Raw genomic sequence first — 144,179 nt, 5'->3', positions numbered from 1 at the left:
TTTGTGCCAGCAAGATCCCACAATAATTTTGAAAATTATTTAAACATACTCGTAACTGTGCTCAAGCAAATTGTCAAGCACAGCTGTGCTCAAGTATGCTCGAAGGTTATTTCAAGCATACTCGATCAAAATCAAGTTAAAAATTAACTAAGTATACAAGTTAAGCTAGTATGCTCTAGCCACAAGGTTACTCGAAAACTAAATTACTTAACCACTTTAACCAAGTGTATTATCATCCAGCACACTACCTTACTCGAGAGCAATGATGTGGTCGAGTCATAAACTCAGAAAAATTTCTTACTAATTCAAACAGATATAATTTTCAAGTACGCTCATACAAGAGACTATACTCGAAAATAACAAATAGTTCAAATATTTCAGGCAACTTGTTAGAAATATAATCAGCATGCTCAATCATCAAAGTGTACTTGTAAGTCCCGAATCTGGATCACTACAATTATGATATCAACAGTCTAGGTGTTGGTGCGGAATTCCAACACTAGATGATTCAAGAACACAAGTGAACACAAACACATAGAACACAAGAATTGCTTCAAAACACACGTTAATATTAACGTCGGGTGCTTAAGCACTAACAATACAATACTCGTCTGCGATAACCCTCAGACGGCCAAGAACAACAGTGAATGAACAACTTCTAACCCTATACAATACATTCTATATATATAGGAAACTAACCACTCAAGCCCAATATTAACCAAAAGCCCACCGAGATCCAAATGGATCTCGGTTTACATACACAGCCCAAACAAACTAAGTACAAACCAAATAACTAGGCCCAACAATCTCCCCCTTGGTTTGTAGCTTGGTTCTCAATCATGCTCCATATAATCGATGTCAACGTCTTTCAAACCACCAGCCCAAAATTTGCATCTGATAATAGAAGCCACCATGCTTGTATATTCTTTTGCAGCCGGTTCAAAAATCGGGTCGGCAATTATCTGAAATGCACTGAGTGTCTTGATGTCTTTCTCTCCAAGCTTCAGCAGATCTCGTGGGTCAACAAATCTATACTGCCCTTTGTCCTTCTGCAGACGTACAACCACGGTAGCAGTTTCACTGTCATACATCCAGAATCTCATATTATCCAGAGTACCATCTGGAATAGCTTTAGGCACAGGAATACGAGTGACTTTCTTTGTAGCAGGCCACATGACATTGACCATTGTCTTTCCTGTATTTGGATCCACAACCCCCTTTGCTTTCTTCAAGAACGATTCTGCAGTTGGCATCTTTGGAAAGCCTTGATCAACTTGATTTCTCAGAAAGTTCCAGAAATCCCTACCACGTTTATCATTTGTTGGATTGTGGAATGATGAGTTTATCAAATCACTGAGATCCACCTTAGTCCAGGAACCAAAGTCTTTCATCTTATTATAGTATTCAGTGGTCCCAGACTTCCGTTTAACCCACCACATGTTCTTTTCAGCATCAAAACCCCATGACACAACTCCAGAACGATCTCCATATTTATCCGGAAAACCCTTTTGAAGAGTAACAACGAATCTGTCTGGGTGATCGGATGATTCAACATTCTGATTGGAGTTTTTCATCACCAACAGCTTCTTCTGAATTCTATCCGGCTTTTCTTTGGTGAGTAGAGGTTCAGATAGATACTGTTTCAGCGTCTCTGATTCATCTATAATTTCAGCCTGACGAACAGTAGAGCTACCACTTTGATCAACGTTGGGCATCTTTGAGGTTTTATCATCACTGCTCTTGAATTCATCTACAAACTTTTGAACAAGCTTTTGTTGGAGGTCTAGATAAACGGCAGTTAACTCTCCAATGTTGGATTGAAGCTCTTTGATCTTGGAATCTTTATCAGAATTGTTGGCTTCCAGCTCTTGAATACGCACATCTTTCACGACAGAATCTTGTTCAAGTTCAAAGACTCTACGTTGAAGAGCTTGCACATCAACGGGAGCATCTTCAAGCACCACTCCCTTGCCTTTATCTTGCAAATATCTTTCTTGCACAGCCAGAATCTGAGCAACCTTTTCGAAAACATTTGAGCTTGACTGACCAAGATTGGACGGGCCAGAAGATCTAGAAGCAACATCAGTGTATTGCATAGTAGCCTCATCAGTGGATGGAATATCTGACTCAAAATCAAAATCACGAGCAATGTCATCAAGCATTTGATCTTGAGTCAGTGGCTCTGCATAGGATGAACATGGTTCAACTTAAGTCTCTGGAGCTTGTGACTCAGGTTGTGATTGTTGCTGGTGTTGTGGTTGTTGTTTCAGTTTCACGAACTAGCACGCCCGATCTCGGATCTTTCTTTATGCGCTTTCGTGGAATGAGATCAGCGGCTGGTTCTTCAGGGATATCAACTTCTTCATTTACAACAACTGCCTGAGGAGGCTTCAGAGCGGTTTACTGTAATAATTCTTTGAAGGCTTCAAAATCTCTTAATTGCTCATCAGTCAGAGCAGTATCCTTTTCACGGTGTTCTGTCTCTTCTTCTTCATCTGAACTGATCTCGAATGCAGCAGACTGCCTTTGAACAGGTGTCACATGTTCATCGACAATTTGAGTTGTAACTAGTACAACTTCAGTCTCAGCAAATTTACCAAACTTTTCCAGAGCATTGAGGCCCTGATAGACAATCTTGGAGCCTTTCCTGGACTGCTTCATTAACCAAAAGGTGTTGGGTCCCATTGACTTCATATCTAACGTATCAATAGATTTGACAAGGTCGGTGTAGTGAGAGTCAAAAATCATTTGCAGAAATCTGGGATACATTAGGAACATCTCTTTCTTCTTCCCTTTCAGATTACTCATCATTTCATTAAAAACAAACTTGGAATAGTTGTAATTCCAATCCATGATCAGAGCAACAATAGCAGACATCTGAGTATGACTGATCTCGTCAGATCCCCCCTTTCTTCCTGACACGCATGTGAAGAACGTGTGTATCAAAAACCTCCAGTATAGGTGAAATAGTTTCTTGATTGCTAGAGGATAAGCACCCTCATAACCCATACTGGTAATAATCTCAAAGACTACAGTAAAAAAGTAAATTGTCGGGTGATCAGGTTGATCACCAAACAAAAGCACATCCCTTATAATAGTCTCTGTGATGATGACCAGCTTATTCTTCACTTTGGAGTCTATCGACACAACTCCATCTGCTCCTCGTGGATTGATTGAGGCATTATTCCAAAATCAGTGATCATCTTTCTGCAAATGACCGGGTTTTCTCGTAATACGTGAGAAATCCTGCAAGTGTTGAGGCCGATAATCATAGACTTGAATTCCTTGTGAGCCAGTGGTGGATCAAACAAATGTCCAACTATGTTATGTGTGTCCACAAACTTTAACGGAGCCTGATCAGCCATTTCTGCACCAAACGAATCAAGTTAGTAAATACAAACTTGACTATAGTTATATTTTAAAGCAAATTAGTTATTTTAAGACATGAGGGGCCAATGATGACAAGATCACATTTGGTGGACCAAAAGGAAAATAAAATAATAGTTTCACAATTGATCTCGGTCCACAAACAGTTTTCTGTCAACAAGACAAATGTTTTCTGTCCAGATTGAGTTCTCGGTTAATTCCAGCGTTTTCGGTCAACGAAATTCAACCCAAGAACATGAATTCTCGGTCAAGTCCTGGATATCTCGGTCAACGAAAGTCAACCGAGAACATGAGGTCTCGGTCAAGGCTTGGAGATCTCGGTCAATGAAAGTCAACCGAGAACTCCTTGACAGCTGGGGATAGAGAACCCTTTGGGTTTCTTCTTGGAATGTGTGTCATCTTCTCCAAGTCACCGAAATCTCCATTAATCCTGCAACGAAACCCCTTTAACTTCCAACAATTAACCCTAAGACAATCCAATACCTGTAACACGATCAAAAGAACACCAAATACAATGGAGTGTGATTAGCTTATGTTTGTGAGATTTTCGGCTGAATGGTTTGAGATATGAAAGTGTTTTTTTGAATGAATGAGAACAAAATCTGGGATAAATATCATTTATACCAAAAGAGATGGGCCGAGAACACCACAAACAAGCCCAACCCTTTGTTTCAACCCAAATACTTTTAATCTCATACCTGACAATCCAGTCTAAAACCCAAAGAAATATAGACACATTGAAAATGACCCAGTTAAATCACATGTTTCGAGGAGAGTGATTTCGAAATAAAACAAAAAATAAAGAAAACAAGAATAGTAAAAAGATAAAAATACAAGAATAATCTTTTTTAGATTTTTGCAGATTTGGGATCAAATTTCAGTTCTGTAAAGTCGCCGTCTTTACGAAAAGATCCGAACATGAAATCATATTTTTTAAGATGCTGTCACAAGGATTCATGTTTAGCGTTATTATGACATAAAGAGACAGGTTGATAGCAGGTAAGACAAACTTAGCATGACTTTCATTGCATCAATGATGTGAATTAGGTTCAGTTCGGCATACAACTTAGATGGACATCACTCATAGATTTGTGACGCCTCCTATCTTTTCTCAAAACGTATTTGGCTTTCCCCAGATCACCCCAATTTGACTTCAACCCCCTAGTACTTGATCAAAAAGGTTTTTATTTGAAAATAAAACAAAATTTTGAGCTTTAAGGTTGAATGTTGGACTTACAAGCCATCCGGACTTACAGGCCTTTCATTCGAGACATGACATGATTTACTTTTATGCCCCCATCTCTGTAGTTCTAGTTTGGCCCTTTAAGCTTTTGGAAAATGAAGAAAAAAAAATTTTTAGGTACCAAAATAATCAACTTTTTTTTAAGTTAGAAACAAAAAATTTTAGATGATCAAGACACTAACGGGCTCGTGTATGTCTGGGTAATTGCTTTTCTGTCTATCATTCGGAGAGATGTATATGGAGACATGCACATTTCTTCAAAATGACTCTCCACAGTAAGTTTAGCAAATTTAGTTTATAACACTTCAACTTTTACGCATCATGGAAAGCTACCATACAGATCAATGACTTTTCTAGAGCCTTTTAAGCTTAATAACTTCACCCTTTAGGCACACAGAAACAATATATCTATCATTTTCCAAAGGTTGGATCAATTTTCGTTTGAAAATATTTGAAGCTTCCCAAAAGCTATTAACTGAATAGTAATATCATTTCCCAAAAGACAGTTTGAGACTCGATCACCCCGGTCACTCTTAGGTTTCAGGTAAATGGCTACCCCATATGTCCACAAGTCGTTAACAAGACCAAACACATATGAAAATACATGTTCTTCCAACTTAGAGTTACCGACATAATTTTAAGTGAAAGAATTCAACACAAAACATATCACAATCGCCCCAGATGCTTTCAGTTTTTAGACAAATGGCTATCCTCTGTGACTCTACAAGTAGATCACCGGACCAAACATATACAAGTATATGTTCTTCAAACTTAAGCAACCGACATAATTTTAAGCGAAAATGAAACTTACACACACAAATTTTTTTATTTTTTTTTGGCTTTTTGATTTTTCTCCCCCCTAAAATTGTACAAATTAAGAAGATATGTACGAGTTTACACTCAAAAAGACTCAATCCTCGAAACGAAGCATTTTAAGAAAACTCACAAGCACATTAAATTTGGCTGTTCCGACTAGTTTTGTAAATAAGTCCGCCACATTATTATCAGTGTGAACTTGTTCAAGGTGAATCAATTTTCGGTCATAACAGTCACGAAAAAAATGAATTTTAATATTGATGTGCTTGGTTTTAGAATGTTGAACTGGATTCTTAACAATTGCAATAGCAGCATCATTATCACAAAAAATGGGAGTATCAAGAAATTCCAAACCGTAATCCAGCAGTTGATTGTGCATCCAGATAACCTGAGAGCAGCAGGCTGATGCAGCAACATACTCCGCTTTGGCGGTCGAGGTGGACGCCGTCTGTTGTTTCTTACACTGCCTTGAAATGAGACGATCTCCTAAGAACCGGAATCCGGCAGATGTAGATTTCCTGTCAATATCATCTCCACCATAATTGCTATCAGCAAAAGCATAAAGATCAAATTCTGATTGTTTGGGATACCAAAGACCTAACTTCGATTGTCCCTTCAGATATCTAAAAATACGTTTGACAGCAATTAAATGAGAGAGTTTAGGATTAGCCTGGAAACGAGCACATTGACAGACTGCAAACATGATATCGGGTCGGCTGGCGGTGAGGTACATTAGAGACCCGATCATTGATCGATAGTATGTTTGATCTACGGGACTCCCTTCCGGATCAGATGACAGTAAAGGCCTTTACGCCATGGGAGTGTTAGCACTCTTGGAGTCTTGAAACTCAAACTTTGCGAGCATATCCTCAACATACTTCCCTTGATGCAGTAAAATTCCTGCAGAGCATTGGCGAACCTGTAATCCCAGAAATGTTGTCATTTCTCCCAGCGAACTCATCTCAAATCGTTTCTGCATTACTTCTTCAAACTCCGAGCACAATTCAGCACTGGTGGATCCAAAGATAATGTCGTCTACATAGATCTGGACTAAGATCAAATCTTTTCCGACAGTTTTGCGGAACAGGGTTTGATCAATCCTCGCTTGTAGTCATGATCTAGAAGATGTGCTGTCAATGTAGCATACCATGCTCGAGGAGCCTGATGAAGCCCATATAATGCCTTGTCTAACTTGTAAACATGATTTGGCTTCTTGGAATCAGTAAAACCCGGTGGCTGTTCCACATATATCTCTTCCTTGACCTCGCCATATAGAAATGCAGTCTTAACATCCATTTGATACACTGTGAACCCCATAAATGAAGCGTATGCCAAAAAAATTCTGATGGCTTCAAGTCTAGTCACTGGAGCATAAACCTCAGTGTAATATAACCCTTCAACTTGACGAAACCCACGAACTACCAATCGAGCCTTGTTGCGAACAATAACCTCGGTGTCATCTAGCTTGTTTCGGAACACCCCTCATATCAAGTGCTTTCTTTCCATCTGGTAACTCAACCAATCTCCAAACTTTCAACTTATCAAACTGATTTAACTCTTCATGCATAGCGTCTACCCAACTGAGTTCCTGGAGGGCCATGTCTACAGTCTTTGGCTCTATCTGAGATATGAAACAGGAAAACAAACAATTGTTTATGTTTCCAGTCTGACTTTTGGTGGACACGCTCGTTTCAAGAGGACTTATGACATTCTCAATTGGATGATCTTTCTGAATTCTTGAAGGAAGTAATTGATCGGAAACATCACTGGTGGAATTTAAGTTTGACAAATTCACGTTAATGTCAGCAAGGGGGTTCTTCCATCCGAAGGTCGCTGTACTATGTGAGTACGAAGTGCTTGCGACATATTCATTTGGAATGACATCGGGAAATAGTGTGCTCCCGAAAATCTGACGAATAGGACTCTCCCCCTCAACTGTTATCTTCGGACGGACTTTGTGAATATTCATTTTCTGGAACTGATTTCGGCTGAGAGACGGATGCGGGTTTGTCGTCATTAACTGGTTCTGGGACATCATCATCCAAAAGTGGAGAGATGTGAGATACTGCATGTGAGTCATCTTTCTCATCATCTACTGTAGTGCTGCCTGAAGGCTCTGTGTTAATGACCGGAAGCACATTGAACGATTTAAAGAGTTCATTATAATCGAATAACCAGTCTGGACCAATATGAGCATCAGTCTCGTTTTCTTCCAACCAAAAAACATCATAAGATTCTAGAATCTATTTGGTAGACTTGTTGTAGACCCTGTAAGTAGTATGGCCCGCATAACCAACAAAGTAGCAATCATCAGCTTTGGCCCCAAATTTCGGAGTAGACTCGAGGTTCAGTAGAGTGCATGGGCAACCAAAAGCCTTGAAGTGCGCGACAGTAGGCTTATGTCCATAAACAATCTCATAAGGAGTCTTCATTTGTGATTTGTTGATTATTACCCGATTTTGAACATAACAAGCCACATCAATAGCTTCTGCCCAGAAAAATAATGGCAGCTTAGAATCACACAACATCGTCCTTGCGGCTTCAATAAGAGTTCGATTTCTTCTTTCAGCCACACCATTTTGTTGTGGTGTCCGTGCTGAACTATATTGACGAAGCACTCCCCTCTCTGAGCAGAAATAATTTAATGATGCATTCTTGAATTCTGTACCATTATCACAGCGTATTCCCTTCAGCTTCAAGTTCAGTTGGTTCTCCATGAGCACTATAAACCTTTTGATCAAATATGTAGTTTCACTCTTATTCGACAAGAAAAACACCCAAGTAAAGCGTGAGGTAGTCATTAGTAATAACAAGACAATAAGAGCTGCGTGAAAGACTCAAAACATGCACTGGACCAAAGAAATCCATATGTAGCAGTTGAAAAACTGATGAGATGGTGTTGATCAATTTTGGTTTATGAGTTTTTCGATGATGTTTACCCAAGGCACAAGCCATGCATTTTTCAATAGTACCAAATCTTTAATGGGTAAGGCACGGACCAAATCATTTTTAGAATGACGATTAAATATTTTTTGTATTAGCATGACCAAGACAACGATGCCAAAGCATAACATTGTGTTCCGACACTTTTGAAAACAAGCATGTTATTTCATCAGGAACATTTTTGTTCATGTCGATCACATAAGCATTATCCTTTCGTTGTGATCGAACAAGAATCCAGTCTTCTGGTATAATGATACCAGGTTTCAAAATCAAACATTCTTTCTTAGTAAAGTGAGTTGAAAACCCTTTGTCGCAGATTTGTGACACGCTCAGCAAACTATGCTTCAATTCAGGAACGAAATTAACATTTTCAAATCTTAGAACACCGTTGCTTATAGTACCCTTCTATGTGATCTTTCCTTTTTCTCCTCCCGCAAAGGACACATATCCACCGTTAAAAGTTTGAATGTCGTGAAGTTGGGAAATGTCTCCTGTCATGTGCCTGGAACAGCCACTATCAACATACCAAGGTCTGATGATATTCCTCCATAGCTGTCCCTGCACAAAGCGCGGGATTAGTTAGATTTTGGTACCCAGTCCATAGTTACACTGGGTGACCCTGATGCATTTAAAGCTGTCACGGGTTGCCATGACATGTCCCTTTTATCATCAAACGTGGATTTTTCAGATTCCTTTGCCAGAGATTTAGGCAACCATTTGTGTCTACCATTGTATGATTTGGCATTATATGTACGAATGGTTGTCGTAACCTCCGGGGTTTTGGGGTTGGAAAAAGACGAGGTTGCCTTTTCCACCCGTTTTGGCTTAGAATTTGTGTTCGCTTTTGAAACCGAAGCACCTTTTCTAACCCTTTTTCGAAACATGTTAGGCTTGGTCTGATGAGAACTAAACCTGCCAGATTCGTTTTGGTTCCAATCATCGTCAGAGGAATTAACCTGACTATGTCTGAATCTTTGCCTGTACGAATTATGATGCATATAGGGCATATTCCTCTGATAATATCCATAATAAGAAACATATGGACAATGTGGACAATTTCTAGCAATATGACCAGAAGTGCCACAATTAAAACAAGTTTGACATTTTATGTAGAAATCATTTTGGGCAACTCCTCGTCTGGACTAGTTGTGAGGACCAGATTGCTGAAAATTGCGATGGCCCCTTTTTACATTATTCACATTATTCAGCTGATCACCATGTTTGTTATTAGAGCATCCCTCTTTAACCAATTTAGGTGGTAAATATTTGTTTGATTATGAATTTTTAATTTTATTTGAAACCACATTGTCAGAATTCAAAATATTAGCCGAATCAATCACACAAAAATCCTTGCTCTTTGAAACAGAGCCCACACAAACAGTCGGAATAACAGAATTTAAAACAGGCAGTTTTAAAGGAACATCAGAAATAATGTCATTATTAAATTCAAAACAAGGGTCGTCGTCCTCATCAGTCCATTCCCTCACAGTTACTTTTTCTGCACATAAAGCAAACACGTTAGAATCGTTCACTCTTGAAGTGGACGCAATTGCATTCACGGAATTAGCTTCATCATTTGTATCTAGTTTGCCGTACTGCAAGCCTTTTACCTTTTCTTCCTGTTCTTTGGTAACAGGAGTACTAACATAACTGTGATGATAAGGTGGTGGAACATTACTATAACCTATGCCTTCACCTTTATTTTCTTTCCACCATAATTGATTTTCAATCATTGAGTCAACTATTCTACTGGAACCCTCGAATTTTTTAAAATCTAGTTCAGCTCTTTCAAATTTACTAGTTAGATCCAAAATTTCCAATTTAGAGGCTTCCAGCTTAGCAGTTAATTCAACAATTTCCTGTTTGGTATCTAGGTAATGCCAGCATTTTAGACAAAATATAAACTTTAGCTTAGAAAAATCCTTTTTATTTGCTTCTATTTTATCTAGAAAACCTTTTTCGTTTTTCTTGAGTTTAAAGTTTTCAGATTTAACTCCTTCCATGTCTCTAATTAAGTTATCAATGTGAAGCCAATATAATTCTATCTTATCAACACAATCTTGAGAAAATGGTTGAAAACTTACCTCAGATAAGTCGGGAGAAGTGAACGCCATATATGCCAACTGAAGTTCCTTGATTTGCTCCTCAGCAACGTTTTCCTCTACAATGTCTTCAACATTTGCAAAATTTGCGGTCTGATTTCCAATATTGAGAGCAGCCATCTGATCCTCCCAAGAAAACTGTTGAGCAACCAATCCCCTTTCACCATTTCCCGAACTATCACCAACATTTCCCCTAGCATTACCCCCTGGAACCAGCGCCCTTTCTGTGTTTCCTTCCTTCGCTGGGTTAGTACATTCACGAGCAAAATGACCCAGCTCGTGACAGTTATAGCATCTCAGAGTGTTCTTGTTAAACCCCACCTTCTGATTATTAGGAATGTTCCAATTATTTCTACCAGTCCTCTTAGTGAATTTCTTGGCACGAAATATTTCCATGGTGATTTGCCAAGAGATGTCCATTTCTTCAACATCATCAGGGTGAATCTGATCGAGTTCAGCATTCACAAGAGGTTGAACCAAATCTCCAACTAGGAAAGCATTATAGCAGTTCATGAATCCTGCCATTAGAGCTATGTTCTCCTGAGTCTCTTTCGGAATGGAAGGAATCTGACTTGAGTTCTGACCTTGAGCAGCACCAGCAGATGAAGGTTGAGCTGATGAAGATTGAGCAGACTTAGTGAAGAAAACTAGAGCTGGTTGAGGCGGAAGAGAGGATGAATGGCCGTGAGTGGACTTAAACATCTGAAAGTTTCCTTGGGTTGGAGGTTGCTGAGTGGCCTTGAACATAGAGAAACTATCTTGAGAAATAAGAGCATTGTTGAAGGCAACGTTGTAACCAGCTGCACTGTAAGAATTCGCATGGTTTATTTCACGTTGCTTGTCGTCCATATCACATGCCTTGATAGTAGCCATCATCTCAGAGATAGACATTCTGTTGAGATCTTTAGTCTTCTTGATAACAGCAACATTCATATCCCAACTCTTTGGCAATGAGTTTACCAGTTTGTTGTTTATCTCTGAAGTTGCTAGATAAATACTAGCAGATCTCATTTCAGTCACTAAAGATATGAACCTTTGGAGTTGAGTTTCCAACGACTCCCCCAGAACATGGTTAAACATGTTGAACTTTTGTCGCAACAAGTCTTGGCGACTCCTTTTCATGTCTTCGTTTCCCTCATACACCTCGATTAACGCCTCCCATAGTTCCTTAGCATATTGGAGTTCTCTAAAACCAAGGGCAATCTCAGGTGAAAGTGCCATGGTTAGAGTTGAAAGTGCCTTTTTATCTTCCTCAATTTTATCAAAATCATCATCATCATACAAGGCAACAGGCTTCACAAGAATTTCAGTCGAGTTTTCACGTTGATAGGTAATTCTTTGAGGCCCCCTAAGAATACTTCTCCAAACTTTGGGATCCTTCATCTTAACGTATTTTTCAAAACGAAATTTCCATTCACTAAACACCTCATGAGACAAGAGACGGGGTATTCGAGTGGTGGTCCCCATTATGGAGTCAAGTTCTTGATGGAGTGAAGTGTTGGTTGAAACATTGTTGTTTGTTAACTGATCCATTAGTTTGAGATTAATTCAAGTCCAGAAAGTTTTAAAGTTATACCAATTGTAAGTCCAAGAACCAGGCCCAAATCAAATTAATCAGGCCTAAAAGAGAACACCAATGTTGACCGAGAACAATATTGACCGAGAACTACAAAAGTTGACCGAAAACCCAAAGTCAACCGAGAACAACCTGTGGCCGAGGACAAGGATTCTTGAACAAATTGTGGCCGAGAACAAGTTTTCTCACCAAAGGTCAATCTGTAGCGTAACAAACTTCCGAGAAAGTTGGGATTTTGAGTTGTTTCCAAACTAAAACCAATCTTTTCCCAAAATTGAATCTCCTTCTTCTCCAATCACCTGTTCACCGAAAATACAAGCAAACCACCAATAAATCAAGATCTTGAATCCTTGATATCACAATAACGATCCTGAATAGGTCTAAGGCTCTGATACCAATTGTAAGTCCCTAATCTGGATCACTACAATTATGGTAACAACAGTCTAGGTGTTGGTGCGGAATTCCAACACTAGATAATTCAAGAACACAAGTGAACACAAACACATAGAACACAAGAATGGCTTCAAAACACACGTTAATATTAATGTTAGGTGCTTAAGCACTAACAATACAATACTCGTCTGTGATAACCCTCAGACGGCCAAGAACATCAGTGAATGAACAACTTTTAACCCTATACAATACATTCTATATATATAGGGAACTAACCACTCAAGCCCAATATTAACCAAAAGCCCACCGAGATCCAAATGGATCTCGGTTTACATACACAGCCCAAACAAAACAAACAAACTAAGTACAAACCAAATAACTAGGCCCAACAGTACTCACTACTCAAAGCATTAGTCAAAATAGATATTCAAAAAAGCATTATTTCATGCCCAAAAATACTTAACAGTGTCACAAATTATCAAAAATGCAATTGATGCTCTAGTATGTCTCATTTGTGCTCGAAGAGCAAAGTGTACTCCAATCCGTTGAAGTATGCTCAAAACACTTAGAAAAATAGTCAATAACACAAGCGTGCTCTAGCATACTTAGAAGAATATTCATGAACATAAACATGCTCGAATATACATATGTTATCAAAAACATGCTCGAAGAGCAAAATATGCACAAGCTTAACTGTTTTAATCATAAGTTCACAAAAACTTGACTTATGTTAACAATAATTGATCATTTTGACTCTGTGTTTACTAAAGAACAAGTTTATGGTGAAAAAGAGATAACATTTCAATTCTTGTCTTTTCAAAACAATTTCCTTTTGGAAAGATCTCAACTTGGGATCATATTGATTAAATCCCTTCACAACACTTCATTTTCAGCATTATTTTGACTTAAGACGGGTTGATAGCAGGTATAAGTACTTAGCATGAATTTCATTGCCTTAGTGATACGTTTAAAGGTTCAATTTTTCTTAAGAGTTAATTGCTTATTCGATATGTAAATACTAAGGTGTACTTGATTTTGTCACGAATGTCAAAATTAATCTCAAAGATTAATGATCCCATTAGAGTTGGAAGTTATGTTAAGAGCATAGTTAAGTAATAACTAGTCTACATCTTGGATAAAACCACTCTTGATGATCTGGCCTTAAAAGAGTCATTAGGTTTGTTAAAAAACGGCTAATTTCCACACTTCGGGACGAAGAATGGAGCAAGAGAAAGAAAAAGAAGAAAATTTCAAGAAAGAAGCTCGATTAGTCATACCCCTTCGAACACCTTTGCCAAAATACCCAACAAAACATATCACCTACATACCAAAACCCTTGTAAATATACTATCTTTTAGCATATGCAACATCTCACAAAGTGGGTGGAGAATTGATCTCACGACAAGCATATTTTTTGTAAGTTGTATTCCGGCTAAGAGTTTTTATACATACAACATTACATGAATGTCAAGATATAAAGCCGAATGTGTGTGAACATTGCGAACACGTAACGTTTTGCATAAACAAGAGGCTCATAAAAGCAAACTAGTTTCAAATATCACTACATATACTAACACATTTTGCTCTTATGAAATACCAAGACTTTCTAAATTTCTCGAGATGTTTAGCTTTGGTTAATGTGATGTTCGAATAATTTATTTAAAATTTGCTCGGGGATAAGCAAGGTTCAAGTGTGGGAGATTTGATGTATAATAACGTATACATCTTTTCGGCACTAAAATATCTCCAAATAAAACGTAATATCGGTAATTATATTAGAATATATAACCACTAATGTTCATAATTTCTATCTATAGATAAATATAGCCTTAAAGAATAAAACGAGCTGATATACGAAGAGAAACGGAGAAAACGGTGAAAACAAACTAAACACACCCCATGGTTAATCAAGGCATGGCCATGCCTAGAACATACGAAGAAAAGATAAAAATTCAGGAAGTCATAACACGGGCATTTTAACCAAAACACACCCCATGTTAAAAGTACAAGAGGGAAAGACAAAATAAAATATTCTAAAGCTAAACATGGCCATGTTTTACCAAAACATACTCCATGTTGAAAGTACAAGAAAAAATGACAAATTTGGATTATTCTGGAAGTCACCACGGTCGTGCCCAACAAAGCTCAGCTGTGTTCATCTTTGGTGTACGATCTGACAATGAGCATTAATTACAACATGACAAAAAAATTCATCATGGCCGTGTTTTGCTAAATACAACCGTGTTTTGGTGACCTAGTCAGCCTATAAATTGAATGCTCATCTTCCACATTCAACATAATTTACAACACCATTAAATTCACTTCTCCCACCTCCTTCACCATTAATAAGGTAATTATCCAATTCATGCAACCCTTGAATATTAAGGAGATTAAGCTTGTGAAAGAAGTCATTAGCATCAAAGATTTTAGTCATCAAAATTGGTTAGATTGTTTTAATTTGATTATGTTTGTATCTATTACTTTGATGGATAAAATCATATTTATTAAAGGCAAAACTTTCATAATCATCTTGTTTATTAATGAATTGTAATTGAAGTTTAATAATATTGGTTAAACATGTGATCGGTTTTTAATAAGAAAAGGTTATGTTGCAATTATCACTTGATGAGGAATGTTAAAATACTCTTAAAAGATACCCCAAGTACCGAGCTTGACGATAAGCCAAGAAATTGCTAGTCTTGTAAGGCCTTGTTTATGAACATTAAAAGAGACACCAAGTACCGAGCTTGATGATAAGCGGGGGAACTGTCATTCTTGTAAGGGCATGGTTGAGAAAAAAACATGCATCATAATATTGACATGGATTAAGTAAAGTATTAACGCTAATTGATCATCTTAAAATGGGGAATGATTAGCAATGTTGTGAAAACAGATTGTCGACGTTCTTCAAGTAAAATCGGTTCATTACTTGTCAAGTGAGTGTGCAACATAACCTATTTTAACAACTCTTTGGTGGTTATTACTTGAGTTCTATAATTGTTCAAGAGTTGTGTGGGTTAATAATTGATAATTCAAGTTTAATCCTTCACAACTTAAGTAATCTTAATTGGTATTTTAAGTATAATACAAAGGTTCTTTTTATTAAAATGTCTAGGACAATTCACTTAGTAATTTAAGATATTGTCTTATCTTTAAAGTAAGTTATCTTATAGATACTTATTATAAACCACTTGCATACATAAAATGATGTTTTAGTGGAGGTCATGAAGTTATACATACTTCTTTCTTTAATTGTCATGGAATAACATGACTTAGAAATAAGGTGTTATTCCCATATTTAATCACCATAGCAAGCTTATATGACATGTTTATCAAATAGTTATTAACCAAGTTAAGAGTACTTTTAACCAAGATGATACACTTTTATCCTTGATCATCTCTTTAAAAGTATAAAAACCCAAAAATATTTTCTTTAATTTATGGTTTTTAAATTTCTCTTTAAAACTTATTTATCAACACAAAACCACTATGATGGTTACTTCCGGTTAAAATAAATACAGTGATTTAGTAGTGAAAATCAAATAAGTGTGTCCGTGAATCGATACTTGGTTCTTACCTATACTTTACTACATATATGATAGGTACACTTGCCTATTTGTGTGTGGTTTAGTTGAGATAATAATCATTTTTAAAAATTTAAAACTAGACAGTGTGAACAAACTTTTAGAAGAACTTAACAACTTTTCCTACCCTATCCACACCACATCAGTTACCTTGGTTATAACTGCTTCGCCATATCCTCGTTTTTCATCCATTCCAAGACCCATTTAGAATCTATCCAGTCTCCAGTGTCTTTTCCACAACAAGCTTCATCTACTCCTAGCCACACTATGTCTGGTGGAACAGTGTCGAGGCCTAGACCGTTGGTACCTTTCATGTCGTTTAATCGACCACAGAGTCATATGCTGTCTGTACATCATGGTTTCTATCATTAACGTTAGAGCAGCAAATGTATCATTTGATGAACTTGATTCATTTTCAAAAGAGCCAAATGTCTGCTGACAATTTCAAGAGACTATATGTGCAGATTAAAGGCAGATGATGAAGGGTTTGCAATTTTGAATAAAGAGAACTATGAGCTGAGAGCCCTGGTGGGTGCTCAGGGGGGAGAAGATTTCCAAGCTACATGAGATGATCCTAAAGCTTCAGTGCAAAGATGATATGTTGAAGAAGCTAAAGGATCAGGATCACGACAATGATCCTGAAGCGGGAGGTTTTGATCAGTAACTAGATGCTTCTTCATCTGGCCATATTCATGCTGAGGCGAAGTCGAGTAGCAAAGAGTTGGGATATACCATGACCCAATTGAAGTTCAACCCGCCAACACTTTGAAAATAAAGATGATTTTATTTTTTGATATGTCTAGGGTTGTGATGAGCATAGTGAATGCTGATGAGATTGAAGATGGCGAGTTTATTGATTATAGCAAGACAAAAGAACAAATTTATTATTTGAAAAAATTAGATGTGGATGAATTGGAGACTCGGGTGGATGTGGAAGTAGAGGATGCAGAGGTTATGCATATTTCTCCAAGTGTTCCATCTAGGAATACTTGTTATGAGTATGTGGAGATGGAGGATATGACGACCAAGGAATACCCTGATATGTATACGCGTTTTAATACTGATGAAGGGATTCCATTTTTCACTGCTGAGCATTATAAAAAGGCCAATCAGTGTTTGAGAAAAGAAAAAGAAAAGGATAAGGGTAAAGAACCAAAGAATGCAAACACCAAACAACCTTCGAATGGTATGTTCCAGTATAATGCAAAGAAGATGAACAAGTGGATTAAGACATTATGGTATGCTCACAAAGAAGACTATTTGTAATTCAAGGCCAGAATGTCTGCATACCAGAGAAAGAAGTTTGTTACGGTAAAGATGGTAAAGGGAGATATAGTATCGTGGGTGTACGGGCCCGAGCTGAAGGTTTGTAATATGAAATGGGAGAAAGGTATTTACTATTTTAGGCATTTCACTGATATTCTCTCAATGTTGTGCTGCGATGTTCGTATGTTGGAGTATAGACCTTTCATGAATCATGGGAATAATCAACTAACCGATTGGTTCTATCGTCATCTCGTTCACGAAGTTAATCACGGTTTTAAGTTTTTCAACCCCAAGGTGCTGACAAGAAAGTATGTTGATGAGATCGATCCACGCACTTGGTGGAGAAAGTTGGTTTTGAAAGTGAAGCTGCCTCGCACATTAAAAGAAGTTCCATTAAAGGCTTTGCCGCAAAGTCTTTATAAGAATTTCAATATGTGGTATTATGATGCTTGTACTGATGAACCCATGATTGTTTTGGGTTCTGGAGCAAAGATTGAATTTATTCGGATGTTGGATCTGATGAAGCTGGTCAACCTGTTTGAGTCTGATAACAATGTATTATTCAACAATCAGATCAGATGGGCACACAATAAAGACAATGAGTTAGCTATGCAAATCCAACGAGTTGTTTGTGTTTGTCATGCATTTGGAATTCATAGTTGTGTTGTTTGGAAGACAAAGCAATTCAATAATTGAAGATGACAAAGCTCGAGACGAGGGGAGTTTATTGATACATCAGAAGTTGTCTCGTTCTTTGTTAATCTTATCGTGTAATAGTTTAATGTATAGGGGTTGGTTTTGTCATTAGTGTATAGTCCATTTGATATGGCTTGTATAGCGAATGAAGAAGTTTTGTAGGCTCATTCGTTAGGGAATGCTAACGAATGAGAATTTAACGTATAAGGGCCATTCGCTAATGGATGTTTAGCGAATGGCGTAGCGAATGTGGCTCTTTGCTATGCCTGTATAGCAAACGAGTCACCATCTCTATAAATACCCCTATAAACTATTTCATAATTAACAGTTCTTATTATTATTGATTTCCTCTAGTTACGTTGTCGAAATTTACTCTCAACACACATATAAACACATAGTAACACCTAATCATTAACACATGATCATATCACAAGACTAGATCAAGCTTTAACGAATCATGATGTTCATCATCTCCGTGATTTCTCAGCTCTAGCAGTAGCTAAGAATGGTATTCCCTAGGATAAGGGGTACAAAATTGTCTTCATCCATGTCTAGAATTGCGAAGTCGACTGAAAGACAAATTTGTCGATTTTGACTAGCACGTTCTCAACTATGCCTCAAGGGTATTTCACTAAATTGTCGGCTAGCTGATTGCTTAGGAGGGTTGGAGAAGGTTCTCCAATTCCTAGCTTGGAGAAACCCGCATAGGGCATTAAGTTGATGTTAGCCCCCAGATCGGCTAAGGCATTGCTGCAAACAAGTTTCCTATCAATCAAGGGATATTAAAACTTCCATGGTCAGTCATATTTTTTGGAAGCTTGTTTTGGAGAATAGCGGAGCATTCTTCACTGAGTATTACGCATGATAGTTTTTTAAGCTTCCTTTTGTTAAATAGAACTTCTTTTAAGAACTTTGCATGTTTTGGAATTTGGGAAATGGATTCTATGAATGGAAGGTTAATATGCAATTGCTTAAAGAGTTTCTAGGAATTTGCCATATTATGCCTCCATCTTTTCCTTCTTTAGTCGCGCTGGATAAGGAATTTGTGGAACATCCAGTTTCACAGGTTCGTTGACAGATTTAGGAGTAGTTGGGTTCGGTTGATCGCTGGGTATGTCAAGAACCTCAGTGTCACCTTTTTTGAAGAGGTGTGACTTGTGAGTTGTTTGTAGAAGTGCTACCACTTCCTAGGATTATGGCATTGGCTTGAGCGTTTCGGTTAGTAGCCGTGTTACTAAGGAGTCCTCCATGCTATCTCTCGGAAAGTAGCTGGGCTAATTGAACTACTTGGTTTTTGATGTTTTGCAAAGAAGCTTTCTAATTCCTTATCTCCACTTCATTCTTCAAGAATCGATCTTCAGTCAATTTGTTCGAAGCTTCAGTACTTGCTATAAGTTGCGTCAGAAGAGTCTCCAATGTAGATACAACGTTTGTTGTTGGTTGGCACTTGCACCTTGGTTCTTGTATGGAGTTTTAGATTGAGAGGGTTGGTTTTGATTAAAAGGTCGTTTATCAAAACCAGGTGGGGCTTGATTGTTGGTTCCAATGCTCTAGCTAAAGTTAGGATGGTTTCTCCAACCATGGTTCTAAGTGTTGCCACACATGTTATTCTTCCGGCATACGAAATCACATTCTTTGATGGTCATACTTTGGCAGTATTTGTCCTTATGATCTCCCCCACACCTGTCACACCTCACCTTTGCGTTGACCAGCTCGGACAGGAGCTGTTTAAATTTCTTTGAAAGCGCCTTGAAATATGCAGAGATAAAGGTACTATTGTTGACATAGTGCATGCCTTTGTGTGATAGGGTTGATCAAGGTGGGTTATACTCAAATCTTTTCTTGGCAACTCTCTCCAAGATCTCGAATGCCTCATTCGAAGATTTGATTCCTAGATCTCCAGCAGCGATGATCGATTGCTTGTTTATTCTGGCTAGTTTGAGCATCGAAGATAGTTTGGACTTGAAGTCATTTATTCAATCCATGGTGCGGACATCATCAAATAAGGCTCTTGTATCTCTCCCATGCTATGTGTAGTGACTCGTCCTCATCGGTCCAGAATCTATTGATGCTAGCGCAATACTTAGCAGTTTTGTCTGTTGGAAAGTATTTTAGAAGGAATTGCTCAACTATTTGGTCCCAAGTGGTGATGGTGCCGAATGGTAGGGATTCAAGTCATTCCAAGGCAGCGTGGCCTCGGGGCGAAAATGGGAATAGTTTAAGTCTATCTTGATCTTTGGAGCAATTTTGGATTTTGAAAGTTCCACATATTCGAAAGAATTGGGAAATATGAGACAAAGGATCTTCATTGAGAAGTCCATGAAATTGGACAGATTTTTCAATCATATGAATGGTGCCAGATTTCATTTTGAAGTTGTGGTTCAACGCTATTGCCATAGCGGTCGAGTATTAGCTTGCCATATTGGCTCAGGTTTAACTTGTTTTCTAGTTCCGCCATCATAGTTGCCCTTGGTTTTCCTTGGTTGTTGTATTTCCTTTAGGTTCGTACTTAACTCCTTTGGTTGCTTTACATGCCCAAGTGCATGTTCTTCGGTGAAAGTGGCGTTCGGGTTTGGAAAGTTGCGAAACGAGTTCGGGTGTATATGTAGTGGACATACATTACCTAGAAAAGTAAAAAAAAATAAAAAGTCTAATGGCACAACTACAATTAAGCTAAAGTAAGCAACTTGTAAAACTAGAAAGATAAAAATAAAAATAAAAATCTTTTTGTTCTTATTGATATGTTTTTGAAATATATACAATATAAACAACGGTTTTGTAAATACTTTGATTGTTTGTAAAAATTCACCGTTTGTTCATGGCAACAGCGCCAAAAACTTGATGTGGTAGTATAGTGGTAGAAAAAGTGTTAGTTTTTCAAAAGGGTTTTGTTTTACGCAAAGTCGAGTTTTGAATTTATAAAATGATTTTTTTCTTAACTAGACTATACACAAATAGACAAGTGTACCTACCGTATATGTAGTATAGTATGTGTAAAAACCAAGTATCAATCTACAGACACGCTTGTTTGATTTTTACTACTAAATCATTGTATTTATTTTAACCTAAAGTAAACATCATAGTGGTTTTGGTTTAACAAGTAAATTTCAAAGGAATTTAATAACATAAATTAAAGAAAATATTTTTGGATTTTTATATTTTTATAAAGATTATCAAGGACAAATGTGTCCATCTTGTTTAAAACTCCTCTTAACTTGGTTTAATAATTAATTATTAAGCACATGATATAAACTTGCTTTGATAATTAAATGTGGGAATAACACCTTATTCCTAAGTCATGTTATTCCATGATAGTTAAAGAAAGAGATATGCATAACTTCAAGACCTTCACAAAAACATCATTTTATGTAAGCAAGTTGGTTTATATTAAGTATTCATGAGGTAACTTACTTTAAAGATGAGACAACCTCTTAAATTACTAAGTGAAATTTTCCTTGATATTTTAGTAAAAATAACCTTTGTATCATACTTAAAATACCAATTAAGATTAGTCAAGTTGAAAAGAATTAACCGTGCATTACCAAGTATTAACTTGCATAACTCTTGGACAATTATAGAACTTTGTAATAACCACCCTAGAGTTGTTTAAAATAGATTATATTACACTCACTTGACAAGTAACCAACCTATTTTAGTGTATTAACCTTAACAACCCGTTTTCACATCATTGCCAATGTTGCCATTTTAAATATGATTAATTACTACCAATACTTTGTTTGATCCATGTTCATATTAGGATTTATGTTTAATCAACCAAGGCCTCACAAGATTGGCAGTTCCCCAGCTTATCATCAAGATCACACTTGGTGTCTCTTTTAAAGGTGATATAACATTCCTCATCAAGTGATAATGACAACATAATATTTACTTTTTAGGGGCATTTACATATATCCTCTTGTTAAGTTACCTTATTACATATTTACCCATCCCTTAAAAATCAATTACATATTTCCCCCTCCCTAAACACACATATTACATATCTCCCCATTCATTAAAATTAACTAATTAAATGACTATTTTACCCTTAATAGCATAATTAAATAAGTATTTACATATATCCCCTTCCATAAAACATCAATTACATATCTCCTCAAGTTCAATCCAAACCGATTCGATGTAAAGACGAACATATCGAGCACTAATAAACCAATTCCCATCAAACTTTTTAAAATGTAAAAAAGTTTTGGATTTAAACTTTTTTTACCAACAAAAACAACTCAAGTATAATCAAAAAGTGTACATGAGACGGCGGGATTCAGAGGGAAAAGGTGGTGGTAGTCATTTATGGCGGTGATGAGATGGCTAGAAGCTTGCCGGAAAAATCTAGATTGCCGGAAGTAGGTTGGAAAAGATGATTTGATTGTGTGGGTTTAACTTGTTTTTTAATATCACTTTGTTTTTTAATTAATTTGTTAATGGTAAGAGATATGTTTAACTTGGTAATTTGATATGAAAAGGGAAAATATGTAATCTTTTGTTTAGGTGTGAGCAAATATGTAGTTAAGGGTGTTAAGTAATGGGAAGTATGAAAAAATCCCTACTTTTTATAACCCAATCACATGTTTAAACAACATTATTAAACATTAGTTAAGAATCATTATAAACCAAGATGGTACCAATAAAGTTTAGCCAATAATATGCATAGTGTTATACATCAAAGTAATATATACAAACATGATCAAATTGAAACAATCTAACCAATTTGGATGACTAGTATTTGATGCTAATGACTTATTTCAAGAGTTTAATCCCCTTGATATTAAAAAGATTGATGGATGGAATAATTCCCATATTAATGGTGGTAGAGGGAGGTGGGAGGAATGAATTAATAGAGTATTTATGGTGATCAAGCATCCTCCTTCAATGAAGAAAAACAAGGTATTTGTGGTGAGCAAGCCTCCTCCTTCAATGAGGGTTTCGTTATAGTGTTAATTGCCTGCTTTCCAAAAAGTATGTAAGGTGAGAGATCACAGCCCGTGTTGGGTCTGGGCACAGGCCGTGGTAAGCTTCGGAAGCTTCCATTTTGTCTTTTCTCTTATACTATCACCATGGGGCATGTTGGGATCAACATGGACTGTGTTTTCATTAGTTGTTGTTTTTTCCTCTTGTACTTTCACTATGGGGTGTGGTGGTGTCAATATGGGCTATGCTGGGACTTATGAATTTTGTCTTTTCCTCGTATGCTTACAACAGGAGTCATGCCATGCTTCAACATGGGATGTGTTGAGTTGGTTTTCACAATTTTCTCCGGTTTTTCTTCGTATAGCAGCTCCTTTTATTCTTTAAGGCTATAAATACCTAGAAATAGAAATTATAAGCATTAGTAGTTAATTATTCTAATATTATTGCTGATATTATGCCTGTTTGGGGATATTTTGGTGCTTAAAAGATGTATAAATTTATGCATCACTAATCCATGTCCAAACTCGATATAAGTCTATATATGAGATAATAGTACCCAAATAACCAAGAATGTACGAATCTTAAACCAAATATACACCTAAATCGGCCTAGAAATGAGAAATTTGAACTAGATCTGAGTCAAACCAAACATACCAAGAACACAATGTTTTAGCTTCTAAATCAATACAAAACAACTCGCAATAAGCACAAAGGATCTAATACCACTTGAAGGTCCTCTTTATGTGTATGGATCTAACAAGTTTCGGATCTAACATGTTCGAGCGAGCAGAAATCACTCGAAGCGAAAGTATGATTCAAAACCATATAGTAATAAGAAAGGAGTAGAAGAAAAGATGTTAAACACAAGCAAATCACAAAAATAACTTCTGGGATTTCTTTTCGGTTTGTGTCGGTTTCATAAACTAGCCCTCCAAACCGGATAATACAAATAACAAGTGTTAGGGAATTCCATGGTTCCTCCATGGAATTCCCTTTATATACTATGGGGACATTGTAAGGCCCCCGACCCCGGGTGCCCTACTTTTGCTCGGGTTAGATTTACTCATTCACATAATTCGGAAATCAGAGTTAATTAAAACATTTCGCAGAATATAAAGTCAACCATTCTTACATAACATAAGCACTTGTTTAAAATAAAATAACAAATTTCTTAATCATTAGACATAAATAACACGTGTATTCTCATCTCATCGACGCCAGTTTTCATCTTATTGCCACGTGTCTCATCAAGCCACTTGTCTCATCCTATTTACCTACGTGCATACTAAAAGTCGGCAACGCTGAGTGAGTTCTAGATAATCTATTAACATACATATATTCATATTCATACTTATACGTGTCCGAAGATACGTATTTCATACTTTACTTACTATATTACTCATCATACATACTTTACGTACTTACATACTTCCTTTCATACTCTTCCTATGGTATACAGTAAACTATCCTGCTTCTTCTATCTCGGATATTATTAGGGTCCAATCCCTCCTACCTCAATATCAGATATTATTAGGGTCTGATCCCTTCTATCGTAGATATTTTTAGGGTCTAGTCCCTTTGTCTTGCTTAATCATACATGTAACGCCCGTTAATTTCCGACAAAAGGTTTAATCTTGTAGTGTTATGTACACCTTTCGGGCTTGACCCGGCATTCTCCCGGGAGCTCCTTGCAAACCTCGTAAACGTTCTCACTTAACTTTCCATCCAAGCTGCTACATACTTCAATTTGGAGGGACTTGGATGTAACTATTTTATATCATAAAACAAAAGAAAACTCAAACCCTAAACCTATTTGCAGCCGTCGGACCTGGACCCCCCCTGCTCGTTTTTCTTCTGCCTAGCCAAGTTTCAGCCGTGAAAACTTCAATTCAAGGTCGGTTTTATGATTCCCAATGTCTTTTACACCTTAATTGATCATATTAACGCGCTTATTGGTCGTTAAGATTGAGTTTTGATGATAACAGCTTGCTGACAGATTCGTATACGTTTATTGTTGGGTCTGTAACGTGATGTTAATCCACTGTTTTTGATCGATTCTTGATTCCATGATGTTCTATTTTGAGTCTAGTTCCCAGAAAGGTATAATACGTAATTTTTGGACGAGATTTGAATACTTTTTATGATTTTATAAAATCGAGTGTCAAACCTGATGCGGGACGACGGATTCTGGTCCGTCTTCCCGACATCATAACCTTTTTTCGACAAGTCTAAATTGGTTGGTTCCACTTCTGAAAGTTAATATTTTGAGTTAGGAACCAAACCCAATTGGAATCGTTTAATTTGGCTTGGTAATGAATTTTATAAAAATAAAACCATTTTGTTGCGCAGATGAAATAGCTGCACATACCTTTTTGTTTTGGAAGAATTTTTATGATTTTTGTGTCCACTAGAAAAATATAATAAAAATATTTTTATAAACTTAAGATATTTATGCAACACTGGTAAAAATTTAATAATTTAATTCCATGGTTTTCCTATGTAATAAAATAGATCTTTGCATGCTTAAATCTGCATGTTATATTCGTATTGATCGATAAGTTCGTTTTAGGCTTAACCGGTGGCTGCCCTTTCTCGCATCTTTCGGGGCTGTTATAATTGAAGTTCGTACTCCGTCATATTCTTAGGTATTTCACTTACAATATACTAAAATTTCATGGCCAATGGAGGTGTTTAGGTCGGTCAATCGATTTTAGTTAGAAAACTAGGGTTTATCGGGTGTAGGATTGGCAATTGTTGAGTTTGATGCATTAAACGATCGGATGACCGACCAAATCAGTTTGTACAGCCCTAGGGGGGTTTAAGGGCTGTGGGAAAATTATATTTTTGTTGCACGGGGCTGTTGGGGTTAGTGCTTCGTCAATCGAGTCGGCGGTGCGTGAATTTTCGTTTAAACGTTAAAGTAAGAGTTGTAAAAAGGAACCGTTAACCCTATCAACTCGGGTGACATAATCTTGATGAATGAAAAGATTTAAAATGGAATTTGGTCCATTCAGGGCTGATTTGTTTAACAAATGGTTTTAAGGTTTATTTCGCGCGCATTCGACCCGATTTGATTATCGTTGGGCCTTGGGCCAAAGTGTTGGGCCTTGGGCCGAAGTGTTGGGCCTTGGGCCGAAGTGTTGGGCCTTGGGCCAAAGTGGTTGGGCCTTGGGCCAAAGTCTTGGGCCTTGGGCCAAAGTCTTGGGCCTTGGGCCAAAGTGTTGGGCCTTGGGCCAAGTTGTTGGGCTTGAACGGCCCATTAGGCTAGAGTGTTCTTACAGTCTAGTTTAGTAACGCGTTGTGTATAATTTACAGGCCCTTGCTTGTGATTGTGCACTTAGGGATTTCCTAGCTCATTGCAGGTGTTCGGTTGATTCATGTGAGTTCATGATGCCCTTTTTACTCTTTTACGTTTTGGGCTAGCATACACACCGAAATACAATTTTAAACGATTTTACTCGTTACAGTGAATTGAATAGTTTTACATGGTCTCACTCGTGATGGTGCATTTTGAAAGCTATATTTGAATTATTTTATATGTCTTAGGATATTTTAGACTCGTTCATGGTCTTGTGTCCTTAAGGTTACATACATTATTGATGGTCTAGACTCGAGGATGTTAGTGGACTTGGCAGTAATTGAATATGAGTAGACCTATTTATGTTTGCATGCACTGATGTTACGTGTTGGGTTGTACGTGTGCTCGACCCTGATGTTATTACTTGGATGAGATGTTACATGTTGGGTTGTACGTGTGCTCGACCCTGATGTTATTACTTGGATGAGATGTTACGTGTTTGGGTTGTACGTATGCTCGACCCTGATGTTATTATTGGGATGGTATTTATAGGGATATAAACATATGGATGTATATAGATGTCTAAGTACGAATACTTAGTGTTGATGATGGCCTAACTGTTCATGTCCCGTGTTATATTTTAAACTCTTGGAATGTTTTAGAATCCAGTTTTTATATTTAAACTCTTGGAATGTTTTATAATCTCGTTTTTATATTTAAACTCTTGGAATGTTTTATAATCCCGTTTTGATATTTAAACTCTTGAAATGTTTTTAAACGAATTTATATAGGCTTGCTAGATATGGTAGGCCTTGGGATGTTAAATATATATATATATATATATATATATGTATATACATTATTGCTTGGCCTATATTTGGCGATGTTGTAGTCGTTTCGACTACTGATGTTGTGTATGCCTACTTTGTGTTTACATGCACTGATGTTACGTGTTTGGGTTGTACGTTTGCTCGACCCTGATGTTGAGCCGTGATCGGGTCAAATATATTACTTGGGGAAGACCCGGGGTGAGGAGGCCCGTATCACGTGCTTGGATGTATGAACCGTGGTCGGGTCAAATATATTACTTGGGGAAGACCCGAGATGAGGAGGCCCGTATCACATGTTTGGATGTTAAACCGCGACCGAGTCAAATATATTACTTGGGGATGACCCGGGGTGAGGAGGCTCGTGTTGCGTGATTTTGTTTTAATAAACTGTGACCGAGTCAAATATATTACTTGGGGATGACCCGGGGTGAGGAGGCTCGTGTTGCATGATTTTAACGGTTTTGTTAAACCACGGCCGGGTCAAATATATTACTCGGGGAAGACCCGGGGTGAGGAGGCCCGTGCTGTGTGAAAAGATGTTTAATGTTTTATTCACTTATGATTTGGTTTAAGAAAGGCTATTTATGATTTTATGGTCTCATGATTTTCCACTACATTTCATACTTATGGAATTTAAATTTTTAATGAATGTCGTTTATGAAAACTTGAACTCACTCAGCTCAAGCTGACTTCGTGTGTATGTTAGATTGACTTTCAGGTTAAGAAGTGGATGCTACCGCTTGGACGTGCTGGATGCTACTCGGGAGGTTGAAGGCATTTCTGGTCGAGGAATTCAAATAAAACAAATATTTTATTTACATTTGATTTTGGACACCTGTACCCGTGTTTGGGATATTTAAATACTTACCCTTTTTCCGCTGTTATTTACTCTGAACTTGTTTTAAATAAAACGAATCGATTGGTTTTAAATTTTTGTGAATTTGTGGACGTGATTACCAACTGTAGGATTCCCGGGATTTGGGGACTTACAATATAACCATACATGTACTTTCAATCATCCATACGTTTACTTCATACGTTTGCTATCATACGTGCATACTTTACACATCTTTCAATTTCGTATATAATAATTAAATCTATATACGCACATTCATACGAAATTCTGTAATAATAACATTCAATATACAAACATACACGTATCATACACTTATCACTTAGGATATGTGCATTAACTATCACATAGAAGTATGCACACAGCCCCGAAAAACGTCACAGAGAAAGGGGCTAGAACTCACCTGCAATTGTTTCCTCTCCGAATTAATAGTAATGCCTTTCTTCAACTGAGCCCGACTAACTGTTAATGACATAAACATATTAATCCTCTATATTTGCTCGTTTATTTTCTTAAGTTAACGGGGTTAACTTTTAAGTTAACTGAACCGAACATATAATCTCCTCAAAGCGATCGTATTAGTTTACTTAACGTTAATTTATTAACGAGCCGACCTCATTTGTTTACATTCTTAACGATATTTACTATTATTTTTATATATATTATACTTAATTTATTGTTATTAATTCACATTCTTAACTTGTCTAAAGTTCTCACCTTCACACTTTGTTATTATATTGTGTGTGTGTGTGTATTACAAGTTATCTTTCGTTCGTACATTCCTTTCAATTCCTCCACTTATATAACGAGCTCTTATATTTAAGTGTTTCTGACGAGTCCCATAAGTCATTGGTTTAGTATAAGGCGGGTTGCGGGTCTTTAAACAAGTCAGGTCTTGGGTTCGGGTTTCGTTCAAGTCTTGCATCCATGGACTCTTTTATATGTTTTATGTATTATTATTATTATTATTATTATTATTATTATTATTATTATTATTATTAACATTATCTTTTATTTACTAATATTATTATACTTATTAGGAAGTTACCATAATGCCCCTCCCCCTTTTTGTTATTAAACCCATGACCTAGACCCCCCCCCCACCCTTTTATTCCTCTTCTTCTTCCTTTCTTACCCACAGCCACACACCGCCGCCACCCTACACTTTCCAGCAACCACCACGACGAGCAGTAAGGAGCTGGAAGATCTGAGCATAGATTAACTTAGTCACACACAATCTACTCGCACGAGAACGAGTCGCATTTAATCAAATCGCACGGATGATGTCATGCGACTCAAACTGTGTAAAAAATTCACATGAGGTCGTGCGATTCAAAGCTTGCAAACCAATCGCATGATGAACGAATCGCACAGGTTCTAATCGCATCGCATCAATCCTTATCGCATGGTTTTTGAGTTGTGCGATTTATTTTTCTCCTATGGGTCACATACGGGGGTTCTTAGCTCGGGTCGCATAAGGTTTAATGGGATCGCATCTAGTTCAGTTGAATGGTTCCGCCAGCACTCGAGCCGCTCATGACCAGTCATGAAGGGCAGGGAGTAGTTTGGGTTCGGATACGAGGCCGCTAAACCAGTCCGGGTTCAACTTTCCTTTAGGTTCGAGTTTCGTAGCTGAGCCAAGCTGTTTGGGATCCAGGTTCAGCAGTTTGAACTAAACCCTCGCTACAGCCAAGCCCTCTCCTTTATAATATTGTTATCCATTGTTACAGATCTGAGTTAAATTCATAAACCCAAGGATCTATTTTTCTTATTTGGTTCGGTTCATTTTTCGTTTTTAACTTTCAAACTCGTTTGTTCATTTGTTACTAGATCTAAAATAGAAACCAGTAGAGGATGAAAATAGACGATTATAATATACTCATACCTTACAGATTTGCTTAGATCTGACTTGTTTGAAATCTTAAACGAATCTTTAAAATCTTGGATTGAATGTTGTGTACAGAGGTTTGTGTATGTATGGGTGTGATTGATAATGTTGTCCACGACAATCTCACAGCCGTCTTTGATTTCTTCAGTCTAGAAATCTTCTAGAAGACTTTGGAAAACTAATGATCAAAACCCAAATAATCATCCTCTAGCTTCATTAGTTGGGTTGACTTTTATTTCTTCACTAACAATGGTATATGTATGTGTGGTAATGTTATGGTCTAATGCACTTTATTACTTTATGCATTACCTGTGAGTGGCCCGTCGAACCTAACGGGCCCAAAAAAATGTAAATAATTAGTTGTATCGTTAAGACACCCAAACATTTTGTCAGGACCGTGAATCGGGTGAAACCTTCTAAAGGTTGACAAGAACACACCGACTCGAATACCCAAAGGCCTGTTGAATATCCCGACGGAATCAGGATAACCAAAGAGTGGGAACGAAGGAGTGTAGATAGTAAACACAAAACAATAATAGATAATCAATAAATGCTTATTCAAAGACAAAGATTCACTGTATTAAATGATTCACTAATGAAACAGTGAAAGGAATGTCTAGAGTTTCGTGTGACGGCGGCAGCAACTGTACGAGGAAAAACAAAGAGAATATTCTTTGGAATGTTTTTCGTATTCAGTGTGTGCCAGCCAGTATTCCGTCTGGAAATCCGTGAGCTAAAAGGTATCCTAGTACCCCTATTTATAGACCCTGACATTCCTTCTAGAAGTTCCTAACCATTACATAATGAAATACAAAATAATACAAGTGTTGAGTCCTCGAGCAAGATAACAATCTTGCTCGAGCAAGCTCACTATGCTAGGTATGCTCGATGTGTGTCCTCGAGCATACTTTACTTAGAATATCTTCAGTGAAGATATTCCCTTCCAGCAGACTTCATTCTTCTTAACTGGTCCATGCTTTGCTCGAACTAGTCCATCGAACAAGCTCATTCTTCTTGATGTCTTCAGCTTTTCTTATTCAGCAATCTTTAGCATGCTCAGATGTAAATCTTGCTCGGGAGCTGAACTGTGCTCGAAGTCCTTGCTTTGATCACGTGACATCTTCTTATTGCATCCATGCTTGTCCCCATGTGCTCGATCATCCTGTGCTCGTAACAATTGGTTAAAACATGTATGATCAAGTTGTTTGCTCGATTGGCAATCCATGCTCGATAGAAGAATACTCTTGCTCGTTGAAGTGTAGCTTGCTCGAAGCCTTATCACTTAGAAGAATTAACCATTTAAGGTTCTGAAGACCTTGCTCGAAGTAGTAAAACCATGCTCGATCGTCTAGGCTTGCTCGAAGTCCATACTTAGCCATTTTCCTGAGGAGGTTGAGAAGATTCCAATCTTCCTTATCATTAATCCGACCCAACAATCTCCCCCTAGATTGAAACAAGCTCAGATGCACCAAAACATACCTGCATAGAGTTACACATGTATCAGACATAAAAATTATATCATTTGGGAACACGTCATTTCATTACATAAGTAGGAATTCTGCCACTAGGGCATTACAAATTAAAGTTCATTTACATCAAATACAAATTAAACAAAAATACAAAGATAAACAGAAACAAATTGATTCTCTTTTAGCTCTATTCTGCTATCTTCTTCTCCTCCTCCCTGCATCGGCGTTTTCTTTCAATTTCTTCACGTAGGATGCCATCTGTTTAATCATGTCTAGCTCTACGGAATCAGAGGAGTCAAGAGGAAATTTGGCAGTGATCAAGTCCTGAAGGTCCTGTGGATGCATAAACTTGAGATCTTCATCTTGTCTTATCACTGGAATGGGAATCCCAGACTCGTTTCTCGAAGTGATTGAATCATTATGCTGATTATATGTTATGTACGTGATTCTCCCAAATTGTTGTACCATCGAGTTTGGTTCCTACATCACTTCCCTCATCACCAAGCACTCTTTCAAGGTCTTCCTTTTATGGTGTGAGCTGCTTGCTTCAGATTTTCGTTTCTTGGAATCAAAGAGGGAGAGTTCTGAGATGTGTACTTCACTGATCCTCTTGTTCCTCTTCTCCCTCTCTGCTTTGCTTCTTATTTCTCTTCTCCTTTGTTGCAAGAATGGGAACTCCCTTTCTGCTTGCTCTTTGATAAATTTTGAGAGATCATTTCTTTGCTGACCAGATGGCTGACTTCTAATTTGATTGTCATTTAGTGTTAGTTCAGCCATCTTCTTCAGTTGTTCTTTTGAAAACTTCCTCAGGTCATCTCTGAATATTATGAGTGTTTCCTCTTTATCCTCAGTTATAACCCTCAAGGGCTTTGATCTTTTGTCGAAGTAGAGATGTGTGGGAAAGTTTAAGTTCCTTGGGGGCTCAGGACTCACACTCTCAGATCTTGATGTTGTACGGCTGGTGCTTCCTTGTTGTGTTGTCTTTACCTTTTCCAGCCCTTCTTCCTTATACCATCTTCTCAATGTCTCATCAGATTGATTTATCAGTCTACCCATACCGACACCCTTCCTGTGTAAGGCAGCCATCATTTCTGCTCTCACCAAATCATCAATTTTCCTTCTTTCTTCCTGCATTTTTCTTTCTGTCTCCATATACATTCTTTGCTCCCTTTTGTATATCTCTAGTAGTTGAGCATGGGGCATTCTATTAAATTCCTCTTCAGTCATACCCTTGTCCATTACTAGGTCTTTTAAAGTTTGCACTCTCTGAGGGTCTTCAAACCATTCTTTTACCTCAGTTTCTTTCTTTTCAGATTCAATTCTCTCTTTTTCTTTCTGCTCATTTTGCTTTTTGTCTCTTTCAAAATTTGCAGCTGCCTGCTTTCTTGCATGAGAGTCTTTCACATTTTGCACTTTCTTCTTCAATTCCTCCAGAGTGAGTTTGATTAATGACTCATACTCAAAACCATGAATTTGAAGGAATTGAATGTCTTTATGTTTCTTTTTCATGGATTCATAGTCCTTGTCCTCATTTTTCTTTCTTCTTTTGTTCACTTTCTCAACCATGCTTGCCATATCATCTACCAGAGCCTTTTTGTACAATTTATCAACGGATTCAAAGGATTGTACATTTAAAAATGCAGGCTTATACCCAGCCTTTATTAGAAATTCTCTTCGTATATCTCTCTGTCTCCAACCTTCTGCTTCTTTGGCTATTTGTTCTTTTGTCAGTCTTTGAAGATACTTTTCATCATATTCAAGATTTATCAGGTAGGCTCTATCTTCATTTTCCTTTTCAGTGTCCTTTAAACCCTCCTCATCTTTATTCTCATCATCTAAATCAACATTTTCTTCAAGATCATGGAGAGCCTCAATCATAGGTTCTTCACTTCTTTCCGATTGAGCTCTCCTTATTTCTTCCAGTTTTTCCAGTCGTAATTTGTACACCATTTTCTTCACTGATTTTTGTCTCTTGGACTTTGGTGTTTCTATTTCAGCTGTGTCTTTTCTTTTCAAATTTGATTGAGATGGAGTAGGAGTGTTAGGCTGATGTGTTTGAACTTCTGGTCCTTCCAGTATAATCTCCTCATCAACTGACTCTGAGGTCATAGACTCTTCTGATCCATAGTTATCCTTATTACCAACTTCTTCTATGATAGATTCAGATGTGTCTGTCACCAAGAATTGGCTTTTCTCCCACTGTTCTTTTCTTTGCTCTTTTTGAGCCCTCCTGGCTGCAGCTATGGTTTCAGGACTGAACTCTTCAGGATTTAGTAAGATATCATAATGTGTTCTAAGCATCACCAATTGTGCAAGAAATTTGACATATACGTTCCATGGCATCTTTGGTGCTTCATCCTTCTCAGGCTCATCCCTCAATCCCAAACCGGTCTCCTGTTCATTATATATTTCCACTTCAATGTTGATGGGTTTCAGTTTCAAGGATTTCAGGTTCAAATATTGCAGGCTCTTCCTGTTCAGCAGTTACAGGTTCTTCAGTTTCATCCTTTTCAGATTCATCAACATTCATTCTTTCTCTCAAAGCATCAAGTGTGGCCTTTATTGCATCATCTGCCTCTTTTAGTCTCCTCTCATCTACCTCTTCTTTCTCTTTCATGTTTATAAGTGCTTCAAGCCCTTCCAGAGGGATTTCCTCCTCCTCTTCTCTCTCCAAAGCCTCTAATTCTTCATTCATTATGTTTATGGATGTCTTTACAGATTCAGCTTTTGCAACATCTGGATCAATTACATTTTCTTTGTACAGAATATCATCAGATTGAACTGTATGTTGGAGCAGGGGATGTAGATCATCATCAGTAAGTGCAACCCCCTTTCCCTTTGCTTTTCTTTTCAAAATTTCTTCTTCGGTTTCTTCTTCTTCTTTATCCTCCCCCTCAACATCCAAATCTCCCTCATCATATGCTTGATTGATCATGTTTAAAGCATTTAATGGTCCAACCTCCATAGCCTTCTCTTCTGAACTTTCATATAATTCACCAATTAATCTCAAACCCTCTGCACCTTCAGTATTCTCCCCCTGTTTTGGTGCATCTGAGGTCTTCTCAACCTCAGGATGCCCCTCTAGGGTTCGAACCTTTAACAGAGCTTCATTCAGGGCAGCTTCCAATGCCGAGTTCCTTGTAGTCAGTATGGCATTTTGTTCTTTCAACATTATGTTTCAAACTCAAGTCTGGCATTTTCACAAACGACATCATATAGGTTAGGGCTTGATGGTGGGGCTTCTTAATTTGGCTTTGAAGCGGGTTCAGATTTAGCAGTTTCAGGAGATGGGACCTTATATGGTTTAAAGGATGGGGTTGGTTGAGGTAGTGGGGAAGTTTCAATGGCAGGTTGATCTTGAATGGGTTGGGTTGATTGAGGTGGTGAAGGAATGTTATCTGTTAGTTCATTGTCAGATAAAGCAGGTTCAGTGGTGGCTGGTGAAGAAGGAATATCATCATTAACATCATCTAGCTCCACAGAATCTGTATCATCATGGTAAACCTCAGGTGGTGGTTATTCTGGTGGAGTTATCTTCTGGATTGTTGCAGCAACATCTGATACAACACTTGCTACAAATGTGTCATCATCCACTTGGTCTGTAACTTGAGTGATTAGACTCACAACTGGTTCATTATCTCCTCCTGGACCTCCACTTCTATAGTTTCTGCCTCATATGCAACATGTTCAATCAAAGGCACATTTACCTCAATTGCCTCCTGTGCAGCATCATCATTATCAATCATTATGTCATTTCCACCTTCCGGACCATCGTCACCATCATCACTATTACCATCATCATTTGCACCATCACTATCTTCATCATCACTATTCCCTGGAGTCCTTGGTACATCAATAGCTCCTAGTGCTGGTACGAGAAACCATGGGAGCAAATCCCATTCATCATTATCAACAAATTTGCTTTTAGAATCTTTCAATCCTTTGCAAATGTTTGGATTCTGCAATCTCAACACTTCACCAGTTCGTTGAAGATCAGGCAAAAACACTGTCTATCAAAATCTGAAAAAACCTCGGATACATGAGAAATCGTTGACCCTCTACTCTCTCTGCATTGGACACCAACCCTTGAAAGATAAGTCTCGAAATGTTAAAGGGTTGCTGATAGAGTATCGCCACTGTGAGAGTTCCAAGCTCTCTGCTTAATAGAGTCCAAGTCCCTCTCCGAGGAGATAAGGACTGGATTACGTGATGAATCAAGAACCTGTAGATTAAGGGAAAACTACCCTTTTGAAATTGTCCCTCCTTAACTCCTCCCTGATAGCCCATAGTCTCTTGAAAGACTCTTAGTAACCTTTGGGCTGAGTAGGACGGCTGAGCCTCAAAATTGTCATTAAGGTCTAGTGCAGCTCTGATTGAGGCTTCTGTTATCTCAATGTCATGATGTAGAACTGACGCCTCAATTCTTTCTCCATTGACGTCATTGACATATGTTGCAGACCCCCAAAAATCCGAAATATGATTTCTGTATATTGTTGGGTTGTTGGTTAAAGCCAACCTCATATTGGATTTACTCAAAAAATTTATCATTGGCTCCAACTCTCGGTTGTCATCGTCTATCTCCAACTGAGCACACATATTATGCCGTTTTTCGAATTTGAAAGCCATCAGTTCTGCAAAAACAAGTAGAGTTGTCAGTACACAAGGTTGCAGAACTAATATATCAGAATAGATAGATGATTAATGGCGTCTTCAATAACATGTTCCGTAGTAATATGCGTACCTGCAAAAACAAGTAAACAATTAGTCCGAAAATCAATTGAAAAACCATAATTTCGAAATCGGTGCGAAGATAATCGTATAACGATGTCTTACCGAAGTCAAAACAGAGCTAATGGCTGTAATTGAAGTAAGAATTGTGTACACGAGAAAGTAAGAAATAGCACGAGCAAAGGGGTTTTTCGTCTAGGTTTAAGAGGAAGAAGAAGAAATATGCGAAAAAGTTTCTAAGTCCCCCTTTTATACCTAACGTTTGGGTGGTACAGTACCTCAGTTTGTCGTCTAGCACACGACAGTTGTCATTTAATTTCAAATTTAATGTACCTCCTTTGCTCGAGTATACAGCCAAATTAACAGCTATCCAGCTATACTTGAGTACATAGTACAACCTTTGCTCGATGTACTTGGTAATATTGTCCTTGATTACTAGTACATAAGTGAACGTGTGCTCGAATAAACTTGTGATCAATGCCTTAGTCAGATTTCTAATGATTATCATAGTGCCTGCTCGAGTGATAAGTCATACTTGAGTTGCAGTGTGTTCGACTATACTTATAAACATTCATTAAATACAAATTAATGAGACATACCAGTAATCGAACCTTACTCGACTATGCATCATGCTCGAGAAACTTAGAAATATGTCATGACAATTGCCTATGCTCGAGATGCATGTGTTAGAGCCTTTGCTCGACTAACTTAGATTGAAAAAGCTCAATTGTGCTCGAGGTACCCTTATGCTCAAAAGCCTTAGCATATTAAATCATTCCTATGCCTGTACTCGAACTCACAACCTAAGTGTCTAGTCTACAAATTTGCTCGAACAACTTAACAAAGTGATCCAGTTGCTGAAGCTCGAACTCTCATGCCAACATACCTAGCACACGTCTATGCTCGAATCCCTTACAAAGTACATGACAAATAAGAATGCAATCATGCTCGACACACATACATTTCTATTCACTTCATTTCAGGTGCTCATAAGCAGGATACATGCTCGAAACACTTAACAAATTTTTCAGTATGCTTGAAAGTAAGAGTCATGCTTGAAACACTTAATGATTCATACAAGTCACAGAAGATGATTCACACGATGTTATTATGCTTAGTAATCTTAGTTCTTCTGCTCAAATTAAAAATGATCAATTCAATTTGATAAGCTGACATAAGCAGTTAGTTTAAGGTGAAATAAGAGATCAAAATCCAGTTCAAAATAAAATTCATTTTAGATTATTTGGAAAGATCTCAACATAGGATCAGACTATTTAAGACAACAATCACACCACTTCATGGTCAGTGTTATTATGACTCAAGTCAGGTTGACAGCAGGTATACTTAGCATAATGGTCGTTGCTTTCTGTGATACATTTAGGATTCAATTAGAGCATAAGTTAGGAATGGTTATCACTATAGCTTCAGATTGTCTCTAATCTCTTCTCAAAGCGTATTTAGCTTTCTTTAAATCACCCCGAATTGACTCCGACCCCTTGATGCCCTGGTCAAAATAGAGTATAACAGAGCAGTTATTTATTTATATTTTGGCTTTGATAACAGACTGTAAGGTTGAACGTTGGACTTACATGTCATCCAGACTTACATGCCTTACATACAGAGTGTTTAGGACTTATTTGAATGCCCCACCCCTGTAGTTCCCTTAGTGACCCTTAAGTCATGAAATCAGATAACTTATATATATATTATACTTTTGATCTTTTTATACTTTTCAATCTCTTTTCTTTTCTTTTCTTTTCTTTTGAGAAGTTTGCCATATAGCATAATTTATTTCTGCTCAAATACTTAATAAATATTTTGATAGACCAGAAACACCAACAGGCTCATGTATGATTGGATAATAACCTTTCTGCCTATCATTTGGAGAGATATGCTAGAGAACATACCTTATTTTCCAATGTTTCACCACATCATACTTAGCAATTTTAAGTGTATATCACATATTACAACTACAGACTATGAAAAGCTACCATACTTTGCCAATGACTGTACTCAAAGCCCTTTGAACTTATAATTCATGGGTTAGTTATCTTAAACAGTTTTCTGTCATTTCCCATTTTAGGTTGGATTCAATCTCCACAGAAAGTAGTTTCTAGCTTCTTTGAGGCTGGGAACTTGGATAATATTATCATCTCTCTTATAAAATATCACCGAAAACAGTGTTGCTTAGTAAAAAAAAACTTTTACCATTTTAAAATCATTTCCTTTTGAAAGTTCAACTGAGAAATGTAGATTTTAAAAGCAATGTTATCATTTAAGCATGTATTAACAAGCACACATTGTCACAGTATCAAAACACAATTCAAACAGTGGAAATCATTCAGATAATCGCAAGTCTGTCGAGCATGCTCAGAAGTTCATCGAGCATACTCGAAAGTCACTCGAGCAAACTTAAGATTTATCATTTCAGAGATTGTGCTCGAGAGACTTGGCTGAAATGCTCGATCAGTATACTTTGTGCTTGAATTTCTTAGAAAGTTTTCCAAGACACATGTCCATACTCACAAGTAGCATATCATTTGTGCTCGAGTTACTTGAGAAACCTCAGGTATGGTTTGTTTGTGCTCGAAGAGCATTAAACACACCATGCAACACAGAGTTGTGCTCGAAATACTTAGAAAGTTTTTCAAGACCAAAACTCTGTGCTCGAGCAGCTGAGCTATGACATCTGTGCTCGAATGACTTAGAATGGTCTTATAAGAGCCTATGCCTATGTTCGAAGAGCAACAAACACACTATCAAGCACAGATTCATGCTCGAAGTACTTAGAATCACTGAAATACATCATTCATGCACAGATCAAAGTACCAAATGCTATAAACAACAATAGCAAGATATTTCACCAAGATTTTCACACAATTTAGTCACATACATGATTCATGCAATTAGAATAATCATTCAAGCATAGCAAATTATCATGCAAACATTCAAAGTGAGCAACTCATATAATCAGTTAGCACCTCACTTAAGCACACATCCTAAATCAGACTTCATCAGCATTTATCATTCCTAGGCACTTTAACAGAAAATGAAACCTGGTTTTATCTAAAGGTTTGGTGAACAAATCAGCCAAGTTATCAGATGTATCTACCCTTTTCATCTCTATTAGTCCTTTTTCCTAACAGTCCCTAATGAAATGATGTCTAATTTCAACGTGCTTAGTATTAGAATGTTGGACTGGATTCTTAACAATAAACATAGCAGCAGTAGTATCAATTAAAATAGGTGTAAGTAAGAAATTCAGACCATAGTCTAGCAATTGATTTTGAATCCACAGAACCTGTGCACAGCAAGCAGATGTAGAAATATACTCAGCTTCAGCAGTAGAAATTGACACTGTAGTTTGCTTCTTGCATTGCCAAGACACCAGCCTGTTCCCAAGAAACTGGCATCCTCCAGAAGTTGATTTATACTCATGTTGCAACCATCATAGTCACTATATGTGTAGGCCATCAAGTCAAATGAAGGGTTCTTTGGATACTAAATTCTCAAATCTGGTTTTCCCTTCAAATATCTGAATATCCTCTTCACTGCTAGCATATGTGACACCTTAGGGTTAGCTTGAAATCTTGCACAGACACACACAGCAAACATAATATCTGGCTTAGATGCTGTGAGATACATCAATGATCCTATCTTGGCCCTATATTCATGCTGATCCACTGGCTCCCCCTTTTCATCAGGTACCATTTTCTCATGTGTGTCCATTGGTGTGAACACTGTCTTGAAGTCTTGGCACTTGAATTTGTTAAGAAACTCTTGTACATATTTTGATTGATTTATGAAGATTCCATCAGCTTTCTATTGCACCTGAAGTCCAAGGAAGAAATTCATTTCCCCCATTGAGCTCATTTTGTACTTGGACTTCATCACTTGCTTAAACTCTTTGCACATTTGTTCATTTGTAGAGCCAAAGATAATGTCATCCACGTACACTTGCAGCAGCAGCAGATCTTTGTTTCTTCTTTTATAGAATAGAGTCTTGTCAATGGCTCCTCTGCAGAAACCATTTTCCAATAAGTGGTTTGACAGCTCATCATACCAGGTGCTTGTAAACCTTATTTGGATGAACTGGGTCTTCAAATCCAAGAGGTTGAATGACATAAACTTCTTCATCAATCTTTCCATTCAGAAATGCAGATTTTACATCAAGTTGATAGACTTTAATGTTCATTGATGCTACATATGCTAGAAAGATCCTGATAGCCTCTGGTCTTGCAACTGGTGCAAAAACTTCTTCAAGGTCCACTCCTTCTTCTTATAAGCATCCTAGAGCTACCAATCTTGCTTTGATTTTTTATCACTATTCCCCTTTCATCTTTCTTGTTCCTGAATACCCATTTTGTTCCAATAGCATACTTGCCTCTAGGCTTGTCCACCAAGTCCCATACATGCAAGTCTCTGAATTGGGCTAATTCTTCTTGCATAGCTTCTACTCAGCTATTGTCTTTTAATGCTTGGTTGATGTTCATTCAACTTGGGATAAGAAGCAGGCATACAGGCAGATATTTGCCTTTTCAGATGAGCTTCTGGTAACTCTTTCATTTATATCTCCTATGATGTTCTCTACATGGTGATTTCTTTCAACAGAGGTGGTCTGCACAATTTGTTGTGCAGACACTTCTGTTTCTAAATTTGTCATATTTAACTCAGCAGATTCATCTCCAATTCTCTCTTGACTTTCATAAGATTCTTGAGTTTGATTGATTTCAGATGTTGATGCTTCATTTACTCCAAATTTCATTGAGTCAAACAGAGATTGAAACCTATCTTCAAATTGATGTATCCATTCAGGCTGAGCAGATTGTTGACTCTGAATAGGTTCACTTTCAACATCACTTGGGCCTTCATTTGAGACTTCAACAGCATCCTTCTGTCCATTCCTTTCAACTTCAGCTACTCCTTGGGTGCTTCTCCCAAAATTAAAGCCATTTGCTTCAGGAGCAACTGATGTCCACAGTTTGTCCAGATCAACTTGTTTATCTTTTCCTTTTTCTTCAAAGATGGTTCTGTACATACTGTCATCCATATCTTCATTGTAGATTTTAAATGACTTGATCATTTTCTCTAGATCAAACAGCCATTTGGGACCATCAACATTGTTAAAATGATTTTCATTGAAAATTATGTCTGATGACTCAATGACCACCATGTGCTCCTTCACATAGACTCTATAAGCCTTTGAATGAGATGAGTAGCCCACAAAGAAGCAGTGATTTGGACTAGAATTTGTTCAAATAGTCCTTTATATTTAGGAGTGAGCATCTGCATCCAAAAGGCTTTAAGAACTTCACATAAGGCTTTCTTTTGAAGATAACCTCATATGGGGTCTTGTTTTGAGCCTTGTTCAGTAGAACCCTGTTCTGCACATAGCATGCAGTATTAATTGCTTCTGCCCAAAAGGTGACTGACAGATTGGCATCAGCAATCATGGTCCTTGCAGCTTCAATTAATGTTCTGTTTCTTCTTTCTGCAACACCATTTTGTTCAGGAGTTCTATGTGCACTGTATTGTTGAAATATCCCCTTAGAAGTGCAAAATTCATCCATAATTCCATTCTTGAATTCTGTCCCATTGTCACTTCTAATGACCTTTACCTTCCTTTCAAACTGATTTTCCATCTTTAGCACATAGGATCTGATCAGATCTGGGGTTTCATCCTTGCTACCCATGAAGTATACCCAAGTAAATCTTGAATAATCATCAATGATCACCAAGCAGTATCTCTTCTTTCCAATACTTGGAACACTTACAGGACCAAATAGATCCATGTGTAACAGTTCCAATACCTCATCAATTGTGTTTATCATTTTGCTTTTATGTGAGGATTTATGTTGTTTTCCTTTTAGGCAAGAAGTGCATTATTCTTCCAATTTGGACTCTCTTGTGGGAAGACCAACAACATGTTCTCCCTTTACAAGTTTATTCATGCTCTTTAAGTTCACATGACACATCTTCCTATGCCATAGCTTTGTTTCATTTTCAGTTGCTTTGGACACAAAGCATGAACCACCTCTTGAAGTTGCAGTATTCATTCTTAGTTCATAGAGGTTGCCATTTCTTGGAGCCATAATCATTATCATTTCAGTTGGAATCACAAACTCAGGCTTCAAAATCAAGCAATGTTCATCATTGAAGACTACCTTGTATCCTTTGTCACAAACTTGAGAAATACTCAACAGATTGTATTGAAGTCCTTCAACATGTAGAACATTCTCAAAGGATACCTTGCCATTGGTGAGTGTTCTTCTTTCAACTATTTTTCCTCCATTCTCATCACTCCCAAAGGCAACTGGTCCTTCATATTTTCTTTCATAGTTGATCAGTGCACTCTTGTCACAAGTCATGTGCCTGGAACATCCACTGTCCATATACCATAAATCATTGCTGTTAAAGGACTGTTCCTGCACATACACATAAAACAGAATTAGTTGGATTCTGATTTACAAACTTCATCAATTTGTAATTCAGTGTCAGTGGAAGATTCATCAGGAGTTAGAACTGGAACTGGAAGTGGATCTTCATACACAACTTCACATTCTTCATCTGTGTCTGAATCTGACCCACTCTTCACAACTTGTGATCTAATTAATTCTTCAGTCTGCTCAATCACATAGGTCTTTTCCTTAGCCACCTCCTTTTTAGTCTTCCATTGGAACCCACTTGGTTCAAATCCCTGCTTCATCAGAAATTTCTCATCTCCATTGAGAACACTAGGTCTAATCTTCTCTTTTATTTGTCACTGGACCTTCTGTTCTTTGCAGGTTTGCTTGATACACTTGGTTCATCCTTGATCTTTAAAATTTGTTTCAGTCTCTTTTCAAGAACTGAACTCTTCTTTTCATCATCTGAATTGCCTCTTTCTTCATTCAAATATCTTAGATACATTTTCTTGTATCTTTTCATATCAAACCCACAAACTATATCAGGAACTTCAAATTCTTCCTCTTCAAACCAACAAGAGTCAGTGTGGTGACCATATGCATACACTTCTTGCACCAGATCTTTGCATAACTCCCCATGTCCTCAAGCAATTGCTTGTCTTTAATTTTGTCACTGGGTTTGGGGAAATCAAAGCCTAGGGAGGTTTTAGGACATAGTGAATTTCTGAAGTCCATCTTGATTGGTTTGTTCAGATCAGGCTCCAGATGATATTTTTCTTTGACAAATACAACAGGTTTGAGCTTGAAGTGGGTTCTTGAACTGCTTCCTTTTTCTTCTTTAACTGATCTTTTCCTTGGAACATAATCAACATCCCCAATATCAAATAACTCATGGTTAGAGAAAACTGGATAAATTGGTGGATGTGACTGATCATAGGAAGATTTCATAGTTTCTTCTGTTCTTTTCTTGATAACAGGCTGTGGTCTTGCACATATGTCAAACACTACATGTTCTCTTCTCATCTTCTCATAGTGTTTTTTCAACTTTAGAGTTATTTTTGGTAGAAGAGGAATCTTATCACTTTTCTTTTTGCTTGATCTTTTCTTCTTCTTGCTCTTAGATGACTTAGAGCTCCCACAGCTGCAGTTACTGTCTTCATTAGAGTATCACTCCACTTCTTCTTCTCACTTTCAATCTTTTCATTTTTCTCAATCTCTTGCTTCTCACTCTTCTTTATAGCAAACTCTCCATCTTTGTCCACAAATACATCAGCATACTGCTTAACAAACTCAGCCTTATCATCAAAGACATTCTTGAATTGTTTAAGATACTCACTTCTGTTCTCCTTGTCTACCTTCAATGGGTAGCTATCAGAAAAAGGTGGTGGCACCTTTTTATACTTCTCTTCTTCAGTAATTTTACCAACATAACCCACAATATTGCCTGTAGAGACAAGGTTCTTCAAGAATTCCATTTGTATCAGCAATTCAGCATTCTTCATTTTTTCTTCTGCATACATCTTCTTCAACCCTTCAATTTCAATTGTCATTCTTGATTGGGTTTGGTATGCCATCATGCAATCCTCTTCAAGCCCCTTGATTTGACTTTCATAAGTTGCTTCACTTGCTTCATAGACATTTAAGAAGACTTCCTTTCTTCCACACTTAGTTTTCCACTTTCCAATCTCCTAATTTAATTCATCAATGGTAATAAGAAGATCAGAAATTGAGATATCAGATTGTACCTGAGCATTTGAGAATTCAGCCTTGTCATGCACTTTGGCCATGAATGCAACATTTGCCTTTTCCATTTCAGCTTCATGATTGCTCCAATCAAATTCTCCATCCTGTGGGACCCTGGTAACAGCTACATTTCCTTGATCTCTTTGCTGGTTCACATTGTTTTGAGTAGTTCTGTTTTGATTTGAGTGAACCTGCATTTGATTGTTTCTTTGTGGTTGAGCTGGGTTCTGTTCTGATTTTGATAGGGAATCTGGTTGGAAATCTGATTTCTCTGCTGGAAGTTCTAATTCTGGTTCTGATAGAATTGATTCTGGTTAATTTGATTGCCAACTTGCTTGGGCATGTTACACTCTCTAGCAAAATGACCTTGTTGTTGACAGTTATAACAGATGATCTTTGATTTGTCAAACCCAATTCTTTCATTTGGTCCATTGAAACTTGTTCTGTCAGTTCTGTTATACAGCCTTTTGCTTCTTACTGCCAACATAGATGCCTGCCATTTTATGTCCATATCCTCTAAATCATCAGCTATTATTTGTTCTAGATCTTCTTGCACAATGCTTGTGTTTATCAGATTTTTAGCTACAAAAGCGTGATATGACTCAGTAAACATGGAAAATAATGCTTGATAATCTGTTCCTTGAGCATTATTGTTCTGCAAGAATGTTGACTGCCATTTGCTGCAGAAGCGGTGTCGTCTTCAATCAGCTAAACATTGAATCTTGATTGGCTACTGTAAGTTGAACTTGTGTCTGATGGTTCCTCAATGATAGGCTGTTGGGTCTTGATTGAGAGGTTGCCCATTGGTGCTACAAGAGCATTGTTCACTTGAAAGCTTGGCTTATCCTCCCTAATCATATGGTTCTCTATCATCTCATGTTCTGCAGCCTTGAGAAAGGCAATCACATCATCTAACTTGAAGTTCGAAAAACTGGCCTTTTCTTTGATAAACTTGCTAGCAGTGTACCATTCTCTGGACAATGATGATAACAGCTTTTTGTTCAGCTCAAAGTCAGAGATTTGTAAATCAGTTGTTCTTATGTCGTTCAAAATTGTCATAAACCTCTGCAACACTGATTTTAGTCTTTCCCCTTCCTTAAACTTGAACCTATCTAGTTGCCGCTTTAGTCTGTCTTTCTTGATGTATCTAAGTTCAGTATTCCCTTCAAACATTTCGATAACTGCATCATACATACCCTTTGCGGTCTTATGATGATTGACAGTTGTCAAAATTTCCCAAGAAAGCCCTAACTTCAGCATAGACAAAGCCTTATCGTCTCGTTTCTTCAATTTTAGCTCAACGGTGGTGTTGTTGTTCGGAGCTGTTGAGGGAACATAGTTTCCTTCAGTGATGGAAGTCCAAAGCTCTGGGTCGTTGTAGTTTACGGCTGCTTCGAAGAGCACCTTCCATTTGATGAAGTTTTCCTGTCCAAGCAACCTTGGAATATTGTTGGTGGAAACTTCCTGGTCTAACATTTTTATTAGATCTGAGATTTGTAGCAGTAAAAATAGAGTAAAGCTTCAAGCTTTATCACACACCTTCAGTCCCGTGGCCTTTAGCGAGCTTACACAAGCTCTGATACCACTTGTCAGGACCGTGAATCGGGTGAAACCTTCTAGAGATTGACAAGAACACACCGACTCGAATACCCAAAGGCCTGTTGAATATCCCGGTGGAATCAGGATATCCAACGAGTGGGAACGAAGGAGTGTAGATAGTAAACAAAAAACAATAATAGATAATCAATAAATGCTCATTCAAAGACAAAGATTCACTGTATTAAATGATTCATTAATGAAACAGTGAAAGGAATGTTTAGGGTTTCGTGTGACGGCGGTGGCGGCTGTACGAGAAAAAACAAAAAGAATATTCTTTGGAATGTTTTTCGTATTCAGTGTGTGCCAGCCAGTATTCCGTCTGGAAATCCGTGTGCTAAAAGGTATCCTAGGACCTCTATTTATAGACTCTGACATTCCTTCTAGAAGTTCCTAAACATTACATAATGAAATACAAAATAATACAAGTGTTGAGTCCTCGAGCAAGATAACAATCTTGCTCGAACAAGCTCATTATGCTAGGTATGCTCGATGTGTGTCCTCGAGCATACTTTACTTAGAATATCTTCAGTGAAGATATTCCCTTCCAGCAGACTTCATTCTTCTTGACTGGTCCATGCTTTGCTCGAACTAGTCCATCGAGCAAGCTCATTCTTCTTGATGTCTTCAGCTTTTCTTATTCAGCAATCTTTAGCATGCTCAGATGTAAATCTTGCTCGGGAGCTGAACTGTGCTCGAAGTCCTTGCTTTGATCACGTGACATCTTCTTATTGCATCCATGCTTGTCCCCATGTGCTCGATCATCCTGTGCTCGTAACACTTGGTTAAAACTTGTATGATCAAGCTGTTTGCTCGATTGGCAATCCATGCTCGATAGAAGAATACTCTTGCTCGTTGAATTGTAGTTTGCTCGAAGCCTTATCACTTAGAAGAATTAACCATTTAAGGTTCTGAAGACCTTGCTCGAAGTAGTAAAACCATGCTCGATCGTCTAGGCTTGCTCGAAGTCCATACTTAGCCGTTTTCCTGATGAGGTTGAGAAGATTCCAATCTTCCTTATCATAAATCCGAACCAGACACATTTGTATTTCATGATCCATGTCACATGTATACAAACATGCATGCTTTGACTTCATAGAAATGAATTTACATGTTTCTTGGGAAAAAACATATGTTGAGGATGAAAGACAACCCAAATTTGAAAAGTGGTTTAACATCCATGCTTCAAAACCGATAAAAACTTCTCACATAGCAAAATATATTAAATATATGTCTTCTTAATAATATTTTTATTCAAAAAGTAAAGGATAACCAAGGCAAGAATGAGTGACCAACAATGAAAGCAAGTTCAAGAATCTCTAACTAGATTAGAGAAAAGACATGTAGAATATGTGGATTCCAAAATCAAGTGAGTTTAAAAAGGTTACTCTTTTGACTTTTGTGGTCAAAGTTACTTCATTTGACTTTTGTGGTCAAAGCTACTGTAAAAAACTCAGTATATACGTTTGATTGAATGAAAAATTTAGCAAATTTTAAATCGTTATCTTTTGTCGATTTCATTTGTTAGGGTGTTAATTGTATGTTGAAAGAGATGCCCTTGAAACCAACCAAACTGTGTACAAAAGATTTTCAACCATTGCTTAGCACTTGAAGAAGTAGATATTGCACACACTGATTCTCTCACATTCGTTGAAATGTAAGACATAATATTCCAAATGTATTTAAAAAATGAAAAACTCCCATTTTGCAACATCTCCTACAATACTTACAACAAAATTCCATTTATTATTATTATTATTATTATTATTATTATTATTATTATTATTATTATTATTTTGCAAATTTATTGAGATTTAACCATGAAGAAAATGAGGGGATCAATTCCCTAACTAAAATTTCTCGTGATGCTATGAAAGATAGGAGACTCCTTACTCTGACTAAATAACCCAGATTTGGTACACCTAATCTCTTTTTTATCATGAACAAGGTTAGAGCTTATGTTTCATACGGATGAAAAATATAATAAAATAAAAAATTATTGTATATAATACATAAATTCAGTTGTTTCATATAATAATTTTTATTTATGACTTTTTTATTAAGTTTTTTGATATATTATGCACTACAATTTTAAGTTGGAAACCAAATCTTAATGTTTGATTTATTTCAACTAAAACATTCATACCGATATTGTTATATTAATACTAGCTTTAGAAACCCGTGTATTACATGGTATATGTTAATGTATAAATTACAATGAATAATTTAATACGAATAAAATAAAAGATAATTAAGTCTCTTTATATTATGTAAAAATGTATTACAAATATAGTCGCTTTATATCATCAAATGTATTTGAATTTTAAATCGAGAATGGGTTGTTCTACCATCGATATACAATAATGAAGCAATGCCACTGGAAGCAACATTTAAAACAATGAGGATTTTAGATCTGAATGGTGTAGTTAAAGTCTTTCACAAAAATGTTTTTCACTCCATACCTTAAACTCTAAACACTAAACCATAAACCAAAAAAGACACCAGATTTTTCTTTTTGAAGAGCTTTCATGATGTTCTTATAAACACACTGTTGTTCAACTGTCACAATAGTCTTATACTAAATATAAAAAATGGATAATTTGTTATGATTTTTTAGACTTATTAAACATTGAACATTTGTAAAAAGTAAAAAAAAATTATTATAGTTTTCTTCAATATGAAGATGTCTCAAAAATTAGATGTTAGTGCACTCTTTAAAAATATAAACTCTTTTATATACATTTTAATTTTAAAGAAAATATCTTTATGACACGTAATTATTATATATATTAATATTTTTTTTATATTAAGTATGTTTACAATATAATTTATAGCATTTATAATTCAATCAATGAAGATTGACCAATTAATACGGTATATTGAATTTATAATCAATACTATATTTAGAACCAAGATATTTTTTTTCCATCAATAGAAGAGAAGTGATTTTGGTGGGAAATTGATAATAAGAGTTAACCTTAGAATGCCATGTGTCAAGAATTATTTTCTTTTATTAGTATAGGTAGATTGTGTGTATAAAAATAATATTTAAAACAAAATATTGTCACATATTTAAAAACTAAATTTACAAAGACTAAGGTTTTTATGTAAAAGAAAATAAATAAAATATATTATAATTTTAAAATAAAGAGAGAAACAATGAACAATTTTAAATGGTTGTGTTAAAAAAATATGAGAAGACAATGTCATATTGTGAATTATGAAAATGTTAACAATCTTACTAATATATTAAAGCAAGATGATTCTCTTCACATGTCCTTATTCTAGCCTATCCATATAGGATTTCATGTAATCACATTTTCATATCAATAATTTCCACATATTCACAATTATTTTTAATCCACTAAATTAAAATCAACATTCCAATTTAATTCAATTAATTCTACAATTAAATCTATTTATTCAAATTAATGCAATTAACTCCATGATTAAGTCTATTTATTCCAATTAATAACCACCTTGTCAATGATTTAATTTACTCTTGTGGAAAGAAGAAGAGCTGGTGAATGGTGATCAAACCGAATGTTCTTTAAGTTTTATTTATTTATTTATTAAGAAATGACATGAAAAATGCTATAAAAATATAGATATCTCTGAAAATTATTTATAAAAAACACTCTAAAAGAAAAAAGAAAATAACGTTCTTTAGAAAAATTAGTAACATTTAAAAATAAATAAATAAAGCTGTTTACAAAGAGATTTTCAAAAACTTAAAGTAATACAGTTTAAAGCTGGTATATATTTGTAAACTTAGTTTTCAATTAATATTACAAAATCTTTTACTAATATGTGTTTTTATTTTTTTTCAGGTCTAATGGTGCATTATTGTTATATTATTTCTTATTCATTGTATTGTTTATTTATAAAGTATTTTCTTTTTATGTTATAGACATAGTTTAACATCTTTTGTAACATCTTAGGGTAAAAAACTTATGTCAAATATTTGTGTTGACCGAATGCGTAATTTATATTTTATATTGTTGTTGATATGTTTTACACCCGTGTGTAACACGGGTTATTATCCTAGTTAAATATAATTTTGGTTTTATGCTTGAAGAGAAATCACATTTATATATGTTAAGTCAAGAAATCAAACACAATTACCATTTTAGTGTAGTTGGTAAGCACATTTGGTTGAAACATGAGATCTTAGGTTCAAAACCCGTATCACATAATAATATATATTTTAAAATTTTATAAAGCATTACAGGTCATTGGTTATAATAGGAAAATGGGTCATGGGTCATAATATAATAGGAAATATTTAATTTTCTTTTTGTGTTTTTATGTATTTTAGAAAATGCTTTATGTAGGTATATATATCATCTCTTAGGCCATGAGGTTGAGTTGCAGAGAGTTTGTAATGCACTGACACGTCGCTTTGGCGCACCTTTTCTTCCAAAGCTTAATTTCATCTCTGGCAGGGTGTTTTCTTTTCTAATTAAAGATCTCTTATCGCTGGGGGCATTTGTAGGGATAAAAAAGTTTCAAATCTGATATATCGGTTTTAGTTAACGGGCAGTTTCTGACATGTAAATAAATATAAACTAACTAATCAATTTTAAACATAAATGAAATTACCGAAATACCGAAGTTACCGTCTAGAACTACAAATACATTCAAACTACTATGTAAATAGGTTAATTAACTTAAAAACAAACATGTCAAATTGTGTCAATTTTCTAAAATTGTCAACACCTCAAAAATAAAAGATAACAATAAAATAAATTAGTAACGACTATCAATAAGATGAAACATACAAACAAAAACACCAAAAAGATTAAACCACCTCGACTATAGAAAACAAAATAGTAAACATGATACAATCAACAAAAATAACAGATATTAGCCTATTACATATACTTGAAATTAAACTCTACCCAACAATATATTCCTATCTCGATTGATAAAAAAAAACTACAACTAAAATGATATTAAAAGCGACAACATAGTCCATATAGATTTATTAAACTAATATAACAAACTATATATTCAAATTAATATAAAAAAAATCCTAAATAAATCCGCATAACACGCTGGCTAAAAGCTAGTATGATATATATGGATATAGGATAGGGAATGGATTGAAAACGCTCTAAGGATGATTTCTTGATACAAACTTTATACAATTACACTATATATTAAGGAAAAAGCATTGCTACTGTACACACTTTAAGTTGTCATATTTAGTCTCTCTACTTTTAGTGCTACAATACACACTTTAAGTTGTCATATTTAGTCCCTCAACTTTAGTATATTACACGTTTTTGTTCTTCTTCATCAATGTTTAATCGTTTGTCATGTTATTATTAAGCATGTAATATAATATACTCATAGTGCCTTTTGTATAGTCTAATTTTTGTTTTTGCCTTTTAGCATGTGATATACTCTGTCATATCGTATTGATGCTATAATTAATCGAACCAGTACCTTTTGACTTCCGCCGCAACAGGAGGGGGTAATTTAGTAGTTTTATATTTAACCAAAAATTATATATATATATATCCCATCAACAACTCCTTCCATTTCGTCGTTAACCACCACCCCATGAGATCGATGGCGGATGAATTAGGGTTTCAAACCCAGGCATCTGTTGTTAATCAGCCAATTAGAGATGTTGATATTCGATTAATTTGGGAAGAAATTGAGCTTGCTGAAAGGTATATTATTATTATTATTCATTCATTCGATTGCTCTTTTGGGTTTCTGAAGAGGTAGGTCCCAGCAGAGCCCAGTTGGACCCGCAAGACTCACCTTGAAGAGGGACGTCTGCGCAAGGACCAACTGGTTCCGCAGGACCAACCATGCTCAGAGATGAAGACCTTACGCGCAGTACGCCAGCTGTTCCCGCAGGAAAAGCCTCCTAATGGTGAAGTACCCCGCCTGTTCCCGCAGCTGCGGGTACAAGCCATCAGGGAAGGCTATCCGCACTAACAGCAAGGCTACACGCATAAGGCACTAAATAATTCAGTGACACCTGAAGGAATGAGCAAGGCGGGAACACTCCCGCCCAAATGAGCCAGTCCGTACGCTTCTGGAAGGTCTTTTGTACTATACCTGCCAAGGTATGGACAAAATAGACAAGATCTGACCAGAGCGGCCCATGAACCAATCACAGGGTGACAGCTCACCGACAACAGTACGAGGAGCACGCTCTAGTACAAAATGTCACTATCAGCCGCTGCCTACTCACCAACTACCAGCATGGCACGTGCGTAGCCCACAGTTGGTGGAAAAGGAATATTATACAGCTGGCTGTACCTGCTTGGAAACCTACCTTCGGCTATAAATACTCCAACACCTTGGAACGGTATCATTATCTTGTATCTTATCTTCTCTAGCAATCTCTCTTTATATACACTTATATTCAGAGCAATCTAGTCTGATTCTCACGCCGGAGGGTGGTCACAAGGAGGAACCCCCCCCCCCCCCTTCTCAGTGACGAGCTCACGGTGTCTGTTTTGCAGGTCATCAGAATAACCATCTCTGCCGGACCTAACCCTCGTGGGAAACATTACTTAACCCCCAGATTATCCATAATCTACTTGGGGTCGCCTAGTGTTTCTTCATTGACGCCATCCGTGCATAAAAGCTAGAACTAATTCTCAGTTTTTTCAAAAAACCTCTGAAAAGATGGTTAACGTTACTCCGGTCCCAAGGCCAGTGAGTGACCAAGAAACCCCGGTAACCACAACCCCAGCTACTGGGGGGAACACCGGCGGTTACACAAATTTTACAAACACTACCCCGGTTACCCAAGCCGGGGCAAGTGCAGTAAAGAATCTTTCACTGGGACTCACCGATGCCCAGTTGGAGAAACAGACGAGGCTCCCCCGCCAAACACTCGATCAAGTTAAGGCGTGGGCCGAAGCACGTCAGAAGGAATTCCAAGCTGAGTTGGATGAACGCTTGCGTTCACTCCAACAGGCTGACGAATTCGGAAGCACGCGACAACAGCTCAACATGAGCAGTGAGTGCGAGTACTCGGACGATGATCGGGAGGAATCCGACACCGACGCAAACCCTCGCCGTAGGGCGAAAGGGAAGCGTAAGGAAACGGACTTCCAACCAAGAAGGAATTTCGGAGAAACCTTCAAACCAAGGACCGCGGGGGGAAACCCACGTGACTTCTCAAAAACCTTTAGACCAACTGTTGCAAATGCGGGAACGTCCAAGTTTGCAAGGGACATTGCGGAAGCAATCGCCCCGAAAAGTGCCAAACAAATGTCCAACATAGGCACTTATGATGGTATGTCCGACCCAGACGATCACTTGAACAGATTCATAGTGTTTCTTCAGTTTCCCTTAACATCAAATTGTTGTCCTCATGTTTATTCAAATACACATACTTTAGGTTAGATTACATGTTCTGATTAAAGGTAATAATACATTTGGATGCAAGTTTATGTGAATTGTTCAAATATTTAAGTTCATATAAGCATACAAATTGTAAGTTTATATGTTCGGTTACTAGGTTATAGACCCGTGCATTACCCAGATTGGATAAAAAAATGATATGGTTCATAAGGTAGACGGGTTAAATAATAAAAGAAAAATGAGTGAGGTTGCATCAGAGAGTGTGACACCATGGCAAAAGAAGTTAAGTCTATTATTATTATGCAGTGTGTGTGTATAATAAAGGTAATACAGTTTCAATTTTCATTACAAATTTATGTGAATTGTTCTAAATATTTAGGAATGACTGACTGTTATCATAGGGGACATTGTATTGAATGATAATTAAATAATAAGTTCAAATAAACATAAAAATTGTAAGTTTATATATTAGGTTACATTAGGTGCCTTGATTAAAGGTTCTGCAGATTTTTGCTTCAAATTCATGTAGATCGTTGAAAGTATTTAGGGGATGACCAACTGTTATCATATGAAGCATTATATTGAATGATAACTAAAGAATAAGTTCAATTAAACATACAAATTGTAAATTTATATAATGCCAAATTTTGATGTAAATAGTTCATCACATGATTTGCAGCTACCTAGTTTGCTCTATGTTTGAAAAAGCGTTGTCATCAGCCTCACGAGTGCTCAATCGTTTACATGGCAAAGATTGCAGTAATGAGGTTGTAGAAGACGAGCTGAATGATATGCTTGAATCAGCTGGTATGGTGTTCTTACAGTCCTTTAAGGAACTCGGGAGGTATTTTTTATTTATTTATCTGCTTTGAGTATAATGTTATCTTGATGTTTCTAGTGTATGAACCGAAGTTATAATGTTATAACTTTAGTCTCTGCTGTTAAATGCTAACATGTGTTGAACATTGCTTTCTGTGCTGTACAGGACGTTAGAAATAATAAATGAGTTAACGCTTCTGTTCGGTTCACTTGTTGCAATGCCGGTTCAAGTTTTCCTTGCTGGGTATGTTATTAATATTATATTTTACATTATAGCACAAATTGGGCTGAATGTGTTGTTAAAGATCGTTAAAACAAAACCATTTAAATAATAATCTTAATAATCTTTTAATAACCGACTATGGTGACTTTAACATGATATATATACTTTTTAGGGCTTGTTTTCAAATGCAAGAAGACCCCCGCGGTGCTCAAAACTCGCTTGAGGGATATTTGAGCAAGTGGGAATATGTGAATGGACAATATTATGTTCGGAAACGTGTAGACACAAATGAATCTTGCTTGAAAGATATTAGCAATCGATTTGTGTTAGGTGTTGATGCATATATTCAAGTTGTTGAGGCGTATATAACGCTTCAAACGGGTATTTTAAGAGGCACAGATCATGTGATTTCTTGGGTTGAGAAAGCTTCATTACCTGAGCATACACGACAGGTGTGATAAGTTTAAATATATCTTGTCAGAAACCGATTAGGAACCAGTTTGAACCCGGTTTTGAACGTTCGAAAAATTATCTGTTTAAACGGTTTCTTTTTTACCATTTTGGCCCTGTTTGTTAGTATATAAAGGTGTTGGATGTGTTGGTTTGATCACAACACTCAAAAACGCCCTCTAGTCTTTCAAAACTAAAAACGCTGCTAATCTCTCAAAGCTAATAAACGCTTGCTAATCTTTCAAAAACACTCAAATGGCGTCCGAATGCGGTTATAAAATCTATGTTTACTTTAACTTAGGAATATTAAAATCTTTTTAACTTTTTTATATTATAAAATCTGTTATGTTCAAACGTCTATGAGTTACTAAAAAATATAAATCATTTGATTTAACTATGTATATTATTTAATTAAAGCCATATTTTCAAAGCGTCCCTAACCGGTTCCAATAGGTTAAAGTTTTCCGCTTCACAAACCGGTTCAAACCCGAACCGATTTCACATGAACCGGTTAACACTTCTTTTTACCAACTAAATTTAATTATATAGTTGGTCATCTTGCAGCATTTTATGTACTATTACAATATTTTTATTAATTACAGTTTCTTGTTATTTGGTTTTGGTTTCCATTCTAGGAACTTTTAAGGCGTTTACAATCAATGAACTCTTCCAAGGACACGGGATCTCAAGCGTCCACGTCAGCATTGCTAACAGATGGAAGTGAAACTTCTGTTTCTCTCAAAAAGGAAGGCAGAGGGGATGCTGCTGCAAAACAAGCAATTTTAAGATATTCGGGTCAAAGCGTTTCTACTTTTTGGTGGTTTAGAAAACTTAATTTAAAGATTGGAGGTGTTCAGTTTGCAGTGTCGAATTGGAAGCATCGTGCTGACTGCTTTATTGCTTTTCGTATATTATTATATGCCGATGAAGAAATATACAATAACAAGGTAAAAGCTTTCTCAAACTCTCACATTTACCTATTTAACTTTAGAGGTAAAACTAGCCGAGTCGAGCCAGAACTCGTCTAGCCTTGAGCTCAGCTCATTCGAGCTGTATTTTCGAAAACTCGAGCTGGGCTCGTTAATACTTTATCAAGTTGAGCTCAGCTTGTTTAATTTTATCAATAATTTATATGCATTTGTAAATAATTATATATATATATTGTTTTAACGCAATGTAAATTATTTAGTTATTTTTATTATAATTTTATACATAATGACAATGCTTAAAAGAATACATTTTGATATATTAAATAAAAATTGAATATGTAATATATTTAAAATATAATTTAAGTTTTAGGCTCGCTTAAGCTCGCAAACCAATCTTAAGCTGGATAAGTGAAACTTGGGCTTGGGCTCGTTTATTAAACAAGCTTATTTTTTTGGCTCAAGCCCGTTTAAGCTCGGCTCGATTTGAGTGTTTTGGGCTCGTTTACAACCCTAGTTTTTTGGTGCGTGTTATAATGGATCAATCGGGCCTGGTTTAGCTGACCCGAAAACTTTTTATTCCAAAAACGTGCTTTTTAAATAATTTATGTTCAATATTAGATTTTTTTAACAGTAAATATATACACACGACATGCAGATAACAATCTGTTGGGTGGAGTTATAATACAAATTTGCGTTTCAAATAGGATAACAAGATTTGAATTATACCAATAATTATTATAAAAAAATTTGAACAAAAGGATCTAGGAGGTTTTGCATGTGTGATCAAAATATATGTATATATTTTCAGTATTCTCAAGGGGCAAGCTCAATTTATGAAGAAAACCGTCATCGATTTGTGGCAACTTGCATTCTCGTATCAAGTAAATCCATTAGCTGCTGTTGAGACACTCCAAACTCCAACTCGTGTAAGCCGGTGATTGTTTAACTTGGCTTAGCCCTGCTTCTGTTGGTCAAGGTTAGTGGACTTGACTTAAATATGATATCATGATGCTGATTAGATGAACATCATAATCATGCTGAGGTCAATCATAAGATCATACTTGCATAAAGATATGTGCCTTGGTGCAGTGTAATATGATTTCTTACTGTTAAAAAGTCATTTTGATTGTAGTAAAAAAATTTTGTATGTTCTCATTGTGGGCAATTTTTTGGTCCATGTTGGTAAATGGTTTACGTGATTTAAAGTGTGTACGAGTTAGAATTGATGTCTTTTTGACACCAAACAAAGTATATAGATATATAGGTCGTGTTCTTGTTCAGTTTGCAGCATACCTAAAGTTTTATGATGTGGCATGAGTGCTGTCCTAATATAATGACAGTTGATGTTAATATTAGAATAAGTATTAAGTGAACATAGTTTTAAATTAATGATAGCAAATAATTAAAATTTTAGCAATAGCTATAATAAAAATGTTATTATCGGTCAATGGTTATTAGTTTTAACTAGGTAACATATCCGGTGCATTGCGTTGGGCTGATGGTATTGGCAGTTGTATATCTTATCAACCCCTATGGCGTGGTTGCGAGTCAAATTGGATTCGCTCGGTATTGGTTACAGCACTGGAACTACCAAACAATAAGTTCGTTAACGCACAAATACAACAAATTAGCTTCGTTAGTTTTATTTTTGTTTGCTGCGTTTTCTTATAATAAAAACCACGTGTTGCGGTGGCAAACCGACGTGAGTTTGGTCATTATCACGATGCGACACTAAAACTAAAGCTAAAAATAAATTCGTCCAAGCCTACATAAAAACGCAATTAACATATATTACAAAAAAAGGAAAAAAGAAAACGCAGCAAACAAAAATAAAACTAACGAAGAATCTTAAATAAACAAAAAAAGAATCTTACAAGATGCCATATCAGTAGAAACCTTGTGACATAAATTTCACTTTTATCTATGAATAGAATAAGAATAGTATAATATGATAACGTATTACAAATATAATCTGTAATCTCCAACTTTTGAATTGAAGTGGAATTTAAAACACTTCAATCCATCTATGTTAGTAAGGAATCCATATTATGATATTCTTTATATATTTCAATTCCCATCCCTTACCAACAAAATACCACACGAAATAGAATTTTAACTGCAAACATTTAGGATTTGGTCTTCTGGTCCAATGACATAGAGATGGTTATGATTTGGGATCTTATAGTCTACGGTTCGAAACTTGACTTGAGTAGGGTTTTCCCACAGTGGTAAGTTTCCTTCTTGATGATGTTTTTAGGTGAAGCCTGAAACGTCAAAATTAATAGGGACGGTTGACATTCCGTCTTAGGAAGGTTCATTAGGGTATTTGAGGTAGTTCCAGCTGTTCAAAAAAAAATTGCAAATATTTAATTTTGTTTTTGGATATGGAATGGAATTCATTAGCAGTTGTATCATGTTGTAACGAATTCTATAAATCAAACAACCCTTTCACGTATCATATTTCAAGGAATTCTACAAATCGAACAAGCCTCTAGGATTTTACAAACCAAACAAGCCTTTCTGAAATCGCTCACCCTAACGGAGGTAACTCCTTTGAAAGGCCAAATAAACAAGAACATAGGAACTAATTAGCCTTTCAATTTGGACCTCGAAACTCCATGGAAGATAGATACCCTTTACATTCATCAAACTTTGCCATCTAAAACCATGGAGAATCACCACACTTAATAGTGATGGATGCACAAACACGACATTTGTTTGATTTAGACGTGTTAATCACTGTCATTTTCGTTATTACTCGTTTCTCTTACCTCCTCAATTCTATCGACTACTTCTTTAATGTCCCACCTCTTTTCTACATCTGGTTCGCAACAACTCAACCCTATATTCAATAACTTCAACATCTCCCCTTCATTATGCTTTTCGAACCCGCCTATTTCTTTATCAAACATGTCAATCGTCACATCCTCTTTCGTTATGGAGTCTAGAAAGTTTGTTAACTCTAAGTCACCGCCTCTGCTGTAATGGAAAGTGTTTGCAGGGAACCTCCCGGTCATGATCTCTAGAATCAACACCCCCAGACTCCATACATCCGTTTTCTTTGTGATGCGCCCATGATTCCTAAACTCAGGTGATTTAAAGGCGATCATGACATCTCTTGCGTGCTCTTGGTTGGTTATGGGAACTAGCCCATAGTCCGTGAGAAGTGAATCAAACTCTTGATTCAATAAAACGTTTGACGACTTTAAGTGACCATGAGGGGTGATCAGACTCGGAAGCTCATTATAAAGGTGTAAAAGCCCTCTCGCTACACCTTTCACTATCTTTAACCGGGTAGGCCAATCTAGTCTCTGCTTTACTTCTGACCGGCTTCCTGTGACATTTTTTATTACAATCGGCTTTCTAAAATGCGATTTATACTATTATGGTTAGGTGCATAACCTTTTCTATCTATTTATGTCGATTTGAGTTGTATTTTATCTCAAACAAATGGCTCAATGGGTTGTAAAGTCATAAATATTCTATTTTAGTGCACTCAAAACCCTTAAATTGTTTTATTTTCGGATTTTAAAAATCATAAACCCATGTAATTTATAAATAGTTTCAAAAATAAGATAAAAGACTATGGAGTAGGCACCACTACTCAAACCTTTATGCTCAAGTTTTAGTAACCTGAATATGTTTTGACTTGTTACCCAACCCACCAAACCGCGACTTCTAATGATCATGTGCAGAAGAAAACTAGCATACCATGAAGATGAACCGCTAAGCTAATATTTTTGACATAGTCGGCTATAAACAGTTTCTCTTCCTTTCGATAGTAGAATGCGATAAGCGGGACCAAGTTCTCGTGTTCCAACTTGCCTAGCTTTTTCATATGCTTGTAAAACTCATCTTTAGTAACATTATTCAGTTGACTGTACCTCTTGACAACTAGAATTTTGTGGCGGGTAAGAGTGGTCTTATAACTCGATCCAAACACCCCGCCTCCTAGGACCACTGCAGACGCCTTCAACAAGTCCGCCAAATCAAAAGTTTCATCCTCATCTTTCATAAAAGCCAACTTTAGAGACAGATTTGTTTCGGCATCTATGGTAGCTGCTTTGCCACGACCTTGCTCCATTCGGTCATGGTCGGATGAAGCTCCCTTCTTGTAGGGTATTGAAGATAGTCTAAATAGTTGTAGGATAACAAAAGCCAAGGTAATCGCGGCTAAGGCTGCAACAATCACCAATGCTATCATGACGATGGTGGAGGTGGGGATCTCCACCTTGCATTGCCCAAACGGCGGTCCACAAAGCTCGCCATTACCTACATTTAGGAAACGAAAAGATATCAGGATCAACGCAATTAAGGAAAACATTTGTAATCATATGGACACCCAAAGGCGTGCATGCAATAGAAAGGGCAAACCCGGTGCAAAAAGGTCCCACACAAGTGGGGTTGGGGTGTCGTGCCAAATTATATGGTGTACATATCTTTAACCTGTATTTATGCATGAAGATCTTTGCACGACTCAAATCCATGACCTTCTAGTCAAATAACAACAACCTTACATGCCCCTAGGTTGGCGGACCCAAAATAAGTTATATTTGCTAGTTTTCGTATGTTTTTCATGAGGAATTTATACTGGATTTATTGAGTTGTTTTTCACCGAAAGAACCAGGCATATTTTGGGTCTTTTAGTTTAGACATAGGGCATTCGGTTTCATTTGGTCCGAAGTTTTTCAACTTTACCTGGTGGCGTTAAAACTCTGTTTGGAAGAAAAAACCATCCGTACATGTTTAAGTAATTATTGTCTGCTAGCTTAAAACAACTAGTTTTTAGCGTAAATAGATGTATCCAAGACCAAGTGGTTCAAGGTTTGAAACCTATCCTAATACACAACCTATATTATTGAAGGTTATTTAATCTCAACTTTACTTTTTTTGTCAAAATAATTTGTGGTGACAGTAAAACTTTGTTAGTAATTATTAACTACCAACTTAACACAACTAGATGTTTGCATACTAGTTGTGCCAAACACCTAAGGTCCAAGGTTTGAATCCTCAACACAAGTTACACAAATTATTTATAACAGCCATCAATTGAAAAACTGTCGTAACGCACCTGAAAACTTGCTTTTCGGGAAATTCTGAAGCCGTTTAGGGACGGGACCACGCAGACGATTGTTCGCAAAGTTTACAAACGTCAAATTATCTCTCACAAACGTCGGAATCACACCTTCAAACCGATTATTCTCAAGCATCAAATCTCGTAGCTTGGGTAACGAGGTTAACGAAGCGGGAATTTGGCCTTTGAAATCATTATTAGCCAAGTAAAGCTTCTTGAGCCTCCTCATCCCATAGAATGCATCCATTGGAATCTCTCTAGAAAACTTGTTTGCCGTCAAGAATATACTTCTCAACCTACGTAACCTTTTGAAAATAGGAAACTCACCTTCTAAACTATTGTTCTGGAAGCTTATGGTTATCAAAGATGGAAGATTCATTATTATTCTTGTATCAATGTTACCACCAAGCTGTTTCCCCTCAAGCCGAATACCAAAAACGGTGTCGTTCATGCAAAGGATGCCTTCCCAATTCGGTTCATTGCCCGTGCATGGGGCGGTTGACGGGTCCCACGTGGTTAACTTTTCGCCATTCCTAAGCGAGTGCTTTAACTCGAGAAGGGTATCGTTTTCCATGGTGTGTATGTGGCGGATTAACGAGATAAAGACGATAAGATGAAGGCGGAAGGTTAAACGGGCTTGAGCCGCCGTCATGACAATGACGGAGGCTAACCCACCAGCCGGGTGGAGATTTAACGATGGCTGGTTTTGGTGGGCAGAGAATTAATCTTGAAGATGATCAAATGGGTTCTTGAGGGCATGAACAAAGAACAAGATCTAGAGAAGATTTTTTGGAAAGAGAAAGATGAGAGATTTTAGGGAGATTGAAAGAAATAAGATTGTGTCAACAAACAAGAGGTATAATTGGATCATGCAAGGATTTTCTTCAGAATTATACGGACTACCTTCAATTTTTAGAATATTATTATATAATTTCATTCTGTATTTTAAGAGTTTCTTATACTTCTTAACTATATATAAACGAAATCTTTAAAAGCTATTTGGTTGCTTTCTACATTCTCTCAAGCCATCAAATAGCTTTATTTGTAAATGGAGTCTTCTCATGTGTTTGACCCGAATTCACGGATACGGGTCTCACCAAACCCAAATAGCCCTTAAACAGGTTATAACATCTATTAAATTAAAAATTAATCTCACCAAATATTTGATATGAAAATCGTATAAAATATGGATATGTTATAAATTAATATCCGATTTTTTTAAAAATGTACATTATTTATAATTAAAAAACAATTTTATAGTAAAAATAAGCGGGCCTTGTGTCTCACTAAACCCAAATAACTTTTAAACCGGGTTATAACATCTCCTTTATTTGTGAAACCTTTCATCATCAAATCTTAAGTATATTATTAAATTCTTTACAATAAATAAAACTAAAATCCAAAAAAATATTAGAAACGAATAACGTAAAGCAACCTCATAATATAGGGGATAAAAGCTAGTGATACATATATACGGTACTCTACTATCTTAATTTCCATATGGTGTTTAGCTAAGCTTATTTAACTTAAAAAGTGTTTTTGACAAAAGTGTTTATTTATTGAAAGCATTCAAATTTCTTCTCATATCTTCAAATTCAAAATTACATTAAAAAACACTACATTTTATTTCTCTTTTTTAGTTAAGTAATATTTTTTTCATACTTTTATCATTTCTTTTTCTCTCTCATTCATTAACAAGCAATTTCAACAGATATTTAAAAATTACAGGAAGTAAACAGTAAATTTTCAAATTCAAAGAAAAGTCATTGCATTTCTCTCTCCTTTACTCACAACACCCTAAGGGTGTTGGGTTTTAACAAGATTATCAAAGTCATAAAATCTCAATTTTATGAAAAACGCAGCGGATAAAAGATTTAAATCTTGTTAGTTTATTGTGTATAAAATCAATTTTATAAATGCAATACCCAAGCCTGGATCCAAATACGAAATACATACTATCAAACACATGCATGTCACTATAAGTTCATGCATGTTAATACTACCTTTTAATATGACAAAACCGGGTGAAAGAGATTATGAATGAAAGGCTAGAACTTCAATATGAAGATCCTCAAGCTTGTATACCCCAAGCTCCCGACAATACACCTTATCTAGCTAGGATTTTCACTTGTAAACCACCTCCTTGTTTTCCTTTTGTGTTGGCCGAAAAAAGGAAGAGAATGAGAGTGTTTTTTTTTTTGGTTACTTGTGAATGATAATCAAAATGAAAGAGAGATGTTGTGGTTATTCAAAGGCACCACCCAAAGTACCAATCACAACACTTGCATGTCTCCACCAACTTGAAAATAATAATATAAAATTGAATAGAGAAAGAGAGGGGGGGCACCCTCATGCCCATTTCAATTTTATATATATATTTTTTGAAACATGTTTTATAATATAAAACTTATATGTTATGTATTTCATTTCATAGAATTATAACATAACATATTTCAAGCAACATGCAAATTGATAAGTGTTACATATTGTTATTTAACTATCTTAAATAACATTATGTGGTATTCTCTCTCAAACTATAAATCATCCATATGATTTATTCATTTCACAAGTACATTGTATTTAGAAACCCTTTCCAAATAACATAAGTGTTAATATTTATTTACTTATGATCATATCATATATTAACAAATATAATTGGTATTTGTCTAGCTTGTTATTGGGTATGACCCGACTTGGATCATAGCGTACTAGCCACATCAATAATAATATGTGTCTTGGGCAGACCGAGACCAACAATCTCTCACTTGCACAAGATACATAGAAGATTGATGCAAGTAGCAAATACCGCCTAACTACGGTTTACTACCCCTAATACGCATGACGTAGTGCCATTCAATAACATCATCCCCTTCAAGTCCCTTACTTGAAATGATTTAGGTACATCTATCATTTATCCTTTTGCCTCAGATGTCATGTCAAATCCTGAGACATAAAGTGATCATTCTCTATTGATTTAACTTAGCAGGCCTTAGACATCTTACTCTCAACGAATAAGAGGGACAAATCCCCTTTTGACTACATACGTCTTTCACAATCACCTAGTACCATACCTGATCTTAGACTTATGTACCGTCATGTTTCAGAGCAGCGAAGAACTAAGTCAAAGAATAATACTTGGTGAATACAAAGACCCAATATGTATCTCAGGTCGAAGGATACTATGATATTCGCCTTTCCTCAAATTTACTTATGATCAATCACAAAGATTCCAGGTAGTAACATTTGAGAGCGGGTCAGTCCAATATTTATATCCCATAAATATCTATGAACCTTAGCAGCAACCCTTGGTCTATATTCATACCTTATGAATATCCACCAATCCAAGTTTATAATAGTCTTACCTTCATATTTGCTCCCACATATATAAGCGACTACGGACATTTAGAATAAGTAACTTATTCATGGATTTAAACATGCTAAAATGGAACATAACTCAAAATGTCACAATCATAAACCATAATCATATGAATGAGTCAAAATAACAATTGTTTCGATATCCAAATACAAAATTCGATCATATCCAATCACTAGAATATCGAAGTCCTAAGGCACAAGTGTGACCTTCATGCTTCGGCCTTTCAAGGAGCTTCGTGAGTGGATCCGCAATGTTTTGATCGGTGTGAACTTTGCGAATACATATCTTTCCCTTTTCAACTTCATCCCTTATGTAGTTGAACCTCCGTTCAATGTGCCTCGTCTTTTGATGTGCACGAGGTTTCTTGATTTGAGCAATCGCACCCTCGTTGTCACAAAAGATTTCTAGAGGGTCCTGAATGGTACGGACCACCCCTAGGTCGGCAATGAATTTCCTAATCCATGCAGCTTCTTGAGCTGCCAATAAGGCGGCGATGTATTCCGATTCTGTGGTGGACAAAGCTACCACATCTTGTTTCGATATCTTCCAAGAGACTGCCCCACAATTCATAATGAAAATATATCCCGATTGTGATCGAGAATCATCTTGATCGGTTTGGAAACTCGCATCCGTGTAACTCTTTGAATAGGAACCAAACCTCTCTTAGATTTCTCCATCTTGAACCTTTTCAAGATTTTGTCAATGTATGCACTTTGATTTAAACCTATCAACCGCCTCGATCTATCCCTATAGATCTTTATTCCCAAAATATAGGCGGCTTCACCAAGATCCTTGATTGAAAAACAACTTTCAAGCCATGCTTTTACACCTTCCATGGTTGGAATGTCATTCCCAAATAGTAGTATGTCATCAACATACAATACTAAGAAGGTAATGATGCTCCCACTAGCTTTCTTATACACACAAGCTTCATCAACATTCTTGATGAATCAAAATTTCTTAACTTCTTCATCAAAACGGTGATTCCAATTTCTAGATGCTTGTTTCAATCCATAGATTGATTTCTTTAACTTGCGTACTCTGTTAGGATGTTGTGGATCGACAAAACCCTCGGGTTGAACCATATAGACATCTTCCTCAAAATGCCCATTTAGAAAAGCAGTTTTGACATCCATTTTCCATATCTCATAGTCATAATGTGCGGCTATGGCAAACAATATCCTAATAGACTTTAGCATTACTATGGGAGAAAAAGTTTCATCATAGTCAACCCCTTGAGTTTGAGTGAAACCTTTTTCTACAAGTCTTTCTTTATAAGTATCCAAGTTTCCATGCATATCGGTTTTCTTCTTGAAAACCCACTTACTTCCAACCGGTTTGGAATTAAGAGGTGGTACAACCAAATCCCATACTTGGTTGTCATGCATGGATTGCATCTCAACGTTCATGGCTTCAAGCCATTTGTCACAATCGGATTGTGACATTGCATCACGGTATGTGGTGGGTTCATCCGAATCTATCACATAGCATCCATCCATGAAAAATCCATATCTTTCGGGTGGATGACTAATTCTACTGGATTTGCGAACGTTTTGTGTGTTTTGATCAACCATTTGATCATTCTCAACAACCTCTTGATTATTGCTAGTATCAACCAAACGTATATCGGCTTGTGGTTCTCGATCCTCCTCGAATTCCACCGTTCTACTAGTCAAAGGCACCACCCAAAGTTCCAATCACAACACTTGCATGTCTCCACCAACTTGAAAATAATAATATAAAATTGAATAGAGAAAGAGAGAGGGGGGCACCCTCATGCCCATTTCAAATATATATATATATATATATATATATATATATATAAACATGTTTTATAATATAATACCTTTTATGTTATGTATTTCATTTTATAGAATTATAACATAACATATTTCAAGTACATGCAAATTGATAAGTATTACATATTGTTATTTAACTATCTTAAATAACATTATGTAGTGTTCTCTCTAAAATTATAAATCATCCATATGATTTATTCATTTCACAAGTACATTGTATTTAGAAACTCTTTCCAAATAACATAAGTGTTAATATTTATTTACTTATGATCATATCATATATAAACAAGTATAATTGGTGTTTGTCCAGCTTGTTATTGGGTATAACCCGACTTGGATCATAACGTACTAGCCACATCAATAATAATATGTGTCTTAGACAGGCCGAGACCAACAAAGGGTATGTTTGGTTGAAAGTAATGGAATGAAGGGGGAATGAAATAAAAGAAGGAATTGAATTGACAAGGGAATGAAAATGATCATTACCATTCCTTTGTCTTAATTGGTTATTATATAGGAATGAAATGAATTATTACTTTATGTTGTTTGGTATCCAAAAAAATGAAATAGAAATAATAAAAACACTCGTATCTTGTAACATTCGTTACTTTTCAAACCCGAAAACCCGAATCCTTTCGAATTTTCAGATATTTTTTAATTTCAAGTATATATATATATACAAAGGTGTATTATTAAATTCCCAAGATTCGTTTGACGTTCGTCAATGTTTCCGACTAGGTTTATCGTTCAATGTATTTTTGTTCATCATTTACTATTAATATAATATTCCCGATGTTTAATGTTCAATGTCCGTTCGATTATTATTTCATTGATTCGTTTATAAAATCTCTAGCTTTATCGTTAAATCAACTTTCGTGTTAAATGCGTAAATATCCAAAAGTCTTAATTATAAATCATGAAAATATAAATATAAAATCTATTCTAAAGTTCGAGAACCCTTATGTAAAATTAATGATAAAATCAGTTTTTAAAAAGGCTATGAATCTTCAGGGACTGAAAGTAAAAATATTTTAAATAATATTATAACTTAACCCAGCCCCACCCCCTTACCCCGTCTTTCCGTTCACAAATTTCCGGCAGCCGGAATCCGGCCCTGGTGTAGCCCAAACACCCCTAAAACGCGTAAATCGATCCAATTAATTCGTAGTAACGGCCATAGATCTTGATGAATAACGTTTAAACATCGTTAATGACACGTCACAGTGTCTAATTATCCGTTAAATCCCGTAATGTCCGCCGTAGCCGTCGTCGGATATCAAGCTTAATCAAATTAATACAATTAACTCGTTATTGACCCAATTTGTAGTATAAATAGGACCCAAGAAATAGCCTAAACCTGTACCAACCATCAATTTCCTCTAATATACACTCTGAAATCACGATTTGGTTCACCACGGTTCGTTTCCGGCCGTCAAGGGTTCACCGCCATTCCATCAACATTACGAGTAATGATTATATAGTTTTGAATCGTTTTCAGTTACAAACAAAACCCCTAACCTAATTACAACAAATATGGTACCAATTAAGAGGCTCACATTGCTAGGGTTTATGTAGAAGAAGATAAACTTGATATGTTAGTTATATATTTTTATTTCCATTTGTCAACTGAGTTGTTATCTAGATCAATTGGTTAGTGCTTATGGATGTGAGTGGAAGGACCCGGGTTCGAAACCCAAGTCAGGCTATGTATATGTATCCTATCAAACTTCAAGATTTACAGTTTTACTTACAAACTACAATTCATATCTTGGATTTGTGTGCTTACTTGCTTATTTGTTATATACGTGGGTTTCAAGTGGTTGCCTCAATAAGTATGATCATACGTCCACATTTGCACTCAGGTCCATTTGTATCGAGTGGAAAAGGGACCTCATATCCGAGTACGTTGGTAGCCCCAACTGGAAAGGACCTTCGTTTATTCATTACACTCAGGTCCATTTCATCGAGTGTAAAGAACCCTTATGTGCTCATTTCACAAGTTTTATGTAATTGTATGCTTTTACGTATTATATCAAGCTGTGGGAATCTCACCAGCTATATTCATAGCTGACTTTATTTTATACATATGCTACAGGTGTAGAGATACAAGGATGAAGGTTAGAAGACACATAGCATGCTTATAGGATATTCAAAGAACAATTTATCTTTTCATTTAGTTATTTGTTTACAACTTGTATTATTTGATAAACTTGTGTTACACGAAGATTTAAATGAAATAATGTTATTATGGTCACCTAATAGTGTCACGTGTGTTTGAGCAATCTGTACGTCACACTCAGGCGTTTCCGCTTTAGCAGGGGTGTTACAGATAGGTATCAGAGTCGTGGCTATAAGATAGGACATTAGACGTAGTATTCTAGGTAGCTATAGCTTATTTGTTAAATGCCTAGGTTGCATGATAGAATTATGTGAGCCTCTACTTGATTGTTTAAACGCACTTACTATTACTGTACTAGTGATTTCATTAAACGGCTCATGAACACAAGTACACACACATAAGTCCTAGGCTTATGCCTAAAACAAGTTTTCTCAAAAGTAATTTCAAGCAATTTTCAAATTCGGTGTTCCGATATTTCATCCTCTTAAAGAACATGTCCCCTTTGTCATAAGGATGTGGTTTCACTCCTTAGGATGTCACACAAGTCATGGTGGTTCATGCGACGTTTGACCCCTACCCCCAATGTTTTACAATGTGTTTTAACTAAAAGTCTGACAAGTCATGGTGATACACGAATACCCAGCTTTTATTTTGATTTGATTCCGCATTTTTGATTTCATTGGGACATACAAGTTATGATGATTCAATGTGTGATTCCAAAGACTTAATTGTTCATATTACTGTTTTGAAAAGTCAATGGGTTATGTGAATAGTCGAGCTTTTAATTCGTTTTCTGAGCATGGAAATTTCTAAAAGGTGTGCTATTACACGAATTGTGGAGTTTCAACCCGTTTCCTTTACTTATTATATTTCGAAAGGTCATTGTGATACATGAATCATCGAATTTCAATTCATTCCCTTCATTTATATATTCGTGTACTGTTTTTGGGTTTAAAATTGAAAATTCGAAAAATCATGGTGATACATGAATAGTAGATTTTCAATACTCATTTTCTCATGTGTTTTAAAACTGAGAATTCTAAAAGTCATGGTGAAGCTTGAATTGTCGATTTATCAGTTCGTTTTCTTTATATAATTCGTTTATTATTATGGTTTTAATTAAAAATTCGAAAAGTTATGGTAGTACATAAACACTCGATTTTCATTTCGATTTCATACTTACATTAAGTTTGTACTAATTCCATGTTTTTATTTCAAAATTTGATATATTTTTTCATACTTTTATTCCAAAATTAATTAGATTATTATTGAAATGAAAAAACTCATGAGCATTTCAATTTTGATTTCAACTTTTGCTTCATGCGATTTCCTGATTTATAAAGATTGATTCCGATTTTAGGAATCTTTTATGTAAAGTTTCTTTTGATTTTTGATACAAATTTCATATTTACGTTCCGTGTCACACTTCGTAGCATGCCTTCTCGTTCTCCTCGACGCTGCCCTCAAAACTCAACCCATTTTTTTCAACGACAATCCAAGTCATCGCAACCTGACCATAACGAACCAAGATTCATTACTAACCATAACAATACATCCAAACCCCAAAGCTATGCCTAAGTCAATCCAAACCCAACACAACTCTTGGATACTCAAACCTAACCCAACGAAAATACTTACACGGGAACCCACCCTTTGTGTAACACTTGCAATTCCACCACTCTGCTACCGCGATGTTGAAATGCTTCAAATTGTGATGCTCTCAGCAACCTCATCACCCTTGCCGAGAATCTATACATACTCAACACCACCCATTCGATTCCCATAACCTGTTATCTAACCATTCATCCCAACCATATGCCTTACCATATGCTCCTGTTTCATGCTTACTATCATTGGAGTACCTTGGCACACCCGCGAGACGCTGAAAAACCTAAATCGTTTCCGCTATACGATAACTTACCATGTTCCTTGTCGTCTTAAGAGTTTATTCTTTTCGGCATCAATGCTTTATCTTTTCAAAGTCATCCACTATGCTTAAATCTTTAAAAAATAAATAAATAAATAAATTTGCCATGCATATCTTTTCACGTATTTTTTCTCTTATAAACACATTTTACGTAAAAAATTTCAAATCTCGATTATTTTAAATAGTTAATAAACAAATATATATATCCATTCAAAAAAATATTTTTACACGAAGTATAATCAAGATATTTTTCCAAAGGAAATCTCATTTTTAACCAAATGGGTTATCCCCAATATTATTTCTATTCGTACAGTCATTATTATTATTACTATTATTATTATTATTATTATCATTTTTAAAATTATTATTATCATTATTGTTGTTGTTGTTGTTGTCGTTCCAAAAAGATCTTTAAAATAAGATTATTATTATTTCTTTTTGTTGCAAATTAATCTTATCACCTTTCACTAAATAGCCAACTTCTACATACTTGTTAAATCCGTGAGTCCCGTTAATAAAAATATTATCACTATAACAGTTATAACATTTGATGATTCTCCCTATTGTTTTCATAAGATACAACCCGACAGAAAATCTTTTACACTAAAAGGTCCTATAAAGTTTCACAAACTTTAGTACTTACTTAATGTTTCTTTGCAAATTATTATTATTATTATTCTTTCTCCTTGAGTTAAAAAAAAATCATCACGTTTTTTTACATTGATTTTTGTTGGGTCGGATTTATGATAAGGAAGATTGGAATCTTCTCAACCTCCTCAGAAAACGGCTAAGTATGGACTTCAAGCAAGCCTAGACGATCGAGCATAGTTTTACTACTTCGAGCAAGGTCTTCAGAACCTTAATTCGTAAATTCTTCTAAGTGTTAAGGCTTCGAGCAAGCTACACTTCAACGAGCAAGAGTATTCTTCTATCGAGCATGGATTGCCAATCGAGCAAACAACTTGATCATACAAGTTTTAACCAAGTGTCACGAGCACAGGATGATCGAGCACATGGGGACAAGCATGGATGCAATAAGAAGATGTCACGTAATCAAAGCAAGGACTTCGAGCACAGTTCAGTTCCCGAGCAAGATTTACATTTAAGCATGCTAAAGATTACTGAATAAGAAAAGCTGAAGACATCAAGAAGAATGAGCTTGCTCGATGGACGAGTTCGAGCAAAGCACGAATTAGTCAAGAGGAATGAAGCTTGCTGGAGGAGAATATCTTCACTGAAGATATTCAAAGTAAAGTATGCTCGAGGACATTTATCGAGCATACCCAGCATAGTGAGTCTGCTCGAGCAAGATTGTTACCTTGCTCGAGGACTCAACACTTGTATTATTTTGTATTTCATTATGTAATGATTAGGAACTTTTAGAAGGAATGTTAGAGTCTATAAATAGGGGTCCTAGGATTCCATTTAGGACACGGATTTACAGGTTGGCACACACAGAATACGAGAAACATTCCAAAAGAATATTCTATTTGTTTCCTCGTATAGCCGCCGCAGTCATACACGAACCCTAGACATTCATTTCACTGTTTCATTAATTAATCATTTAATACAGTGAATCTTTGTTTTTGAATGAGCTTTTATTGATTATCTATTATTGTTTTGTGTTACTATTTATACTCCTTCGTTCCCACTCGTTGGATATCCTGATTCCGTCGGGATATTTAACAAGCCTTTTGGGTAATCGAGTCGGTGTGTTCTTGTCAACCTTTTAGAAGGTTTGACCCGATTCACGGTCCTGACAATTTTCACAAATTTAAACTAAGCTCAACAATCACTTCTTTTCCTCTTCCTTTTCAACGCCAACGAGTTTCGAGTTAATAAGTCATACCATCGCCCCCATAATAATTTTCATACCGCAACCTATCGTCGAGAAGACAAGCATTGCAAGCTACTTTTTGTTTCCTTCCTTTCCTCTTCATATAGATATGGCTATGTATACTATTCCGTTTGGAAATTATCGAAATAATTTTTATGTGTCGATTTCTTTCGAAGATTGTTTACGAATCTAATATTGAGTTTAATTATTCAATAAATAGCGAACTATTGTCATGCATAGTTGCATTTTGAATCGGTTTATTTGTTATTTCAATCTCGTGGTCTATAACCGATTTCCCATAAACGTAATCGTTTAGTGAAAGTTGAGACTATGAGTATGTTTATACACATGTTGAGTTATCATTGTTATGCGAATTCTTTTGGTTATTTTGTTATATTTCTGATAAATGTTTTATTTGTATCACTTTGTTATTCATAATCACAATGATTTACCAATTTGAGATCAATATTTTAATTTGACCTTGAAATTTTGATTATTTTGTTCTCAATGTTTTACCAATTTGAGGTTAATGTTTTACTTTGATCACGAAATAGCAATTATGTATTAACATCAAATGTGACCCTAATTCACGTTGATATTTTCACTTGAGTCATTAGTGACTCCAAGAACTTACTTGATGCGTCTATTAAAAGTTCGTTATTATTCTCGAACCCAATGCTTATCAACTTACGTGTTTATATTTTGTAGCTCAATGCTACGTTTACTTAACATGTTATTCTCAAATTTATTATTTCATGTTCATGATTTCAATTGATGTCATCCGTTATTCTGATTATTTCATACTACTCAAGAGTTTCACGCATTTTTTTTGGTAAACATCGTTTGTATCTTTAAAACTTCAATTATTTCATATTCTCGCTTATCTTTGACCTTAAGGATTGGTTTCTATATTTTGCTAAATTTGATCTGTATAGTTCATCATTCTTAAATTCTAAAGTTTTCACATATAGACTTATTATATTTTAAACCCACACAATGGGACGGATTATGTGGACCATCCGACGATAAAGGTAATTATGGGTCGACACGTAATTATCCAAGTCCTCGCATGAAAGACATAATAAGTACGTTGTGTGCAATAACTCGAAACCTGGAATGATTTTGAAAGACGAGACATATGAAATATGATAAGGGCATGGTGGATACGCCGCTGGTACATCCTATATATAAGTATCCTTACCATATTCCCATTTGTGGCGTATTTCGGGTCATTCAAAAATCGACATTATTGTTTTTATTTAAATATACATATAAAAATTGTTATAAATTTTAAACAACTTCTAATATTGGTTGTTTTCTTGTAAAATTTTATTTTTATTTTAATTTCAGGACGAAATTCTCAAAAGTTGTGAATGCTATAACATTCGTTACTTTTCAAAACCCAAAAACCCGAACCGTTTCGAATTTTCGGATTTTTTTGATTTCTAGTATATATATATATATATATATATATATATATATATATAAAGGTGTATTATTAAATTCCCAAGATTCGTTTGACGTTCGTCAATGTTTCCGACTAGGTTTATCGTTCAATGTATTTTTGTTCATCATTTACTATTAATATAATATTCCCGATGTTTAATGTTCAATGTCCGTTCGATTATTATTTCATTGATTCGTTAATAAAATCTCTAGCTTTATCGTTAAATCAACTTTTGGGTTAAATGCGTAAATATCCAAAAGTCTTAATTATAAATCATGAAAATATAAATATAAAATCTATCCTAAAGTTCGAGAACCCTTATGTAAAATTAATGTTTAAATCAGTTTTTAAAAAGGCTATGAATCTTCAGGGACTGAAAGTAAAAATATTTTAAATAATATTATAACTTAACCCAGCCCCACCCCCTTACCCCGTCTTTCCGTTCACAAATTTCCGGCAGCCGGAATCCGGCCCTGGTGTAGCCCAAACACCCCTAAAACGCGTAAATCGATCCAATTAATTCGTAGTAACGGCCATAGATCTTGATGAATAACGTTTAAACATCGTTAATGACACGTCACAGTGTCTGATTATCCGTTAAATCCCGTAATGTCCGCCGTAGCCGTCGTCGGATATCAAGCTTAATCAAATTAATACAATTAACTCGTTATTGACCCAATTTGTAGTATAAATAGGACCCAAGAAATAGCCTAAACCTGTACCAACCATCAATTTCCTCTAATATACACTCTGAAATCACGATTTGGTTCACCACGGTTCGTTTCCGGCCGTCAAGGGTTCACCGCCATTCCATCAACATTACGAATGATGATTATATAGTTTTGAATCGTTTTCAGTTACTAACAAAACCCCTAACCTAATTACAACAAATATGGTACCAATTAAGAGGCTCACATTGCTAGGGTTTATGTAGAAGAAGATAAACTTGATATGTTAGTTATATATTTTTATTTCCATTTGTCAACTGTGTTGTTATCTAGATCAATTGGTTAGTGCAAATGGGTGTGAGTAGAAGGACCCGGGTTCTAAACCCATATCAGGCTATGTATCTTGTATGGTTTTTTAAAAACAGTTTTTATTAATTATTTTAACCAAATAAAATTACCTAATATTCATAATAAATCAAATAAAACTTTTTTTTACTAAATAAAATTCTTATAATATATATATGTATGTGTGTGTATAAATTATATTTCACCTTTTTCTATCTGAAAACAATCTTCCAAACTAGTTAACCTGCTAAATTTAATCCGTTAATTAAATTCACTCGTAAACTTGAATTATTTAACTTTTATTTCGTTAAACCACTAAACTTAGTTTTAACTCGTAAACAGTAACTCTTGCCTTACAAATATCGTGTTTCTTATATTTCTGTTAAGTTATAAATCAAATAATATCAAATTTTAATCTGTTAACAATTCCATTAAAGTTAAATATAATATTTTCATAAAATACATTAAAATAATGCAAATCCCTTTAAACTAAATTTTCCTCTTTAACTTTAATAATCTCGTTAGTTAGTCTTTAATATTCATATGTATTTGATTTATAGCTCGAGAATTTCAATCGTTTTGGGATTCTTTAAACGTACTTTCGGTTGCCTTGGTTTCATTATCGTACTTTCGGTTTCAATTGCAATGTTATCTTCGATTTCAAGGTGAGTTTCTCACACTCCCTTTTAAACGTTCTCATATCTTTGGGAGTAGTATATGTATCCTATCAAGCTTCAAGATTTACAGTTTTACTTATAAACTACAATTCATATCATGAACTTGTGTGCTTACTTGCTTATTTATTATATACGTTGGTTTCAAGTGGTTGCCTCAATAAGTGTGATCATACGCCCCCCTTTGCACTCAGGTCCATTTGTATCGAGTGGAAAAGGGACCTCATATCCGAGTACGTTGGTAGCTCCAATTGGAAAGGACCTTCGTTTATTCTTTACACTCAGGTCCATTGCATCGAATGTAAAGAACTCTTATTGTTCATTTCACAAGTTTCATGGAATTGTATGCTTTTACGTATTATATCAAGCTGTGGGAATCTCACCAGCTATGTTCATAGCTGACTTTATTTTATACATATGCTACAGGTGTAGAGATACAAGGATGAAGGTTAGAAGACACATAGCATGCTTATAGGATATTCAAAGAACAATTTATCTTTTCGTTTAGTTATTTGTTTAAAACTTGTATTATTTGATAAACTTGTGTTACACGAAGATTTAAATGAAATAATGTTATTATGGTCACCTAATAGTGTCATGTGTGTTTGAGCAATATGTACGTCACACTCAGGCGTTTCCTCTTTAGCCGGGGTGTTATATATCTCAAAATAATTTTTTTCACAAAAAAAAAAAAAAAAAAAAACTACATTGGCGACGGTGGTGGTTGCTCAGGTGACGAAAATGGTGGTGGCGATGGCGAAGGTGGTGGTGATGGTGGCGGTCAAGTGGCAAGGGCGATGTAGTAGTGGTGGGGGTGGTCAAGCGGTGGTAGTATTGGTAGTGATGGCGATGGTAGGGTGGTGACAATGGGTGGTGGTAGTCAGGTGGTGGTGGTCAGGCAACGACAGTGGTGGTGGCGGTGAAGGCCAAGTGAAGGCGAAGATATGGTTGCGGTGGTTACCGCAACGATGGTGGCGGTGGTAACGCTTGGTTGTAAGGTGGTGGGGATGGTGGTGGCGGCGGCAACGGTGGTAGTGTTGGTGGTAAGGTGGTGACACCGGCAGAGGTGTTGGTGGTGGCGGTCAGGTGGTGGTGGTGGCAATGGTAGTGGTTGTTGTTGTTAAGTGGTGGTTGCTGTTGTTAAGTGGTGGTGGTGGTGTTGAGAAGGTGGGGTGAAGGAGGAATGGAATGAAAAAAAAAAGAAGGGGGTGGGAAGGAATGATTTTGATGGAATGAGATTCTATATGTAATTGATGATTCCATTCCATTAATCAACCAAACATCAATTATTTCATTCCCACGTAATGAATCATTTCATTCCCCCTGTCATTACTGCCTACCAAACGCTACCTAAACTATTCTCAATATTATAAAAATAACACCTACTAAATATGGTGTAAAGGATGTGAATGCTTTTATGCCTTTTTCAAAAGTAGTTTTTTAATAAATATGTTTGGATTAGCTTTGTGGTTGAAAAAAAACAAAAAGTAGGAAAAATAACCAAAAATGACGTTTTTATATATTTGCTAGTTACACAGATAATGGAATTGTGAGTATATTTATAATTTGGTATTTCAAAAGCAAAAAGTAAAACAAAAGGCTTGGATTTCTTGTTTCTGAAAAATAACTTTTTAACCCATAACAAAAGGCAAAAACAAAAGTGATTATGTGATACTCAAACGTACTTATTTGCTTATTTGGTTTTTAAAAAACAAATAAGTAAGTTTTAAAAACTTAATCAAACATGCCCTTAGTGTGTTGAATCCTAGTAACGTTGTTAAAAACTGGACTTGCCAGTTGGATGAAAAGAGGAACCCTTGTAGATAGGCTCGGTTCGCATGGCTAAGACTAGTTGGACCAGCCATGTTTCAAGAAGGGCTACATATAAAACATAAGTTTGGCTGAAATTGGTTTGGAATTGGGTTTGAAGGTTTTTTTTTTTTTTTTAAATCATCTAATAGTTAGGTAAAGTGTAAACAAGTGTTGGATTGGGTTTGACTGTTTTGAGTTCATGAATTTTGAGGATGAATATTTTTTTTTTGGAACGACCAAACTAAGTAACATTGGGTAATCAGTGTGTGGCCTCTAATGGCTAAAGGTAGCCCGAGCCGGCCACGAGTCCGGACGGACGAAGCCCCTAGCGGTCCACCTATTGAGGGATTCCGCGGATAAAACCCGACTCTACGCACGCCAAACGGCACAACAGTGAGAAGCCGGTAAAACCGGGTGAGATCAGGACACGTACCCTGGCTAGCCAGGTTCACTCATATCTCCCATATAAATTGGTGATAGTGAGTTTTGAACCCTCTACCTATCACTAGTAAAGTGAGCGCTCTACCATTGAGCCATATCCAATTTATTTTTGAGGATGAATATGATATAGAAAACTTTTATTTTAAGTAGGATTTTAGGTGTGATAAAATATAAAATTATCTTTTATATTTACAGTGATTTTGAAAAATAACTCAGTGCGCGGCGCAGCTTGTTGCCCGTTTGCCTGCCACTTTATTGTAATCGTTTTGATTTTAATGATAAATTAAAAGAGACTTATTTCTTTTTCAACCGGCCAATGGATACTAAAGCTTTAAAAAACTTTTTATAAAATTGAACTAAACTAGAGAAGAAAAGGTGAACTTTTTTTATTTTTATTTAAGCTACCTCCATCACTACGCCCTTCACGATTCTTCCAGGCGTGTGATCACCACACAACACACAACGCTCCCATGGCATCCCTTGTGATGTACGGCGGCACGATAGAAGTTGTAAGTTATGTTCGAGGACGTTATTGCATATCGTTGACCTTTTACGGTAGAATAAGTGAAGGTGCATCTAAGTAAATTGAAAAGTCTAATCATTAAAGGACTCGTTTTGTAATTGAAGAAACGTGGATCGACTCACTGGTAGACGATCAACTTTCCTCGGGTGTGATTATGCTATTTCACCGATGGTTCTCTGGGATCTGGATTCTTCCACCTACAAAATGAACAGCACCGTAAACTTACCCCTCAGAAAGGGACAGAAGGGTCCTCTTTGGGGTAACCCTCCGGTGTGAGAATAAGAGATTGTAGGAGAAGATAATAATCTGAGAGTAAGAAAATTGGAGTGTATTGCTTAATATAGCTTAATATTGCCTGAGATTGCTTAATAATGCGTAATATAGCATACCTCTCCTTGTGGAGTTGATGTGGTATTTATAGTGCTAGGGTTTCCAATAATTGGGCTCAGACCCAATTAGGGCCTTTTTGGCCTCCTCCTATTGCTTTGCGCCACGTGTCATTGGGACACCTGGTGCTTTTTCATTGATTATTCTCTGACCCAGGTATTTTACCTGACCCATGTGCAATCACGTGGTAGCACATGGGTTTTGCTGAGTTGTCCACCTTTCATTGGCAGCTGTCAACATCAGCATATTCTTATTCCTTAAAAAGATACCTTCTGGAAGGTTGTCTGACGTGCACAATCAAGGTTGTCCTTATCCTGATTTGGATAAGGACGAGGTTGATTATGTGCATGTGTGATATGCGCCTATCCTGAGGATGCGCGAGGTCTTCTCTTTATTCTCACGCGCAGATGTTTCATGCGCAGATGTGATATGCACAAGCATGTGATATGCGCCACGCGCAGATGTGATATGCGTGAGCATGTGATATGCGTCACGCGCGGATGCGTCACGCGCAGATGTGATATGCGTGAGCATATATGGTGCGTGAGCATGTGATACGCGTGAGCATATGTGATGCGTGAGCATATGTGATGCCTGAGCATATGTGATGCATGAGCATGTGATGCATGAGCATATGTGATGCCTGAGCATGTGATGCATGAGCATATGTGATATGCGTGAGCATATGTGATATGCGCCATGCGCATAGGTTTTGGCTTTGTGCCTTCATAATATCTTGATTTCAAAGCCTCTTGTCTATATCTTGTGGGTTGACCCGCCTCGCTCGGTGTTGAGGCGGGTACATACCTCTTCAAGCCCCCCCAGTCTAATGTGTGTCTTGTCTCGCACGAGCGAGGTAAGATAGATATTAGACTTAATAGTTTGTTCTTTTAATAGGGTTTGTCTTTTTCTTCTTATTACTCATCGTTGCGCGAAATTCTATCCTTTTGGTTGAAACGAATCGTCCATGTACGTGGTTGGTTGTTGCTGACATGCGTCAGTGATGGAGACGTGTCAGACTTTTCGTGCGCTCGAGGTGCTACAGTTGCCTTTCATGTCCCCTCACATAGTGTCAGGAACACATGTCGCTCTCGCGTTGGTCCGTACCTGCGAGTGGTGGCGCGTGAACTCTGGCAGCACCTGTATCGTTTCTTTTCGTGTCCCCTCACACAGTGTCAGGGACACGTGTCACGCTCGCGTTGGCTTACACCTGCGAGTGGGGGCGCGTGAAGTCCGATCAGTACCAATTTTTCTCTCTCCTGGGCCTATAAAAGCAAGCCCTTTGAGTCTTTTATCCTTCATCTTCTTTGTTGTTTATTCAGAGCTTTCCTTTCTTTCTATTCCGATTAAGTGCCTATCTTCCAGATTTCCGTTCTTTAGAAGCAACTTGTGCCTGACTCTGTTGTATGTCTGATAGCCCAGACAACACAATCTCCACCAGCCATCGCCGTGTGAAATCGTTAGTAATGTCTACGTTGAAGAAGACAGGCAAGGGGAAGAGGGCTGCTGAGGCCTCATCGGAGGAGGTAGGGAAAACCAAGGCAGTGAAGAAGTGGGATGAGATCCCCTGTAAACTGAGGCAGTCCGATTTTGACAGCCTTATCGCCTCTCAGGGTTTTCTCCCTGAGTATGGCTGCATGTTGCCGGCGGCCGGGCAAACGGCGGCGGACCCGCCCACCGGCTTTATATCCCTGTATTGCCATTTTTTCACCCACTGCAACCTTCGTCTCACGATGACAAGGTTTGTGGGTGCGCTGCTTAGGTTTTATGGGATTCATATATCCCAAGTCCATCCGTTTGGACTCGTGCGCATGACTCACTTTGAGTTTATGTGCAAATCTCAGCGCGAGGAGCCCACCCCTCGGCGCTTTCAGTTTTTTATAAGCCCAAGATCCAAGATTCTTGGTTCTCATTTATTCCTCGCAGTCAGAAGGTCAAGTGCTGCACTGTTTCATTCAAGAGCCTTCATGACTGGTCTGAGAGATTTTTCTATATCAGGGCTGGTGTGATCCCCATCCGCATGACCATGCGCGCGATCTCTTCTGCGCCCGCGGATGTGGGTGTCTTCAAGAACCCAACTGGCGCCTGGGTTAAAAAGTTGACTGCCGAACCATCCCCCGCCAAGAACATTTGCGAGGAGGCGCTGGTGGGGGTTGGTATGAGCAGGAGGTGGGCCGACAGCGCGACTGAGCCCGTATATTTTGCCATTTCTAATTAGTGGAGGTACTAATTCTTTAAAAAAGAAAAAAAAAAAGCAATGCCTTGTTTTTGTGCAAGAAAAGAAAACTCTATTTCATTAGTTATTTCTTCCCACAACAATAACAATAACATTAGTTGTTGAATTTCATTATCGGCGTCACTTACGCTGGAGGCGTTATTCTCGGCGCCGATTCTCGCACTAGCACCGGGACACCCCGTTTAACCTGTTTATTAAAAAATGTTTAAAAACAGAAATAAGATTATAAAAGCTTTTCTTAAATAATTAAACGGGTTAACCCGTTTTATACGGGTCAACCCAAACCTCACCTGTTTTTCAAACGTGTTTTACAATTGCTGAGCTCTAATTGAATAAAACTTTTGGAATTTGAATTTGTATAGGGCTATACGTGGCGAATAGAGCTTCGGACAAGATCACTCAACTGACCGATAATGTTTACTTGTGTCGATCTGGATCGGTATAAATTGTCCTCTCTTTTGAGCGTATTAATGTTTGATGTACATATACATACTAATTATATATACAGATAAATTTTATAATATTTATGTAGTTTTGCGATATTCAATTAACTGTTTTATATAATGAACTTTCTTTTTCATGGCCATATGGTTTCTAATTTATATTGGTACTTAGGGGGTGTTTGGGATTGCTTATTTTCACCAACTTATAACTTATTAACTTTTTGAGAAGTAATAAGGTGTTTGAGGTTGCTTATATTGTGAGAGGAAAAGTTCCATAAGTTACACTTTTGTAACTTATTAACTTAATGAAAAGTTATAACAAGGTAAAATAAGGAATCCCAAACACCCCCTTATGATTCTAGTCAAATATAGAGATTAGGACAATCTTTTGGCTTTTTTATATTTGGGAAAATCTGTGACCAACTTTCAAAAGTGTTCCAATTAGGTTGCATATTTTTCCCAAATCGGGTCACTAAATCTTCAAATCAAATCTCACCGATTTTTTTGTGCGTCAAGAAAGAAATGGAGGATAAGATGTGGGGTTCGGAATTTGCAATATATGTAGTTAAATTTAAAAAATTTAAAAAAACGTTAGTTATATTAAAATTTAAAAATAAAAAATAAAATTCACGTCGCCATTTAGCTGTCACTTCAAAAAAAAGATAAAAAGCTTTCCTATGTGAAACAAAAAAGAAAAAGGCTAAAAAACATGTTAAACCTTTAATTTAATCAAACAAGAAAGTTGAGTGACCTAATTGGAACACTTTTGAAAGTTTGTTACCATTCTATGAAGTTGTGCCCCTTTATATTTTGTCTGTATCTTAAGTCCGGTTCAACCAGTTTGACCCATGCTAGTGAATTAGTAGAGCGTCTGGTTCGGTGGCTGGTTCTAGTCGGACAGGTTAAGCCAGTAGAGTGTCCCGTTCGTTGACACGTCTAATATATTATAAACATTTTGTATTATGCAATTTTAACATACATAATAAATGGTAATGTGAAGTTATAACTTAAACTTGTTGAAGTTAAAGATATAAAACTTTTTAGAAATGTATCAAGTATTTGTTATTTCAACTCGGTCTTTCTGGTTGGCTTAAGATTGGATTTCGTGTAATGAGAATTCTAATGTGTAATTTTTAACCATATGAGATCATAAATTGGTATATACCCGATACCTGCTGGGAAACCCGTGAACCTAACAGGTAATGTGTAACGGGTACCTGACATATACGAGACTGGGATTACTTGCTGATGATTAAAATATTTAATTTTGAAATATAAAATATAGTTATTTTTTATTAGGATATCAACAAATGGAATCCTTTTATATCCTTTATATGATTGTTGCATTTTCAGGCTGCAGATTCACAAATTGTTTCCGATTATGTGCGCCACTTTCTTCATCAACACACGTAAGGAACCTTATGAATTTGTATTAATAGTTTATACGTATTTTAACTGTTAGATTCCTATACGTAAAAATTATTTTTTGTTGGATACAGGATGCAACTTGGCCAGCCTGCAACTGTTAAAGTTGCTGCCAATCTTACCAGATTATTATCATACAGCAACAAGGTTTGTATACACTTATTATCGTATGCTTATTAACATTTACTTATTTGTTAAGTTATTTTACATATTAGAAATTATGTCTTAATTGTATTAATAATAATATTGCAGAATATGTTACAAACCGGGTTGATTGTTGGCGGATGGGACAAATATGAAGGTGGTAAAATATATGGAATCCCTCTTGGTGGAACAATTGTTGAACAACCTTTTGCAATTGGAGGTGTGTATTTATCAAACAAAAGTCAAATTTCTTGGCTTTGACTTTTGTTGACTTGACTTATTTGACCTTCATGTTTATTCTTAGTCAGTAGTCACATGTTTCACACCAGTTTTTAAATATCCTTCATTTCTGTATGATTTATGCAGGATCCGGCTCTACATATCTGTATGGCTTCTTTGATCAAGAATGGAAAGATGGGATGACAAAAGATGAAGCAGAGGTCCATATTACATACTTTTGTGCATATAAGTTTTTGAGATTTGTTGCATTGCACTAGTGACAAAAGGGGGGGAGAGGGGGGGGGGGGGAGGATGTAAACCAGCCAAGCCGCTCGTGAGCTACTCGTGATCAGCTTGTTAAAAGCTCAAATCGTTCCTTAAAAAAGGTTGTTTAACAAATGAGCCCGGACTCGAGCTTGACCTGGTTCGTGAGCCCTAAAGCGAACCTATTACTAATATAATTTTATCGAATACGTATTTGTATAGTTATTATTATTTAGAAAGTTATGGTAAAATAACAAAAAACTATATATTAGGTTTATATATAAAAATAATTCAAAATTTAAAAATTAATTAATAAATAATAGAAAGCTGATATTGAGATTGAAAAAACTACTCATTAGCCGAGCTCAAGCTTAGGTGAGGTGAGGTTCAGGCTCGGCTCATTTACTCTACATGACATGATGTTAGGATCTAAAGATCAGATTTTTATAGCTGCTAGTGCCGGTTATTGCTACATAAATGCGTATTCTAAAGTTTATGAAAATCACAATTTCCATTAACCACTTAGCTAGGGTTTATATTTCTAATTTTGTTATTGCAGAAATTGGTGGTGAAGGCTGTTTCTCTTGCGATTGCTCGAGATGGTGCTAGTGGTGGAGTTGTCCGTACAGTAATTGTGAGTTTTTACATATTAATTACCTTCATCCACAAATAGATTTTTAATCTTTTTAAACCTTTAAAAGATAATAATAATTATTATTACTGTATTAATTCAAATCATCCCTTTTCTTATAGGAAAAAGTTGTATATAATGTTATTGAAAATGTTTGTATAATGTGTAGATAAATTCAGAGGGTGTGACTCGAAACTTTTACCCGGGTGACACGCTTCCACTGTGGCACGAAGAGCTCGCACCACAGAATTCACTTCTGGATATGCTTTCGTCTTCAAGTTCGGAACCGATGATTAGTTGAGTCTAAAGTGAATATATTTAAAACCTGGATGTTAATTCAAATCTTATAAGTGTATGTCAATGTTTCTTGTTTGATTTAGACATGTTTCAGTTAGTTTGTGTACGGGTTCTCTTTTATATTAATGAAAATAGTAGCATGAGCGTATACTGCAAAATCGTAGCGTCTGTTTTTTTTTCTCGTCTCATTTTAACATTCGACCAACTCGATGTATTTTAATACCTTTTTTATCTAATGTAATTTGAATGTACAACTGAAATGTTGATTTCTTCAGTTTTTTCTGAACATATTAATGTTGTCTTTTTGGTGACAAATCTTTCTTAGGGCCGATTGGTTCATCGGATCTAGATCTATGCTGTTTAGAATTCATTGAAGTTAAATCATGAGTCAAAGCCATCATATATCTTTGATCAGACTAAAAGAATTTAAAATTAGATTTGCAAGTGAATCAAAGAAATCTTTCATAAATATCATAGAACTAAGAGCAAACCGAACCTCTCGATGATCCAGAAGCAGTGATGAAGAATACCTGAAAGCACTAAGCTTTACTCATTAACTGGTTCTGAATAGAATACTATACATTGTTAATGCTTTTTCTACCTATGTAAAGTGACACAATTTTACAACTATTCATCACCAATACACGGAACCCTACCGCTACCGTTTCTTAAAACAACTAAACTCATTTCTTCTTAACTGCTGCAGCTTTGATTTTGAACTCCACCAAAATCTCCATCCAAACTCATCTGTTGTACTTCTTGAGGTGACAATATCTTTATGCACTTCACACAACTCACAAATTCCCTGCAAACGGAACCTAGCCGTAAATATGATATTCGCCAGAGAAAGAAATTTGCTACATGAGAGTCAACCCAAATGGGTCAACGGGTCAGGCTGGGTTGAAAAGCGCAAATTTGGTCAGATCGGGCCGGGTTGGCCCATTAGCAGGGGAAAACTAGAAAAAATTTAAGTAATGTATTGATTGGTCAGGTTGGGTTGGGTTGGGTTGACCTGCTAACACTTTTTGTCTACATAAACAAAATAATAAAAAAAGATAATGATAAATAAAGTGATTGATACCATTAAAAAAGCTGTACTGTTAAGATAATAATCACTTTTGGGTAGGGGCGTAAACGAGCCAAGCCGCTTGTGAGACACTCGAGATTGGCTCGTTGAAAGCCAATCGAGCCAAGCTTCTTCTTTGTATTTTCTTATAATATAATAAATATATATTTATATAATTATTAGCATAATAGACAAAATTATGATAACAATAAGTAAATAATACATACTATGTTATATGTAAAACTAAAACTTATATATAAAAATAATTAGAAATATGTATTAATTATTTATTAAATAACAAATGATCCAAGCTCAAGATCGAGTCTCATAAGTTAAACGAGCGAAGCTTGGGCTTCAGCTCAGCTCGTTTGCATGCAGCCTACTGTCGGGGAATAAAGTTGCCTTAATACTTTCGACCCGTTAACACTTTTTGTCTCCTTTGGATTTTACCCAAAAAGAAGTAGCAATAATCTCTTTTGAGGAATAAAGTTTCCTTAATACTTTTGATGCTAATTGCTAAAAGTTATTGCTTTTAGCAATGAGTTAGTGAGTAATAATTACAAATATAGCCTTAGAGCCCGTTCTTAACAATAGCCTAATATGACCCGAACCCGTTTGACCCGTTACCCAATAATATGCATAAGAAAAGAAGAATATGAACATACTCCCACGGGTCATCACCAACTAGAAGAACATCATTTTCATGATCCACATACACGAGTTGCCAAACAGCCAGTTGTCGGTCCTCCAGTTGACCCTCTATACCGAACCTTCGGGCCAGATCTTGTTTAAGCTCCTCATAACCTGAATAAGCCGACATATCAATCGATCTTCCAACAGCTCCTCGCTTGTAAACCTAGACACACAATCTCAAAAGTCAAAAAAAAAGTCAACTCACGTAAATCACAATTGAAATCCAACCTTGGTATATGTTCGCTTTCGTTGAAGCTGCTGTGGAGGTGGTGCCCACACGCCACCGTTCAATAAATTGGTTTCGTTAAAGGTGGAGTCGATGGGGATGAAATCCATATCTGGAACTCCGAATGAGTTCGAAGTCAAACCTCTGGTTGACTCTTTAGTGGTCAACGGGTCAACAATCAGTGATGGCACTCCAAAGTTGTTGTCTAGTGGATCTGACTGTAAATGAATAGGGTTTTGTATTTGCAAATGATGATTGTTCTGAGGAATAATAACTGAAGTTGCTGATGATGGACTGTCCAAGAAGTCCGTATGGGCCCCGTTAATATTGTTCAAGTATGTAGTTGGGGTGAAAAATCCTTGACTTTGACTTTTTGGGATGCTGACTAATGAAGAGCCTTTGACCAAGTTGACATTTTGACTTTCTAGACCAGTATTTGTTGATGGTGAGGTGGAGCATGACGGGACATCATCAGTGATTCCAGATTGACCGTTTCCATTTGCAGTCCCGTTCAATAAACTGCTGCCATGTGTCAAAATCTGATTGTTTGGATGAATTTTTGGTTGAGAAAGATGGGAAAATCGAAGATTTTGTTGACTATTGTTTCTTGGTATTTGTTGAGAGAGCGGTGTGATGGGTATTTGAGGCTTCGTGTCCATCGTTTGATCGGTTGACATTGACCTCATAAAGCTTTGACTTTGACTTACATCTTCTGGCTGTTGTGTAGATTGCTGACCCAATGGTGATTGTTTCTGCTGATAAAGCATCTGCAACTGTTGACTAATTTGCTGATCTGGAAACTGAGGTTGCAGCACATTGTTCTGTTGACTTTGACTTTGACTTTGACTGACCACAACCGCCTGCTGCTGTTCTTGAAGGTTTCTATACATCTGATGATTCTGCTTGCTTGCGGTGCGCGCATATAATGTATTTACGCCCTGCTTGCGGTGCGCGCATATAATGTATATATGTGTGAACCCTCGGGTGGGCAAAAGTAAAATTGCACTAGTTTTGACGTTATTTTACTAATCTCGTGAAAATAACGTTAAAAGTGGCGGAAGGTTAATCAGGCATCATGTGTTGGCGTTGATAGCCGAAAGACAAGGGCACATGCACCAATCAGCCGGTGTCCCGATGATTGAGTGCTATGTGCCTTATGTCCAAGGCTTGATGCAAAACTACTATCGAGCCGGGGGTCTCACCGGAAGCAGCCTCTCTATCCCTATGGGATAGAGGTAAGGCTGTCTACATCTTACCCTCCTCAGACCCTACCATAGCATTGCTATTGGTGGGATATACTGAGTACGATGATGATGATGATTCTGCAGTGACTGCTGTTGAAGTACATTTTGAGAATTAACTTGAGACTGAATTTGGTTTTGACCCAGTTGTTGACTATGACCGGTCAACTGTTGCTGAGCCGGAGCCTGAGGCTGAGGCTGAATAAGTGAGGCTAACGGGCTCATGGTGGCTGATAGTGTTAGCTTCTGTAACTGGTCAAGTGGCATTGTTGACCTTTGACCATTGAACTGCAAGTTATTTTGAGAAATCATTTGTGGTGGGCAATAGTTTTGCAAAACGGGCCCCGATAATGGACTCAAGTAATTGGACTGGGTCGGGTTAGTAAGCGTAGAACTTTGCTGCATGTTCATCCATTGGGCCAAGCTAAGACCGGAATCTTTATTAATATCTTCGCCTAACCAAGGCATGGTTCTCTTGAATAGATTATCAAGGTCAGATTCATCATCTGTAGAATATTAAAAGTCAAACTTAAAAAAAGTCAAATATTCTTTAAAACTAATCATGGGTTTTCATCTTTTTTGACTTTTATCATATCATTAATAATCATTTGTTGACTTGAAAAGGACAAGACAACAAAGAATCTACGCCACAAGGTATTGTGGCTTTTTGTGTACTTTAATGATTGTGAATATTAAGTTTTTCTTAGACAAATATAGTCAACATACCCGGCATGCCAGGTTGTCTGGGACGCTTTGGTCTGTAAAAAGGAGGTGTCGGACAGATGAAAAAAGGAGCTGTAACGGGCTCAATCTCCCAAACGGAAACACGGGTACGTCTGTCCCGGCCAGTTGACTCGTCCCACCCAACCTACATGGATTAACAAAACGTTAGTTATGAATCGGTCGATTCAAGTTATGTTTTATCTTTAACGGGTCAAGTAGCAGTATGACAAAAGTAAACTAGCTTGAAAGAAAAGGGGTCTAAAAGTGTTCCAAAGTCATTTTATTCAAAAAGTTTGTCAACTAGATTCTTACTGAAATGATAATATTTTTATTTATAAGAAAAGTGTAAACCAAAAGTGTATACTTTTAGCACTAGGGTTGGCAATTTCTAGCACAGCACGAAAGTAATAAGTTTGCAGTTTGTCGTATCTAACGCATTAAATTAACGAGTTGCGTTCGAAAGTAATAAGTTTGCAGTTTGCAGTTTGTCGTATCTAGGGTTGGCAATTTCTAGCACAACACGAAAGTAACCCAGGTTTGGTTTGCTAAACAAATGGGGTGTGTTCGAGTTGACCTATTTAACCCGTTTAATTATACAGGCCATGCTCAGGTTAACTTGTTTAATAAAATAGGCTGACTTGTTCAACCTGTTTATATAAACAAAAACATTTATTACAACCCTCCAACCAATTTACAACCTGGCTGACTTGTTTAAAAATATGGGTTAAACGAGATTTGTTCAGGTTAAACAATCTTAAAAGTGTGAAAACTTACGATTGATATCTTTTGACACAAATAAATATACTAGTCGAGTTCGGGTCCAAAGATCTAACCCACCAATCCGAAACCCGTCAACTTTACACGATTGACACAAACCACTTATTTTACCATGAAAATTAATGACTCAATTCTTCTGTAAGTAGGTTACTATACCTGCAGGTTTCGCCATTGGGAGTTCTTCCATCTAACAGGATCAAGATCACTGATGCCTGTAATTGTACCCATATACCTGCATTTTATAACCTATAAGGTTCAAGGTTCTAAAAATTTATTAACTTTTTTTTACTTTTCATAATAAAATTAAAAGTTATTTAAAATATCAACCTTACACCTTTACCTTCTCGTTCCCGACTCTTTGGTCTCAAACATCATCCGAAACCGCATGCCAAGCGATATTTGGTTAGTGCACACGGCTTTATAATACTTGGCTAATGGGATAACAAATTCTGAAGGGCTAGCCCTGTTAAATAAATTAATTATTATTTCGGTTTATTTATGAAATTTAATTACTATCAATTACCTTGGATTATAAAACACAGTGAACGGGCTGTTGTTTGCCGCTGCATGAGCAGCAGCAGCCAAGACTCCAATATGCATACTGTTACTTGATAAAACCGAAGACGATAAATTGGTTGGCTGTGTGTTAGCTCTTCTTATACCCACCAGCAGCTGCTGATTTTCATCCCTATAAAAAGGTTTCATTTATCAACTTCATAATTATATAAGAACTACTATGTATTTAAGAGGTATTTACCTAACAAACAAGACCGAGTCCCCGGCTACAAGCCTTTTACCACTAACAAAGTGGCTCCAACCAGTTGTAAGCAAGTGACGCTTCGGTTGCCCTAAATTAATGTAATCATTTACTCGATGTTGGTGATGGTTTACTACTTTACTAAAGATTGTGATAGTTATAAACGCTTACCTCGATAAATGTGACGAAATGTCCATTGGGTATCATGTAAATCCCTTGCTACAAGTTCTTGTGATTGAAAAATCCTGTATTATAGAAAAGAATTTGTTTGAACATAAAGATTTCAATAATTAACTACAAATTGCAAATTTTACCCGTGTTTACCACTGGATAAAAAATGAAATAGGTCAATACGGGCCATGTATTTTCATTGGGTATAATATATTTTAAAATTCCTTTATTCAAGAAACTTAATTATCATTGTAAAATATAACATTTGTAACTATGTTTAACACGAGAATTATTTAAAAGTTTTCTAAGAGTTTCTGGGCAATGAAATGTTACAGGTCAATTCAAGGCAAGAAAAGAATGTAATTAAACATAAAGATTTCCAGAGTTAACTATATTTAGCAATTTTGACCTTTTACACATGTTGATCACTTGACTTGGCTCAAAAGGAAATAGGTCAAACGAGTCGTGTAACTTTTTTGGGCATAATATTTTAACTTGCTTTATTTAAGAAATTAAACAAAAATTTTAATTGTATAATTTTTATAACTATGTTTAACACAAGAAATAGTTTTTGAGCAATGAAGTGTTACGGGTGAACTTAACCCGACCCATTCCAATTTCACCCAAACTTGTTAGACAAATCCGTCTATTTTGCCATCTATTAAGTTAACCAATTAAACGTAAGGAAATTTGCTCACGAGAGGAGGGAAGATTTTTTCAGCAGCTCGGCGAGGTACAGAGAATCCTCCATGAGTACTCGTATCACTTGCAGTCAAAGCTTTGCAGAAAAACTGTGTTTGTGGTTTATTTACTTTCATAGAAAGGTCTGACCTCAATAGTGCCTCCTTGTCAAACTGTTTAAAATCATAATAAACGAATATATAATATTATACTTTATTTAATCGATGTTAAACATGTTCAATAGTCGCAAACGACTCATGGTTCATGTTCATACCGAAGGAACAGGCTGAAGCGTCATCTGAGCATATACATCATCTGTTTCGGGATCGGCCTAAGAAATGATAATGAAAATTTAATAAATGATGCAATAAAATTATTCGATTATGTGTTGAACGAATTTATTAAATGTTATAATAAGGACGTACGTGCAAAGTGTTGTTATGAAGGATGCATAACATCTTCGATTGGAGATTTGGATAATTTGGAATTTGAGCATCAACATCTTTCTTCATAGATGCTGCAACCTGAAAGTATATATTATAGCAAAAATATTGAAACCATTTTATAATATATAACGTATATGCATACTCGGGTAATCTACTGTAATAAAAAAAGTTAAAGATAGTGTTTTGATGTGTTTATACTGTTTAAAGTAGTAACAATAATAAGGATTTACATATAAAAATACAAAATAGGATATTATTGTGAGAAAGTGAGACATTTTGGTAACTGTAAGTTGTGAAATTAGTTGATTTAACTCCTATACAATCAGATATATGACTCACAAACTAAAACATTGTTATTTCATAATAATCAGATAATCACCTTCAGAATCATTTTAAAATCCTGATACAATAAATGTAATAATCATGATATGATGTAGATATGCTAGCCCCCTTATTTTAGCACCATAACAACTTTATTATAGATATTGTTGTAGATCATGGATTAAAGTTGTACACATAATTAACAATTATTCCTATGTTAAACAACTTTTAGAGCAAAAGTGAGTTAATTGCCCTAGTCATCAATGCAAATTAATGATTGTCTCCACTTCAGTCCACAATAACATGTCCTTTAGTCCTTACTTTCTCATTATTGAATACCTTTTAGCATAATATGAAACTATATATCTATAGCATCTTTATTATAATTAGGGTTGTTGGATATTAATAATTTAGAGCTTTTATCTATTGGCCGTGATTAATCGAAACTCAAGAAATGTTTACAGAAAGTCTCAACTTTGAACGTATTTTCCTCCAACAATCTCATACAAACCAAAAAGTAACCATGTTACCTTTTCGATGACGTGGAAAATACGTATGAGACTGGTGGAGGAAAATACGTTCATAGTTAAGCTAGGACTGTCTCTAAGCATTTTTTAAGTATGGATTAATCTCGGTCAATTGGTGAAACTTGAGATTATTAAAATCCTATATAACTCAATGTTTTGAAAACCAAACCGGATTCACATGAGGTATGAAGATTAGATGTTATAATCAAAAACTTTTGTTGAATAATTTACATAAAATTTAGTTTTTAGAATATAAAGGCAAGTGGATCCTACAAGAAAGCCATGTAATGATGATAAATTTTTTTAAATTAAAAACAAAACAATATTAATTAAAGCTTTAAAGAAAACAAATTCAGTCTTAAAAGGGAATTTGCATAGAGATTCTATTCTATTCTATTCTATTCCTACACTAAAAAGTCACCATGACAGGCGCAGTTTAGCAGGCAAAAAACAGGTGCACTTTAGAACTTTTGCCAAACCCGTGCGCAGAATCCAGATCGCATGAACAAACCAAATCAATGCAATTCTATTTCTGGCCACTCATCACTGCATTACACGGTTGTACCGTACAACCATATTAACAAACATTGTATCCACCGCCATATCAAAAAATAAAATTTAGTAACATATTGCATCACTAACTTGTACAGTACAAGTAACTGAAGCTATTCACTCACAAAAAAAAAAGTCATAACCAGGACGACTTACGTCTGTGCTTCTGCATCTGGTAATACATCAACCAAAATAACTGAACCAAAATAAAAATCAACGGTTTGGTTTTATGCTTTTGTAAAATCCAAACTTTTGGATCGGTCTCGGCTTTGCGTGTAACTAAAACCGAACTAGACATATAAAATTTCATTTATTATTTACAATTTTAAAGCAATTTAGAAAAATCTAATAGTCTAAAAAACATTTAACTATCAACTAACCAAAAAAATTTAATCCAAATTCATGAATTTCAGCAAATTTTTTTTTTCTGCCCAAAATTTTTAATGAAATTGCATAACCGAAAAATCCAATACTGAAAGATTCTTAAAATCGGTTTTAGCCCAAAAGTGAACCGGCAGTGTAGGTTAACAAGCGTAATATAGCATAAAACAGTCTATACCTGCTCGCTATGTCCTTGAGGAAAATACACAACATGAGTTCCTGCCGCCGGTAAGTTGACTAAGGGTCCGGCGCACGTTAGCCAGAGCTCCTGATTAATGACACGGTTCTTCTCATAACAATCAGAGGATATAAAAATCAGTTAATTAATTTTCAGATTGAGATTCAAACTGTAAAGCTTGCCTTGGGCGGAATTGTCCGAAGCGTTGGCCGGAACCTTCATTGATTGAGCGGACGGAATATTCCTAGCGGCGGAGAGAAAGAATGGTGGCGGAAAAGGTGGGAAGGGAGACAAGAAGAAGACCGGTGAGAGTTAAAAAAGTGAGGCTTGCTCACGATTACACAGACCAAACACAAACACAAACACAAACACAAACACAGACTAGGCCCCACTCTCTCTCTCTCTCTCTCTCTCTCTCTCTCTCTCATTATTCACTCTCACTCTCTCTCTCTCTCTCTCTCTCTCTCTCTCTCTCTTTATATATATGTATGTATCTATAGGTTTCTTCCTCTCTCTCTCTAATGTAAACTTACCTTGTCCAGGTTTTAATCTTAAAATAGCGCTTTTTACTTATCGATGATATACATTTGTTAGAATTGAACCAAGACATCATAGAAAATTCTCACAAAATTATTATCACATGTGTGGTTTAAACCCTAGTACATACTCTATAACTCACATTTAACATGGTTGAATCCCGTTCGGTTTAGTCAACAAAACTCAAAATTGGTTTATGATCAGCTTTGATTCGGATTAAAATATTTTGTATTCACTTTCACCAATAAGTTATGACTTATGAGTCAATGATATGTTAATAAGGTGCTTATATTATTAAATTGGAGCGTCAAATGATGCATTTATAATTATTACAACTATATGTCTATATTTTAGCAACATTGAGTTAATGATTATGGTGTGCATCTGTGTAAATCTAACGATGTATCAACAATATATATAACAATGTGTATATATTTTAACAGCTGTGCATCAATTTTATTACAATGTAATTATGCCACAATCGTGCTATGTTTCACAATGGAATATATATGAAGCTGATATTCATGGCTACCGATAACTATTAGGCCTTTAAACGAACCGAATGTTTACTGAATTGCTCGTGAATCGTTCGGCAGGAAGTTTGTTTATGTTTGTTTATTAAATAAACGAACGAACATAAACAAAAAATTTGTGTTCGTTTAATTACATGAACAAGCATGAACACATGTTCCGTTCATTCATTTATATTCATGAATGTCCCCGTTTATGTCTATTCATTTATGTTCGTTTATGTATTAAAAGAAAATAATTAAATGTTATCTGGATAAATCATCTACTTAAATGTTTTATATTTATTAATTTGTGTTTATTTAAGTATTTTCATTTATGTTTGTTTATATTTATTTGTGTTCATTTACATTTATTCATATATGCTCATTTATGTCCGTCTATCTTTGTTCAGTTATGTTCATTTAAATTTTAAACAAACAAACACAAATGCTTAATTTTTAAATAAACGAACATGAACATAAATATATGTTCGATTAAGTGTTCGTGTTTGTTTAAAATTAAATGAAGAAACATGAACATGCTCGTGTTCGTTCGATTCATTTGCAGGCTTTCATTATTCACATTTACGAATACACTAGTCTCAATTTCTAGGCTCTGTCGATTTTATTTGTGTTCGTGAACACATTTATTTCCTTAGTGAACGAACACGAACATAAAATAGTGTGACAATCGTCAATTTCAGGTTAACTCCGTTAACTCAACTCCGTCAATTCAAACTTAAGATCATTGAATCTATAACGCACACCTCATTACATTTAAACTAGGGTTTAAATGCCGCTTAACACTTACTACATGTGTAGTCTTTCGGGAATTGCACCGAAACGCAAACGAGTTGACGCAAACGATTGGTGAATAAACGAAAAACGTCAAAACAGTACTTATGTGATAATTATGTGTTAGACTTATGTGTTGTGTGATAACATCGTTATAAACACTAACTCAAGATGTAAACAAGTTAGTTAAGCTAGATAAGTAATACTTAGAAGTGGAGGGGCCAAAGTGTAACATAGTATTATTATAAATAATAATAATACTAAACCCTAACTTATTATTCTCTTCCCCCCACAATCCCGATCGGAAATTCCCCCTTGGCTCCTTGGCTGCCGTCGACATACACACACATACATACAACAAATTTCAAGCTTTTGATTCAAGATTAAGGTGCTAGGAAGGTATAATCAACTATCCTATGCATCCTTTATACTTAATCTTGACTTTTATTGGGTTAATTACAAACCCTAGATGCCGATTTTTATATGTTAGTGTGTTCATATGATTTTGTTTGATTTGATGATGTATTGATGATGATTTGATAACTAGAATTGATATTGTTACATGTTAATTGTTGTGTCTTTGATTTGAGTTCAAACAAAAACCCTAATCATGTATGTAATGTGTAATTGATGTGCATGGATAGTGTTTATGGAGTCTAGAGTGTTATATGAATGCATGATGGTCCATAGATAGTTAATATGTTGAGTTTGGATGCAAACAGTTTCTGGACAGATTGTGTTATTGATGTTTAATTGACTGTAACGAGGTGTAAATGTGAAAATCGGTTGAGATTGTTGATACTACAGTAAACTAGGTTGAGTCTAGTTTCTAAAGAATATAAATTTGCAATTTTTGGACGTGGAAAAGTTAACTTTTATGATTTTACAAAAACGTTGTGCAAAGCTGAGCTGTTAGACCTGCTGTTAGGTTGTTTTGTAAATGTTATATCTCATGAACTACGAGACCAATTGGGTTGGTTCCACTTCTGGAAGTTGACTCATTGAGTTAGGAACCTAACCCAAGTGGTCTTGCATTTATTGGATTTTTCGTTTAACGGGAATTTCAAATAACATTCTGTTGCGCATGAATTTGACTGTTATGAGTTTGCTGTAATGATTTGATGATTGTGAGAAACCTATGTGGAATAAAAATATAATAAAATATGTTCTGGAAACCTAATACATATATGCTTTTGTGATGAGTTTTGGTAAATTAATTGAGATGCTATGATCGGTGGAATAGTACAATCTTTCAAGTAGAATTTCTGTCTCGGTGAAACTAGATACTTAGTTTTGTGAAAATGCATGAAACATGATACTTGCTATATAGTTGTTATGTTTTGACCAAATTGCCCCTTGCGGGGAATAATTGCTAATTGATTGTCATGATTTGACCAAATTGCCCTCATGGGGAATGATGGCTAGTTAATTGTTATGTGTTGACCAAATTGCCCTTTACGGGGAGTAATTGCTAGTGATGTACTTTATGAATACATGACACGTAAATAATTGCTTACACATGTAACGTATAACAAATACATTTGTTAAAGTCACACACAATTCACAAACGAAACACGAAACATGTTATGTGCATAGGTATTATGTGCCGGGTCTAGAAACTCGATAATATTCCGACACTTAGAAAAATCTCTTTATTGTTTTAGAACGCTAGAGAGAGTTTTTCTGTGACGCGCATCTTGGTGAATTATTTTGGGAATACTTCGCAAACAGTGAGTTTCACTTTCCCCTTTTAAACTTTTTAAACGCTTTTCACTTGGGGGAGATAACATACTCCGAAACGCATTTAAGATTTTGTTAATATAGATTATATATCACTTGTAAAGACTAAGTGGCAAACGCAATAACTAAAGTCCTTCATTCACATCGAAACGTTTAATATTGGATAATAGCGAGTCATTGTTGAGTAGTACTACTGGGTTTGACAAACCCCACCCAACGCTAAACTCGACTGGAGGTCGAGTGGGTGTAATCTTGGTTAAACACATACCATGGTCTGGATGACCTGGTGGCAAGGCAAATGATAAACAGTCAGCTTCGGTGTCGAACACTTAGTGATACTTGTTTTATAGGCTAGCTACCTATAGATATATAATTGACATAACACTATCTGGTAACGCAAAACGCTGTAACGCAAAACGCTGTACGCAAAACGCTGTAATGCAAAACGCTGAACACAAACGCTAAACGCTTTATTTTATATAAACTGTGAACTCACCAACCTTGTGTTGACACTTTTAGTATGTTATTCTCAGGTAGCCGAGGCGAGCGCGCGGTTTAGGAACATGCATTGCTTGAAACATTTTAATTATGCAAACTTATTTTTAAACTGTTATCATTGGGTTTTAAGTCGTCCTGCGTGACGTAACATTGTCTGCTATGGTGTTACGCTTCCGCATTTAACTACTCGTAAATGTTTTCATGGTTTTGAAACTTTGTTTTATGGTTTGATTATAACTAATGATTCCGATCATGTTAGTTCACACCCTCTGACAGTAAAATTCTGTTAGTGGATTTTCAGTGTGTGACAGATTGGTATCAGAGCCATTGGTTATAGCGAACTAGAAGCTGCATGCATACTAGACTATAACCGCGACGACCTATTAGTTATAATGATACGCATTACATAGATTAGTGTAGTCTTTGTTATCTTATCTCTTTACCTCTTTCACTCATACGCGCGCGCATACACGGCTTACCTGTAGGAATGTCGACGCCGCCACCCTCATCCTCATCTGATCCGATAACTCATGCTCACGGGAAGGAACCGCAGTTACCTACCGCATCGCCACCCCGAGTAGTCCCGGAACTCGAAGCTCCCGCACAGAAGAGGTACCGCTTATCCGGAGGCATGTACGAAAACGAAGTTAGCTGGGATTGGTACCCTAATATGATCAGACGTATGGTCTATCGTGAACAAGTTCCCCCATTACCCCACCCGAACCATCCTGCTTACCCCAACACCCTACCACCCATAACCGAACCTGTAGAGCGAGTTCTCGCAGCTGTCGTTTCTTGCTTGGAGCGTGACGTGGGTTACATGCGCTATACGAGAGCGAACGTTTCCGGACTATTAAAAGACGGAACCGAGACTAAGGAGGAGATTGCCCGCATGGCAGCGGCAATGAAGGAAATGCAAGAGGCTAGTGATCAACAGATGAAAATTATGAGAAAGATGCAAGCCGAGATGATAGACTTGCAAGAGCAACTCCAAGTAGCAAGGACCCGAACCGAGATGGCTTTAGAGCGTTGCGATGTGTTACAAATGCAAATTGCTCAGAACGCAGCCGAACCTGAGGCAGAGCCTGAGGCCGAGCCTGAGGCAGAGCCTAAAGAGGAACCAGAAGAAGATCCCGAAGAGGAGCCTGAGGAAGTTCCCGAGGAAGATCCCGAGGAGGAACCTGAAGAAGAACCGGAGGAAGAACCGGCTGAGGAGGAGGCACACTCAGAGGTGTCCTCAGATGATGACATCTAGTGATGATGACACCTAGATGGAGGGGTTGTCTCCATCCGAACTATTATTTTCTATGATTTTAAGGATTGATTGGAAATACTTTGTAACGAATACAATGGTTTTAATCATGAATTTTTATTTAGATTAATATATGGTTGTGATGTGATGTCGTTTCTTATGTCTTTCTTACATATCTTTTTATTGCATGTATGGTGTGTTGTATATGAAAGAAAAATTCAAGTTTAACATTTTATACTGTGATTCTAGGAAATGGCTGGAAGAAACGCTGGACACGGACGTGGTAACATCAACTTGACTGCAGCTGAACTCCAAACTCTGCTGAACGACCATGCAGCGGCCGCTCTAGCCGCACACGTTCAGAATCAAGCTGGAGGTCCAAGTGGAACGTGTACATTCAAGAATTACCTTGACTGCAAGCCCAGTTCGTTTAAGGGCACTGAGGGTTCTATAGGCTTCCTGCGTTGGGCTGAGAAGGCCGAGTCGGCATTTGAGATGTGTAATTGTCCCCCTGCCAGTAGGGTCAAATTCGCTGCTGGAACACTGGAGAATTCTGCCCTCACTTGGTGGAATTCGAACGTGCAGATCCTTGGATTGGAACTGGCTAACGCTATGAACTGGGAGGAGTTCAAGAACATGATTCGAGAAGAGTACTGTCCGAGAGAAGAGATTTCAAAGTTAGAGTCAGAATTTTGGTCACTGAAGATGGTGGGCTCAGAAATCGAAGCCTACACTACCCGTTCTCACGAGTTAGCTGTGATGTGTTCCCGGATGGTGGATCCGCCGAGTAAGAGGATTGAAATGTATCTTGATGGGTTAGCACCGCAAATTCAGGGCATGGTGACGTCTTCCAGACCAGCCACGATTCAACAAGCGATCTGTTTAGCTCACAAACTGACGGATCAAGCAGTGACCCAAGGTGCGCTACCACCTAGGGGTTCAACCGCTAAAGCCCGTGACAACCCGAGTAATGACAACAACAGCAACAGCAACCCGAGCAGCGGAAAGAGAAAGTTTGACAACAACAGATCCTCGTCCTCGAACCTCCCACAGCAACAACACTACCGTAAGCCCGAATTCACTCGGAGCTTTAACAATCAGAACCACAACAACAATAACAACGGTAGCGGGCAGGGTTCGAGCGGATATGCTGGGAAATATCCGAAGTGCAATAGGTGCAACTATCATCATGTTGGCCCGTGTGACCGTGTCAAGTGTCAGAGATGTGGAAAGATGGGTCACCAGGCGAAGGAATGTAGAGGAGACCTTGCGGCAAAGGGTGCTCCTAAACCACCTATGACGACGAAGGGATGTTTCGAATGTGGACAGGAAGGTCATTTCAGGAAAGATTGTCCCAAGCTGAAACAGAACGACAACAACGGAAGTAACGGAAGTGGCAGTAGTGGTGGAAGCAATGGCAAAGGGAGAGCTTTTGTAATTGGGTCGGGTCAAGCCCGCAATGATCCGTACGTGGTGACTGGTAAGTTCCCTGTGAACGATTGTTTTGCTTCTGTATTGTTTGACACTGGAGCTGATAGGAGTTTTGTGTCGAAAGCCTTTAGCCAACTCTTAAACTTAACTCCAACTCCGTTAGATGCTAGGTTTCCTGTTGAATTAGCTGACGGTAAGACTATAGTAACGATGCATGTACTTGCGGGATGTAAGTTAAAACTGTCAGGTCATGTCTTTGATATCGACCTTATTCCTTTTACGCTTAGTAGTTTCGATGTCGTTGTCGGCATGGACTGGTTATCCGAGAACCGAGCGGAGATTATATGTCACGACAAGATAGTCCACATTACTACCCCTTCCGGCGAGATCATTTCGATCCGAGGTGAGAGAAGCGGCATGACCACCAGCGTCATTACCCTTATGAAGGCGCAGAAGTACCTACGAAAGGGTCATCCGGCAATTTTGGCGCAGATTGTTGAGAAACCCGCGGAGGAGAAGCGAATTGAAGATATACCAATTGTGCGAGATTTTCCGGAAGTTTTCCCGGAGGATTTGCCCGGACTCCCTCCTGTACGACAAGTCGAATTCCAAATCGAGTTAACCCCCGGTGCAGCACCCATAGCATGAGCCCCGTATCGGCTCGCACCGGCGGAGCTTCAGGAGTTGTCCACTCAGTTGCAAGATTTGTTGGATAAGGGTTTTATCCGACCTAGCTCATCACCATGGGGAGCCCCTGTCTTGTTTGTCCGAAAGAAGGACGAGACTTTCCGCATGTGTATCGACTACCGGGAGTTGAACAAGGTGACGGTCAAGAACCGTTATCCTTTACCCCGAATTGATGATCTGTTTGACCAACTTCAAGGATCGAGTTACTACTCGAAGATCGATCTGCGATCTGGTTATCACCAACTAAGAGTGCGCGAAGAAGATATCTTAAAGACGGCATTTAGAACACGGTATGGTCACTACGAGTTTTCGGTTATGCCTTTTGGACTAACCAACGCACCAGCCGTATTTATGGATCTCATGAATCGAGTATGCAAGGCATACCTCGACAAGTTTGTGATTGTTTTCATTGATGATATTCTCGTCTACTCCAAGAACGAAGCTGACCATGAAGAACACTTAAGGGTAATCCTGGAGTTATTGAAGAAGGAACAACTGTATGCTAAACTCTCGAAATGTGAGTTTTGGCTTCGCGAGGTTCACTTTTTAGGACATATGATCAACGAGAATGGTATCCATGTCGATCCCGGTAAGGTAGAGGCCATCAAAAACTGGGAAGCACCTAAGACTCCGACTGAGGTGCGGCAGTTCCTAGGACTGGCCGGCTACTACCGACGTTTCATCTAGGGATTTTCAAAGATTGCTCAACCCCTCATCGCTTTGACTCACAAAGGCACTAAGTACAATTGGGGTGATGCGCAAGAATCCGCTTTTCAACTGTTGAAAACCAAACTCTGTAGCGCCCCTATTCTAGCCCTCCCCGAGGGAACGGAAAATTTTGAGGTACACTGTGACGCATCGATACAAGGTCTCGGTTGTGTGCTGATGCAACTCGAGAAGGTTATAGCTTATGCCTCTCGACAACTACGGGTTCCCGAGAAGAACTACACGACCCATGATTTGGAACTCGGAGCTGTGGTGTTTGCCCTTAAGATATGGAGGCATTACTTGTACGGTACCAAGTTTACCATTTACACCGACCACAAGAGTCTCCAGCATATCTACGATCAGAAGGAGCTGAACATGTGACAGCGTCGTTGGGTCGAGTTGCTTAAGGATTATGATTGTGCCATCAAGTATCACCCTGGCAAGGCCAATGTAGTGGCCGATGCCCTCAGCAGGAAAGAAACAGATAAACCCAGACGAGTGCGAGCATTGCAACTCACGATTCATGCCAACTTACCTGACCAGATTCGCGAGGCGCAACTCGAAGCTTTGAAAGATGACAATCTTCCATCGGAACTCATGCGGGGCATGAACAAGAAACTTGAAACCAGATAGGACGGGGTCCGAGATTTTGAGAACCGGATTTGGGTTCCACGGTTCGAAGAGTTAAGAACTCTGGTAATGGACGAGGCACACAAGTCCCGATATTCTATCCACCCTGGCTCAGATAAAATGTACCATGACTTAAAGGAACTTTACTGGTGGCCGAACATGAAAGCCGACATTGCCACCTACGTGAGCAAATGCTTGACTTGTGCCAGAGTCAAAATAGAATACCAGAAACCATCTGGTCTACTGCAACAACCGGAACTCCCAATGTGGAAATGGGAACACATCTCAATGGATTTTATTACGTGTTTACCTAAGACACCGACGAGATGCGATACCATCTGGGTGATCGTTGACCGGTTGAATAAGTCTGCACACTTCTTAGCGATTAAGGAATCGGACAAAATGGAAAGACTGACTCGTGTTTACATGAAAGAAGTGGTGTCTAGGCACGGAGTGCCTGTCTCAATCATTTCCGATCGAGATTCTCGTTTCACTTCGCACTTTTGGAAGTCGCTGCAAAGCGTACTAGGCACCCGTCTTGATATGAGCACAGCATACCATCCTCAGACGGATGGGCAAAGTGAACGAACTATTCAGACCCTAGAAGATATGTTGCGTGCATGCGTGTTGGATTTCGGAAAAAGTTGGGAACCTCACTTACCTTTGGTAGAGTTTTCGTATAATAACAGCTACCACGCAAGTATTAAAGCAGCGCCGTTTGAAGCGCTGTACGGACGGAAGTGTCGATCACCACTCTGCTGGGCAGAGGTGGGTGACAGCCAAATCACTGGTCCAGAACTGGTACTCAAAACTTCGGAAAAGATTGTTCAAATCCGAAATCGCATGGCAGCAGCACGAGATCGCCAAAAGAGTTACGCCGACAAGCGCCGAAAACCTCTCGAATTTCAACTGAACGATCGAGTGTTACTCAAAGTCTCACCTTGGAAAGGTGTGGTTCGCTTTGGTAAGCGAAACAAACTCAACCCACGATATGTTGGTCCCTACCGGATAACTGAGCGCATTGGTCAGGTGGCGTACCGACTGGAACTACCAACGGAACTCAATGGCGTACAAAATGTATTCCACGTATCCAATTTGAAGAAATGCTTATCCGATGAAACCCAAGTAGTCCCTTTGGATGAACTACAACTTGATGAACAGTTACGTTTCATTGAGGAACCAGTCGAGGTTTTGGATTGGGAAACCAAGACGCTCAAGCACAGCAAAATTCCAATCGTTAAGGTTCGTTGGAACTCGAGACGTGGACCGGAGTTCACGTGGGAACGCGAGGATCAAATGATGAAAAAGTATCCTCACCTTTTTGAAGGACTGACCAAACACAGAAAACCGCGAAACCCGGCAAACCGTCAGAAATCACCGGAGGTATGAATTAAATTTAAGGACGAAATTTCTTTCTACTAGGAGATGATATGACAAACTGAAAATTTTTCTTACTTTTTCAGACACTCATCACGACTTGACTCAAATTTTCGGGACGAAAATTCTTTAACAACGGAATGATGTGACAATCGCCAATTTCAGGTTAACTCCGTTAACTCAACTCCGTCAATTCAAACTTAAGATCATTGAATCTATAACGCACACCTCATTACATTTAAACTAGGGTTTAAATGACGCTTAACACTTACTACATGTGTAGTCTTTCGGGAATTGCACCGAAACGCAAACGAGTTGACGCAAACGATTGGTGAATAAACGAAAAACGTCAAAACAGTACTTATGTGATAATTATGTGTTAGACTTATGTGTTGTGTGATAACATCGTTATAAACACTAACTCAAGATGTAAACAAGTTAGTTAAGCTAGATAAGTAATACTTAGAAGTGGAGGGGCCAAAGTGTAACATAGTATTATTATAAATAATAATATTACTAAACCCTAACTTATTACTCTTCCCCCCACAATCCCGATCGGAAATTCCCCCTTGGCTCCTTGGCTGCCGTCGACATACACACACATACATACAACAAATTTCAAGCTTTTGATTCAAGATTAAGGTGCTAGGAATGTATAATCAACTATCCTATGCATCCTTTATACTTAATCTTGACATTTATTGGGTTAATTACAAACCCTAGATGCCGATTTTTATATGTTAGTGTGTTCATATGATTTTGTTTGATTTGATGATGTATTGATGATGATTTGATAACTAGAATTGATATTGTTACATGTTAATTGTTGTGTCTTTGATTTGAGTTCAAACAAAAACCCTAATCATGTATGTAATGTGTAATTGATGTGCATGGATAGTGTTTATGGAGTCTAGAGTGTTATATGAATGCATGATGGTCCATAGATAGTTAATATGTTGAGTTTGGATGCAAACAGTTTCTGGACAGATTGTGTTATTGATGTTTAATTGACTGTAACGAGGTGTAAATGTGAAAATCGGTTGAGATTGTTGATACTACAGTAAACTAGGTTGAGTCTAGTTTCTAAAGAATATAAATTTGCAATTTTTGGACGTGGAAAAGTTAACTTTTATGATTTTACAAAACCGTTGTGCAAAGCTGAGCTGTTAGACCTGCTGTTAGGTTGTTTTGTAAATGTTATATCTCATGAACTACGAGACCAATTGGGTTGGTTCCACTTCTGGAAGTTGACTCATTGAGTTAGGAACCTAACCCAAGTGGTCTTGCATTTATTGGATTTTTCGTTTAACGAGAATTTCAAATAACATTCTGTTGCGCATGAATTTGACTGTTATGAGTTTGCTGTAATGATTTGATGATTGTGAGAAACCTATGTGGAATAAAAATATAATAAAATATGTTCTGGAAACCTAATACATATATGCTTTTGTGATGAGTTTTGGTAAATTAATTGAGATGCTATGATCGGTGGAATAGTACAATCTTTCAAGTAGAATTTCTGTCTCGGTGAAACTAGCTACTGAGTTTTGTGAAAATGCATGAAACATGATACTTGCTATATAGTTGTTATGTTTTGACCAAATTGCCCCTTGCGGGGAATAATTGCTAATTGATTGTCATGATTTGACCAAATTGCCCTCATGGGGAATGATGGCTAGTTAATTGTTATGTGTTGACCAAATTGCCCTTTACGGGGAGTAATTGCTAGTGATGTACTTTATGAATACATGACACGTAAATAATTGCTTACACATGTAACGTATAACAAATACATTTGTTAAAGTCACACACAATTCACAAACGAAACACGAAACATGTTATGTGCATAGGTATTATGTGCCGGGTCTAGAGACTCGATAATATTCCGACACTTAGAAAAATCTCTTTATTGTTTTAGAACGCTAGAGAGAGTTTTTCTGTGACGCGCATCTTGGTGAATTATTTTGGGAATACTTCGCAAACAGTGAGTTTCACTTTCCCCTTTTAAACTTTTTAAACCTTTTCACTTGGGGGAGATAACATACTCCGAAACGCATTTAAGATTTTGTTAATATAGATTATATATCACTTGTAAAGACTAAGTGGCAAACGCAATAACTAAAGTCCTTCATTCACATCAAACCGTTTAATATTGGATAATAGCGAGTCATTGTTGAGTAGTACTACTGGGTTTGACAAACCCCACCCAACGCTAAACTCGACTGGAGGTCGAGTGGGTGTAATCTTGGCTAAACACATACCATGGTCTGGATGACCTGGTGGCAAGGCAAATGATAAACAGTCAGCTTCGGTGTCGAACACTTAGTGATACTTGTTTTATAGGCTAGCTACCTATAGATATATAATTGACATAACACTATCTGGTAACGCAAAACGCTGTAACGCAAAACGCTGAACGCAAACGCTAAACGCTTTATTTTATATAAACTGTGAACTCACCAACCTTGTGTTGACACTTTTAGTATGTTATTCTCAGGTAGCCGAGGCGGGCGCGCGGTTTAGGAACATGCATTGCTTGAAACATTTTAATTATGCAAACTTATTTTTAAACTGTTATCATTGGGTTTTAAGTCGTCCTGCGTGACGTAACATTGTCTGCTATGGTTTTACGCTTCCGCATTTAACTACTCGTAAATGTTTTCATGGTTTTGAAACTTTGTTTTATGGTTTGATTATAACTAATGATTCCGATCCTGTTAGTTCACACCCTCTGACGGTAAAACTCCGTTAGTGGATTTTGAGGGTGTGACAAATAGTGATCGGTAAGTGTTCGTGAACCATTCGTGAACACATTATTTCCTTAACAAACAAACATGAACAACGCATTGTTCGTGTTCATTCGGTTCATTTACAGCCCTAATAACTATATTTATAATCTCAACACCAAAAGGCAAAAAAATAGCCTTTAACTAAACACATCTATGACATTATTAACTTGGACACATAAACAAGAGGTGCATGTTGAAACTTCAAACACAGAGAATCTTGGAGTCCACTCGTTCATAATTCCTTGATGCATGTGAATATTGTCTTTGTGGCAAGACCCTTTCACCGGTTCGGGTCGTCAGGAAGTGCAAATATGTCAAGAAGTGGTTACAGACATTACATTTACCGATGATTTCAACAAATATATTTATGTTTACTTGTTAAATCATAAGCATGAAGCGATAGAAGTTTTCAAAGTATTTCAAAATGAATTGCATAATCAACTTGAGAGAAAATAATAAACACAATTCAATATAAATCGATGTGGTGAATATCTGAGCTATGAACTTTGATGAACATTTCAAGAAATGTGGGATTGTCCCCACCAAGAACATTAACATAATGGTGTATCTAATGGGAGAAATTAGACCATGTTGGATATGACCCCATCAATTATGAGTCGTGCTAGCTTGCCTCACTACTCTCAGAATTATATCTTGGAAACGACAACCCACATAGTCAATATGGTTCCAACCTAGAAAGTGTATAGGACACCGCATGAACATGTCCTACCTTAAGGTTAAGGTTATGACTCCTACGTTAAACATGAGACCTCAAACAAGTTGGATCCCAAAGGCTACTTTTTTTTCCGGATATCTAGGAAAATAAAAGATAATATTTCTATCCTATTGACAAAAAGGTGATTTTTTTTTTTCAAAAAAGAAATTCAAGAAGCACAAATACTACTTCTGAGGGTAGTGCTAGTGCAATGTTGCTTGACGTTTACCACTATCTCTACTTTGATGTACGTTGAATCTTGTATAAGTGAGAGATTGTTAGACCTAATGCCATAGACTAAATATACAACAATAGCACTATTAGCATGTGATAAAAAAAAAGTCACACATCGATCAAATATTCTATGTACACATATACAACCAATTATTATGTGAAGGCTAAGTAGAATAATAATATAATTTGAGTTGCACAAAGTATTTATAATGTATAAGTATATATGCATGTTTATTAATTACATAAACAATTTAAATAAAGTATTATGAACTTTGTGCCATTAATTACATGCTAACTTATGTAAGACCACGGGTATCTTTCGATGGAAACTCATCTTTAACAACAATCTTCATCACTAACAAGTTCTATAACACTAACGAATCTTTATCAATGATATTGAAGTTGGTCTTTGTTGGCAGCAGAAAAGAAAAGCATAATATTGTCAGTTTCAAATACTTATCATCGGCATCATAATATCATACTCATCAACTCTATCAAAATGGTGTTTGGGTTCATTAGTTTTCACTTTTCAACAAATTTAGACCCAACATAGTATCTTAAACATATATTACTATCATATATATGCATATATATTTTAAAAAAAATCCCATTTTGACAAAACAGAATAAATTTAAAGAAAACCCTTTTAAAAAACAATAAAGACGAACTTAGCTTGAATTCTTTACATTAAAATAGGAATATTGTTTTCAAATCTTTGCGTATAGTTTATTATTTTTATTTGTAATAAACTAATAATATAATATATGTACTTTCCTGTTTTCATGCTCAACTAATCCATCACATGCTACACAATCAGAGAAAAAAAAAGTATAATAATAGGTTTTTATGATAATTACTTCACTATCAACATCACTTTTGGCATCGACATATTTGCCCCTCTTTGTTTTTGCTATTTGTAGTTTCAGACATTTGGACCACACATAAGTTGAATTTTAAACTGTTAATAACTGTCGGCAATATTTAAGAAAAAGAAATAACACCAAAGTTAGTATATCAAAGGATTTGTTAATCATAGCGTTCAATCGGCAGACACGTGCCATTCTATTTTGGTCCGGTGGTAAAGTTTTAGAATACAGAATATATGATCAATAGCTTAATATACGTAGAGTGTAACATTTAGCTATAAAAAATTTTTTTTAATTGGTAGACCGGTTGGTTCTAAGTTGTGTAAATAGGACGAACGCCAAAAATGCAACCTGACGACTTGTCAATCTACTTTTTAAGGAATGTTATAAGATCTGTTACTTTGATTAAATCTTTTAACTCATTAATATACATGCAGATATACAAACTTTTTATTCATATATATCTTGTTTATTAACCTTCCCTTGGTATCACTAAACGCTTCACCAACAGATAGGCCGGATGGCATCGAGTTAGATTAGAATGTCAAGTTAGATAAGAATGTCGTTTATGTTTTTTGTGATCGTAAATACGACACGTGTATTAGTGTAAAGTTGACAGTACGTGGACATTTCATTAATTTGATACTACATAAAGATGGCCATGGTAGTCTAATTTCTGATGGATTAATTTTAGCGACAAAACTAACGACTTAACCTAAAGACACATAATAAAAGTTTCTATTACAAACGGATTATTGACACACACATACACATATATAAATTATCCTGCGTTTTGCCAAATGATTACAAGCGGATTTTTAGAAAGATTAAATAGAATAAAAAGTAAAAAAAGAACATTTATTTATTTATTTTTTTGTATGTACACTCAAGGTGGTGTCCCTTTCTATAATTTTCCAACTAAACCTCCAGCGCTGCTTTGTAAACTGTTTTAGTATTGGCGTGTATGTTTCCTACTAGTATATATACACAGATAACCATTAATGGAACGACGTAGATTCTACTCCAGTGAAACCCACTTTGCCAGTTTTCTTACTTTAATCCGTGTTCTTTTATATTTAATCTTTTTTGCATTTTAACGTATTTGAAAAAGTATTTTGGTATTTTAAAATCAAACTTTTTTGGTTTTCTTTATTATAGTATCTATTCTTTGATTTTTTTTATAGGTTTTTCTTTTAGAGGTGTTTATTTTTTCCAACATTTCGAGATGATTAATTTTAAAGATTTTGTTTTTTTAATGTTCAAAGTGGATATTTTCCAGTTTCGTTTTTATTATATGAAGACGCAACATATGATAGGTTTACGTCAATGTTTTGTTTTTCTTTTTATTAATAATGCGTATGTCGTAACGCGTCACGTACTTATATGCATTAATGTTTCAACACTCGTTTTCTATATAGTTTAAAGTTGTTGTCACAACGCTGGGGTCCTAGTAGTTATTTATTTGTCAGATTAACTAATGAGTTAACTATATTGGGTTTTAATTAGAATTAATTAAGAGCATTCAGCACTATTTAATTATCCAGGCTAAACAATTTGTGTTGTAATTGAAGAAACGTGGAACGGCTCACTGGTAGACGATCAACTTTCCTCGGGTATGAGTGTGCTATATCACCGATGGTTCTCCGGAGTATGAATTCTTCCACCTACAAAACGAGCAGCACCGTGAACTTACCCCTCAGAAAGGGACAGAGGGGTCCTCTTTGGGGTAACCCTCCGGTGTGAGAATAAGAGATTGTAGGAGAATAATAATAATAATCTGAGAGTGAGTAAGGATTTGGAGTGTATTCTCTTGCTTTCCTCCCCTTGTGGAGGTGGTGTGGTATTTATAGTGTTAGGGTTTCCAATGATTGGGCTCAGATCCCATTAGGGCATTTTTGGCCTCCTCCTATTGCTTCGCGCCACGTGTCCTTAGGACACCTGGTGCTTTTTCATTGATTATTCTCTGACCAAGGTATTTCACCTGACCCATGTGCAATCACGTGGTAGCACATGGGTTTTGCTGAGTTGTCCACCTTTCATTGGCAGCTATCAACATCAGCATATTCTTTATTCCTTAAATGATACCTTCTGGAAGGTTGTCTGATGAGCACAATCAGGGTTGTCCTTATCCTGATTTGGATAAGGACGAGGTTGATTATGTGCATGTGTGATATGCGCCTATCCTGAGGATGCGCGAGGTCTTCTCTTTATTCTCACGCGCAGATGTTTCATCCGCAGATGTTTCATGCGTGAGCATATGTGATATGCGCCACGCGCAGATGTGATATGCGTGAGCATATATGATGCGTGGGCATATGTGATATGCGCTACGCGCAGATGCGCCACGCGCAGATGTGATATGCGTGAGCATATATGGTGCGTGAGCATGTGATACGCGTGAGCATATGTGATATGCGCCATGCGCATAGGTTTTGGCTTTGTGCCTTCATGACATCTTGATTTCAAGCCTCTTGTCTATATCTTGTGGGTTGACCCGCCCCGCTCGATGTTAAGACGGGTGCATACCTCTTCAGTAATCAAACCCTAATGACTCTTTTATATATAGATCATCCAACGTGTCCTCTCCACATGATTTCACATAATAACCCTTTTTTAAAGGTGCTTTTGGAGAGAGCATGTAAACACTCCATCATCACAGCCATCATCGTCATCACAACTGACTCCATGTGTTTTCACACAGTAAACCCTTCTCAAGGTGTTCACGAAAATATTCAGAAAGAAATCATTAAGTTACTGAATGCAAACTAAATCAAGTTCTGAAGTATTTATGGAGGGAAAATTCTCAAAACAAGCCAATTAAGGAGAGATTTTTAATTTAGGCCAAAAATTTTAAAAAATCCAATAATAATCAATTAACCCTTAAGATTTCAAGCCAAATCTGTCTGACTCGTGGCATTTAGGTTTTTGCCAAATCTGTGAGATTTCAAGCCAAATACGTCTTACCCACGAGATTTTCAAGCCAAATCTGTCCGACCCCTGAGATTTCAAGCAAAATCCATCTGACCCGTGAGTTTTAATACCAAAACTGTTTCCTTGAAAACCATGTCCTCCGTGAGATTTGAAAAAAGTTTGAATTCACCTCTATCCACCATTAATTCACCACCACCACCTCACTTCTTTGAAATAATTTCGATTAATCTTCGTCACCATCTCCGTCCTTCAACATCCAACATCATCATCTCCGGCCACCGTCGGCTACACTATCTCCAACCACCTTTGCATTCACCATCTCTGGCCACTTTCGTATTCACCATCCAACGTCACCATATCCGGCCACCGTCGCCTTCACCATCCAACATCAACATATCCGCCCACCGTTGTCTTCGTGCTAGCCTCCATTTCATGGTGAATTAACTCCGTCGTCTTCCAAAATCAACATATCTACATCACGTCGTCTTCTCTGGTTTCCGGCAAGTGGCGACGGCGGAGGTGATGGTGAATCAATGGTTCCATCATCTTCTCCGTTTTCCTGCAAGTGGCGGCGGCGGTGGTGGTGGTCGTGGTGAATCAATGGTGGAATGAGGTGGATTTAATTTTTTTCAAAAACTCAAGGATGAGACTGCTTTGGCTTGAAATCTCATGGGTCAGAAAGATTTTTCTTTGAAATCTCACGGGTCAAACGGATTTTCTTTGAAATCTCAAGGGTGGGGGTCAACATCTTTACACGTGTCACTATTTCATTGGGGGACGAAAATCATCGGCGGGAACCAAATGTCACGGCGGAGATAGATTTCGGTGGATTATTAATGGAAGTTTTGAAACTTGTGGCCTATTTTAAGACTCTCTCCTCAAATGGCCTATTTTAAGAATTTTCCCATTTATCGATGATGTGCTCACATGTTTTTTTTTTTCCTTTTTAGCTTTTCATTTTTTATAATTGTTTCAATTTCTTTCTAACACATACTAAATTACAGCTTTTGTCGAGAAATATTTACCAAATTACAGTTTTGTCGTCATATATTTGAGGTCTTTTAAATTTGTGAAAAATTATAAAGTTATTCGATTGTAATAAACCCTACTTTTCACCTATCGTTAGGGAATCAGGAGTAATATGAGCTTAGAAAATGTTTATATACAGTTTTATTTAGAAATTATTGTCCTTTAATTAAATAAGTAACCCTTTAGTTTTTTTGGTACTCGTTTTTACTAAACATGTCCCCTCCTTCAAGTTTTATATTAGTACGATTCACACATTTGTTATTTCTTTTTTGTCATTCTGTTATCTTTTATTAAAACTATTTTTAAAACGTGTTTTTTAAAAACACCTTTTGTTTTGTTTTTTTAATAAAGAAAGACATTTTTTCAAATTTAAAGTAACATTTTCTTATTATTTAAAAATACGTTTTTTTTTATAAGTGCTTAATTTTTTTAGAGAGTATTTTTATAATTAGTTATTAGAGAGAGCTTGTATTGTTTTTAAACAAATTTTATATTATTTGTTAATAATAAAAAATAGTGTATTTATTTAATAAACTACACAAATTTTATAAATTAAGAGTAAATTCTTAATTTTATGTGATTCTTAATATTTTAACATATAAATAGTGTCAGATGGGAGTAATACGTCAAATAAAATTGTTAAAGAAAATGAAAGTTCAGGAGAGGGGGTATGACAAGTAAGGGAGGGGGTACGCTTAGCCTAACCTTTTTTTTTCTGACAAGGAAACTATGTATCGGAAAAATATATTTAAAGTTGGTACCGTCTATAAACATTTCCTGAGTTGTTATTGATCTCAACCAATATATGAACGTTGTGATTATTAAACCCCAATAACCCCAAATTATTTTAATAAATTATATTAATGTTAAGGTTTGATTGTTGTAATTATAGTCATATATTCACCTAAGAATTCATCATTCCAGCTTTGGCAGGGCGATAAAGACATTTGCTTTTAGAGTGACGAGCAGGGTTTAAAACCTAACAAGAAGTAGATTTTCTCTTAAAGTTGTTTAGGAGTAAAAACATGATATATGGGTAAGTATCCATTAAATTAAAGACATCTAGTTGGTAATTAAATGAATTTGTGTGTACATTGCATGTGTTGTGCTAGGGACACCGTGAGAATTAGAAGACACCTTTCCATTACGCAGCCGTATAGCCCTGGGGATTTTGTCTTTTATGTTGTACCTATACGCCTTCCCGAATAGGACAATAGGGTACACAACAACATGTGACAATTAAATCAGGTTGGCAACTCGTACCCTATACGCCCCGTATATCCTCGTAGGGGGCTATTCGGGAAGAAAAAAAACCCACACATATATCACAACGTAGAACAACCCGAGAAGGAAAAAAAGTCCTATTTTTACGTGGAACTTTCACCGTAGAACCAAAAAAATGTCGTGGTTTGATAATGTATTTCCAAACTTGAATGAGGAGCAGTTGGGCTATGCAAGTAACGATCAGTCGGAGCAGTCGAGCTTACCAAATTTGAATGTATTTCTAGACTTTAACAAGGAGCCGGGCTATGCATATAATGAGCAGTCGTGCTTAACAAATTCGAATTAGGTTTCGCTGTATATTTATATAATATAATAGTAGCCGTTAGCTATTTTTTAAATAAGATATGTTGCCATTATGCTTGTCCATGTTATTTCATATACAGTGGTAGTCACCCTTCTTGGCCGGAGGAAATCAAGACGTCGAATACATACAAAGTCTAACTGCCAGACCAGTCTTATCATTAGCCGTCGTATCAGTTACCGGTAGAAGTTGTATTACGGAACTCACTCTTCGTACGAGCTACCGGTAGAAGGTCCGTATTACGAAACCCAGTCTTCGTATCAGTTACCAATCAAAAGTCTGTATTCCAAAACTCAGCCTTCGTACTAGTTACCCGTAGAAGAGCTGTTGTACCGGTCATGACCGGTTCCGGATTACGTTCAGGATACCATTCAAGAGGCTGACGACTCAGACAGTGAAGGAAGCGATGATGATGATTACATACGCGAGGCGACAATTTCTTATAAAACGGATAATGTATGACACAATATGTTTTGTTTAACTTATTATAATTCTTTTTTAACACGCTTTAAAAATGAGGTTATAATTGTTTCAGTTATTTGATTCTCGTAATGAGTTGGAGGATTGGGCTAAGAAGAGAGGACGGGAGCATGGGTGTGTTATTGTGGTCCAACGATCAGGGAAAAACGGTGTGGACCTTGCATGCGATCATGGAGGGGAACCCAAACTCAAGGCAACTGTCAGGCATACCGAGAGTGTCGCAGCTCCCGACCCTATACCCTAGAGGGTAGCCGTGAACACGAGCGGTTGTATCGGTTTTTATTATTAACATATTTAGCAGCGGAAAAATTCATCAGGATTGTAGTTAGAAAAAATCATTAGAGTGTAAAAACACTGTGATTATTTTTTCATAAACCGGGTATAAAATCACATTTATAAAAATGGAAGTTTTATAGGGATAAACCCTAATTTACAAAACATATTTCTTTATTCTTGTGACAAGCCACTTATTTAAGTTGAAAACTAGCAGACATCATTTCTGTGTCTTTAACAAGTCTGAAACGTGTTTAAAAATATATAGTCAGCAAGAGGGCATTCATTTGTAAATGACACAATTTTATAGTTACAATATTAAGATGTCTTACACCCGACTACTTACAAATTACCGAAAGGTACTTGTCACTGGACCATATATTTGACGGTGGTCATATTACTTATTGGCTAACACTTGTCCAATAAGTAATGTGCAATAGCCAATTACGCAAGCGTTGTATACAAAACCCCACAATACAGGTAGTAACCATTCCTAAGTCTACAGAGAACTTAATCACTGTAACATAATTAAAACCTTATGAAAGCATTTTGACTATCTGTCATGAGTTTATTAACTTTCCTTGTTTACCATAATGAACCACTCCTTTCCAAGGAGATACCTTGAGAAGAACTTGATCACCAATGTGAAACTTGAGAGGCTTTCGACGCTCATTAGTATAACTCTTATGATGATTCTTACGGCAAGAAGATTCTTACGGATTTTGAGAAATTCTATCGACGATTCTTTAACTAACTCCGGACCGTTTATTTGATTATTACCAATTTCGTTCCAACATATCGGAGAACGACGTTTGCGGCCATAAAGAACTTCAAGCGATGCCATTCTGATGCTAGTAGGGCTGAGTACGGTTCGGTTCGGTCCGGTTATTAGGCAAACCCAAACCGAAACTGAAGTAATCGGTTATTTGAATATGCAAACCGTTCGGTTTTTCGGTTTTCGGTTCGTTTTTTTTTCAATTATATGTTGACATTGCAAAAAAAAATTTTAAAAATGAAATGCATATTTTAAGCTTGTATAAGAATGTTTTAGAGCACCACATTCCACATATATATTGAATTCAAAAAACAAAAAATAGGCACGTGTTACGCGAAACTATATGAATACAAAGTTGCTAAATAGAGTTTAAAAATTAAAATTATTAAAAGTTTAGTTCCCATCTTCATTTATCATCTTATTTATTCATCTTAAAAGTTTAGTCAATTCCTCACCATCATGATAATCTTTGTTATCATCAATCGGTTTGGTTCGGTTTTTTTTTGGTTTTTTAAAAATGGATAAGCGAATCAAAACCGAAATTTCGGTTTTTCAAAAAAACAAAAAAATAACCATCGGTTAATGCTTCGGTTTGGTTTTTTCGATGCGGTTTTTTTTGGTTAATTCGGTTTCGATTCGGTTAATTCAGTTTTCTGCTCACCCCTAGATGTTAGAACGGAAACTATTATTGTAAGAGAATTCAACGAGTGGTAAATAAGCACCCCAATTTCCATCAAACTCAAGTGCACATGATCTTAGCATATCCTCCAAAGTTTGAATGGTTCACTCGGGTTATCCATCATTTGAGGATGATAACCAGTGCTAAGATCAAATTGAGTTCCCAAAGCTTTTTGAAGATATTTCCAAAAATGGGAAGTAAAATGACCATCACGATCGGATATGATATTCAAAGGTACTCCATGACGACAAATAGTGTACTTGACATAGAGCTTAGCAAGTTGTTTGATTGAAATTTTCTCTCGAATAGGGATCAAGTGAACCGATTTGGTTAACCTATCCATGATTACCCGAATGCTATCATGTCAGTCATGAGTTGTTGGAAGTTTAGTGATGAAAACCATAGTAGTGTCATCTCATTTGCATATAGGAATCGAAGGTTGCTTGAGTGAACCAAAAGGTTTTTGATGCACAACTTTAACCTTAGCGCAAGTAAGACATTTGGACACATATTGCGCAATATCCTTTTTCATTTCGTGCCACTAATAAATGGAACGAAGATCGTCATACATTTTATCCACACCGGGATGAACGGAGTATCGTGACTTATGCGCATCATTTAAGATGTATGTGAGAAGATCGCCATGAATGGGAATCCAAAAATGATCCAAGAAATAAAGCAAGCCATTTCGTTTGGTTTCGAGTAAAAGTTCAGCACCACACGACATTTTGTCATACATGTTACCTTCAGTTATGGAAACGTGTTGAGCTTCATAAGTACGACAAAGAAGATCGAATTTGATGGGAATGCAATTAAGTAGAGCGAATTAAACATGTCCTTTACGACTAAGGGAATCGGTCACGACACTCGTTTTACCGGGATGGTAGTGAATCTCATAATCATAGTCACATGGTAAGCTAGAGCGAAACTCGGCCCATTGTCGTTGTCTCATGTTAAGCTCTTTTTTGATTGAAAATGTGTTGAAGACTCTTGTTGTCGGTGTAAACTTCACATTTCGTCCATAGAGATAGTGTTTCCACATTTTTAAAGCGAATACAGCTACACCAAGCTCGAGATCGTGTATTGTATAATTTTTTCTTGAATCTTGAGTTATCTCGAGGCATAAGCAATAACTTTGTCTTGTTGCTTAAGAACACAACCAAGACCCCAGTTAGAAGTAGCGTTGTAAAAGTTGGCCTAGGCAGCCGAGTACTAGGCGCCTAGGTGGATCTCGGCTGTTTACTGAAGCGACTTTCACCTACTCGACCTAATATAGTTGGAATCGGTCTAACCCAGTCCAACTCTGGCCTAGGAGATCAATGATAAAAAAACCTAATTTCCTACTTCACCCCGCTATTCTAAGTACGTAGTCATAAAACGACAATTCACTCTCTGAAGACCAAATGGTTTCAATCTCCAAAGTTTTTGAAGATCGTTTCAAGCATTCAACTAGTTTGAGGCATGATCTATTGTATTTGCCTTGTATCTGTGTGTGTGCTCATGTTTTGATTAGGGTCAGTAGCAACAGCAAGTCAGCAAAAATAAATCGTCAAACGACGATGTTCTTGAACTTTTACACAACTGATGACTATGATAATTGATAGTGATATTATATTGTGGTGTAAATTAATTTATGTTGCTTAAAGTTATCATCCAGATTCCTTTTTTTTTTTTGCAAAATTAACTTATAGTGTTAGATACTAAGTCTATTTTGGTGACAAAACTAATATATGGATTTATGCCTTCATGAATTTGTGGTGTAAATTTATTATCTACTGCCTACAGTCTGGCCCTTATTTGTCTTTCACTTTCCTTTCCAGTTGGTTGTTCTTGACTTCTTGTTATTTATTAATAGATGTTCTATTACTCTGGAAACAATTAAACAAAATAGATGTTCTATTTATTGGTGTAATGCCATCAAATACCCCGTCATCTGTAACTCAAGAAAACCTTGAACATAAATCTAATGATCCTAGTTGGGATTGTGGAATGTTGATAGATCTTAACAACAAAGATAAAGTGAAATGTATTTTGTACAACAAAGGGATGTCCGGAGGAGTCAATAGATTAAAAGATCACATTGCACAAGCAAAGGGGAGCGTTGCCCCATGTTCTAAAGCCACAAAAGAATACCAAATAAAATGTAGAGATTCTCTTAACGATAACAAATTGAAAAGGGGGCAAAAGGAACATGCAGATCAATCTTTAAGAGCGGGGGTGATCATAGGAAGTGATGGACGTGATGAAACCATTATAATTGAAAATGATGAAATGGTAGATTCCTTTATCGCTGCTAAGCCTCCGCAATCTTTTGGTCATACGGATCGATTTGTGGATAATACTATTAATCCAGAGGATGCATTGAATAAAGGAAAAGCAAAAGTGATAATTTATCAGTTACAATTGGTAAGGAACATATAACTCACACAAAAGAGTATATGTGTAGATGGGTATACAAATGTGCACTTCCTTTTAATGCATTTGAAGATGATAGCTTTAAATTGATGTTGGGGGCAATTGGCGGATTTGGACATAGGCTTCCACCTCCAATTAGATATGATATGGGAGAAACGTACCTAAATAAAGAAGTTGAAAGAACAATAAATTTGTTGAAACCATACAAAGACGAATGGAAAATTAACGGATGCTTCATAAAGGACGCATGGTCTGATAGAAAGAAAAGTAGCATCATGAATTTGTGTGTGAATTCAAAGTTAGGAATTAATTTTTTTATCCACTAAAGAATCTTCTGACAAAGCCCACACAAGTAAGCACATATATGAGGACGTAGAAGCTTGCATCAAGGAAGTTGGTCTCAGAAATGTTGTTAACATTGTGAACGACAATGCTTCAAATAATATGGGAGCAGCAAAGTTGTTATAGGAAAAAAAGGCCAACTATATTTTGGCCATTATGTGCAACGCATACCATCAATCTTATGCTTGAAGGTCTTAATTTTAATCGTGCTTTCTTTGATTTAGCATTATTGTTTTTTTATTTTCATATGTTTATTATTTTATAAATAATATTATTGTTTATTAACATGTTTATTTTTTTCAGAAAGGTATTGGTGCGCTACCTCGGTATAAAAAAATTCTGACTAAAGAAAAAGCACTAACCGTGCTCATATATGCTCATCTTAAAACTTTGGCTATGATGAGGACTTCACTAAACAGAGAGATATTGTGAGACCAGGAGTCACGAGATTTGCTTATGCATTTATCACTTTGCAAAGTTTGGCTGATAAGAAGTCCTAACTAAAACAAATGTTTACTAGCGATGAATGGGAAAAGTGTTAAGTTTTCCAACATACCAAAAGGAAAAAGTTTTTATAATACGGTGTTGAATACCCCATTTTGGACCGGTGTAGCTTTATGTTTAAAAGTTTTCCCCCCTCTAGTTAAAGTTATATGGATGGTTGACGCGAATTGGAAGCCATCCATGGGGTTTATCTATGGTGAGAATAAAAGTGCGGAAGAAGATATCAAGAATGCTTTGGGAAATAACGAAAAAGATTACTAACCGGTTTTGAATACCATCTCAAAAAGATGAAAAATAGGCTTGACATTAAGCTACATTTAATGGCCTATCTTCTAAACCCATTTTATCTTTATAACAATTCGAAAATCCTAAATGATATTGATGTATCATATGCGATTATCAATTTAGTTGGTACAATATATCTGGGAAATCACATTTTGCAAAATCGTATTATGACGGTCGAGTTGTCAGTGTACAAGGATAAACAAGAAAAGTTTAGTCGGGAGATGGCATTAAAAGGATGTGAGGTGAATAACGAGAAATTTTATCCAGGTATTAAGTTATATATTTTAATTTATAACTTATATATGTTTATACTTTATAGTTTTTGAATTATATAAAGTTTAAGATTTTCAGTTTAGTTAATTTAATGATTTAGTAACATGTTGTTTACTTTTCACATTGCAGCAAATTGGTGGGCAGGTTATGGCGCGTCAGCTCCTGGATTGAGAAAGATTGCTAGAGGATACTTTCTTTAACAACTAGTTCGTCAGGATGTTAACGAAATTGGAGCACATTTGAAAGTGTTAGTAACTTCAATATTTCTAGGTGAATATTAGTTAAAGTATGCTTATTTAGTTATTATTTGTTAAACCAGTTTTTTTTATTTTTAACATTCGTAGGTACATACAAAGAAAAGAAATAGACTAGAGGTAAGCAAATTGAACAATTTTGTTTTCGTTCAATTTAAAGAAAATTTGAGGGAAAAGAATGTGAAAAGGATGACTAGGGGAATAAAAGTATTATTAGAAAAGGATGCAAGTGAGTCTCAAGATTGGATTGCCGAAGGTGATGTAGAGGAAAGTAAGCCCGGAGTACAATCGTAGTTCACTCGTGAAGACAAAGGTGTTGATGAATCTTTAGAAAACCGAAGAAGTGCTAGATTGACAGAACTTGACGGGGAAGATTTCGTGTCTGAGGATAAAGAGGAATTGAATGATGTGGTATACTATGAATCGATGGGGCTAACATCAATGAGCAATACGAAGACACCTTGGAGCAAAATGATTAAATGTTTAATATGTCTAATTGTCTAATATATTTTTGAATGGATGATACTTTTTAAAATACGCTAGTATTTGTAGTTTTAACTTTTGATGTATATTTAAACATCTATCTTTTTTATGTATTTTGAATTTTCATTATGATTGGATGAAATGCAATTATTGATTTGAGAATGCATTTTGTTAAATATTAGTAAATTTATGATTTTTCACATGCATATAATATCATAAAAATTAATTTCCTCTATAAATCACCATGTCCGAGTACTCTCACCAAGGCGGGTACTCCCAACTCCCTAGTCGTTCACTTTGGGAGCGTTTAGTAAGTTTTACAACCTTGGTTAGAAGTATCACAAATGACAGTGAAATTGTCATTACTTTCGAGAAGGGTTAGGATTGGAGCATTGCGAAGCATGTCCTTTAGAGTTTGAAAGGCTTTCTCTTGCTTCGGCCCCCACTCGTAAGGCTTACCCTTGTGATTTAAAACGTTGAGACGCAAAGCAAGATTAGAGAAGTTGAGGATTAAAAACGGTAATATCCATTAAACCAAGGAATGATTGGACTTCGATACGAGAAGCTAGGGTTTTCCAATTTTTAACGGCTTTGGTTTTGGAGGGATCAATGTGATACCCTTGTCGTTTACGACGTGGCCCAAAAATATTGAACTTCCTTTAACCAAATTTGCATTTCGAAAAATTGGCATAAAGTTTTTCTTCTCAAACTATCGAGAAAGCATGTAAATGCTTCTCGTGATCGGTTTCAGTTTTTGAATAAATCAAAATATCATCGATGAAAACAATTACAAACTTATCTAAGTATGGTTTGCGAACATGATTTATGAGATCCATGAATACCATGGCTGCATTGGTTAGCCCAAAAGGCATAACCCGAAATTAGTAATGGCGATATCGATTACGGAAAGTGGTTTTAGGTACATCATCTTCATTAACACGTAATTGATGATAACCTGAACGAAGATCGATTTTTAAAAAGAAAACAGCTTCTTGAAGTTGATTAAAGAGATAATCGATGTGAGGTAAACGGTAAAGGTTCTTAATGAGGAGTTTGCTAAGTTCAGGATAATCAATGCACATATGAAAAGATTTATCTTTCTTCTTGACGAACAAGACTAGTGCGTCCCATGGGTATGAACTGGGACGAATAAAGCTACTTTCCGAGAGTTCTTGAAGTTGTTTAAAAAGTACTTGCATTTCGGAGTGTGCAAGACGGTAAGGGGATTTGGTTACGGGGGTTTGTCCGGGCACAAGGTTGATACGGAATTCAACTTGAAAAACGAGAGGAAGTCCGGAAATATCATCGGGGAAAATAACAGGAAAATCACAAACGACCGGGATATCAGAAAGTTTCTTTTCTTTTAATTTCTTCTTGACTACATCGGGTAAGAAAGCAACGTACTTCTTGTGCAAGTAACATTGGGATTTAAAACAAAACATGAAGTTAAGTCTCGAAGAAGGCCTTTGTCTAAAAAACATTTAGGGTTATACCCTTAGAGAGAGGAATTTGAATAAACTTCTTAAAGCAAACAGTTTTGGCATGGTGTAGAGAGAGCCAATCTATGACTACTATGATGTCGAAACTACCCATTTTCATGGTTATAAGGTCAATGGAGAATTTGTGCTTATTGAGGATGAGAGTGCAATTACGACTAATGGAATTAATGATAATTGAACTACCATTTTCTACTTATACCGTAAAAGGCTTAGCTAATTTAGCACGAGGCATGGCAAGTTTAAATTCAAAATCAAAGAAATGAAACTCCTATCGGAACCCGTATCAAATAAAACAGAAGTAAAATGATTGTTTATAAGAAACATACCATTCACCACATCATTGGAGTTTTGGGCTTGATTAACATTAAGCATTAAAGTACGCCCATGAGCATCTTGGTTTTCTTAAGCGGCTTGGTTTTGTGACGGAGCTTGAATGTTAGGGGCTTGAACCGGTTTAATTGCAGCCATGAGTTAAGGAACTTGAGGAGCAATGATTTAAGGGACTTGGGGTTGATAGGTATGAACTTGGTAGCCTAGAATGGTATAGTAAGAAGCAGGTATGACTTGAGCTTGATGAGAAAACACAAGTCGGGGACAAGCAGTGCGGAGGTGACTAGGGTCGCCACAATTATAGCAAGCCCTAGCTAGCACAGAATGAGGTTGTGAGTTTTGCAGAACAAATCATTGTGAGCAGTTTGCACACGTGCAGATTCACGACAAGTATCGATGAGGTGACCATAATAGTTACAGTTAGTAAAAAATGGCACGAGGAGTAAGCAGGATCATGACGTTGACAAGTGGTTCATAACGGGTGAAGTTCGGTATAAGGTTTCTTGTTAGGATGGGCTTGTTGGGCTTGAGGTTGTGGTGGACTGAATTGGGTTAAAGCAAAGTTGCGGTGATCGGCTATTACCACTTTCTTGCTTGAGTACCCAAAATTCAACTTTCAACCTCTGAATCTTTGTTTGGTGCAGAACTCCGTGAGCATGAGTTCCTTAAGTTCGTCTAATGACAGGGCCATGGCGACTTCTACCCCACAAGAGTGCTTCTAATTATTCCACCAAGGGATCTCAGGTCAAAGACACTTGAGGCACAAGTGGTTTTCTTGTCCTCAAGACACTCGCAATGGAGGAAAGCATTCTCCGTGTGTTCAAACCACTAAAAGAAAACGGTAGCACCATCCGCTCCAACATACTTCGGGAGGGGGGGGGGGGTTAGCAGTGGTGAATTGCTTGTAGGAATAAGCAGCGGATTAGCAGTTGCAGTAGCGGCATTGATGGTTTTCACTTGGACCATAAGTTCAGGGAGCATAGTAGCCATCTCTTTGGAGAAGTAGAAAACCATCTTCTTCTATGAGTTCTTGTTTCTAGCAGCACAAACGTAATGACAAGAAGACATACTACAGGGACATAATATAATTTTTTAAAAGATGAGGAAAATTCATGAGGTTGTTATGAAAATTAAATAAATCATTAAAATTAAATCAAATTTAGTTATTAATCGAGGTTTTGGTTGGGGTTAACGATTTAAGACATTTTTAAGTAGGAAAATTGGAAATAAATAATCCCACTTTTTATGTATTGGCCGATGATAATCCCACCTTTAAAAATCACTAGCAACGGTCCCACCTTTTAACTATTTTTGTCTCACTGGTCCTCCGTTAAAAAAATACTTAACGTCGTTATGTTTTTTCCTTAGTTTCAAACCGGTGTTTTAGGGCTTTTGATCGGAAGAACGATATTAGTCGACTGATGTAAAACTTATCTCGAAATGGTGATTCAAATGGCTTGATTTTTGTCAATTGGAAATTCAAGCACCCGAATTGAAACATTGTTTCGTCGTTTGGATCACCATTTTGAGATAAGTTTTACATCGGTCGACTCGTATCTTTCTTCCGATCAAAAGCCCTAAAACATCGATTTGAAACTAGGAAAAAACTTAACAACGTTAAGTATTTTTTTAACGAAGGACCATTGTGACAAAAGTAGTTGAAAGGTGGGACCATTGGTAGTGATTTTTAAAGATGGGATTACTATCGGCAAATACACAAAAGGTGGGATTATTTATTTCCAATTTTCCTTTTAAGTACAAATGAAAATAATTTAAAAATTTTAAGTTTTATTTGAAAATTGAAACATCTATGTTGGATTTTATGTTTCAATCCACAAATAAAATTTAAAATGGATAAATGAAAGTAAAAAGGTTGGAATTTCATGAATCACCAGGTTTATCCCAACAAAACAAATAAAAATAAAAATCATAATTTGAGTGTTGGGTCGTTCCAGGAATCGTTATGGATCTCCAACAAAACAATTCATAATTAAATCAAAAACTAAGATGAGGGTGTTGAATTGAACAATTGAAGTATTTCAGGAATCACCCTAGACTTTCATACTCCACCCATTCATTCAACTAAAAATAATAATGAGGAAACCGAATTTAGCCACAAATCACCATGTTCGGTTATAGACGAGTAATGTAGCTATCTTTACTTAAGATAGCCACCAGACTTCTTAAAGCTTTAGAAGCATGTGACGTATTTTCGCTTTGGACTGTAAGATCAAACACTGTGATCGGAGGTCCCTAGGAAAGGAATCACATCTTTACATTGATTCTCGGAATCGTTTTGTCAATGTCCGAATCATACTATTTCCCACTTCCAATTGCTGTGAAAACCCGTCACACCTTTTTCATACTTTAAGGAGAGTAAAAAATAAAAATCATGAGAATTCTTAAGAAACTTCCTGAACTAAATAACGACTAGGGTTTTGAAAATAAAATTTTAGGAGGAGGCGTAGCCTCGGAGTAGAGTGTGTATGCACATCAATTATATAAAAACAATTAATTAATTAAGCAAGCTACGAACTATCAAATATGAATAATTGGGACAAACACATAAGAACATATGTGACCCTAAGCATGGTACTATGTCAGCACGTCTAACGACCTATATTCAGCTCTGATACTAATATGTCAAACCCCAACTTGTGGCAGTATATGTCGAGGCACGACGGATTGCTTAGTAGATCACAAGATACTAATATAAATATAGTGGCAATAACTAATTATTTAATTTCAAATAACCAAAGTACATCACAATACCCAAATCAAACATAATCCAAATAAAATAATATTCCAAACCAAACGAATATTATGATAATATTTATTTCATTGATAACTTGAAGTCCAAAAATACTTGCTTTGTCTTCAATCACCCCATATAAGTACATGCAACATGTATAAAAATAGATATATTTGATTAACACAAAGGTTGGTGAGCAAATAACATATAACAACTAATCGAGTAATACACGTAAATGCATATATTAGAATTCTGGTTGAGGATGATGCCCCTAAAACAATAAAAGTAAAATGGGGTGTGAATTACTCACCTTGAAAGTAGACGAGTGGAGGGATGTACAATAAAATAATTTGAATTATACGATAAGCGAGCTTACAACTAAACTTACCCAAAATAACCTATGAAAACCAAAATAATATTCAGACATTAGTAATATGAGGATTAAAACAAAATTAATTAAAACTCGAGATCTTAACACAAAACTTAAAGAAAAAGTAAGCTTAAATGAGTGTTCGGTTCGGGTTCGATCTGAATGTCGATATGATATCGAATTCGGATCCAACACGACCAAAATATACTAACAAATATAAAGCATTGAAAAGTCAGAAGCTAATTCAGGTAAATTCGTGATTTAATTGAAAAGCCCCAAATTTGTTCTTAACATAAACCCTAGATTGAAATTGATTCTATTGAACATCAGAATCCCCCAAATCTATTGGAATTAGAGGGCTTTTGTTCATAGGCTGTTGAACAACTGTAAAAATACAAACTTACTCGAAGATTTGAAATGCAAGATGAAAGATTAGACTCGGTTTGACTTTTCGTGGTCACTACTTGAAGAACACCTTAATTGATTCGTAAAAGAAAGTATAAATTACGAATTGATAAGCAAAGAACAGAAACAAATGGTCATGGGTTTATATAGGAATTGGATTTAGACTTGTTGATTACGAATTGGTTTGAATTAAAGAGATTAAGTTATCTCTATCATAGAGACCCAAAGTTTGAACAAATTGATAGATAATTATGAGTTTTATGATTAGGTACAAGTTTAGTATCATAACTATATTCATGTTTATCATTTAATAAAGATGAAAACAAACAAAAAATGAGTGTTCAAACATGAACTAGCTGCACTGGTAGCTGGTCGTGCTACGCAATCCAACAAGCTCCCTGTCACGCTACGCGATGGGTAAGGTTCACTAGCAACTTTCAATTTTGTCATTTTCAGCCCCTGTAGTTTCTAAAATGCAATTTTAGCCCAACTTAGATGATTTTTATGATTGTTTAACATGTTTATGTGGCATAAGAATATAAAATGAATTAACACAATTAAATACTAATATATGCTTATTTCATTGATAATGGAGATCCGAAATAAATCGGGTAAATAAATACAAATAGAACCGGAAATTAACGAATGTCACATAACTCGTTAGTTTGGATTGTTATTTCCAATAGTATATAGTTGTAATATTTAAATCCCATTTTCCAAAATATAAGACTTTCAATTGATTGGTTCGATTAATATGTGAGTCAATTAAAAAAAATAAAAACCAAGCCTGTGTTCTGCAACAATTACCAAAGATATAATCGAAAATATAACGTGTTTGGTAAGTTAGTTATAGCATCCAAAATAGTTCCTCTATATTTATATGAGTAAGTTCTTTATATTGTATGGAGTAATTGTAAGTAGTTGTGTGTAATGCAGAGATAAAAGTTACCGTTTATGAGTAAATTTGAAGAAACACTGTTCATTCACTTTAATTTTTTTTAGAGTGATTGTGAGTGGAGTAGATGAAAAAGAGAATGATAAAAATAACAAATATATATTATTTAATTAAAAGTAAAAGTGAAAAATTAGTGTTTTTAGTGTAATTATACATATATAGAAATTATTGAGAATGTTCTTAGCTTAATATGTGAGTTAATTAAAAACATATGAAAAAGAAAATATAAAAAAAAGGAATCAGAAAGAAATAAAATTAAACCCGCGTGCTACGACATGCACTTGCTACGGGGTTGCCACACCCCATAAAAAAAGAAATTAGTGATATATATGATAAAATCATAACATTAATTACAAATTTTAAAATACATCCTACAATTCTCTTAAAAAAGGAGTCATAAAGAAATAAAATCAAACCCGCGCACTACGCCATGTACTTGTTATGGGGTCGCCGCACCCCATGAAAAAATCGCGACATTAATTACAACTTTTAAAATATATGCTACAATTCCCTAAAATTAAATCTTCCTAGCATTCTCAACATATTCCCTGCTACATATTCATATATATCATATAATTATATTTAAAATTAGGTTCTTGTGTTACACACGGATGAAAATATATAAAACTTCATATATATATATATATATATATATATATAGGGGCAATTTCATAGAACAGTAACCAACTTTCAAAAGTGTTTCAATTAGGTCACTTAACTTTAAAAAGTGTTCCAATCAAGTCACTCAACTTTCATGTTTGAATAAATTAAAGGTTTTAACATGTTTTTTTAACCTTTTTCTTTTATGTTTCACATAGGAAATGTTTTTATCTTTTTTTTTGAAGTTGACGTTGACGGATGACGTGAATTTTATTTTTTATTTTTAAATTTTAATATAATTAACGTTTTTTAATTTTTTAAAAATTTAACACCATATATTGCAAATTCCGACCCTCACATCTTATCCTCCATTTCTTTCTTGACGTACAAAAAAATCGGTGAGATCTGATTTGAAGATTTAATGACCCGATTTGAGGAAAATATGCATCAGTGACCTCATTGGAACACTTTTGAAAGTTAGTTATTACTCTTTGAGATTTTCCCTATATATATATATATATGGTATACATTATTATAAACGACAGATAATCTAGCATTATTAATATAAGGTATCACATTGTTGTTTTAATTAAAAAAAATCCAACATACAAAGAAAAATAGAAATAAATAACAATTTAAAACAAATTTCTAACATATACCATGAAATAAAAAAGACATATTAATTAAAATTTCATCATGTACTATAATCATATGTTGTAAGCTATGAATCGTAAACATGTAGATGTTGTAACATAAGTTGTGTGTTATAAAAATATTTTAATTGAAATTATAAAATATATAAGTACACAAACATAAAGAATGCTACAAATATGAATATAACAATGAGATATAACAAATATAATCTTGATTAAACCGTTTAATAAAGCAACAATAAAATCCAAACTTCATAACTTAAACCACCATTTCAATCCAAGTATCCATACATCCAGTCTAAACGTTCATAAATAATTTCTCAAAATTCAAAAAAAAAATAAAATAATAAAGTCTCAAAGTTTTAGAAAATAACAATGAAGACAATTAATTGTCTTTATTACTCAATAAATAATGATTATAATCATTTATTTTGAAACATTCTCCAATTTAGGAGTTAATGTTTAAAATTAAATTGGTTATTAGGTGGATAATTTATTTATAGAAATTGTATACTTGACATCCTATATGGATAACCTAGTTAAATGACATATGAAAAATATATGTTGCTTTAATAATATATTAAGATTAGTATATTTTCTCTCCCATGTTCAATTATATAATACTTTTTATGCACTTATCACTATATTTTCTCTGTTACACTCACAACCACTTATAGAAAATATTAAAAACAAATTAAACAGTATGAATGGCGAAACATCAAATTTAATTTTCCCATATAATATTTTCTCTCTCAACTACTCACAATTATTCATTATTATATCATATAATTTGCAAATCCTCGTGACATATTTTCATGAAACATGTTGAGAATGCTCTAACACATGCAACTCACGTACATTAAAGTTTCCCCAACTACTTTAAATACCAACAAATTTTATATGCGTCATCTGAAAAAATAATAATAAAATAAAATAAAAGCCTTATAACTCTAATATGAGTACACTATAGTTGTGTAACAATTTAAAAATAATTACGTTTTAACTAGGTTTTCCTTAACTGACAAATGTAATTACGTTTTAACTAGGTTTTCCTTAACTGACAAATGTCTTTTTTCCCTTCAAATACAAAATCATAAATTATCAAGATGTGTTTCGCGTCGCGTCACGTCGCGTAAAAGAACCCTCCGCTAATTTATAATGTATGAATGTTAACTTCTATGTACTTTTCTTATTTGCTAAGTTAAGTTGTGTTTCTAAAAGGATACCTCAATGAGAAAAGAATATTTAAATTTTTATTGTTGTTTTTGCATGTGAATATTTCATATGATCTTGGCAACACTGTGATCATTCCGCCACTTGCCAAATCCTCCACGACTTTGTTTTTAAAAATGCATACAATAAACATTTAAGATGGGCAAATGCATGTGCTATGAGACCCTACATATACATTTATCATTAATGCCAACTTTATTATATGAAAAAATAACAAACATAAAAAGGTTGCGTTATCAATTTATTAATGAGGGTTGTCCCGTCCAAACGATTTAGCTTTCATGTCCAGACCAGATATAATACTAAGGGGTGTGCTGGAATAATTCATGAGGTGCGGAACCTATCACGTAGGCGTCATCTCACTTTCATATTGTTTTCGTACTAATCCACAAAAGTGAGGCGTGATTTCACTTTCAACTTAACGTGAAAAATGCCACGTCATATTTTTTCTTTTAATAAATAGTTATTATTTTTACTTTTTTAAATTATATATATTAATTTGCAACATGTTAACGCATCTCTCACGTGTATATCATGTTTTAATGGGTTGTATGAGCTTTACTTGCATATACAATATGCTTAAGAGGTTGTACCATCACTACAAATAAAAAACTATTTTGACATACAAAAAGTGTCACAAACAACCAAAAAAGTGTATTAAAGAACCTTATTAGAATGAGCGGCACACAAAAAAAGTGGAACTAGAAGCGCTACCACTAAGCCTTTTTAGTGGCACTTTTTTCATTTGTCACTAAAACTTTTTGGGCTTTCGGTGGCTTTTTTTCGTCTTGCCACTATAAAAAAAGTGCCATTAAGAACCTTGTAGTTATTAAAAACTTAAAACTCAAAAAATCAGATAATATATATAATATTAATTAAAACATGCTTAAATACAACCAGAGTTTGAATCTTCGTCTTCAAGTTTTTGACACCTTCACTCCAATCTTAAGCCCTCCTTTTTGAGCCACTACTTTGTTAAAGCATTTCAAGCACCAACGCCCACTTTAAAATATGTCAAAAACATGCCAAACATGAATAAGTTTGAAAACTTGGTTACTTGGTCGTAGTCTAAGCACTTGGTCACAGTCATGAACATAATGCACCAACCACTAGCATTTCACCCACTATAAATATGCCTCATCAACCCCGTTTAATCTCGTTAAGTCCCTTATTCTCTTCCAACTTTCAACGACACATATTCTTATGTCCAAGTTTGTTCCCGAGGAGCCATTACCCACCACAAGCCTAGATATTTTCTTGTCATTGCACGATTTTGGTAGTTGGTCTCCTCATTGGAACGCATACTTTGATCCAGACCGACTTTCAGTGGCCGTTTCAACATATATTAACATCAATATGTTTTTTTTGAATGATATAACATTATATCTATTGGATTTATGTTAAACGAAATGTTTCTTTGTGCGAAATGATGAAAATTTAAACATAATTGCATATTTTTTATACATGGATGAAATGCCATAATTTGTAGTTTGTACCCATGCATTGCAAAACAAAGGACAATTATCGACGGACAAATCATTGATGAAGATAGAATATATCAGAAAAGACCGACGATTTAGAACTTTAAGCAACTGTAGCACAATGAGTCTCCAATATTCATATTCCTGTATAAACAAAGAATCACTAAATTAAATTAACCCTTGGCTTAATTGCTTAAGCCCTTAGGTTAACACTTAGTCTTTCTTACAGGGGTGTAGTATGATTCGGCAGATTTGAGCGACTTCACCTACAAAACAGAACACAGTGAGCTCATTACGAGAAGGATATTTGGGGGGGGGGGGGGTTCTTCTCGTAATCACCCTCCGGCGTGATAATCAGTATGGGAGATTGTATACATAATGAATACGAGTTATCGCAGAGCACTAGTGAGTATTCTCACCTAAAAGTCAAGATCCTTTTACCGTTGGAGGTTGAGTGGTATTTATAGCCGGATGGGAGTAGAGAATGTGTATGTCTCCTGCCATGTCAGAAATTCCACCAATCAAAGGCCTTGCACGTGTCCCAGGAAAGTTGGTGGATAAAGTGGTTGACTACTGGTGACGTTTGTACTATGTAGTACTATTGTCAATGTGTTGTCAATTCCTTATTAGCTGAGCGTCCTTTCAAAAATATACTTCTTTTTTGCACCATACCTAGGAAGATCCTCGGCATCACTCTTCCCGGGGCGTCAAGGAATGGTTGGCGCCTGGTAGAATGTTCATTGGTGATTTTATACTTTGTACCCGGCGCCTGATTGTTTCGCCTATGGAAGCCTATGTTGCTTATTTGGTAGGTTTAAGAGCCTGACTCTTCAAGTCTCCCTAGCCTATTGGTGTTCTCGTGTGATAACAGCAAGTAGAATTATGAACTGATAAGGTAACAAGGGTATTTTTACGAAGTTTCCCCACAGGTGGAATCTCCTTTTGGATGGGGAGTCTTCTAGCTGAAGGTTTGTTGAAAAACCTTTGATGCAGAAGGTTATCGGAAATCTTCAGAAGAAAGCCTCCTAGTGAAAGGTTATTTAAAACCCTCCTTTAGCGTAAGCCTTTTTGACAGAAGGTTATTGAAAACCGTCTTTAGGCGGAGGCCTTTTTGGAAGAAGGTTATTGAAAGCCTTTCTTAGGCGAAAGCCTTTTTGGCAGAAGGTTATTGAAAGTCTTCCTTAGGCAGAAGCCTTTTGGGCAGCTGGTAAGTCCCCGTCTAAGGCCCTCGTCCTTGGCGGTGATTAAATCGTCCAACCGCCTCCTTTTGAGATTGGAGCGATTGTGACCGGCAAATTTTTTGACAACCTCGAAAGTGGAGGTGGTGCAGGTGCTGGTGGCGGTAGCGTGGGGTCAAAAGCTATAAACCCGGGTGACTTAATCAAGGCCAATCCGCTATACTTGCCTCGATGGGGCATTAATCGTGGCGCCGATTTTGAAGACTCGGTTGTGTGCGTCGAATTTTTGGAGCATTGCTTCCCATCTGGGGAACGCGTAGCTCGTAAGTTCCAACCTCGCGATAGCCTGTCCTTTGATGCTAGTTATAATGTTGTTCAGTGGCTCTCTGGTCTTGCGAAGTTGATTCGTGAGAATAGTATGCTTCAAGCTAAGAAGATCGATTCTGACTCCACCATGAGGGAGATGAAGCATGCTCTGAAGAATTTTGAAAACCCCGCATGGAAGGCTAGTCGGGAAGCGTCAAAGCATTATGCTCTGCATGCTGCAAAGAATAAATAGAAGAACGCGGAGGCAGACTTGGCAGAGTCCGTCCGTGAGCTGCTGAGCGCTATAATGAGTTTCAGGCTGAGTGCAAGAAGTCCAATGATGATCTTGCTGAAGCACACGGCCATTCTCAAGCTACGCGGGAGGTCGCTTCTAAGCACGAACAAGAAAATGTCAACATCCACAAGCGGGTCGAGCAACTAGAGATCGAGGATGCGGTTAGAAAGACGGGTGCTAGCAAGCTTGCTGATGCTTTGGCGGCTCGTGAGCAAATGATTGAGAACCTAACTGCTCAAAGAGCCATATTTGCCGGGGACCGCGACTGGCTGCTGAAACATGCCATCCGAAGGTCAGTTTCTTCCTTGTGTTTTCATTTATTTATTCTCAATTGGTTTTTTTTTAAACTGTTTTAATTGCTCAGATTTCCCAGCGCATCATAAATGATGAAACTATGAAGAAGAGCGTCGGGCGTCTTATGACGGCATCGCAGCAGTTGGGACACAAGGAGGGGTTCCAGGAGGCGCTTACTCATGTGCAAGATCAAATACCCCTGGAACTCTAATAGCTTCATAGCATCAACGTTGAAGCTAAGTTTCCAGTTGCGAAGACGTAGTACGACGCCATGTCGTTCCCCATTTTGTCCACTGTCTCCCAGCTTGCCAAGGAGGAGAATGGCGTGCAAAAGCTAAGTGATTTGCTGGAGCCATCGAGAGCGAGCACTTCCTCTACAGTTGGTGATGACGATGCTATGGAACAGGATCTGGCGGTAGGAGAACGAGAAGAATAGAAAGTGGACTGTGAAGCCTCTACCCGCTAGGATTATATTTGTATATAAGTAGAATAGGGCTTATACTTATAACTATTCAGCGGTTGTTGGTATCTTCTTTTGTAAATATTTGTTTTATGAATGAAATGAAATATTTCTTCTTATTGCTTGTATTATTTCTAATTAATTTTAACATAACAACTTTGATTAACGCCAACTTAGATCGCCATGACGGAGTATCGTTTTCAATAATAATATGTGGCCCTTGGCCCGCCTTTACATAAAATGAAATCGATTTACAAATAACACATTCGTAATTGCGCGGCGTTCCAAGTTTGCGGAATAGGCGTGCCATCGAGTTTGTGTAATGCATAAGTGGCCTTTCCTGAGACCTTAGTAACTTGATAAGCTCCCTTCCAATTTGGCGATAACTTTCTTGGTGCTTGAGCGTTGGAAGCCTCGTTGTTGCGAAGGACGTAATCTCCGACATTAAACTCGCAAATCATAACTTTGTCATCGTAATATTTTTGGAGTTGTTCTTGTAATTGTGCTTGCGCATCGCAGCCAACTCTCTTCGTTCTTCTAGGAACATCAAATAAATGTGTCACTACTCATCGTTGTTTTCTTTCGCAATTAGGACGCGCGGGGAGGGTAGACCTATTTCTGCTATGACAATAGCTTATGTGCCATAAGTGAGACTAAATGGCGTTTCAGCGTTGCTTGTGTTCCTTTGTGTTATGAGGGCCTAAAGGACATACGCAATCTGGTCTATCCAGCCAAATCTGTAACAGTCTAACCTTCGCTTAATTCCATCGACAATGCTGCAATTGGCGCGCTCGACTTCCTCATTACCCTGCGGATGCGAGGCGGATGCAAAATATTGAGAGATTTGTAGTTCTGCGAGCCAGGCTTTAACACCCTAAAGGGTGAACTGCGTTCCGTTGTTGCTGACTATGTTCATGGGTAAGCCAAATTGACAGATGATGAACTCCCATATAAATTTCTCCAAGCTGGTGACATTGATAGAAACTACTGACTTAGCTTCTATCCGTTTGGTGAAGTCGTCGATCGCGACTATCAAGAACTTCACATGCCCCGGCGCTTTTGGAAATGGCCTTGTTGTGTCGATGTCCCATTTCGGAAATGGCCACACAGTAGTGACCGGTACCATGTTATCTTTGGACGAAGGGTATTTGGTGCATGGCGCTGGCATGCGTCACATTTGCGGATATGTTTTTCAGTGTTCACATGCATGCTTGGCAATACCCTGCGTTCATGATTTTTGCTACCACCATGTACGGACTTGCGTGTACTCCACAGATGCCTTCATGGATTTCCATTAGGAGATAGTTGGCACATGCTGGTCCACACATCAGAGGAGCGGTCCTAGTAAGATTTCCATTATAAAATGTCTTCTTTCATTTGATAATTCAGCGCCTTATGGTGTATCTTCCCAGACTCCGCTTTGCTTTCTTGTAAGATATTGGCGGACCGGAATTTGACGACTGGTGTCATCCAGGGCACGCTGCCTGTGGTGATGATGCATACTTCCTGGATAGGAACTGAATGGGTTCCGAGGATCTCTACGTGGATATATTTCGCCAGGTGTTCAAAGCTTACCGATGCCAGCTTACTCAGGACGTCAACTTGCTTGTTTTCAATACGCTTAATGTGGATTACTTTGCATGTAGCGAAGTTTTGCATCATCGCCTTGGCCTGGGCTAGATATGAAGTCATTTTTTTGCCTTTGGCTTCGTAAGATCCCTCAATTGGTTTTCCACTAGCATGGAGTCTACATGAGCCTCCAAGTTTCTGGCGTTCAATTTCCACGTGATCCTAAGGCTAGCCAAGAAGGCATCATATTCTGCCTCACTATTCGTGCTTTTGAATTCGAGGCAAACAGCGTAGGTGAATTCATAACCCTCTGGATCCGTGAGTCTTAGCCCTACTCCTGAACCTTCATCGTTTGAGGCTCCGTTCGTGTCAAGCCTCCAAACGTGTTCCTTATCTTGTGCCGCAAGAGGTTCTAATTCTCGGATGTCGTCTTCATCCCACGCTGGGGGATTTTTTTACGATGAAATCAGCCAGCACCTGACCCTTGATAACGGGTCTTGGCTTGTATTCTATCGCATGTTCTCCCAACTCTATAGCCCTTTTTCAAGCCTTCCTGAGAGTTCCGGTTTACAAAGCACATTGTACAACTTGTAATTGGTCAGAACCTTGACGTGATGTCCTTGGAAATACGTGTGCAGGCATCGTGAAGCTTGGACCAGCACGAGTACCAGTTTATCTAGAGTAGAGTATCTGGTTTCTGTGTAGGTGAATGTGCGGCTGACATAGTATATGGAGGTTTGCACTTTGTCTCGGTTTACCATAAGTACAACGCCGATCTCCCTATTTGAAGCAGAGAGATATAGCGTTGGTGGCTCTTTCGAAAGTGGCGCAATCATCGTGGGGAGCTCGATCAATCGGGACTTGATTTCTTGGAATGCAGATTCCACCTCTAGGGTCCAGCGGAACTGCGTCTTCTTGACGCAGTTGCGGAGGATGGACATTGATGTATAATAATTTATACATCTTTTCAGCACTAAAATATCTCCAAAGAAGTGTAATATCGGCAATTATATAGAATAAATAACCACTAATACTCATAATTTCTATATATAGGTATATATAACCTTAAAGAATAAAGCTAGCTGATATGCGAAGAAAAACGGAGAAAACAAACTCAACAAACCCCATGGTGATTGAAGGCATAGCCATGCCTAGAACGTGCGAAGTAAAGAAAAAAATTCAGGAAGCCATAACATGGCCATGTTAACCAAATCACACCCCGTGTTGAAAGTACAAGAGTAAAAGGCAAGATATAAGACTCTGAAGCTAAACATGGCCATGTTTTGACAAAACACACCCATGTTAAAAGATTAGTCATCCAAATTGGTTAGATTGTTTTAATTTGATCATGTTTGTATATATTACTTTGATGGATAACATCATGTCTATTGGCTAAACTTTCATAGTATCATCTTGGTTTATAATGAATCTTAATTGAAGTTTAATAATTTTGGTTAAACATGTGATCAGTTTTTAATAAGTAAAGGTTATGTTGCAATTACTACTTGATGATGAATGTTAAAATACTCTTAAAAGATACCCCAAGTGCTGAGCTTACGATAAGCCGAGAAATTGCTAGTCTTGTAAGGCCTTGTTTGAGAAAAAAACACAAATCCAAATATTAACATGGATCAAGTGAAGTATTAGTGGTAATTGAGGAATGATTGGCAATGTTGTGAAAACGGATTGTCGATGTTCTTCCAATAAAATCGGTTAATTACTTGTCAAGTGAGTGTGCAACATAACCTATTTTAAAACTCTTGGGTGGTTATTACATGAGTTTTATAATTGCTCAAAGTTTTGTGGGTTAATAATTGATAATTCAAGGTTAATCCTTAACAACTTAACTAATCATAATTGGTATTTTAAGTACAATACAATTGTTATTTTTACTAAAATATCAAGGATAATTCATTTAGTAATTTAAGGTATTGTCTCATCTTTAAAGTAAGTTATCTTAGATACTTATTATAAACCACTTGCTTACATAAAATGATGTCTTAGTGGAGGTCATGAAGTTATGCATACTTCTTTCTTTAATTATCATGGAATAACATAACTTAGAAATAAGGTGTTATTCCTATATTTAATCACCATAGCAAGCTTATATCAAATGTTTACCAATTAATTATTAAACCAAGTTAAGAGGAGTTTTAACCAAGATGATACACTTTTATCCTTGATCATCTCTATAAAAATATAATAACCCAAAAAAATTGTCTTTAATTTATGCTTTTAAATTTCTCTTCAAAACTTATTTATCAACACAAAACCACTATGATGTTTACTTCTAGTTAAAATAAATACAATGATTTAGTAATGGAAATCAAACAAGTGTGTCCATGGATTGATACTTAGTTCTTACATATACTTTACTACATATACGATAGGTACACTTGCCTATTTGTCTGTTGTTTAGTTAAGATAATAATCATTTTTATAAATTTAAAACTAGGCATTGTGTGAACAAACTTTTAAAATAACTTAACAACTTTTTCTACACTATCCACACCACACCAGACACCAATGGGAATGATTTGTCGGTGTGGTTTGCCAAAAATCTATTCAATGCCACAAGGCTATCATTCAGTGTCTGGACCTGTTTTAAGGTGATGGGCGATGGCATTTTGCTGTGGACCCCACCTTCTCCGGGTTGGCTTTGAAGCCATCCTTGGTGACAATAACACCTAAAAATTTCCCCTCCTCCATTCCGAAGGAGCACTTTCTAGGGTTGTTCTTCATGCTTATTCGACGGAACGTGTTGACCGTTTCTTCGATGACTTGATCAACGAGGTTTCCTCCACGCTCTTAATGACTAAATTATCCATGTAAACTTTCAAGTTTCTCCCAATCTGACATTTGAACTCCCGATCCATTAGGCGCTGATAGGTAGAACCCACGTCCTTTAGTTCGAATGGAATCATCTTGTAGAAGTATGTGCCGGTTTCGGTACGGAACACGGTCTTATCCTGATTGGCCGTGACCATGTGGATATGTAAGGCCCTGAGCCCGGGTGCACTACATTCGGTGTTGGATTTACTCATAAACACAGTTCTAAAATTAGAGTTAATTAAAACTTTTGCAGAATTATAAAAGTCAACCACCTCTTACAAAACGTAAGGTACTTGTCTCAAAATAACATAACAATAGTCATAATATTAAACATAAACGACACATGATTCTTCTATCTTCCGATGCCAGTCTTCCTATGAATGCCATGTGTCCCGTCTCAAGCAACCTGCCTCATTCTACTCACTCGCGTGCATACTAAAAGTCAGCTACGCTGAGTGAGTTCTAGTTAATCAGACAATATACAATTCATTCATTTACATACCAATACGTATCCGAAGAGGCGTATTAAATACTTTACCTGTTCATTTTTCTTTCATACATACTTACATACGTATAATACTTTCATATTATCTCTACGTTTTGAAGAGCGTTTCGCCCTACTTACCTCGGATACTATTAGGGTTCGGTACCCTACGTACCTCGGATATTATTAGGGTCCGGTACCTTTCATACCTCGGATATTATTAGGGTTTGGTGCCCTTTTTCTTGTTTCTTACAACAATTCGTACTTTACTTACCTTCATACATATTTATATATATTCATATACATCCATGTACTTTCTCATAACAATATTGGTAGTAATCAAATATCATTCATAAACAGTCACATAGGATACACTTACCACTTAAGGTAAGTGTATTTATAAAACACATAGGAGTATGCACACAGCCCCGAAAACATAACAGAGAAAGGGGCTAGACTCACTGAATTCTGTTCCTCTCGGAGTTAATAGTGATACCTCTCTTCAATTGGGCACGGTTGACTGTCAAACAAGTTACATGTATTAATTTTCTAGTTTTTATTTTCTCATACTTCTAAGCTAATGAAAGCCTCAACGAACGGGGGTCCGGGGGCAGTGCCCCTAGAAGCGAGGTCTAGGGGCGGCAGCCCTTAGCAGGGTTCAAAGGGCAGAGCCCCTTTACTAGAAACTTCATTAGAAAATCCCATTTTTTCTAATTCTGAGCCAAGTTCAAATGATTCGGATTACCTAACGAACACGGGGAGGGGTGGTTCTGGCCCGAAAACACACTTTCTTCTCGACTCAAACCAAATGAGTCAAGCCAGTCGATTCGGCTTGAATGGGTTCGAGTCGAGTCACCAGACTTGGCTCATTTTTCCATTCGAGTCGAGTCCTAGACTCGGCTCGTTTGACCATTCGAGTCGAGTCTTTGATTCAGCTCATTTGGCTCATTCAAGTCGAGTCTTTCACTCGGCTCGTTTGGTCCATTCGAGTCGAGTCTTTGACTCGGCTCGTTTGCCCATTCGAGTCGAGTCTTTGACTCGGCTCGTTTGCCCATTCGAGTCGAGTCTTTGACTCGGCTCTTTTGGCTTACTTGAGTCAAGTCTTTGGCTTGGCTCGTTTCCGGTTCACCTCGGCTTATTTCGGGTCCTTTCACTCGCCACTTTACACATCTTGGTACACCCGTTTTAACATTAGGACAAGTTCCGGGTTACAAAACTTTCATTTCCTTGCTCGGTAAGACCCGAACACCACATTCTCATACCGTCTATCCCAACTAACTTTCTTACTACAAAGTTTACACTTTTCTTGTTTAACAAGATATGATTAACATAAACTAACACAAAAACCTAACCTTTAATCTAAAACATACCTGTATAGATTGGTTTGGTTTTGGATCTTGAATCACTTGTGAATCTAGACGAGATTTCTTGTTTCTTGAATAAGGATAAACTTGCTAAACCTTAAATCTTGGATGAAATATGGAAGGAAGGGAGGGTGTTTGTGTGTGTATAGAGAGTGTATGAGTGTCTGTAGGTAGAAGATGAAAGAAATGAGAGTGTTTAGGGTTTTAGAGAGGTTTTGGAGTTTGAATGCTCCAAGCCCCTGGACCTTAGGCCCGTAATCATTCTCAAGCCCATACTTAAATCCTAAGCCTATGATGTGCTAAAAGTAGTTATTAATTTATTAACTAAATAAACGCTAATCGAGATACTAAGTAATAATTCTTGACTCTTAAATTAACTAAAACTACTAACCGGCAAGTGAACCGGTCGACTCTAATACAGCTAAGTAAGTCCGGATCGAACCCACGAGACTCTTTAAATTACGTAAACTAGCTAATTAGACTCAACTACATACACGACTATTTATTTATATTTGTTTTGAGTGGGTTTCTATTAAAATACTAAATTTAAATTATTATTAAAAACTAATTTAAGAAAACAAGTAAATTAAACGAAATACAAGTTTGTTGATTAAATCAGATGAGAATGTAAAACTACCTAGGCTAAAATCCCCTAAATTTCAGTTTTTAATTAACCGGGAAAATATTTTGTTATGGAATGGGATCGTAAATACACACTTAAAAGAAAACCCGAACAGAACCCCTGACCCTTCTCAAAAAGACACCTATGGGTTTCTAATAAGTTTTAACGCACACCAGTATTAAAAAACAAGTTTCCTTACGGTCACCAAATTATTTATAACTTAGTTCCTTTATACGAAATCCTACCTTACAGCGCGGAAATCAAATGCAATTTAATATATTTAATTGATTTAATATATAATATTAAATAATCAATCCTAAACGGACTCCTTACGAAGAACTAAATCTAGCAAGACTAAATAACAAAGACTTATCAATGACCTAGCACCTCACGGCTATTTAGGTTATTAGCACACTTAGGTTTATTTGATTAATAATTATAATTCCTATGATCTTATTGCATATCAATCATAAAATAGTCAAAAACATAAAGTAGATGACCTAATAGCAACCTATCATAATGACAAACAATAATCAAGACAACTATGGAATAATAACAATCAATCAAACAATCCTAAGCATTTATATGCATCAATCTAATATAGTTAAATCATTTACTAAATCATAAAAACCATAACGATAAATAAATCTCAAGTCAAGTCACAACGTCAAAATAGGTTCATCATAAGCCTAAGTAGTTTATAATGGTTAGCCTATCATTATAAAATCAAACAAAACAAACTTAAAGGAAATCATGGTGAAAAATAGTGTAAACGGAAGAAAATAGGTGATAAAACCCGTAGTCTTCGTTCTCGATTGATTGGCACTTCACCGACAGATTCCTTGCCTTCAAACTCGCCAAAATATGCAATCATAAGCTCCGGGAAACTCCAAATTCGGCTCTGGTTCGCAGGGTATGCTTAGGGTTAAGTTTAAGGGTGTTTATATAGGCATTCTGGGCCCAAAACAGGTAAAAACGCAAGAAAACTTGGGAATCTGGGTGCCTAGAGCACCCCACGGTGGCATTTTGCCATCCTAGTCGCACGGCTAGGGGGTGGAGGACCGGTCTAGTCCGGTTCAATTTTGATGAGGTCCAGTTCGTTTTCTAATGCGGTCCGGTTCGTTTCTTGATGCGGTCCGGGTCAATTCTGATGCTCCGGTTCTCCGGTTTGGCTTGTTTTAGCTCGTTTTTCGCCCCTTTTAACCATGATCAAGTCTCGGGACCTACAATATATAAATATGTTAGTAGTATATAAATTTCTAATAGGAACCGAACAAAAAATAATAAAATATGATATAAAATATTATATAAAATTTATGTATATTTAGCATTATATCAGCCTAACACTCCGCCCCATTAATATTTAACATAATTAAATAACGACACACAATAAATAATAAAAACTTCTTTTATTATAATATTCTTAAAAATACGAATGTTACAAGTTTTGATGATACCCCTTGTACGCGTCCAAAAAACATTTAAAGCGAAATGTGATCAGCGCATCCACCTTTAAGTCAATTTCTGGAAGTGGGTAATAGTCTTTTGGGCATCCTTTGTTTATATCTTTGAAGTCTATGCACATAAATCATTGGTCGTTTGACTTGGTACCATGACTAGGTTTGCGAACCATGTTTTCTACTGGATGGTGCGCACAATTATTGCGTCCAGTAGTTCTTAGATATATTCATTGCATGCCTTCGCCTGATCTTGTCTCATCTTCCTTCTCTTTTGTATAGCTGGTGTGAACGCCGGGTTGGCCTTAAGCTGGTGTTCCACCTTAGCTTTGGGACTCCCGTCATGTCAGCGGGTGTCCAGGCGAACACATATATGCTATTAAGGAGGAGTCGTTTCAATGCCTAGCTGGTGGGACCAGAAAGTGTGTGCCCAATAGTGATAGTTTGTTTGTGATGTTTTCTATAGAGAACCCATTTCTCTAGCTCTATCTGGGGGCTTATTTTTGCCGTCTTTGCGAGAGGTCCTTTTATGTCCGCAACGTGACACTCGCGGTTGGCATGTATCACTGCCACATCGGTGGGGGTGGAACCCCCAAGATGTCGTGTGTCGTGGACGAATTGGCGTTAAAGTCTCCAATCTTCTCTCGCCTTAATACAATATTATAACTGGGATGTGGACCCTTCATGACAAGAAAAACCACATCCTCAGTTCTTGAATGTTTCCCGTCGCAGAGTCTGACTTGGAAAGTTAGCGGACCCAACGGATGCACGAGACTCTGGTTGAACCCCGTGATTGGTGCATTCACCGGTTTGATCCAACGCTTGTCTTCATAATCTAACAAGTCAAAATATTGCCTATACATAATGTCCGACGTTGCTCCGACAACGATGAAGAAGCGGGAGGTCCAGCAGTGGCCGAATACCGCGGTAATGATTAGTGGGCTTTTTTTGTTGGCTTCGCCCTTGACTCATGGGAAGATGACTTGCTCTTCTTTCCATGTCGCGTGCTTCGCCTCTATTTGTTTTCTCCCCTTAGCGCCGATGGATCATGTTAACATGGAGATTTTTGATTTTCTTTCCTGATCTCCCGCCATCGTATCCGACGTTCCTCTTTCCGCCACCATTGGTGGTCTTGACTAGGTGCTCCAGCTTACCATCACATATTCTTCGATAGCGTCATTGAGGTTAGAGCACTGATCGTTAGTATGGATATGCGCCTCATGATAGTCTCAATACCTGGTCACATCCATGTTTGTCCGCTACTTGAGCGCTTGTGGCTTTCTGAACTCGATGCCTTCAGAGGGCATGATCTCTGAAGTACTTTTAGTAAGTGGCATCCATATCTGCCTTTGTTGTTGCGTCGTCTATGTACCTTTATGGCCGACGAGTGGTCGAGAATTAGAAGATGACGCATCTTGGTTTATTTTTAACCAAACTGACCCAGTCTTCCTCTTGTATTTCCTGCCTTGATTGAAATCATTCTGCACGTCATCTCACGGGAGACCTCTTCCCAAGCTTATCTTAGTGCGCGCGTAGCGCTTTTCCACCGTCATGATGGCATCCCAGGTATGTGGCATGCCATCACGGTCTGTGAGGGTACGAAAGAGACAATCAGACCGTACGTTCTGCCAAAAGGCCGCACGCATGATTTTCTTGCTAATTCCCTCGATGTTAAGCCCCTCGTTATTGAATCGTGTGATGAAATATTCGACGCTTTCATTATCTCGGCGGATAACATTGAGGATATCTGCCGGTTCGCTAACATGGCGCCTTTGTTGACTAAAGTTTTGGGTGAAAATGTGTGCTAAGTCATCCCAACTCGTAATTCACCCTTCCGGCAGGCGTTCAAACCATTTACGAGCGATGCCCACTAGCATTAACGTGAACTCGTGGAACCAAAGGGGCATGGTCCACCCTGAGCCCATGACAGCAGCGATGAAAGTCTTTAAGTGGTCATCCGGATCAGTCAGGCCATCGTACTTTCCTACTGTAGGTGGAATCATTGGATTCTTGGGTAATCACTTTCTAGGGTTTGGAATAGTTATATGGTTTGGAAAAGCTAGACTTGTCTGCCAAAGCTGTTGGTCTATAGGGTTTGGCAAAGTTAACGTTTGCGTCAGGATGATACTCAATTACTTTCTAGGGCGAATCGTGAGTGCTTGCCCTCTCTTGACTTCCCTCATAACTCAGGTCATCTCTTAGTGAGGAGGCCGTGTGGCACGAGCGCTGGACCGATTTTGGTTACCCGATTGGGTTCTAGCTCGTCTGCCACACTGAGCACGAGTAGAATGTGATTCCACTCGATGTCTCCGAGGGGCAAACTCGTGTTCGTATTCCTCCTTGTCTTGGTCACCCGCCTCGTTGCTGCTCAAGCTCTGCCAAACAAATTTTTGGGTTGAACTCCAGATGAAAACTTCTCTTACATCCTTGCCATGAGTTTTTCCTGTTCCATTTCCCACTATGCCATGATGCTTGGTGTTAACGGGGTTTGTGGTTGATGACATGGGCAAAATCTTGTGCTAGCAGTTACCGTGAAATGCGGCGGAGGGTTGGACGCGTTAGTGATGTCCTACGCGTTCGTTGTCGTGGTGTCTTGCACCGGATTCACCCTTTGCTGGACGACTTGCGTCTATCCCATCGTAGGGGTAGGTGTTTTACCACTCATTTCAACCGAGAAGGAGGTTTTTATGAAAGCTAGTTCTGGCAAAAATGCACGGATGGCACCAATGAAGAAAAACTAAATTAACCCTCAGCCTAATCGCTTAGCCCTTAGTTTAACACTTAGTCTTTCCCACGGGTGTGATATAAATCGGCATATCTGAGCTGTTTCACCTACAAAATTGAACACCATAAGCTCGTTACGAGAAGGAGATGGGGGAGGGGGTCTTCTCGTAACCACCCTCCGGCGTGAGAATCAGTACGGGAGACTAAATATATAGCGAATACGAATTATCGCGGAGCACTAGTGAGTGTTCTCACATAAGAGTCAAGATCATTTTACCCTTGGAGGTTGAGTGGTATTTATAACGGGATGGGAGTAGAGAAGGTGTGGGTCGCAATCAGGAATTCCACCAATCAAAGGCCTTGCACGTGCTCAGGGAAGTTGGTGATAAAGTGGTTGACTGATGGTGACATTTGTACAATGTAGTACTGTTGTCAATATGTTGTCAATTCCTCATTGGTTGAGCGTCCTTTCAACAAGATACTTCATTTTTGCACCATACCTAGAAAGATCCTTGGTGTTACTCTTTTCGGGGCGTCAAGCAATGTTTGATGCCTGGTAGAATATTCGTTGGCGCTTTTGTACTTTATACCCAATGCCTGAGTGTTATGCTTGCAAAAATCTATGTTGCTTATTAGATAGGTTTAAGACCCTACCTTTTTTTCTATACAACTTCTATTCCCATTGCTTTCATAGTTTCATGACCAACATAATAGGAACCTACTAGAAGAAAACGAAAGTGAACAAAAATTGGATATACTCAAAGCAAATAAGATATTAAGTCGATAAACACGGATGCTTTTAAAAATTGAAGTCACTTATTACGAGGAATGTTGTATCATACTCAAATTACCCATGTGAAGCTTCACCATAAACTGCATTTAACAAAGTGCATAGATGGAACCAAAATAAATTCT

At 36.7% G+C, this 144,179-nt stretch overlaps 1 protein-coding gene and 3 pseudogenes across 3 annotated transcripts; 2 read left to right on the top strand and 2 right to left on the bottom strand.

Annotated features, from left to right (window-relative positions):
• The first annotated feature begins 51,315 nt into the window (after positions 1-51,315).
• Positions 51,316-56,486, top strand: LOC143565211 (protein APEM9-like; annotated as a pseudogene). The gene is made up of 6 exons (XR_013141022.1): positions 51,316-51,419; positions 53,756-53,920; positions 54,062-54,139; positions 54,291-54,570; positions 55,204-55,515; positions 56,306-56,486. The product of XR_013141022.1 is annotated as a protein APEM9-like (transcript).
• A 1,743-nt stretch (positions 56,487-58,229) lies between these two features.
• On the bottom strand, positions 58,230-61,223 carry LOC143565215 (pollen receptor-like kinase 4 pseudogene; annotated as a pseudogene).
• A 16,263-nt stretch (positions 61,224-77,486) lies between these two features.
• Positions 77,487-83,646, top strand: LOC143565214 (proteasome subunit beta type-6-like). Its single transcript, XM_077052251.1, has 8 exons — positions 77,487-77,586; positions 80,525-80,601; positions 81,959-82,014; positions 82,105-82,177; positions 82,283-82,394; positions 82,541-82,614; positions 83,217-83,291; positions 83,458-83,646. Exons 1-8 carry the CDS (start codon positions 77,487-77,489, stop codon positions 83,587-83,589), a joined length of 699 nt encoding a protein of 232 aa, XP_076908366.1. The 3' UTR covers positions 83,590-83,646.
• A 466-nt stretch (positions 83,647-84,112) lies between these two features.
• On the bottom strand, positions 84,113-92,547 carry LOC143565213 (auxin response factor 5-like; annotated as a pseudogene). Its single transcript, XR_013141023.1, has 15 exons — positions 92,542-92,547; positions 92,326-92,433; positions 90,346-90,444; positions 90,195-90,251; positions 89,938-90,093; positions 89,240-89,313; positions 89,069-89,159; positions 88,835-88,999; positions 88,652-88,774; positions 88,468-88,543; positions 87,538-87,679; positions 86,877-87,317; positions 85,573-86,441; positions 85,317-85,507; positions 84,113-84,390 (listed from the first exon to the last, which is right to left on the bottom strand). The product of XR_013141023.1 is annotated as an auxin response factor 5-like (transcript).
• Between the last annotated feature and the right edge of the window lie 51,632 nt (positions 92,548-144,179).

This window comes from Bidens hawaiensis, unplaced genomic scaffold (assembly GCF_021521415.1).
Source record: "Bidens hawaiensis isolate Kalapana, Puna unplaced genomic scaffold, B.hawaiensis_p1.1 tig00022309_1, whole genome shotgun sequence".
Taxonomy (NCBI): Eukaryota; Viridiplantae; Streptophyta; class Magnoliopsida; order Asterales; family Asteraceae; genus Bidens; species Bidens hawaiensis.
The sequence above is the reverse complement of the archived record's forward strand: the minus strand, read 5'-3'. Positions and strand labels throughout refer to the sequence as shown.

Coding starts and splice junctions, on each gene's coding strand:
- LOC143565214 (XM_077052251.1), top strand. CDS start 77,487: ATGGCATCCCTTGTGATGTACGGCGGCACGATAGAAGTTGTAAGTTAT. Junction 82,015..82,104: donor CACTTTCTTCATCAACACAC/GTAAGGAACCTT, acceptor TGTTGGATACAG/GATGCAACTTGGCCAGCCTG. Junction 82,615..83,216: donor TGACAAAAGATGAAGCAGAG/GTCCATATTACA, acceptor TTGTTATTGCAG/AAATTGGTGGTGAAGGCTGT.